Source organism: Polyodon spathula, chromosome 14 (assembly GCF_017654505.1).
Source record: "Polyodon spathula isolate WHYD16114869_AA chromosome 14, ASM1765450v1, whole genome shotgun sequence".
NCBI lineage: Eukaryota > Metazoa > Chordata > Actinopteri > Acipenseriformes > Polyodontidae > Polyodon > Polyodon spathula.
In genome coordinates this window covers 2,727,548-2,848,025 of record NC_054547.1, presented here as the reverse complement: position 1 = coordinate 2,848,025, position 120,478 = coordinate 2,727,548, and the positions used below count along the sequence as shown (strand labels likewise).

The 120,478-nt window shown below is 43.6% G+C and overlaps 8 protein-coding genes across 19 annotated transcripts in view; 5 read left to right on the top strand and 3 right to left on the bottom strand.

The window, feature by feature from the left end:
• Positions 1 to 9,039: 9,039 nt before the first annotated feature.
• LOC121326860 (importin-13-like) lies at positions 9,040 to 51,165 on the top strand. Of its 2 annotated transcripts, XM_041270443.1 has the most exons (20): positions 9,040 to 9,771; positions 15,073 to 15,809; positions 27,789 to 27,929; positions 28,362 to 28,503; positions 31,079 to 31,245; positions 31,548 to 31,668; positions 32,894 to 33,041; positions 33,334 to 33,515; positions 37,063 to 37,089; positions 37,311 to 37,445; positions 38,594 to 38,740; positions 40,086 to 40,166; positions 42,253 to 42,390; positions 43,296 to 43,392; positions 46,144 to 46,196; positions 48,060 to 48,126; positions 48,249 to 48,307; positions 49,770 to 49,859; positions 50,064 to 50,245; positions 50,873 to 51,165. In XM_041270443.1, the coding sequence occupies exons 1-20, from the start codon at positions 9,706 to 9,708 to the stop codon at positions 50,967 to 50,969; spliced, it is 2,877 nt and encodes a 958-aa protein (XP_041126377.1). In that variant the 5' UTR covers positions 9,040 to 9,705; the 3' UTR covers positions 50,970 to 51,165. The 2 variants fall into 2 exon arrangements, with proteins under 2 accessions (XP_041126377.1, XP_041126378.1); XM_041270444.1 differs by lacking the exon at positions 40,086 to 40,166.
• Positions 51,166 to 52,698: 1,533 nt separating this feature from the next.
• On the bottom strand, positions 52,699 to 63,553 carry LOC121326747 (fizzy-related protein homolog). 3 transcript variants are annotated; one of them, XM_041270195.1, is made up of 14 exons: positions 63,339 to 63,553; positions 61,815 to 61,890; positions 61,087 to 61,188; positions 60,442 to 60,505; positions 58,039 to 58,166; positions 57,442 to 57,524; positions 57,103 to 57,286; positions 56,904 to 56,969; positions 56,660 to 56,762; positions 55,931 to 56,115; positions 55,245 to 55,478; positions 54,948 to 55,052; positions 54,743 to 54,835; positions 52,699 to 54,269 (listed from the first exon to the last, which is right to left on the bottom strand). In XM_041270195.1, the coding sequence occupies exons 1-14, from the start codon at positions 63,347 to 63,349 to the stop codon at positions 54,228 to 54,230; spliced, it is 1,476 nt and encodes a 491-aa protein (XP_041126129.1). In that variant the 5' UTR covers positions 63,350 to 63,553; the 3' UTR covers positions 52,699 to 54,227. The 3 variants fall into 3 exon arrangements, with proteins under 3 accessions (XP_041126129.1, XP_041126128.1, XP_041126130.1); XM_041270194.1 differs by having other exon boundaries at positions 58,039 to 58,169; positions 63,339 to 63,548; XM_041270196.1 differs by having other exon boundaries at positions 58,039 to 58,169; positions 61,815 to 62,044; positions 63,339 to 63,547.
• A 1,117-nt stretch (positions 63,554 to 64,670) lies between these two features.
• On the top strand, positions 64,671 to 78,611 carry pfas (phosphoribosylformylglycinamidine synthase). The gene is made up of 29 exons (XM_041270193.1): positions 64,671 to 64,865; positions 65,789 to 65,921; positions 67,193 to 67,328; positions 67,495 to 67,600; positions 67,953 to 68,151; positions 68,254 to 68,359; positions 68,995 to 69,135; positions 69,422 to 69,546; positions 69,669 to 69,797; positions 70,297 to 70,428; positions 70,595 to 70,723; positions 70,940 to 71,013; positions 71,096 to 71,252; positions 71,395 to 71,456; positions 71,753 to 71,914; positions 72,315 to 72,437; positions 72,594 to 72,725; positions 72,907 to 73,137; positions 73,286 to 73,466; positions 73,878 to 73,961; positions 74,188 to 74,343; positions 74,712 to 74,831; positions 75,160 to 75,305; positions 75,596 to 75,806; positions 76,485 to 76,576; positions 76,777 to 76,891; positions 77,123 to 77,281; positions 77,573 to 77,728; positions 77,805 to 78,611. The coding sequence occupies exons 2-29, from the start codon at positions 65,801 to 65,803 to the stop codon at positions 78,113 to 78,115; spliced, it is 3,996 nt and encodes a 1,331-aa protein (XP_041126127.1). The 5' UTR covers positions 64,671 to 64,865; positions 65,789 to 65,800; the 3' UTR covers positions 78,116 to 78,611.
• A 1,875-nt stretch (positions 78,612 to 80,486) lies between these two features.
• Positions 80,487 to 88,330, top strand: LOC121326899 (interferon-induced protein 44-like). Of its 7 annotated transcripts, XM_041270534.1 has the most exons (10): positions 80,487 to 80,902; positions 81,911 to 81,958; positions 83,269 to 83,385; positions 84,504 to 85,001; positions 85,283 to 85,334; positions 85,655 to 85,850; positions 86,438 to 86,590; positions 86,985 to 87,156; positions 87,500 to 87,600; positions 87,849 to 88,330. In XM_041270534.1, exons 4-10 carry the CDS (start codon positions 84,512 to 84,514, stop codon positions 88,029 to 88,031), a joined length of 1,347 nt encoding a protein of 448 aa, XP_041126468.1. In that variant the 5' UTR covers positions 80,487 to 80,902; positions 81,911 to 81,958; positions 83,269 to 83,385; positions 84,504 to 84,511; the 3' UTR covers positions 88,032 to 88,330. The 7 variants fall into 7 exon arrangements, with proteins under 7 accessions (XP_041126468.1, XP_041126467.1, XP_041126469.1 ...); XM_041270533.1 differs by lacking the exon at positions 81,911 to 81,958; XM_041270536.1 differs by lacking the exon at positions 81,911 to 81,958 and having other exon boundaries at positions 80,493 to 80,902; positions 84,504 to 84,551.
• Positions 88,331 to 89,836: 1,506 nt separating this feature from the next.
• si:ch211-121a2.4 (transmembrane protein 205) lies at positions 89,837 to 94,501 on the top strand. 2 transcript variants are annotated; one of them, XM_041270540.1, is made up of 4 exons: positions 89,837 to 89,961; positions 91,565 to 91,816; positions 92,182 to 92,345; positions 93,039 to 94,501. In XM_041270540.1, exons 2-4 carry the CDS (start codon positions 91,696 to 91,698, stop codon positions 93,339 to 93,341), a joined length of 588 nt encoding a protein of 195 aa, XP_041126474.1. In that variant the 5' UTR covers positions 89,837 to 89,961; positions 91,565 to 91,695; the 3' UTR covers positions 93,342 to 94,501. The 2 variants fall into 2 exon arrangements, with proteins under 2 accessions (XP_041126474.1, XP_041126475.1); XM_041270541.1 differs by having other exon boundaries at positions 89,838 to 89,961; positions 91,610 to 91,816.
• A 1,069-nt stretch (positions 94,502 to 95,570) lies between these two features.
• LOC121327102 (probable proline--tRNA ligase, mitochondrial) lies at positions 95,571 to 98,222 on the bottom strand. The gene is made up of 2 exons (XM_041270903.1): positions 98,078 to 98,222; positions 95,571 to 97,057 (listed from the first exon to the last, which is right to left on the bottom strand). The coding sequence occupies exon 2, from the start codon at positions 97,036 to 97,038 to the stop codon at positions 95,617 to 95,619; it is 1,422 nt and encodes a 473-aa protein (XP_041126837.1). The 5' UTR covers positions 97,039 to 97,057; positions 98,078 to 98,222; the 3' UTR covers positions 95,571 to 95,616.
• Positions 98,223 to 99,969: 1,747 nt separating this feature from the next.
• dhcr24 (24-dehydrocholesterol reductase) lies at positions 99,970 to 106,587 on the bottom strand. The gene is made up of 9 exons (XM_041271299.1): positions 106,107 to 106,587; positions 104,258 to 104,413; positions 103,921 to 104,026; positions 103,549 to 103,667; positions 103,118 to 103,381; positions 102,500 to 102,643; positions 101,865 to 102,062; positions 101,113 to 101,291; positions 99,970 to 100,748 (listed from the first exon to the last, which is right to left on the bottom strand). Exons 1-9 carry the CDS (start codon positions 106,335 to 106,337, stop codon positions 100,595 to 100,597), a joined length of 1,551 nt encoding a protein of 516 aa, XP_041127233.1. The 5' UTR covers positions 106,338 to 106,587; the 3' UTR covers positions 99,970 to 100,594.
• A 9,918-nt stretch (positions 106,588 to 116,505) lies between these two features.
• The window catches only part of bsnd (barttin CLCNK type accessory subunit beta), a 4,871-nt gene continuing 898 nt past the window's right edge, over positions 116,506 to 120,478 (top strand). Inside the window, exons 1-5 of one of the 2 annotated variants that reach the window (XM_041269859.1) lie at positions 116,506 to 116,842; positions 117,141 to 117,244; positions 117,878 to 118,141; positions 119,053 to 119,419; positions 120,335 to 120,478. The exon at positions 120,335 to 120,478 is cut by the window's right edge and continues 898 nt beyond it. In XM_041269859.1, coding sequence (XP_041125793.1) covers positions 116,666 to 116,842; positions 117,141 to 117,244; positions 117,878 to 118,141; positions 119,053 to 119,383 — 876 coding nt within the window. In that variant the 5' untranslated portion in view covers positions 116,506 to 116,665 and the 3' untranslated portion in view covers positions 119,384 to 119,419; positions 120,335 to 120,478. Of the gene's footprint in view, positions 116,843 to 117,140; positions 117,245 to 117,877; positions 118,142 to 119,052; positions 119,562 to 120,334 lie in introns of those variants that run through there. The other variant, XM_041269858.1, reaches the window with a different exon arrangement.

Genomic DNA, 120,478 nt, shown 5'->3' with positions numbered 1-120,478 from the left:
TAAGAAAATAAGACAATACAAATACTGTTGGTATCCAGGAAATTGACCATCATCCCAGTGATTGGACTACAATCACCACGGCCAGCACCAGTACAATATCCACTAAATATCTATTTTTTATTTTGGTTTACAAAAAAGAAAGCAACACAGTTAAGTGCAATGCTCCTGCTCCTCTCTGCTGTGTCACTCTCCAGCCAATCATAGGCTGGAAGGGTTGCCAGGCAACTGGCTGCTACTCCAGCCCTCAACCTGGAGGTGATGTACTAGAGCTAGACCTGAAGTCTCTGGCTGTTTATAGAAGTCACGAAAACAAGAAACCCTCCCTCCCTGAATCAGAGCAGTAAACTCAGTTTTTTGAAAACACAACACCCATCTAGAGAGGGTATCCTTCAAAAGCATTTCAAACCAAAACATGAGGAAAATTGTTTTTGTATAGAATCAGTGCAAAGTAATGCGTATAAAGATTTCCATTCAGTCAGTACCCATGCACAGTTTGCTAGTCGCTTTATTTATTTATTTATTTACTTACTTATTTAAATACAGTATAATTAAATCTAAAATACACTAAAATCTAAAAGGCAGGCAACTAGTACTGAAAACCAGCTCCTGAGAAGTAATCAGTAAGAATGACTGAAAACACCATAAAAAAAATGTTCCCTTTAAAAAGGAACTCATGACACAGAAATTTTTTGAGCACTAACGTGCTATTTTCAATAAACAAAACCTCTACCTCCGTTTTGGAGTGCTGACTACATGTCAGGAACCTTTTCTAATGAGCCGGACAGCTAAGCTGTTTACTGGCTAAAAACACAGTTACCTTTCTTAGTACGATTGAGCACCTCTTCAAAATCGGGCTCCTTCACACAGCAGCCCTGAAGAGACTGTCTGCTTTCCTTAAATAATCTGCACCTGGCTGTAATTTACAATACTAGCCAGGTGAGGGTGATAATCAACAGTAAACTAATAAAACAATTAGTTTTTAGGCAGGGAGGATAATAACACCCTCCCTGCTGTGTTATTAGATGAGAATGATATATTTAAACAACATGAGGTTCCCTTGCACCCAAGTATGCCAAAATCTTTGTGCAGTCACAAGACACAGTTTGCAAGTTCCCTCTGTGCACAGGCCCTGACGAGAGTGGGTGCTGCCAGGCTAACAGAACAGGGTTTTCATGATCACGCTGCTTCTGCCAACATGTCTTCAGATTTTCCTCCCTGAAGAGCTGTCAGTGTTCATTCACAGGCTTGTTTCTTTTCCCCATCAGCAATTTTCACACTGTATAAAACATACGCAACAAATATCCCAGATCCTGAGTCGGAGACAGAACTCAAGTGAGGATGCAGCCCAATTAAGACTTTCCACAAGCAAACGTCGACACTGAAACTTCCAATTATCCTGAAGCACCGCCACATGGCAGCGCGGGCTGTGAACTGATCAACATAATGAAGTGCGAATGCCAAATATAAAATGATTTCCGACAGCCGCTCGCACCTGGAATTTGTGACGCAACTGAATCCGCCCGCTAAGAGCTTCAAGGAAGAGGCTCTGGTTTATACCAGGACCTTCAGAATACAAACCCATAGATTCGACTGGCACAAAAGTCCAGTGTGGCTCTTGGGATAAAATCCTGAATTTCTGTAAACTGGCTTTTGAGAGTCAGTGTGGCTCTAGAGTTTCCATTTGAATAGAGTGCTCCCTCGGTATTTCCAAGTCAATAATTCAGAAATGTGGTGAATTCTCTGTAATGTCATGTTGGCAGTAAATTATACAAGTTCTATATGTTACTGTACAAGGCCCTTCACGAATTCACGGTTTAAAATATTTGGCTGTTTTTTTGATGTCAGATAGCTTAATAAAAAAGAGGGACCACTCTGCTATAGAGAAAATAAGCAAAACTGTAGGTAAGTCCTAGTACTCAATAGCACTAAATCTGACAGCGTGTGCGTTACATAAAAAACAGAAAGAGCAGGATGTGTTGAAGGGGCAGACTGGCAGAGTGTCACAGTCAGATAACACATCCCCTGCTGTGATACAGTAAACAAGAACATGCTCTTCCACCCCAAGTCATCTCCGCTGTGAACTGGCACAAAGCAACTAGCAGCCCGCTGAACAGTGCCCAAGTCAACGTGACTCATCCACTCCAAGACAAACTGGATCGGGGAGCCGAGCTGCAGCAAGACAGCAATGATCATCGCCAGACAGGGGGAGCTTTCCCTCGCCATCGGAAAACTTTTACAAATGGATAAGATAAAAGGTGGGAATGTTAGTAATGACAGGTAGGTAGAAGGGTCCTTAAAAGCCTTGGGTATTACCACTTCAAAGCCCGTTTATATCTGTGCAAGGGGAGGCAACATTGGCTATTCCAGCCCACTGCACTGCAAGAAATATTCCTGTGAACTTCAGCAGGGTCACAGAAACAATAAAGGAACTTGCTGCAATGGAGCAGAGGAGCCTATCCCTGCACTCAGCAACTGTTTGCTTACAACAGGATGCATGCTAAAAAGTTGTACCAAGTTGCTTTGTCTCAAGTAACCAGTGGTGTACAGGGGGTGTTTACACAGTCTGAAGTCACTGCAAACTGTGCCAATTCATAAAAACAATGGGAGAATTCTCTTTGATTATTTTAGAAAATGCTCTCACTTGAGCATATTTAAAAATGACTAACAATCTGAAAATAAAACTCAGATGTATGACTGTCCGACATGAGAGAGAGCCTGGGCTTGAACCAAGACAACTCCAAAACTAGAATGAAGGAGTTGAGCGCCCACTCCAGAGTCTGCACTGCACTTCGACTGCTGTATAGCGGTGCAATGTATAACATGACCAGTACCACTTACAGTGCTGTCTGTGCCCATTTAAATCGATTCTCTTCCATGCAAACAGGTCTCTGCTGTGGCATCCATGGCCATGCCAATCCCCAACTGCTAGCTGGCGTACCTTAAACCGACCTCATACTGCTCTGTCATCGTATCACAAGCAGAGGGAGGAGCAACATGGAGGTGCCACATTCCACAAGTACAACATCCTGCAGGTACTTGTGGAATGTGGCACCTCAATGTTGCTCCTCCCTCTTCAAGTTGTGACATCAGTGACTGACTGCCCGCTGACCCGAAACACCCACATTGATGTATTCCCAGTGTCCTCGAAACACAGCGTTACTGTGGTAATATAAATATTATATTCTGGGGTCAGAACAGTACCTCACACCAGTCCCAGGGTTCTTGTCATCCTTCTGTGCTGCTGACACAGCTCTTCTCATCACTGTGCATTGAAATTCTTACTTCTGATAATACTGTGCAGCACAATGAAGCAGCCCTCCGCAGATTAGGTGCAGCACTGTCCGGGACAGCCCGGAACTAGATTAGAGGAGAGGTGTGGAGGAGATCCTGCTCTGCATCCCAGATTATCCCTGCAAGGACTGTCTGCTCCCTCTTCAACTGGGATGCACAGTTAGGAGGAGAAGCTGATCCTTGTTAAAGAACAATAAGCCGCCTACACAACAGAACCACAAACAAAGGCAAAGACCCTGAACAAGACCACCAAGACCTTATCTGCTGTCTGAACACGTCAGCTTGTTATTCACATTATTTCATCTGCACATCAGCATCAGACTGCTCTGATTGGCGCATGGTCTCAATCGCTCAGTTAGCTTAAGTAGAAACACTTCTCCTTGAGCAGAATGACCACGTGCTCACCTAGCTATTTTGCTGCACTTTTAAAGTGCTGCTGGCCTCAGTCTAATTCAGTTAAACTGCATTCATTTCTATGCCATGTGTGTAATTATAGCTCTCCCAGGTAAGGCTTCTCAGGGTGTCCATAATTATATGTTGCTGCCATCAAGCACGGCTGCTTCTGTCGATATCAGGTTGCAAAGAAAGCAAGTCACCAGCATTGAATCAGTAAGCACCCTGCTGCCAAAAGCAGCACAGCCCCTAACCCACTGCGCTCTGGATCCTCGGGGCAGTGTGAAAGAGCACTGACCAGCCCTTGCACCACACATCAGGAACAGCATTCTGCCAGCTCTCATAAACACCGGACTGCTAACCTAATCAGCCTTCAACACAATAACAATATTGGAATTGTGACGGCCAGATGGCTTAATCTGTAAAATGTTGCTGACAGTCTGGGGTTACTACACACTGACACACACTCAGATCAGCAGACTATGATTTAATGCCAAACACTTTCCTCTGTGATACTGGACCACTAGCAGCCTGCTGGAGCTCAAGCAGCAGCTTCCCAGGGCATGTCATGTGGATTCCGCCAGTGGAACTCTGCATCATGATTAATGACAGATTAGTACTGGGGCCAACATGCAACTCCCATGTCCAAACAGTGTTTCAGCATCCCAATGAATACTCAAACGTACAGTCAAAACATGCATGCTGTAATATCACTCTCTGCTAATGAATCACCACATTGAAACGTCCCGGATACGCTATAATGGGAGTCCCGATAATCACTTTGGTCATTATCACTCCCGTCATTCACAGCCTTATACCTAGTTTTACACCCCAGTTGATGTCACTGAAGATACAAACCCATAAGATTTCAAAGTTCACATGCAAGTAAGTTGCTGTAATGTGTGGAAAAGCAATGGCATACAAGGTAGCACAATATAGCATAGAGAACACAGCAATGTGTATAGCTGTGTTATACATGCACACTGTAGATAGACTGCATTGTAATCAATGAGATACCAAGTATTACTGTATATTTCAGTCCCTTTGAAGTGACATTAAAAAGGCTGGACTTCCTTAAAATTTGTAATAAGTATCAAACAATGAATAATATAGCCCTGTAGTGGAGAATATATCGCTCAGTTAGGGGTAAGCTCTTCCACACAGTAGAATGCCTGTTACTTATTAATGATATCATGTTTTATACAGTAGGAAATATAAATCACACCTATACTTCATTCCTATGAAGCTGAACGAGGAGGCTCTACAACACAGTAGCTGCCAATGCTTCCTTTATTTCACTGCTTGCTTCCCCAGACTAATAATTGCATCATATTTTCTGTAATGATCGACCCTGCTGGAAAAGAGAAATGCCTCATGTGGGCTTTCTAGAAAAAGGGTTAAATAATGCATTAGGATCTTTTCAAAAATCTATTTCAAGGGGGGGCGGGGGGGCACTTCTATTAGATTTCTTTTTAACGCTTAAGTTGCAACATGTTATTAATTTTATGGCGTGCAGAACAGAGAAGCCATGCAGCACAGCCAGTTTCACAGGTAGACAGGCAGTGCAGAACGAGCTTCTGATCTCGTGCATCAAGTGGAAAATTCTAATTTTCTGGGATAAAGTGTGAGCAGATGGCGAGGCGGCTGTGCTGCACCTTTTTCTTTAGGCACTGGCTCAGCTGGATATCCACTTAAACAGCTCCCAATAATTCAGGCTGCTCATTCGCTAGTGTGCTCCCCACTGTCTTAATGCACACTGACACAGTAGCCATGCCTCCCTTTTAAACGTTAACCACAGTACATGTGCCTGTTGTACTGTGCGTTTACTGTGGTTTGCCATGTTTAATATAGGCTTCCTTACCTCTCTGTTCTTTACAATGCTCAGGTACTTTGGTGCATTTTTGAAAGACAAGGGGTCTTCCCAGCATATACAGACTCTGTCACAGTGAGGCTGAGGTTAGTGAAGCGTCAGATGCGAGTCAATATTGAGGTACGTGTTGCTCCCCTGATCCCGAGCCTTGGTGCTCCCCTGATCCCGAGCCTTGGTGCTCCCCTGATCCCGAGCCTTGGTGCTCCCCTGATCCCGAGCCTTGGTGCTCCCCTGATCCCGAGCCTTGGTGCTCCCCTGATCCCGAGCCTTGGCACCCTCACATTACCCCCTAGCCAAACCCACAGCATGCGAGTTGCTTCGTGTTGCAGCAACTTCTGTCACTGCTGCTCAGAAACAGGGTTTAATGTAGGCCTGGGCGATACTGTTGTCAGCTAAACATGAACATGCTAGCGGTATTAAGATCATCCTAAAACATGTTTTCACACCTAACTTCCAGCTATAAGACTTTCATTAGTCTTCCACTGTCCCCAGTCCCTCACGCTTAAGGGACACAGTTCTTGTAATTCGATTTAAAAATGCTCTGACACTGGAGGCATGGCAACACAGCCTTAATCAATAGAGGTTTGCATGTACTGTACCTACAGAGTATTATCAGTAAACTGTATTCATTATGCACTGGGATTGAGCAGAACATGTGGGACACCACTGATAATAAGATTCTCAAAGCTTTCAAAGAACACTTTGTTTTTGCAAAGTCTGATGTACCCAACCCTTCTCTCAACGGTTTCATGAATATCACACAGAATACAACTATTCCCTGTCAATGCAAACTCACGCCCCTCACCCATCACTCCGGGCCACGCTGGGACACAGAGACAGAATGTATGGGTTTTGTTGCCCTCAAGCCGTCTGTTCTGTAACATTTCAAACCGTGGGGAACATATTTAAATATAAAGACATAGTACCATTCAAAACCACTACAGAATCCTATAATATACTACAGTGTGTACTGCCACAGTAGGGAAACTTTTTTTTTTTTTTTTTTAAGACAGTACTAGAATGTTTTTGATATATGGGAATGGTAGAGGGATTTACATGGGGATCAAGGCAGTATTAATTTACTTTTGATCGGTTTTGGATGGGTGGGGTTGACAGCAGCACAAATAAAGGCAATAAGTAAACTGGTCCCTCAAAACATACACGGTTCTTGAACAACACCCGCGTCAAAAATGCATTTTAAAGCCAATTTGAACACATTTAAAAAGGTTTCTTCAGCCCCATGGTACGCTACAGGAATCGGAGCTGCTGGAGAATGAGCGATACAGCGGGAGTCTCTTATGCAACTACACGGTAGCTTACACAGTACAGCACCAAAGCGACGGACGGAAAGCCTTGCTTGCAAACCGATGCTCGCTTACCCAAAAATATATAACGTATGACCACAAAAGGAAATGTGCAGATGGAGCCAGATTTTTTTTTTTTCTACAACCAATAAGCCACCGAAATGACATTGCTAAATACAGCTGAAAGAACAAAACATAATTGCATCCTGGTAAAGTTATGTCGGGGGATATGACAGATTGGGTTGCAGAAAGTGAACCAAATAATAATGATTCGAATAATTCCAGTGACGTAGCGTGAGGACGTGGGGTACCTTCAGCATGAATCGACACAGCAAATCAGAATTTAAAAGTTGGAGAAACAGTTTACATTTGAAATTGACATGGTCCAAAACGGGTATAAACAAACCAAAAGAAAAAAGCAATACAGAATAACTATCGATATAGCCAGACGAGAAACACAAGAAAACAGGATAATAATATCCTTACCTTGAATTGCAGAAGCATCAGCACAGCACAACACAGCTGCTAAAAACCAGATTAACACGGACGCCGATATTCTTTCCATTGTTTTTCTAGCTATATAAATTGAATGTTTTTTTTGTTTTTCTAGATGGAGCTGCAGACTAGCAGTCGGAGTCAGGAGCTATTAATATCCGTGGGATCGAGATGCAGAAGCACAGTGATCACTGTGTGGCATTTCATATGGATAGAGCCAACGGGAGAGTTTAGATAAGCTTTCCCTGCGAGCGAGTCAAAACTGCCACGTGGGGCTGTATGCACAAACTATATCAAGAGAGGAAACCAAACAGCTGTGCAGCTTCCAATGCACTTTGCACAAGCGCCGCTGCTACTGTGGGCGATATAGCCTCAGAGACTGCCGCACAACTGCTCTCAGAGTGCACACCTCCCACTGACGCTGCTGACACACCCGCAACCTCTTTTAATCAGGGATCGCAATATTTTAATTGCACAAAACAGTTAACGAGCCCTCCAGGATAAGCAGGCACGCCCAGGGGAAAAGCCGATTGGTCGTCAGAATTCTAGGACGTTATAGACCACGCCCAATCACCTCTATTCTCAGCCTGAAAGGAAAGCTATAGGGGCGGGGTTTATAAAATCTCAGCGAGTGTTGGAAGAGTGCTGTGTGTATTACAGTATAATCGTAAATCTCGAAAAACTACTCACTTCTGAATCTTTTGTAGTCATTTTTGCATTACTTTAGTATAAATACATGTTAATTTGGATTCATATGTTGTTTTTTTCTGACTTTATGTGAACGAAAAGACACACATTTGCCCGTTTTCCCATTGGAAATAGTGATATTTTGAAATATCACTGTCCTGGTCACAAAAGCAAAGTTTGTGGGGAATAATAGCCATTTTCTATACTTTAGAGGCATAAGCAATTAGGAAATAACACTTACTACCCAGGAACAAAAATTGTGTTACATAGTGTAATAGAAACATAATTATATCCTGCAGAAACATATCAACATGTAGCAGACAGCGTTACCAAATCGGGTGAGGTTACGAAAACAAAAGTTGTTTATTTACGTCAGAAGTCGTGTTTTTGTATTAGATACATTGCATGAAAGAGGAATGACTCCGGCCTCCGCCAGTACCATCTGGTCCTCAACTTCACCGACTTTCCGTGACGAGCAAGCTTCCACACTGACAAATATTCTACAGTGGCGCGGTCTGTACACTAGGTGTCGCTGCTGCCATTCGCCAGACTGTAAAGGCAGATGTAGAGAACAACGACAAGGACTCAATATCGAAGCGACAGACCCACTCAAAACGATCGCAACCTCCATACAAATGAAGGGGAATGAAACAAATATTACATTGCATTTGAAGCTCATTATTGGAAATTTTTGTAACCACTAATCCAGTGGTTAGACAGGGTCAAGAAAGCCACTGGTCAAACTGAAACACCAAAATCTGCGTTTTCTATAATGATCGTGCACCCCACTAGAGATTGCATTACTAAACTTGAGTATTGCTATACGGCACCTACAAGAAAAAAACTGTCATCCAATATTTCACCAGCAAGCGTCGCTGCATCATTTCGAATACCGGGACCCGAAAAACACTCCTTGAAGTCGAACCCCTCCAGGAAACTACAATCCCCAGCATGCAACACTATGCTGTCTATAAATGCTCCTGTTTAAAATGACTATACAATTCAACAAAACAAATAATGTAGACTTATATCCCGAGACTCAAGTGTCCTTTGAACATTGTGTATACATTTTTACACTGTATACATTTTATCCTTGGCAACGTTTGTTAAGCATTGTAGGTTTTATTTTTTTCACCCCCCCGTTGGGCAGTTTATCGTTCAGCAAGGCCTCCCATGTTGAGGCTGTCACTTTGTGTCTCTACCGCAGCTCACCGGTACAGCGAAGGAATAGCACGGTAGAGATTATTCTGTTTCTTTTTGTTGTACGAATTACTGTATATTTATGTAATCAACGGACGTGTAAAAGCGGATTATTTTCCAAGCAACGTTTTCGTACAATACACGTGCGGCTCAGTTATATATTTTTAAGCACGCTGTTAGAGGGGTATTTAAATCATTCGCGTTACAACAGCGTTTAACCAAAGGTACCGAAGATCGGCTTCTACACAAAAAAGAAAGGAGGCGTCTCTTAGGAGGGAAGGAGCCGTTAGAATTATTGTTTTCATTGAAGCAGTGTCGGGCTAAGCTGGACCGTTTCAACTGCAAAGGAGAGGGAGACAATAAAGGCTGTTATATTGCGGTGCGTGTTCGTGCTGAGAGCGGTACAGTACAGTGGAGCTGCATTCGCTGCGCTGAATAACCCTCCTCACCGCATCCCGAAAAGCAATGGATCAGGGGAGAGGAGCACAGAGTCCGGACAGCCTCGACTTCACAGTGGAGAACGTGGAAAAGGTAAGAGACCGCAGTTTTTAATTTTAATGTATTTGTTTATTTTTGTAATTTCACAGTTTCACGTACACGCCCCACACTGCAGTTCTGAAGCCAGAGCTGGTGGTACGTTTACGGAACCAGACCGAGATATCCAGTTGCTTCAGCATGTATTGTGGAATCGTGTTGGATCCCCCGGGGGTCTGGTAACATTGTAAAGGCAGTCTGGGTGCAGTCTGGGTGGAGTGAGTGTGAGGGAAGCACACCGGAGCACAGTATGAGCAACAGCAAGAAGCAGTATTTTCTTATTTTCTTTAGTTTCTGTAGTTCATCTGATTGTTAACCTGCTATGGAGGCTCTCCAGGGTGTATCTATTCACACAGATCTGTAGAGGGCAAAGCTGAAGAGCTCATAATAACCTGTAGGGGTGAAATCGGCGCTCTGTTTAGCGCTTGACTTGGTGTCTGTGCAGGATGCACGGTGCAGTTTGGAATTTGAGTATTGCTATTATTACCATTAATTACTTTCATTCCACAGCTAATGAGGAATAATTTACTACTTTGAGTACCGCACTTTTGTGGGCTGGCTGATTCCCTTTCCCTACCTGTCAATAGTGCTGCCGTGCCTGCAGGACTGGCAATAGCACGCATTCTCACCTGTCAATAGAGCCATGCCCGGAGTTAACCACATCACCCCTGCCTGCCAGCAAGCACGTTCATGCCACTTTTCCATCTGCCGCTGAGATTGGCTTGAAAGCCGTTTGGAATGGGACTTGTTCGTTTCCCTCAGCAGCAGGGTGAGATCCGAGCGTCCAGTGCACAGAACGTGAGGGGCAGGGTTTCAGTTGGAGAAATGCCATATTGTGTCAGAACACCAGGGCTGTGAATACATTCTACCATTGGAGGGAGGCAGGTGTATTAATGTGTACCCAGCAAAGGAATGCAGGAGTCCTGTTTGCTATGGGGTTGCAAACATTTTGCAGAAAAATGCACTGGTCATTATGCTACAGCAGGATAATTACTTCCTAAAACAGCCCCTAGGCCTGATAATATGCACATCCAGTTACCATTTTACAAAACCTTTATTAAACTGGGACCTCGCTGAAATGCAGCTTCTGTGTCTCAATGAGATATATTCTAGTTTAAAAAAAGCAAACAAACAAAAACTTGTTCAATCGTTTGCTCTTGGAAATTGTGCATTGTGACATTTCATCAGCTGAAGTGGATGATGTAATGATTACCAGTTGCAGTTTTGTTCCCCGTGTCTCATTATATATCAGCTGCTGCTGACCTTGGATACCAGGTTTTTTCACAATGCTGATGGGCATCATTAGTATGGGGTGTATGTCATCCATCCAGCTGTATATTCACACGGCTACAGAATCAGAAGAAATCAGTTTGCAGGGTATTAGCATTGTACATACTCCTCTACAGCTAGCATACAGCATTTTCATTCTCCAACCATTGGTTCTTTACTCCATCATCAGCTTACCAGAGTTGATAGAAAGCAGCTTATGGGACATGCTATAATATCAATTAAAACAGAATGTTGCCTGAAAGCAGCATTTGGCCATATGGGGTTAAAGGTGCCATACACATGGATGGCAGTACAACTCCCACTGCATAGCAGCCCGGACGCACGTTTGCAGAATGTCTCTAACTGCTATGCATCAGCCATCCTAATACATTTACACATTTTACTGTACCCTGTGTAATATAAATATGGTTATATTGAAGTCATGTGATAAATGTTTGCAAAGCGCATGGTGACTCGATTGCCTTGTAAGGTGCTGGCCACTGTCTCCAGCAGTGTTGTTTACCTGCTTGCTGTGACAGCAGGGTTTTTAAATGTCAGGGAGGCTGGCTGTGAGCAGTGTGCTCCAGAGCAGGTCCTCTCATGCTCTGCCATGCAACTTGCTTCAGCTCCTTTTATTGACACTGCAGCTACAAGTTCTGAAAGCCAGGACTAGTATGCTTTTCTAACCCTGATATAGCATTTGTTTTTTGGGGGGTTTTGGTTGTTAGAAGGGGACAGTAAAGCTGTGCTTTGGGGCAGCAGCTTGCAGAAAGGGAGTGCAGGGTTAAGTCATCTCTGCAGGACTTTGCTTGCTTAGATGCTGCAGGTACTGTCTAGGGCTTGCTGTCTGGTTGTCTGTTGCTAGGTGGTTGCTAGGGCACAGTTTCCAAGGCTCAGTGGCCTTGGAGATACAGATTGCTGCTCCCTGAGGAATGGAGAGGGGCACTGATATTGTACAAATTTTCTTTAGTTTTATTTAAAACAAGCTCTGTGAATTCAGTTTAGCTTTCATCATAGCAGTATTTGGTATATATAAAAAAAAAACTGCCTCTAGGCATAGGAGACATTCAACCCAGCAATGACTGCTTTTAACTTGATTTGAGAAAACGTGTACTGTGTGCTGCTTCCCTGGAACTCAGTAGCTGACTAGCAGTTAATAAAAATATTAGGAAAGCCTGTTAAATAATATCCAAATATTGCTTGCTTTACTAATTATTGCAGTTAGCGGGTTATTATGCCCTATTAAAATCTGTATGTTTTCATTAAAACACTGTTATTAATGGCAGTCACTGAAATAGTACATCCATGCAATTGAATCTTGTTTTATAAGGTGGTATAAAACAATGTGCTTTTCAAAACCGTATGTTCGTACAGACCACAGGTTGCAAAGGTGCCATGTGCTGCAGCGGTGGGGTGATTCTGTAGGTGCATCTTTGTTGCTTTCTTTATAGCTCTGTGTTGAATCCTGCCTCAGTGTATTCTATTGATCGTCTTCCTGGGCTGCGGTTTGCTGTCATCACTAGGAGTTACTGCAACGTGATCTGGAGGGCAGCGTTCTGCCTTTCAGTGCAGCCTGTCTGAAGGAAGCCAGCACAGCAGACTGCTTGTCTATCTATTGGGGGGGGGGGGGGAGGGGGGAGGGGGGGAGGGGAGGGGGGGGGGGGGAACCCCAACTCCTTCCAGGGTTTTATAATGGGGAGCTATAGTAACCGGGTCTCTGAGCATGGGATATCATTGGCAGCATTACAGAGCTACTTCAGCCAGGGTTTATAATGGAGCTGCAGTGCGGAGAGTCTGTTTACTTCTGCAAATGAATAGTAGTTGAACTGAGCTTGGTTAAGAGGCATAAACAACATCCTGCAAGTATGTGGCTTCCTGAGCCTGTGCTGTCCTTTTGTAAACAACGCGGCCGGGTTTGGAAACAGATACTGGACAGGAGAGGGAGGGTTTGGGATAACTGGGCACAGAGTGGCTTGAGGTCTATAGTGAAGCCTCACACAGAACAAGACTAATTCATTAAAGTGCTTGTAGCTTATAACATCACTTCATAAATGGAGCCTGCTGTGTGCTTTCATTCAGGTAATGCTTGCCCTTCCTCTTTCATTTCACCTGCAGAGTAAAATGCTCTCTACCACTTCCTTTCCAGTCATTAACTAGCCAGCCAGTGACTGCCATGCTGTCAGACACTAACACCCTGAAGACACTGAACCAGTAGCAGGCTTGGATGCAATAGAAACTGAGAACTTTCTCTAACACAATGTAGTACCACGTGTCATGTTTGCTGCACTGAATTTGTTACACTTGACTTCCCTGAAAGAAAGTGGCATTCTGTGACCCCTTCCTGCTCGCTCAGGGGGGTCAGTAACATTTCAATAAAGGTCACAGCTGCATTGTTTGGGGAGTTAGTAAATGTTTATACAGCCCACGACAGGATATGCTAATTGGATGCTTTGTTACAGTACACTGCAAAGGTTTTACAGTGGGAATTTATTTCATAAGGACACACTCAAAGCACTCCTCTGAATATCTGTGGATGCAGTAGCTGTCCAGGGGTCACCTTGGTGCCAAGCAAAGCCAGGAATAGTGTAACGCATGGTGTGCGTCACCACTGCAGACAGGACCGGGCATTGTGTATTGTTTACTTGAGCGTTGCAACACATAGGTTGTTAAGTAGAACAACACCAGTCATGGTCTGACCGCTGGGACCCAATCAAAATACAAGCTTCAGACAAACCTGAGGCCCGATTTGCTAGAACTGACGCTGTACTGAAGCGTTCTTGTACATGGCATGCATTCATGTCTTTTGGGGCTACTGCACCATCCCCAAGTTTAGGGTATAACTTTTCATGTTTAATTTTGGACTCCTCATTTGGTAGGATTCCTGTTTGTCAGAGACTAGAGCTGGACACTTTAGTTAGGCTGCATCCTAGACCGTGTTGCCATCTCAGCAACATCAGAGAATAACCTTCACTTCTGCAAGCTAGATCGGTGCTGGGTATATAATCATTTTACTTTGCATTTAATATGACACAGCTGAACTTATTACTGTACACCGGAGCTAGTCAAGATCATATTAAAACCTGGAATGGGTGAAACTGCTATGCAATAGGAGTCTTATTTCCATCCCTGTAACTAAAGGGATGTTGGATAGTGGATCCCTGATATTTATTTCAATTGGCACGTCAATATTTTGTTTCTGCATTGCTTCCTGATGGACAGGACACATACTGCACCACGATTACATACAGCACCACGATAAACTATACAACGGATGGATCTTGAGCCATTTGTACAGCCCATTGAACTCTATAACGTGGCTGTTTGTGAAGTATTCCATTTAAGGCTTTTAATGGGTTTGGAAAGACTTTCAGGCAATCCATGGTCTGAGGTAGATGCAACATTCAATGAGCAAGAAACTACTGGAGATGTGTCCGAGTGTAGTGTTTTCTACACTCGGACACATCTCGTTTTTGGTTTCTTAGTGATGTTCTGTTGTGTGGCTCTGCAGTATAAGCACTCCCTGGTGATTTGCATGCCTTTGTTTAGCTGAAAATGTCTGGCAGCTCTGCAGTAGATCAGGTCTGAAAGACTGTAATTGGATTGGTGCTCTGTGCCCTACATTAGTGTCAGTATGCCTTCTTGGTCTCTTGGATGGCAGTGACTCGATTGCCTGGGATATGCGTATGTGTTGTTTTTGTTGCACTCAGTTCTGAAGCCAAACGGATGGTCCTGCCGTAGGGAAGCCACGCTTGTCATACAAGTGTCCTCATTTTTAATACATATTAAAGCTTAGCTCTTGTAAGTCAGCCTAAATGTTAAAATTAACAACATTTTTGCTCCTGCTTTTATTTCAGACTTTGAATGATAGTCCTGTGTGTGTGATCGCGGTGGGGAAGGTGGATGTTTTGAAGGTCAAACTGGGGAATGAAATATATATATATATAATTTGGTGCTCCCACTGCGTCTGGCCCTAGAAAGCTTACCACTCACCTCTCTGCACCTCCCCTTCCTCTGTCTGTGTCTCTGCAGGCCTTGCACCAGCTGTACTACGACCCCAACATAGAAAACAAGAACCTGGCTCAGAAGTGGCTGATGCAGGCCCAGGTGTCCCCTCAGGCCTGGCAGTTCAGCTGGGTCCTGCTCTGCCCGGATAAGGTGCCGGAGATCCAGTACTTCGGCGCCAGCGCTCTGCATACCAAGATCTCCCGCTACTGGAACGACATCCCTGCAGAGCAGTACGAGAGCCTCAAGAGCCAGCTCTTCAGCCAGATTGCGCACTTCGCTTCCGGCTCCAAGATTGTGCTGACCCGGCTGTGTGTGGCCCTGGCATCGCTGGCGCTCAACATGATGCCTGAAGCCTGGCCAGCGGCTGTCAGTGACATGGTCAAGATGTTCCAGACGGAGAGCTCCGATGTGGACGGGCGGGTCCGCTGCCTAGCTCTGCTGGAGCTGCTGACCGTGCTGCCTGAGGAGTTCCAGACCAGCCGGCTGCCGCAGTACCGCAAGGGGCAGGTCCGCAACACCCTGGGGCAGGAGTCCGGGGCCGTATTCCCCCTCCTGCAGCAGCTCCTCCAGCAGCAGGACTCGCCCAGCTTCATCAAGCAGAAGGTGCTCAAGTGCTTCTCCAGCTGGGTGCAGCTGGACGTGCCACTGTCAGACTGCGAGAGCCTGATGCATGCGGCATTCTCCTCTCTGCAGGACCCCGAGCTCTTCGACACAGCTGTGGAAGCCATCGTCAACGCCATCTCCCAGCCTGACTCGCAGAGGTAAGAGACTCTCCCCGGGGCACTGCCAAGCACAGGCACGGAGTCCTTGACTGGCTCTTCTTAGTTAGCCTGTATATCCGCTGCGGTTACAATTATATTATTTTCATGTTTATGTGAACTCTATGTGGTACGAGAAGTTTCCCTGCCAAGACATATATGCTTTGTGAGGTACATAGATAGGGAACTTTACACAGTTATGCACAAAATGGCAAAAGGGGATATGGGCAACTCAAAGTGGTATACACCTGCATGTGTGTAGCATGCACACTTTAGTGTAAGTAGACACCTTGCAGACCTGTGCTGTTCTTGAACACCCTAAATCATACTGAATGTGTTGGAGCAGACATTTGTAGTTCCTGTGGTGTTGTGTAATAGCTCAGCCCCAATCCATCTGTAGTGTAACAAGGAGTTCCAGTGGAGAGTGTTTATAAGTACAGCTGCGGGGGGTGATCGCATGCCCACCAGAGCTGGCTCCAGTATGTGCTGCAACTCAGCAACAGCCAATAAGCTGTCAAACTTTGCAAAGGTAGAGAGACTCTGGTAGATAGAGCGTCTGGGAACTGAAGGTAGACAGATGGTGGGTTTCAGGGGAGCATAGTTTTGACCGGGTGAGAAGCAATGCACAGTGCAGCACTGCTCGTTACCTCGTTCTGGCTCTGCAGTTTTGACAGCGCTGGGCTAGGCTCTGCAGTTCTGACAGCGCTGGGTTAGTGCTAGGGCTAGGCTCTGCAGTTCTGACAGCGCTGGGTTAGGGTTAGTGCTAGGGTTAGGCTCTGCAGTTCTGACAGCGCTGGGTTAGGGTTAGTGCTAGGGCTAGGCTCTGCAGTTCTGACAGCGCTGGGTTAGGGTTAGTGCTAGGGTTAGGCTCTGCAGTTCTGACAGCGCTGGGTTAGGGTTAGTGCTAGGGTTAGGCTCTGCAGTTCTGACAGCGCTGGGTTAGGGTTAGTGCTAGGGCTAGGCTCTGCAGTTCTGACAGCGCTGGGTTAGGGTTAGTGCTAGGGTTAGGCTCTGCAGTTCTGACAGCGCTGGGTTAGGGTTAGTGCTAGGGTTAGGCTCTGCAGTTCTGACAGCGCTGGGTTAGGGTTAGTGCTAGGGCTAGGCTCTGCAGTTCTGACAGCGCTGGGTTAGGGTTAGTGCTAGGGCTAGGCTCTGCAGTTCTGACAGTGCTGGGTTAGGGTTAGTGCTAGGGCTAGGCTCTGCAGTTCTGACAGTGCTGGGTTAGGGTTAGTGCTAGGGTTAGGCTCTGCAGTTCTGACAGCGCTGGGTTAGGGTTAGTGCTAGGGTTAGGCTCTGCAGTTCTGACAGCGCTGGGTTAGGGTTAGTGCTAGGGCTAGGCTCTGCAGTTCTGACAGCGCTGGGTTAGGGTTAGTGCTAGGGCTAGGCTCTGCAGTTCTGACAGCGCTGGGTTAGGGTTAGTGCTAGGGCTAGGCTCTGCAGTTCTGACAGTGCTGGGTTAGGGTTAGTGCTAGGGCTAGGCTCTGCAGTTCTGACAGTGCTGGGTTAGGGTTAGTGCTAGGGCTAGGCTCTGCAGTTCTGACAGCGCTGGGTTAGGGTTAGTGCTAGGGTTAGGCTCTGCAGTTCTGATAGCGCTGGGTTAGGGTTAGTGCTAGGGCTAGGCTCTGCAGTTCTGACAGCGCTGGGTTAGGGTTAGTGCTAGGGCTAGGCTCTGCAGTTCTGACAGCGCTGGGTTAGGGTTAGCTAGGGCTAGGCTCTGCAGTTCTGACAGCGCTGGGTTAGGGTTAGTGCTAGGGCTAGGCTCTGCAGTTCTGACAGCGCTGGGTTAGGGTTAGCTAGGGCTAGGCTCTGCAGTTCTGACAGCGCTGGGTTAGGGTTAGTGCTAGGGCTAGGCTCTGCAGTTCTGACAGCGCTGGGTTAGGGTTAGTGCTAGGGTTAGGCTCTGCAGTTCTGACAGCGCTGGGTTAGGGTTGTGCTAGGGTTAGGCTCTGCTGTTCTGACAGCGCTGGGTTAGGGTTAGTGCTAGGGTTAGGCTCTGCAGTTCTGACAGCGCTGGGTTAGGCTCTGCAGTTCTGACAGCGCTGAGTTACACTGGGCAGGAGTACCGTGTGCTGCATACTTATTTACTTTGAAAACTGATTATTATTCCCATCTTCTGCTTGTCGTCCAATATCTATGTGGGAATGCTCGGCAGCAGAAAGGGATAATTACGAGGCTTGTGGGTTTTAACAGGCAATTAAGACACAGAGTCTTATTGCGACTGTAGAAGCAGCTTGCAGTGGCAGTTTTGGATAGCTCTCTGCTGACATTACATTCGAATGGGAAGTGTCGATTATAAACTGTAGAGTAAGTTTTCTTAGGGTAGATATACACAACCTGCAGTGCAATTGCAATGGCTTATACTGCTATTAATCAGAAACCTTCCAGTGTCAGTTTGAACCAATTTCAGGTGGTGATCTACAAATATGTGAATATGAAACTGTCACTGTAAGAACAATGCATTGGCAAACAACCTGCTGTAGAGCTGGTTTATCCTGCATACGGCTTCTCTTTAGAGAGACCTTAAAATACGGTCCACAGTATGTATTGCAGTAGCCATTAAAATGCAGTTTGATGCAAGGTAGTTCCTAAGAACGAAAGAAACATTCTATCCGGTAATTTGTTTGACATTAGAAAAATTGGGAACTAGAAAGATCATCAGATGCACATCAAGGTAATACAGCTGCATGGGGGAAGGAAAAAAAGAGTTTGCTTAGCTGCATATTAATGTGTGCTTATAACAAACAAACATTAATCGCAAAAATATATTAAAAAAATAACAATCCCTGGGCATGGAGCTAGACAGAGCCAGGAGGCCAAATGCATCTCTCAGCGCTGGGCATGGAGGCGGCCCAGCGTGCTCTGCTGCGTTTCTATGGAGACGGGGCAGATTTGAGAAGCCGCAAAGGAATTCAGTTTCCAAACGATTTTCATGCTCCCTATCAGCGCCCCGGGAGTATAAGGGACACGAGGGAGTGGACTGCATGCAGCTCTCCTGCATCTGCCTGTGAGTTCACAGCTCCTCCAGTCAGCGTGCTCCAGCCACAGCTCATCTGGTTCTGCTGAGCACGGCAAGGCCAGTCCCCATTAGAACGCATTGATAGAAACTAATTACACCTTTGCAGATCGTGTACTGTAGATCTCTAAACGTTTAGTCTTCCCATTGCTGTGCGGTCTGTCCCGGTAGCATACTCAGATTTGGCTAATTAAACTCACAGTCAAGGTCTGAAATATCTGTGCAGTGGGGATCTTTATTCCATCTCTGAAATCCAGCACACCTGACCTTTAAAGAGTAAGGAGCGGGTTCTGAAAGATATAGCGTTATACATTCCCATGTGTTGCTACAACTGTTTAAATAAAGTGCCTGTCACTTTTGTTTTTATTGTTAACATCCTAAAAACTTTCTACACTTTAAAGTCTGTTTGAAAGCTCTTTTCCAAATTGCCGCTCCAGTGCACTCAGTGTCAGGATTATTGCCCACATTGTCAAACAGGTTAACACAGCGATAACGATCCATGATGTGGTACGGAACAGGAAAGCCGAGCACTTCTTGTTCTGTTATGTTTTTTTGTTTTTTTAATCTCTCTTCCTGCACTGATTTAGAGTAGGGTTTCTCAGTTCTGGTCCTGGGGGGCCCCCTGTGTCTACTGGTTTTCATTCCAGCTGAGTTCTCAATTACTTAATTCAACCCTTAATCAAACTATTTATTTGTTTAATTAGACCATTTTAAGCTTTTATACAACTGGAGATTTCAAGTTCACTATACAATGTTTAAGTAACTTGAAATTGAGCTGAGAACAATTAAAGGTCTAATTAAGCACATTATTAGTTCAATTCAGGGTTTGATTAAGTAATTGAGAGCTCAGTTGGAATGAAAACCAGCAGACACAGGTCCCCCCAGGACCAGGACTGAGAAACCCTGATGCAGAGGACAGATCTCAAACCCCGGTGCACTAGAGCGGACATTTTAAAAAGAGCTTTCAAACAGACTTTAAATTTATGAATGTAAAAAGTTGTCAAAATGTTAACAATGGATAGAAAAATTGCAGGTGTGTTATTTAAACAGTTGTAGCAACACATGGTATTATTATTATTATTATTATTATTATTATTATTATTATTATTATTATGCGTACCGTATAATATGATATGGACACAGCTGCTTAGCAGAGAGAGTCATTGTTTTTTCTTTAATTTTACCATCTCTTAAAGACCACTGCTATTTCTTTATTAATTTAAATAAATACCCTGGAGCATTTGTGAAGATGATGAATTTTTTTCCCTTTTTAAAATGTTTTTTTTATTGAAAGCTTCAAAAAAAAAAAAAAAAAAGAGAAGTTCTGCAAATCACTGACCTAGAGAATTTCTCACGTGGATAGGTGTCTTAATGAAAGCTTTTTGACAGTGCACAGCTCAACTGCTATTGCATGAAGATTCATGTAATGCAATTATTTGCTGAGACTTAAGTCGGGACTGTCTGCATTCTCATTTCACTTGGCAGTTGATTTACGACTCCCTGTGCAGTTACGCGCTGTTTGTGAAGATGTGATGTGCGTGATTGTGAGTGACATTTTTCTCAGGGATTTTTCGCAGTGCCTCAGTGCAGCCGCAGACACACTGCCTCCTGCGCTCCCAGTTCCCTGTGTTGTGAGATGGATAATACAGTAATAGGGGTACATTGTCCTTGCTTGTGTGGTCATGCTCGGGAGGTTGGTGAGTTTGCCTGGCAGTTCCACCAGCCCACCCCCGGCTTTCTCACACATGTATTTAAGGTACAGTTGGCATGCTAGGGTGTGATTGGACTAGTCTTATTCTGTTGCATAGCGACTAGTTTTTACACTGCCTTCCTCCCAGTGCGAGTGTGTGTGTTTAATTGCTGGCATGGTGCGTGGATTCTGTGCCAGTGGTATTGCTGATTAGTGCAAGTCTATAGATATCAGGATGCAGTGCTATTGATTAATTGCTTTTTGATTTTTTTTGCATGCAAATTTTTACCTCTTTGCAGTGTCGGTAATGCTATATTAAAGAGCTGATATCTCTGCTAATAATAATAGGAATAATAATGCGCTTTATTTATAAGGCTTTTTATTTATTTATTTTGTAATTTGTCCAATTATAATTTTTCCCCCGGTTTTCTTCCAATTTGGAATGCCCCAGTCACTTTTCTCCTCACCACAGCAAATCCCTGCATGGCTCGGAAGACCCGAAGATTCAATGAGGGTTCTCCAATCCCACGACCAGCCAGCTTCCATTTTGACCCAGAAACTGTAGAGCAGATGTCGCCGAACTGCAGGGGGCCAGCAGGGTTTGCTGCAGAGCGATGAGGAGAAACAGTCCTTACTGGTTTTACCTCCATAATCCACGGGAGTGCCAGAGCCAATGCTATGCTTCCTTCAGTCCCCAACGAAGAATGGACACGACCCTGCGCTGTATGACTGCCCATTTGAATTTGACATTTCGCTATTGACAGCATTCCCCCCTCCCTAACACCCTTCAGACATTACAGATTACTGAAGCAGAATGATATTTGGGTAAATCCCTGTCGGGGTGGCTTGCTGTGAAGATCTCCAAATAATACAGGGTTTGTTTGCAGGGTCACGAGAAGTCCCCTTTATGACATGCATGTGAAGTCTATTTGCCATGCTTGCATGCTTAGAGTAATCTGCATTGTAGAAGGGGTACAAGTATGCTGCCTTCCCTTCTTACTGCACATGGTCAGAGAAATGACAGATTGTTGTGCACACAATAACCCAGGCCGTGCGTGCAGGCATAGTGAGCAAGCTGAGTAGACAGGAGCAGTGCTCTCCCGTTATAAACCGATATTATTGGCCCAACATAAATAGCATGGCCTTTTAACTGCGGATCGTGAATACAGGGCAGGCCCTATACTGAGGGCATGGTCACTCCTATTAGGAACACCTTTCAGATAGAGTTGCCACACCCTGTACTTCAGAAATCAAAGAATGATTATAACGAGATAGACTTTCAGATTCTACAAATGTATTTAAAACTTTAAGCTTCTAAATCCTCAGATTCACAGTGAAGGGGATATTTTCTGTGCTGTTATCAGCAGCCTGTGTTTCTTAGTTGAATGAAATCCTCAGCATTGCAAAACACTCACCTTGTGACTACTTGGTATCCAGAAATAGAAACCTAATGAGCTGTGGCTGGCTGTCTTAATATATCTGTGTGTGTGTGTGTGTGTGTGTGTGTGTCTCTCTGTGTCTGTGTGTGTGTCTGTGTCTGTGTCTGTGTGTGTGGTAGTAGAATCATCACACTGCTGTCAAATCCTTGCTAAATCACCCCCACAGATGCAAAGCTGTTGTATTTGGTTCCATAGCAGATTGAAAGCTGCAGTGGCAACACTCTTCATTATGACACCCCCCGGGATACAGAAAGCCATTTACTCGAGTCATCACCATGGTTCTTGTTTTCCGGAAAGGATAAAAACACCCATTGAAGGTGCAAGATGTGAAATTAACAGTTGAGGAATTGAATTCGAGGGCTCTTAAGAATTGCTCCTTTTTCTTCACTGGTGGCACAAATGTGACAGAACACAAGACTTAAGGCAGTAACCTCTGTTTATCCAGATATCTAACAACTATGACTGGGACAGTGCCGGTTTAGATTGGAAATCAGTGTTTTAACAGCTTTACACAGCTTGCAAAAGCACCTTCTGGCTCCTGGCAGATTTAACTAAAGTGAACTGAAATGACCGTTCAGACCATCTGAAACTGGGAAGGGTGAACGTTCTACTGAAGACACTGGCCGAAACGTTTGTCTACTTGACTTTATTGTAGTTTTACCTTGAAACTGTGATTGACAATTTTTGAAGTTACAGATGATCAAAATCAGGCGTGAAAAATATTTTACGGCCGTATTTCAGGACTTAAGAGCGAGGCCACTCTCTATGTTTTTAAAACGAGGGGGGGGGGGGTGTTCACCTAAAACAAAATCGAGGCTTTGGTCCTGTGCATAACTGCAGAGAGATGATTTACTCCTCAAACAAGGAATTGATGAACAGGTGTACAGTTTGATCTTGTGTGTGTTCTGTGCCTGGAACAACATTGTAATTCACGCCAAGAAATGTGTAGTGTTCAGATATTGTTTGGAAAACAGAGTGTAAGCACAGTTCACAAAGGTCAGCTTCACACACACACATAGTTAGGTAAAATACATAAGACAGGCACTTGAAATTGTGAGTGAGAAGAGTCCTCTCTTTTTTTCCTCTTGGACCATTGCCGCACGTGAGCCATCTCCAAGAACATTAGGTAACCAATCATTATCTGATTTCTATTTGTAACTAGGTGTCACATTTGTTCTGGCTACTGATTAAATGTTTAAGCTATCTGTGTGTAACCTTTGAATATTGGAATCAATGCATTGATTCGACAAAGGGCTGCAAGGAATTGTTTGCCGAGTTATGTTTGAAGCTGCCGGGATGCATAACACACAGTTCAAACCCCCCCCCAGGGAGTCGAGTGTACAGCTAATAACCACCCTGTTTTAAAGGTCAGATCTCACTTTGGAGGAAGAAACAAACACCTGGAATAAAAGGGCAGTTCAAAGCTTAAGACTCATTTTGAAGCCTTATTAAAAAAAATAAACACCAGTTTAGTTCCCTCCTGCTGCTGTACGTCAAGAAGCGAAATGCCTGGATTAGCGTCTCTGTTCTGCAAACTGGAAGTACATTGTAACTGAGAGTTCGGATTGCCGGGGAGCTGTAAAAAGCTGCTATTGGATGAATGTGCATCATTTAGAAATGCGTTGTGCTATTTGTGTAGGCTACATGTCGGCAGTCATAGTAGGCAGGCCACTATAATACAGATTAGAAATAGTAATTTGCCTTTGCTAGTGTGTGTTCAATGCTCATCAGTCTTTGTTCATTTCACACATTTATTTAAGATGGTGCAGCTGCATCTGACACTGCGGCAACTGCTGCTTTGTAATGAAGTGCTACAATGACTGTCTCGTACAGGAACAGCTTCTCGTTGCTGTGCCATATGGGTGTTCCTATACTGGCCAGGTGGTATACAAGTACAGTGCATATAATCTAGCTGGGTACATTTTACAAATGACACGCTTCTTCATCTCACTGTGAACTCCATGGGGAACTGTCTTGATTTTGGACCATCGCCAGTCAAACCCTGTTATACATATCTAGCATCCTTTATAACGTTTGCATTGGATTTGGGTACAATTGATTTTTCTCTGAATATTTTACATGTTTCAGGTACTGTGGGATAATTACACGACCCTCTATATGAGCGTGGGTTAATATAATATTCATTGGATGTGTTTTTACTCCTCAGCATTTATTAATAGTTACTTGTTAGCTGAAAGAAAATGACTGGCTGTCACAGGTAATTTGTCTCTAATTTTAGTGTGCTGTAACATCATTACTGAGCATCTTTCACAGCGGGCATTTAATTAAATCTCTTCATTTATTTTGTACCCGAAAATGACAGCTTTAATTTTTGCAGATCGCTGAAGGGGGCAGGGCGGGCGGGGGCGTGCGTGATTTGAATACCCTCTGATGTAAACCTGATTTAGAAAAGAAAGGGGTATCACTGGTGTTCTAACAGAGGTTCAAACGGAGATGTTGATAACCTAGTCATCTCACGAACCCCCTGAGGGCTCCTGCTTTACATAGACTTTAAATCTGAACTGCTTCTCGCTTGCCAGTATGATTTCATAATTCACAGGCTGTTTTGTTCAGGTGCCTGCCTGCCTTCATCCAAGTCTCATGGCAACTGTTGAGTGGTGTTTTTGCCATAAAATCTAATTGTTACAATCACCTTTTTACCAGCCTTCTAATATTTTATAAATTACTGCACCTTGTAGAGTGTTTGTGTATAGGATTGTATGATTGTCAAATTTTAATTGAACATTGAAAAGACTGAAGAAGCAGTGAATCCAAAGTGAATTGGCTTACGGTACACTGCGCTCAAAAACTAGTGCCTATATTTGGCCTGCATATTTGACAGTTAAAAACTCAAAATGTTTAATGCTTGGCTAACATTTTGAACTATTAACTTTTATGCTTTTTACCCTTGGTCCTTGCAGCTCTTGTTCGACTATGATTATGGTGCAGTACTATCATTATGGTACTGCGTGAGCACTAGAGATCATGCTTTCAAATTTCATTTCTTGGTGTTGGGTTGTCTTGGAGAACATGTAGAGCGGAGCCTGATTATTAACGCTAATGAAATAACCCTTTCCTCGATACAGATGTTCCCATCATCTTGAAACTCTCTTCAATTGAGAAACCTTGGCTGCTGTTTGTAACAAGTCATGCCACTCTGCGCCTTTTTAACACTGATCGCCATGACAACGCGCTGCCCGTATTACAATCCAATCTCATTTCCATTAGCCAGAAGATTTGTTGCCTGTCTGAAACCTGCTCTTTCCTCTGTGGCTTGCATTAGCATGGAAAGCGACCCCGGGGGGAATTCAAATGCACAACCTTCAGATCCTAACTGCAGTCACTTCGTTCTACTCAGTGGGCACTTCAGTCTTTCCAGGCAGAGTGGGGGGCCAGCTGTCTTTAGAGTGGGGTCCCTGGCCATTACAACTGGATGGAAATGTCTACCCTTACAAAAGCAATGCAAAGTTTCCCACAGTAAAAGCATAGCAAAGTGTAAAAAGAGCATAGTGAAAGCATGGTAAAGTATAGGCAAGCATTGTAAATCACAGAGGGGAATGGCAAAGCATTGTTCATCTGCCATGCAGATGTAACATGGTAACCCTTTATAAAATATATGGGCTGTCTTTCTCACTATGAAGAGTAGGGTGAAATTAGAACTGTTCACAAAATGAAACTCGCTTTGTGTCCCCGAGACCAGAATGTGGTGTCCGTGACAGCGGCTAACATGGTCTGGAATAGCGAGGGGAACTAAAGCCATGGCAGTTTACTACACTGTGTTTTCAATGTCCAAAAGAAGGTTGTTATGAGAGTGTGAGGTCCTTGTGTCGTTCGTGGATGGGCGATCATCTCCTTGTTTCCCTCTCACCCTTCAGCTGCTTGATAGCATTTAGGACAAGTGACAGCCCTATCCTTTATGGATTGAATAGAGATTGAGGCGTGGTGCACATCTGGAGTCACAGGTAGGGACTAACCAGCCTGAAAGATACAGCTGTGCTTGTCAAGGGTAGAGAAGGTTAACTCTTTCAAACTCCTGCACAGACAGAGAGAAGGACTTGAAGGCATGCAGTAAATGGAAGGGGGGATAGGGGCGCACTTTCTTTTTTTACGCGTGGACATGCGGGATCGCTTTCCAGGTCGAGAAATGCGTGAAAAGCATGTGGTCTTCAGTGACCAGATTCCTGTGAGGGGTGTAAACGCAGCCCTGAAATTGAACTCTCGTGTGTCCAGTCATCTCAATCCGAGTAGAGCAGCAGTGTTTATGGGATCTAGTCAGAGCAAGGAAAGGCCAGTTTTTTTATTTTTATAATTGCAGCAGGATAGAAGCCCCAGAAGAGTAAGAGTGCAGGATGTCTCTGAGGATGTCTCTCTACTGTATTCTCAGGCTGATATTATTAACGGGTAATTGACTGTATTTCTACAGAGTCTCTCTGCCCTACACTGTCCTGTCTGTAGTTTATTTTGCTTGCCCAACACGTTGCATGCTAATGATATCCTACAGGGCTGGTCTATTTTAGGCACAGTGGCAGCAGCACCATGCAATATGTTGTGTGAAATAAATTTGCAAACGATTCAATCAGCAACATCGCATTATTCTTAGCAACTAATAATGTCCTTCAAGTGGGATCAAATGAGATGAAGCGGATTGCAATGAAACACAGAACTAAACCCCTCCCCGCAAGTTAAACAATGCTATGAGAAGTGAGAATAAACCCCACACCCTCTTTTGTGAATAGGATCCATTGTTTCAAGTGATCCCTTTTTTAAAGTACATCTGTCTGTTTGTTGAAACATCTGGTTTTATTTATCGTGCGAACCTTGCCTGCAGTGCCAGTGGTTTGCACCTTTTATTCCCTTATTTTCTAAGCGTTTCTTCTTCTTCTTCATGTTTCATTAACTCCCAGTGAGAAACACACTACTTGAGGGTCCTTGCATTCACAAAGCATGAGTAGCACCAAAGGCTGATGTTAAAAAGCTGCAAATTAAACAATGCAGGAGATCCACTGAAAGAGCGCCTGTATGCACCTTGGCTGTTTACTGACAGTTCTGCAACATTAGCAGTTTGCCTTTCATTGTACACTCAATAGAGTGCTGCAGACTTAGCAGGGGGGTCATTACAATACAGTGTGCTTCTATACAAGGGAGTCTTTACCATACAGCATGCTTCTATACAAGGGAGTCTTTACAATACAGCGTGCTTCTATACAAGGGGGTCATTACAATACAGCGTGGTTATATATATCGCTCTTTATGTGGAGCATTCCAGGGTGCTTTGCAAATAAAATTAAAAAAAAAAAAAAAACAGAAATACAGCATCTGAAACGTCTTATTGATTTAAGTAATAACAAGTGTTTAATAGTCAAAGTTACAATCGATTTTATCCCCTGTGCACATACTGCAGCCTCCCCCGATTGACAAAGGGTTGATCAGAGGAAGGGGTTACTGTGTAGAGGAAATGGCATTATTCAAAAGGGTTTTCGTTAAGGCAGAGCAGTGCTGATGTTTTCCATTAATGACAGGAATAGCATCATAGTGTAGGATTTATTCTCTTGTTTTTTTTGTTTGATTGTAGCAACGTGTCTTAAGGGTTTTAATTTGTACATAATACAATGAAAAGCAAAATGATTGGTAATGGCTAGTATTAAGACTGACTAGACTGTGTTTCACAAAATTAGAATCAGTCAGGATCACTTGGCAGAGCTACCCATGTGCCGTGAAGCTGAGGAGAAGCATCTGGTATTTTTTGATGTGTCCCGTGATGTGTGATGGTGACTATACGTTAATGCCCTGTGCCTTTTGCTTGTCCAGTAACGCCCTGTTTTGTTGCCCCCTCTTGGCAGGTATGTGAACACTCTTCTGAAGCTGATCCCGCAGGTCCTGCAGCTCCAGGAGCAGCTCCGGCAGGCAGTACAGAGCGGAGACATGGAGACCTCGCACGGGATCTGCCGCATCGCTGTGGCGCTCGGGGAGAACCACTCCAGGTAGCTTTCCCTTCTTTGTAATGGAGATTATTAATCACGGACTGTGAAGTATGAGAAATCAGACGATTGTCGTCCAGGGTTTGTCAAAATTCCAGTGCATTGTAGCATGTGTATAATGTAGTCGTCAACCCGTGCATAGAAAACATACCCCACTTTTTAATGTTTAATAGCAGCTGATGAGTACAGAGGTGTTTTGTTTTAAGTAAATTATTTGTCATTTAATAAATTAATACATTGCTTGTTTGCTTTGCAAACACAAAGTGTTATCAATCAAAGCAGTAGCAACCCCCCTGTTTTAAAGACCACCACTACAGTATTATGAGCAGTTTTGCCTCAAGTTATCAGTAGCTTAGACCTTGCATGGCTGTACTGAGTGCTGGTGTTGGTTTCCCCTGCGCAGCCTCACTCTGTCTATCTGTCTTTGTGCTCAAGAGCGCTGCTGGAGCAGGTGGACCACTGGCAGAGCTTCCTGGCGCTCGTCAACATGATCATGTTCTGCACAGGCATCCCGGGACACTATCCTGTCAACGAGACCACCAGCTCCCTCACACTCACCTTCTGGTACTCTCTGCAGGTAGGAGCAAGGCTGTAGGACACTCTCATATATATATATATATATATATATATATATATATATATATATAATAGATATAGCTATATATAAACATATGTTAGTCTGCATACCCTAATGCAGGGGTCTCCATCCCTGGTCCTAGAGAGCTACTGTGGCTGCTGGTTTTCATTTCAGCCAATCTCTCAGTTATTTAATTGAACCAATTATTGGCTTAATTCGTCAAGATTAACAGGTGTTCCAGATCTTTAGCGACTGATAATGTAAAGACACCTAGAAAACCTGCTGGCTAGGGGCTCTCCAGGACCAGAGTTGGAGACCCCTGCTCTAATGTAATCAAGAGTTGTCGGGTACAATTTACTAGAGACGCGGGCAACAGGGAGACAAGGGCAGCAGGTTATTCTATGAGAGCCAGGCTAGATGAATAAACAGACAATCATTGCAGGCAGCTGTGACAATTTCAGGAGCTTATACCTGCAAATTGTGTTTCAAGATAAGCCAGAGGTTGCAAGAGGAATTTGAACTGCAGTTTAATCAACTTGAAACTGAACTTGTACGATTTTTACTGGCAATTTTTATTATTCTTACTGTTGTAAGTTTATACACTGGATTCTCTTGTGCCCCGAGCAGGATTCCAGTCCAAGCCTGAAGGAAGGCTAGGCTAGGGGATTAAGCTGCTGCTCCAGCTGCCGTTGTTTATCTTCTGCTGTGAAATGATGTTTAATAGAGGTGACTGTTCCTCTTCCATCTCACAGCACAGCGATTTTCTCATAGCCTACCTGAGTGAGTCGGTCAGCCAGTCAGTCAGTCTCTGCCCGGGTGTCTCACAGGCTCTAAATGAGCATATCGACAAAGGTCTGTACTGTTTCTAGGATGGGGGCTTTATAATGAATTCAGCTTGATGTAGTTGTGTAATGTTCATGTAAAAGAATGCTGCAAAACAAGGTAAATAACACTGCAACGCTATAATTCTGCTTGACATTTCCAAGGTTCCAATGTTTATGTTAATGGCTGGAGTTACAGAGCTTGCATTATTAATGCCCGAGAATCTTCAGAGACGAGGTTCTCTGCCTTTTTGTTTCCCGGTTTATTAAGTGCTGGCAATGTTTTTTCTGATATTAAGAGATTTAGACAATTAAGAGATTTTCAATGCTGTGTGTGGTGATGGGGGGTGGAGTAGGAAAACGGGTTTCGTTTTTTATATTTCAATTTCTCTCCTGCTTGTTCGTTTCATTTCCAGTATGAGACCCCCTCCTGAATTGGTGCTTGCTGCAGAGGAATGCAATAATGAAATTAGCAGCAGTCATGTGTTTGTGTCTCTCTCTCTCTCTCTCTCTCTCTCTCTCTCTCTCTCTCTCTCTCTCTCTCTCTCTCTCTCTCTGTTCGTGGGAATAGAAGCACCTTGTTAACATGTTTATATATATATATATATATATATATATATATATATATATATATATATATATAATATATATATATATATATATGCACGCACACACACACACATAGGATACTGTACAACATAGCAATGCACTATATTGCACCAATCTGTCCATTGCAACATTGTTTGTATACCTATAGTCATATCATTTCTGCTTTCGAAGAATAGAGATCTTAACTAAATTGATGAAGACAGGACAGCACGATTTGAAGAGATCTTCAGTACAAACTGTAAAAACAGTTTAAATTATAATTGCTGTGCGCGCTGGTGTGCTGTAGTGCAGTCCCTGGGTGGTGTGTTTGTTGAGAGGGAGGTCAGTTCATGAATCTTCTGGAACACGCCTTCCACAATCATTGAGAGGCTACAGGTTAACCCCACAATAACTGGTAACGTAATCTATGATGATATGGTTAACCATTGCAAGACCATGCGTGTTGTACGACATCTAGGCCAGACCATCGTACACATTTTCCTTAATAGACCATGGAGTTTCAGAACATGAACGACGATGAAACGTTCCTGTTAAAGAAGGTATTGAAATATTTATTAGTGTTCACTGGAGCAAAGGAAATGGAATGATGAGATGAGGGGGCGGCAGTGTGTGTGTGTCCTGGTTCTGTGTGTGTGTGTGTGTGTGTGTGTGTGTGTGTGTGTGTGTGTGTGCGTGTGTGTGTGTGTGTGTGTGTGCATGTATGTCAGACCATGGGCGTGCATCACAGTTGTTGTTCTGTCAATCCTGTTCAACAGTGGTACCATGGTGTACTGTCTGGTCCAGCACTGATCAACAAGGAGCAGCTGTGTCCAGACTCCTGGCAGGGTGTGGAGTTCATTAGGATCTTGATATAGATTATATAGCAATGTGCATATTGTATTGTACTGTGAACTGTTCTCTCATTGCAGCTTCATTGATGGCGTAGCTCTGGGATCCCTGAACACGGGCTGTGTGTGTGTGTGTGCGTGGCTGTGAGGGTGTGGAGTCACAGTTCTGAAGCTGCTCTATGGAGCTGGATTAAGAGTGTGGTGTCTCGACTCTGAAAAGGGAGTCTATTGCTGTCAGTCCAGTGCTGTACTGTGCCTGCCTTCCTTCCCGAGAGCGCTGCAGTAAAGGCTGAGCGTGGCCTGTGTTGTGTTTCCTAGGATGACATCATGTCTTTCGAGGCCAACAAGCAAGTGGTTTACATGCAGGTGTACCGGCCCGTCTACTTCCAGCTGGTGGATGTGCTGCTGCACAAGGCGCAGTTCCCTTCTGATGAGGAGTACAGCTCCTGGTCCTCTGACGAGAAGGAGCAGTTCAGGATTTACAGGTGCAGGCATACAGTACACACACAGGCAGGCATACAGTACACACACACAGAATCTATATAGGGAGAGGGGGCAAAAGCTTTACCCCAAAACAGAGAAAACAACCACTTGCCTCCTTTCAGTTTATCTGTGAGCATAATAACACAATGTCCAAAATATGTGTTTTTTCATATTAAAAAAAATCTCAACAGAAATACTGAAATCTAACTTTTATCACTTAGAGTTGTTGTGTGTTGCAGCAATTTTGTTGTCTTGTGCAGTTGTTGGCACGGCACTGACCCTGGCTTGTGTGGGTTCATCGCAGGGTTGATATCTCCGACACACTCATGTATGTGTACGAGATGCTGGGAGCAGAGCTGCTGAGTAACCTGTATGACAAACTGGGACGCGTCCTGACCAGCACGGAGCAGCCCGCATCCTGGCAGGTATGCACTGCACTCTACAGAGAGGTCTGCCTCGTCGATACATCGTTTAACACTAAATTGATTGCCTGTGTTCTGCATTTGTAATATGTGATTCAGTGTAGTTTCCGGACCCGTAAATTGTTGATTTGGAACAATGCGTTTGATATCTAGGTAACTGCAAGAAGCAGCTGATGCATTTTGTATGTATTTGCAATGCCTCAGCAGTATGTTTGTCATCTGTGGGGCCACTAGCACAGTCACCTGGGACTCTGAATGTGTACAGTATTTAAAGTAGTGCTTCCAGGTTCCCTTTAGAATCTGTAAGGTCTGCTGAGGACTACAAACCCATCATTGCTGCGGTGCAGAAGTGGATCAGATAAACGCATTGCTGACAGCAGCCAGAAAGTGAATGGATGGCACCTTGAGAGCTCAGAATGTGAGAGCAGTCAGAATGGCAGCCTTCTATCAGATCTGCTCCCACTTCCCGCCGGCGAGGGCCTCATCATTGCCGCTCAGGCAGCGCGTGAAGGGGCACCGCGCTTCATTCATCATGCTGCCCGGGGCACGATGGCTTCAGAGATACTCCGCAGCCCCTGGGACCCTTGATTTATGAGCCCAGAACAGACATGTGATGTTCAGCACTGAATGAGAGTGGTGTATCTGTCAGTGTGGTGTGGGGGAAAAATACACAGCTATTTATTCTTCTCAGGGGAAAAAATAAACTCTATTACCAGAGAAGAGATCCTGAGAGTTGGTAAAAGCAGTAATGTATAATACGTGATGCACTGACAGTGAATATTAAGGAGAACTAATGTCCCTTCTTTTTAATGGGCTTTTTTGCTAACAGTGCAGAGCCATTGCTGAATGCTGTTATTGTGGTGAGTTTCTTAAAGGGGAAGTGCAATCCAGACACACAAACGCTCCAGGAATAATAATCATCACAAGACCAGCAGCCTGGTTACCTTTACTTCAGTTCCAGTTTCTTTTTAAAATCTGTTCCCAGTTCCCTTTTTAAATCAATCCCAGGTCCATAAGAGGAATTGGAATTGTGAATTGGTTTTAAAAAATAATTGGAAATGGAATTTCCCCCGACCCTGTTTACAGTGCGTACCGATCGTCCTATCTGAATCTCTTCCTGTAATCCCGACGTGCTGCAGAGCTGAAGAAACTTTAGCTTTGTGATCAGGGGTGATTGCAGGTCACCCGTCTCTGAGCCCTGACGCATGTCTGTCTTGCTGTCACCTAGCACACAGAGGCCCTCCTGTACGGCTTCCAGTCCATCGCAGAGACCATCGATGTGAACTACTCTGATGTCATCCCCGGCCTCATCGGGCTCATCCCCAGGATCAACATCAACAACGTGCAGCTGGCAGACACAGTCATGTTCACCATCGGTACGAGCCTGAGGATAGGTGTGCACAGTACTGCACTGTTACTGCACTGTTACTGCACTTACTGCACTGTTACTGTACTTACTGCACTGTTACTGCACTGTTACTGTACTTACTGCACTGCACTGTTACAGTGTGATGATCAGGGAGTCTCGGTACACGACACAGGTTCACATGCAGTCAGTGTGATGCACAGAGGGGTCTTGGTACATGCTGTACAGGAAGTATCACTTACAGTATATGCTGTTTCTAAATGTGCTTCACCCAATCAAGCTCCTCCTCCCTCTCATCTCAGGGGCCCTGGCAGAGTGGCTGGCAGACCACCCAGTCATGATCAGCAACGTCCTGCCGCTGGTGCTGCACGCGCTGGGTAACCCGGAGCTCTCCATCTCCAGTGTGTCCACACTCAAGAAGATCTGCCGGGAGTGCAAGTACGACCTGCCGCCCTACGCAGCAAACATCGTCGCAGTGTCCCAGGTGAGAGCAAGCGCTGCACAGCAAGGCATAGCACAGGCACAGCATGAGAGAGACTCCATCTGTGCATATCTGAATATTGATAGCTGCACTGTATTGTTCTGGCTGCAGGCTTAAGTTGTTTAAGCTGCTAAAGCGCATTGGTGCATTAGTGTGAATTACATGTACACATGATTCACACACACCCCAAGACTGGCCAATGCAATTAAACCCTGATTATCCAGACAGCCCCTCAGTTACCCGTCTCTGTGCTCTTATGCCCTGTTTTCACAGAAAATGTGCTACTGTATATATTTAGAAGTGAAAGTCATGTAACATAATTCCCATTTGTAATTGGATTATCCTAACAATGTGATTATCCCCCTGATCCCAATTAGTTTGAATAGCAGATGTTTTACTGTGTGTGTGTTTGTGTGTTGAGCAGCATTGAAGTCCTGCAGCCATAAGGATCTTGTCTTCTTGTCTGGGTTTCATCTGTATTTGGATGGCAGTGTTTATGTCCATGCAGTCACAGCTTAAAACAGAAACACCTTTGGAGGAATTGTGTTTCATAGCTGAAGGCATTTCAGTCAGAAAACCTTGGCTGATTTAGTGGTTGTTTCTTGTGTTGAATTAGTCATTAGAGGGAATGTGGTCTGACCTCCATGTGACCCGCTGTGCTTTGGTCTGCACTGATCGGAGGGGACTCCTGTGTTTGTTTGTTTGTTTTTTTTTTTTTTTAAAGTGAACCTGCGGGCATGGTGCAACTCGAGCTATTCAAACAGCCTACCAGAGAAGTTCAAAGCAAAACCAGAAATGTAAACAGCCTGGAAGAATCAGATCAATGCATGCAATACTGCATAATACCACCTTTTCTTTTACAGATTTCTCAGTAGGCAGACTGTAATGACTTCAGCTCCACTCCCAATACACCAGTCTTCATTGTTACTGATTGTTATTATGTCAGTGGGGACAACAATATGGTCTCGCAGGCACAGCTGTGAGAATCACTGCTATAAGACTACAGTGACTCTCTTTATAACGCTGTACTCGGGAGCCATTGACAAGAGATGTGCGATTTGTGTTCCGCTTTTTAACCAGTGCTACTGTAATGGCATTATGGGGCAAATGGGATCCACGACCACCGGCTGTTTGCAGATGGTATGTTTTGGTGAGCTGTGGGGAAAAACCAGTGGCTGTCCCTTTAGCGAGTTTTCATGTTTACAATATCTCCAGCACTAATAAAGTACCAGCTTGTTTCCTGTTGCGCCTGGCTGTTTTTTCATTTTTTATCTTTTATCTGATTGAGTTTCTGTGGGAAGGGAGTACCTTGTTAAAGAGTGCAGCGCAATACATTGCATTACATTTCCTCCCCTGTCTTGCTGAAGGTAATTTCACTCTGTTCCTTTCTAATGAAAACTATCATTTGCATTTCATGATAATAATGCGACACTAAAGACGGCTGGATGCCAGAGTGACATAGTGAGGCAGTTACTGGGGATACACACACACACACACAACCTGCTTGCTTGCTCAGTTTTATGTTAGAAAAAAGCATCACTGATGTTCCTTTTACAGGGTTTGCAAAGCAACTGACACTGAGCTCAGCATGTGACCCCCCCCCCCCCCCCCCATGCCATGCAAACAGTCCCATTCTCTGAAAGATGAGATGAGATGAGTGATTGCATTGCTGTCAGCGGTGTGGTTTCTTTACATTTCATTTTTATTATTTCTCCATGCTCATTCTCTGCAGACACTCTCTGTCTGTGTGAGATTATTTGAAAGAAACAAAGGAGGCTTGATGGATAAAATGTCCTGGCCAGGGAAAAAATAAAGATTCACCAGCCCTATGGGAAATGCACAAGATACAAATGTGAATATTTGTCAGACCCCAAATAGGATTTCAGAACGTCAATCGGAGAAAACAAAATAACAAAAGTGAGCAATAGTTTGATGTGGCATCCTGGGAATGCAGTGTTTTGTAGCTGGACTGTTGATGATGGTGAATACAGTGTTTAGCTGCTGTGTAAGGTTGTGTCCAGTTTGGATTATGCCTATTTGATGATTGCAGTAAACAAATAAACATGTCATTATTTTCCTGCTTCGTTTGTTCGGACATGAAAGCAAGGAATCTGAGCTTTGAAGGATAATTTTATTAGGATAATTAGGGCCCAATATAAATGAACTGTGAAAGGAAGCTTCAATTTCCAAACTATTAAACTATTGTGAGTAAAAACTAAACAATCAGGACTCCATAGACAGACAGCTGAAGTCAGTTTTTTATAGATATTATGGGCCAGTTCACACCTACTTTGTTTGGTTCGATTCGGTTAATTGGGGAAACGCATAGCAAAGTGTAATAAAGCATAGTGAAAGCATGGTAATGCAGAGGTAAGCATCGTAAATCACAGACAGGTACGGAAACCATATTATAAAAGCATGGCAAACCAGTCTAAACTATGGTACATGCATGGCATGCATAAACGTAGGAAAAACTCTTCAGCAGAGTCGGGGTCAATTCCTGAATTTCAATTCCATTTCCAATCCCTTTTTAAAATCAATTCCAATTCCTCTTTCAAAGGACGTAGAATTGAATTGATATTAGAGAGACACAATCATTGTTGCGATTGTTCAACACTTTCATTTGAAGCCAATTTAATTGACTAACAGCTTTGTCTCTGAGACGTTCATTTGAACAGAATGCTGCTAATTGCAGTTGTGATCAATGATGTGTTGGAATTGATTTAAAAGGGATTGGGAATGGGAAATGGAATTGCCCCCAGCCCTGCTCTTTACCTAAGACCAGGGGCTGAAGCTGTTTGTTCCCCAGAGAATGGAGATCACTTTTAACATTTGTAAAATGTTTATTTTTTATTGAAAAACAAGATCTTGCTGCTTTCAGAAAGAAAATGTGGAAGCTGCTTTGTGGCGTGCGAATGTGATTAGCTGGTACGATTGGCGTGCGAATGTGATTAGCTGGCACGATTGGCGTGCGAATGTGATTGGCTGGCATGATTAGCACATATCAGGATTATACATCTATTAATTGTAGTACAGTGTCTTGGAATCGCTTTCGAATCTCAAAAAGGGAGTTTTTAATGCAATTAGAGACACTGATAAAGAACAGTGCTCAATGATCGTCTGGCTAATGCTGAGAAGATTAGTTTAGGTCAACACTGAAGGTACAGTGTCTGTGTTTTAGGATTTGACTTTATAATTAAATTAAGTATTGTGTCTGGAGCAATGTTCAGACCTTGGTGTGCTGTACAGTTTAATGCAGGCTTGTACAGGACAGAATTAATAACCTTACCATGCAAACAGTGGTTTATTGTGGTTATAGAGTTGCAGTGCATCTCTTCAATGGGAAGGCTCTGTCAATATATTTTGCATTGCTGTGACGTTCCTCTCATTGCTCCTTGGTTTTATGTTAATTTAGGGATCTGTTAGATGATTTGCTTTTTCTTCTACTGTGTATATAATGAATGTGTTCCAGCTGCTTGGTGTGCCGGTGCCATGCTTGTTTATTCACTAGCCCAGTTAACCTCATGTCTTTCTCACATTCTCTCCTCAGGATGTGCTGATTAAACAGATTCACAAGGTTGGTAAAACCACATTCATTGAAAATGTCATTAAAGTCTTGTGCAACTTCTGTGTTTTAAGCACAAAATATAATATAAATAATATATTTATTTATGTATTTATTTATTTATTTTAGCTAACCAGCAATTTTGTATATGTGAGCGTGTGTGCATACTATCACTGTGGCTAATCTCCCCACCCCTCTCCCCTCACCCCTCTCCCCTCTCCTGTCTCTCACAGACCAGTCAGTGTATGTGGCTGATGCAGGCGCTGGGGTTCCTGCTGTCTGCACTGCCAGTGGAGGAGATCCTGAGGAACCTGCAATCCCTCATCTCCCCCTACATCCAGCAGCTGGAGAAGCTAGCCAGTGAGACGGTGAGCCCACTCTCCTTACAAAAATCACATGGCGCCTTTCAGCCTTGCTGCAGTCGTTGGTCGAGAAGCTGGCCAGCAGTATGTGTTTCTCTGTGGAAAGGGTTAGTAAATGGCTTTGAAAGCGTCGTCTCTTTGGTAAGCAGGCATTCCTAGTCGTCTGATTCATCGACCGCATGATTATCTTCTCTACAATGCCTCAAAATTCCCTCCTGTGTCGGCGTGCCGGTGCAATTCTGCTCAAGTGCCGTTTTTTAACAAACACGTGAAATTATAATGAGAAAAATAACCTTTTGGAGTCTGATCAAACCACGTTGCAGACGCAGCTCTGTAAACGAGTCAGTTGATGACTAAGATATAATTGGAACTTGTCTGCCCTTGTGCTGTCCCAGAGCTTCTTTGAGCTGTGCTAGAATGAATGTTGAGAATCATTAGTTTTGTTTTTTACGCTGCCTCATAAAACTCATCGTGCTTTTTAATGTGTTCGGTTTTGTTTTGTTTGGCTTGTAATGCTATCAAACGATTAAATGGTGGTGTTATTAATTGTAGTGTCCCAAATCTCACACTTGATGGCACACTATATCAGTGCAATGAACCATAGCTAATGCCTTGTTCATATCCCACCAGAGAAGGCAGATCAATGCCCTGTGCGGAGGGAAGGGGTGTGGAAGGAGCTTGTGAATTTGTGCCAGTCTCAGTGCTCCCCACAGAGATTCTAATTGCCAGCTTTTACTGGTACACAGATCCCTGCTGCCAGCGGAGCATTCATCATCATCAGCACTAAAGTGCGAACGTCTGTGTGGAAGAGAGTGCCCTAAAACAACTGTAATTACTCATTAATCACAGTCATTAGGGCTGGAGAGCAGGCGGGGGGAGATCGGAAAAGCTTCCGTTACAATCAGCTGGCAGCTAGTAATCGTGTGGGTGTGTGCGTGTGTGAGTATTGCAGGCTTTTCTGATTTCACTTTGGAAGTTTGGGTTTTTCATTATCGTTGTTAATGTTGTGAGTACTATAATTTTGCAGTTTACTGTAGCCCTCAGGTTGGGAAGCACTGCTTCTCTAACCCTTGTGTGTGTTTGTTTTCTTTCTCAGTTTGAGAAGCGCTGCTCTAACCCATGTGTGTGTGTGTTTGTTTTCTTTCTTGGTAAAGCCCAACCCTTCCAATAAGCTGGCAATCATTCACATCCTGGGTCTGCTGTCCAACCTGTTCACCACGCTGGACATCACGCGCCACGACGACGACTCTGGGGAGGGCAGCGAGGTCAAGAAGCAGCTGGTCGAGCCTGGACCCAACCCGGTGAGCAGAGCTACTGCCTGGGCCCATTTACCATGTTCACCTGCACAGGGGATCGAGCCCTTGTACAATCCATATGTAGGGTTTACATGCCCAACCCAGTGGGGTTCGGAGGAATCGGTGCTTCACTGCAATCCCATGAAAACCCCCTTTACCCCCAATTCCAGCGCAAAACTAGTTTGCATCCACAATGTATATTGTCCATAGCATCCACAATGTATATTGTCCATAGTTAAACACTCAGTAGTGAGACATTTAGAAATACTTCAACATAATAAATTCAAATCTTTCTCAATGGGCACCGCAGTCTGACCTCGCATTCACAGGTATAATGGCTTACTGGTTCTACACAAGTGCATCTGGATCAAATAACTACAAGTGAAGAATGAAAATAATTGACCAATTTATAGATAGATAGATAGATAGATAAAAGATGTACAATGCTTCCTTGTGTTTTTGATGTCTGACTTGCACATCAAGAAGTAATGAAATGCTGAGAACACATATACCCCTATCGCAGAGGCTGACCCGTATATAAATAGCGAGCCTCTCTGGGCTGCCTCACTGCTGCCGGCTCCTCTCAGCAGACCTGCAGACGGGACTGGGTCAGGTCACTGAGGCAGTCTGCCTGGCTGGCTGTGTGTTCCAGGCTCTCTGAGCCAAGGTCACTCGATCTGAATAAAATCCCTTTCCTGGCGGTTTCTTCAGTTCCCCTAGCACTGAGTATCACAGGCATGTGTAATGAAGATGGCAACTGATTTGACTCGCATGGTATGTTCAGCAGTCCCATGTCTCTCTCTGTGATGTGGGGCGTGTGCTGTTTTTATATGTTTCCTTGTTTAGACTATGTCTCTATCAAAGCACGTCTTATAATATGTGCTGGATTGATCTGGAAATGTGGGTACGGCTTAATCATGGCAGGGGAAGAAAACAGGCTCAGATACAGGTTTTCATAGCGGACAGTTCCCGGACACAGAATACAAATGCAGAAAGAAACCCCACCTCCTGGAACCTCCCTGGCATTGCATGTTAATGGTACTGCTATCCTACTATGGGAATGATAGGGGTGCATTTTGATTGTGATACAAGGAACAATATACATGTGCAATAGCATACAGTGCTATTGCTTAGTTCAGCTTTTTACTCCTAAATTGTTTCAGTTGCTGACTGTCTGTTTGTCTGTCTGTATGTCTGTCTCTCTCACTGTGTGTCTCTGTCTGTCTGTCTGTCTGTCTGTCTGTCTCTCTCACTGTCTGTGCCTCTCTGTCTGTCTGTGTCTCTCACTGTGCCTCCCTCCCTGTCTGTCTGTCTCTCTTGCTGTCTGCGCCTCTCTGTCTGTCTGTCTCAGGTGGTGGTCGTGCTTCAGCAGGTCTTCGCTCTCATACAGACAGTGCTCAGCAAGTGGCTCAATGACTCCCAGGTGGTTGAGGTGAGTGCCTCTATGAGAGTCAATGCATTTAACATAACAGCACCCTTTATACTCTTCTCCAGATGTGCTTAAATGGTGCTTTCAATGATTTCTAAGCAAGCCTGTCATTGTCAGTTCAGAGCGGTTTTTGGAACACTCCACTGCATTGCAGGACTGTATTTTTTGTGTTTTTTGTTAGTGGTTGTTGTGAGTGATGAATAAAGCAAGGATCATAGGATGAGTCTTAAAACATTTAAGAGATTGCTGGAGGGAAAAATGAAAGACTCAATGAGGTCTTTGTGCAACAGGACTTATAATGGGAAACATAGAAAGCAAAGGGAGAAGGTAAATGGTTTGCTTGAGGCTATTTACTCTTTAAAAAAAAAAGGCTATTGAACAAAAAAGACTGGAGAACGGAGTGAGAAAGGCGGTTGTGTACAACTGGGATCTGACACTGGTTGAGTTGGCTTCAAATTGAATCTCTTCTGAAACGCAGTGGTTCAGAGTAGAGCCTTGCTATCTGACCAAGCCCGACGGGACAGTGTAGTTTGTATATTATAGTTTGGGTTGGGTCAGTCTGTTACCAGTGAGTAGATTAAGCCGTTTTTTAATTGTGAGTATTTTTGTGCTTCCTAAAACTCTCTTCTTGAAGGAGAGATTCTCTGCATTAAAATATTGAGACTGGTGGATTAAAAATAATGTGTGTGTGTGTGTGTGTATATATATATATATATAATCTGTAGGAGAATATGCAGCAGTGGAACGTTCCGTTGCTGGAAAGGGTACTTCCAAATCCACTGTTTGGAAAAATTACGACATTGTTGTATTCAACAATAATAAAAGTCCATGTGGCTTTGTACTATGCAAATCTTGCAAAATATTTCTGAAATATAAAATCAGAAAGATTGGAAATTCATCTCTGCAGCTGCACACTGAAAAGGGATATGTTCGTCATGTAGCTGGGCCAAGTCAGTCGTGCCTGACTTCTTTTGTCCATAATGATTATGTGATTTTGCAAGAGCATCTTAATGTGTGATTATTTATGGTAAAGTTTTGAAGAAGCCTGTTGTCTTCTATTAAATCATGTAGTGTTTGGATTATTATCAAATTAAGTAAATGAGAGATGATTCTTAAGTGATTTTTTCTTTACGTTTTAACTGGAAATTGGGAATAGACTCTCGTGGAGCTCCTGTGCAGGCTGTTGCAGGCTGGTTCAGTACTGTTCCTCTCACGGAGCTCCTGTGCAGGCTGGTTCAGTACTGCTCCTCTCGTGGAGCTCCTGTGCAGGCTGGTTCAGTACTGCTCCTCTCACGGAGCTCCTGTGCAGGCTGGTTCAGTACTGCTCCTCTCACGGAGCTCCTGTGCAGGCTGGTTCAGTACTGCTCCTCTCGTGGAGCTCCTGTGCAGGCTGGTTCAGTACTGCTCCTCTCACAGAGCTCCTGTGCAGGCTGGTTCAGTACTGCTCCTCTCGTGGAGCTCCTGTGCAGGCTGGTTCAGTACTGCTCCTCTCGTGGAGCTCCTGTGCAGGCTGGTTCAGTACTGCTCCTCTCACAGAGCTCCTGTGCAGGCTGGTTCAGTACTGTTCCTCTCACGGAGCTCCTGTGCAGGCTGGTTCAGTACTGCTCCTCTCACGGAGCTCCTGTGCAGGCTGGTTCAGTACTGCTCCTCTCACGGAGCTCCTGTGCAGGCTGGTTCAGTACTGCTCCTCTCACGGAGCTCCTGTGCAGGCTGGTTCAGTACTGCTCCTCTCGTGGAGCTCCTGTGCAGGCTGGTTCAGTACTGCTCCTCTCGTGGAGCTCCTGTGCAGGCTGGTTCAGTACTGCTCCTCTCGTGGAGCTCCTGTGCAGGCTGGTTCAGTACTGCTCCTCTCACAGAGCTCCTGTGCAGGCTGGTTACAAACGCTGTCTATAAATATTAAAATAATGTTGACAGTCATGTAGTTGGTTGTCAAGAAATGAATCATTCCTGCCGAGAGAGAAACTAGAATCAAATTTTAAACTGCTTTAAACCATTCTACTGTAATTGTAATTGTAATTCAGCCCAGGTCTGCCAGGTAATGCCTTAATGAATAATAAATGTGTGTGTGTGTGTGTTTGCGGTGCTGCAGGCGGTGTGTGCGATCTTTGAGAAGTCTGTGAAGACGCTTCTCCATGATTTCACCCCCATGGTCTCTCAGCTGTCGCAGATGCTCGGGCAGATGTACAGCACCATCCCTCAGGCCTCCGCACTGGACCTCACTCGCCAGGTAACCCAGACACTCCCTCGCACTGGACAGGTAACCCAGACACTCCCTCTCACTGGACAGGTAACCCAGACACTCCCTCTCACTGGACAGGCAGCCCAGACACTCCCTCGCACTTGATAGGTAGCCCAGACACTCCCTCGCACTGGACAGGTAGCCCAGACGCTCCCTCGCACTGGACAGGTAACCCAGACGCTCCCTCGCACTGGACAGGTAACCCAGACGCTCCCTCGCACTGGACAGGTAGCCCAGACACTCCCTCGCACTGGACAGGCAACCCAGACGCTCCCTCGCACTGGACAGGCAACCCAGACACTCCCTCTCACTGGACAGGCAGCCCAGACGCTCCCTCTCACTGGACAGGTAACCCAGACGCTCCCTCGCACAGGACAGGTAACCCAGACGCTCCCTCGCACTGGACAGGTAGCCCAGACGCTCCCTCGCACTGGACAGGTAGCCCAGACGCTCCCTCGCACTGGACAGGCAGCCCAGACGCTCCCTCGCACTGGACAGGTAGCCCAGACGCTCCCTCGCACTGGACAGGCAGCCCAGACGCTCCCTCGCACTGGACAGGTAACCCAGACGCTCCCTCGCACTGGACAGGTAGCCCAGACGCTCCCTCGCACAGGACAGGTAACCCAGACGCTCCCTCGCACTGGACAGGTAACCCAGACGCTCCCTCGCACTGGACAGGTAACCCAGACGCTCCCTCGCACTGGACAGGTAACCCAGACGCTCCCTCGCACTGGACAGGTAACCCAGACACTCCCTCGCTCTCGCACTTTCTGCAGCTGGCCCCCGGTTCCTGTCTGCAGTACAGGTGGGAGGCCAGTCCGTTTGCAGTGCTCTGCTGTGTTCGTTTTGGGTTTTCGACGCTAGATCTTAGTCGCTCTTTGTTCTGTTTTCAGATGGTCCATATCTTTGCCAGTGAGACTGAACACTTCCCACCAATCAAAGCGCTCTTCCAGCTGGTTACTACGGTAACGCTCTCCATTTTCCAACAAGGTATGTCCCTGGAGGCTCAGTGCCGCTGAAGTGGGGGGTCACAAGCAGCGATACAGACAGACACACAGGGGTGTGAGAGGCAGTGAGACAGACAGACACACAGGGGTGTGAGAGGCAGCGAGACAGACAGACACACAGGGGTGTGAGAGGCAGCGAGACAGACAGACACACAGGGGTGTGAGAGGCAGCGAGACAGACAGACACACAGGGGTGTGAGAGGCAGTGAGACAGACACACAGGGGTGTGAGAGGCAGTGAGACAGACAGACACACAGGGGTGTGAGAGGCAGCGAGACAGACAGACACACTGGGTGTGAGAGACAGTGAGACAGACAGACACACAGGGGTGTGAGAGGCAGTGAGACAGACAGACACACAGGGGTGTGAGAGGCAGTGAGACAGACAGACAGTGAGGAGGTTGGGGTCAAGGGGAGGGGTTAGAGGCAGAGAGTGAATAGAATGAGTGGCTTGAGACAGTGGGAGCAGAGAGGGAGAGAGGGATCATAGGCAGCCTTGTCATACTGGGATGTGTTTTCCAGCAGTGGGGGTGGGGGGGGATAGATTCTGGTGTAGGTTTGGCATCATCATAATATCTGTTAATGTAGTACTGTTTTAATAATATTGGTACACAAACATCCTGTATAAAAAATTTAAAAAAACAGCCAAATAATAAATAATCAAATAAACAAACAAGGAAAGATCTGCTGTACCTTTAGGCCAGCATTGCTCTACAGCATCCTGGGGGATCATTTAAAGGAAAGAGGCCACTACGCTGTGCTGTCAGTGGAGAAGGGCAGTGCAGTGCTGGGGCAGAGCCTTTGAAGCTTGGTGCCGGAGGGATCGCACGTGGCAAGGGTGGGAGGAAACCAGGGGAGGTGTGGCTGGATCTCACTGAGCAGCCAAGCCGGTTTCATTCCTCACACCATAGAGACCAGCAAAGAATCAAACCTGTTAAATAACTCAGGAATGAAAGCTGTGTGAATAGAGCCCAGAGTGTTCAGTGAGGTTCCAAACTGAACAGAGCCCAGAGTGTTCAGTGAGGTTCCAAACTGTGAACAGATCCCAGAGTGTTCAGTGAGGTTCCAAACTGAACAGATCCCAGAGTGTTCAGTGAGGTTCCAAACTGAACAGATCCCAGAGTGTTCAGTGAGGTTCCAAACTGAACAGAGCCCAGAGTGTTCAGTGAGGTTCCAAACTGTGAATAGAGCCCAGAGTGTTCAGTGAGGTTCCAAACTGTGAACAGATCCCAGAGTGTTCAGTGAGGTTCCAAACTGTGAACAGATCCCAGAGTGTTCAGTGAGGTTCCAAACTGTGAACAGATCCCAGAGTGTTCAGTGAGGTTCCAAACTGTGAATAGAGCCCAGAGTGTTCAGTGAGGTTCCAAACTGAACAGAGCCCAGAGTGTTCAGTGAGGTTCCAAACTGAACAGATCCCAGAGTGTTCAGTGAGGTTCCAAACTGTGAATAGAGCCCAGAGTGTTCAGTGAGGTTCCAAACTGTGAACAGAGCCCAGAGTGTTCAGTGAGGTTCCAAACTGAATAGAGCCCAGAGTGTTCAGTGAGGTTCCAAACTGAATAGAACCCAGAGTGTTCATTGAGGTTCCAAACTGTGAACAGAGCCCAGAGTGTTCAGTGAGGTTCCAAACTGAACAGAGCCGAGAGTGTTCAGTGAGGTTCCAAACTGGATAGTTTAACAACCAGACTATAAGGAGGAAACATCAATGATGTTCCACACGAAACACCAAACCCTCATTTGTTATGAACAGACCGCTCTGGTATTAGTAGATCATTGTTGACATGTTAGGAATTCAGTCAATAGAGAGTCCTGTGCTGGATCGTGTTTTTCTAATGCTGGCGGAGGGTTACTTATGCTTATCTTTCTGTACAGGAATTCCAGTTCTACACACTAGTGTATGGTGAAGTATTTAAAGAGCTGCTAGATACAGGTTCTGAAATACCACATTTCTCTACTAGTATTTGTGTACTCGCATCTATAAGGCATGCATGAATGAACATGTCTCAGAGCCCCCTGGTGAGCGAGTAAGAGGGTATGAATGCATGCCTTATACATGCAATCAACGTCATTGTAACAGGGCTGAATTCAAAATGAATGGCTTCAGAACGCACAGGAATTGCATACAATATTCAGGTGTTATCATGTGGTATTCAGCCAGAATTCATTGTGAATCTGTGGCCATTATGTTAAAGTTTTACTCTGACTGAAACACTCAATGATATGCCTAGCGGTTCTAAACAAGGAGGAGATTACATTAGTTAAGATCAGTGTGATATTTCAGACCTCTGAAGTTGCTAATAACATGGGTAAAAAAATAAAATAAAGACAAGGTTGTTTGGAAAGCGTCCTCTCCAGCGCCCCCCAGAGGCGTGTTCTAGATAGTGCAGGCAGTGAGGCCAGTGCATTGTGCTTCATCATCAGAGCAATGTGTCTGCCGTTCCTGGCCCTTCTCCTGGGTTCCGCACCCTCCCGCACACCCCTTCTTTTTTGCAGTTCCGTTCTTTTATTTTAGGTTTTGAACAGTTTCATGTTTCTGTATGTTGTTTTGTTTTTTTTTGTTTTTTTTAACTGCTTTGAGCTTCACATGTTTGAGCTTCACATGTCCTTTTCCCCCTCCTTTCACTTGTTAATTATTTCAATGATTTTTTCCACATGACTAGAAAACAATTGAGTTGCTCTTTGTATATTCTTATTATTCTTCTTATTATTTCTTAAGTTACATCTTTATTATATTTTAGGGCCCAGGGATCATCCTGATATTGTTGATTCATTTATGCAACTCCAGGCGCAGGTGTGTTTTTAGTTTCTTATTTCATTCACTTTCAGTTTCCTCTCCTCTTTCTCTTTCTCTTTGTTTTAAATTCGGTTTAGATCCTTATTATTTTGTATTCTTTCCTGTTGATCACAGTCTGTGTGTGGGCACTAATGGCATGCCCTGCTGTGATGCTGTTTTGCGGCTCCCTGTCACACAGCAGCCTTGCTGATTGCTGCAGGCATGCTGTTCTGAGCAGGGTGTTTATAGCAGGTCTGTCTGTCTGTCCAGGCTGGCACCGGGAGTACTGCTGGATCTGAGGGGGTGCGTGGAAACAAAGCAAGCAAAGACACAGGGCTGATAGGGATCCCAGACTGCATGTTTAAAGGATAGTGGGTACTGTTTGGTGTACTAGCAGTACTGAGAGAGAGGTCACTGGGGTGCTTTTATCTTACATAGAAGACAATTAAAAGTTGGCCAAAAGTCGAAAAAAGCTTGTGCAATATATATATATATATATTATATAGATATATTATATATATATCTATATATATATATATATATATATATATATATATATAGCTATATCTATTATATATGATATAGATATATAGATAGATAGCAAAGAACAAATAAATAAATGCACTGCTTTCAAGAGACATCAGTTAACAAGTGAGGCAACAAATTCATCCCTTTTGAGTCAAATACTCAGATGCTATTATTTACACATTATTATGCTCAAATGAAATATGTTACATGAGAGACGAGTTAACAAACAATAAACTCCAAAAGAATTACACGCAAGATGTGAAATATTGAAAGCCCTGAATTAGTGTAGCATGCGTGTGGGTCTGGGCAAAATGAAATTATTTTATGTAAACGACCAAGAGTTCCGGGAGAAGAAAAATGCCCCGTGCTCTGCTGGCCTGTACGGGTGAGCAGGAGAAAGATTCAGTTCAGTGTGAGCAAATCTAGGACTAGCGCTAGAAGGTCAGTGCTCCTCATGGAGATTTTTTTAATGACATTTTATGAGTTGGATGATAAGACAAAGCATTAGACTGTCTTGATCTGCTGTAAATGTAAATTGTGACCTGTTAGAGGTTACATCTTGGGAACAGCTGACCTGAATTTAATCAAACTCTGCCTTGATATTTTCTAGGCTGAATCACTTGGTTCCTTTAGGACCAGACGGCAAATTTCTGAGATCAGTCAGCTACTAGGAAGAGGATGGTCCGAATGGCCTCCTCTCGTTTGTAAACGTTCTTGTGTTCTTGCAGTATGTTCTTATTTCTTTGGTCCAGAGTGGGTTCTGGTAGTGGTGAATGGGTTTGGATCCAGAGTACTCCCTGTCTCCCTGTAACAGCGCCCTCTAGTGTTTTCAAATGATTATAACTTCAAATTCTTTAAAATAGATTTGTTTTTTTCTGGGTTTTTTTTTCCTATTTTCTTTATTTCCAACATTTTTTGAAAAAAATCTTTGAAAATTCATAACTTTTCCCACTCCATTCGAAATATTTTTCTGAAACATCGGTTGTCTTTTACATGTAATGATTTTGTTACATATTTGATCAAAAAAACAAACAAACAAAAAAAAAAACATCATGCCTTTTAATTAATTTAAATTTTACTGTTTGGTTTTGCAGTTGTTGTTTTTAAATTTGTTATTACATTTAATAATTTTATATTGATTTTGTTTTGTTTGTTTTATTTCAAAAGAAGAAACAAACCCATAAATAAAAAATAAAAAAATTACAAAATAAATAAGCACCAAAATGAAAGGCAGGTAAGAGGGGTTTGTGAGGGCTTGTGTGAGGTTTCCACTGGGTCCTGTGACTCAGAGATTGCCTGCTGCGCTGTCAGTAGGCTTTTCTGCCCTTTTCAAATGCTTTGTCTACTTTGTAGGCTCTCAAAAGGAAACCTGAGTTGTTTTTGTCTGAGAATCTTGATGTGAAGGCTGTGTTTCACTGTGGTGAGTATACCAGTCCTATTTCTTTGGTTGTTTTCCCTGTATGTAAAGCTGTGTCAGTATTTCCCCATTCCTGTGATGTGCCCCACACGTGTCTCAATAGCTTTTCTTCTGTGTGTGTACAGGAGTCCTGTCCCTCAAGTTCCCAGAGGCACCCACAGTGAAGGCCACCTGCCTCTTCTTTGTAAGTAGCGCTGTCCTGAAGGAGACGCTCCTGCTCACACACTATCCCTGTCACTTTACTGGTGTTCCCTTCACTATTCAAAACAAGAAGCTTTTCTTGAAGCCGTCCTACAGGATCAACCAGAGAAACCAGGTCCTAGCAGGGCCGTTTAAATTCTCAAGCATCTGGCTGGAAGAAGGGTCTGTCCTGGAAGAGAATTAACTGATCCAACTGAAGGCTCATTCACTCAGCCTTGATTATCCTTAATAGCTGTGCTGTGTTTCTCTGTGTAACTGTGCCCTGTCTGAAACTGTGTGCAGTGCAATTATTTATTTATTTATTATTAGCAGATATCCTTATCCAGGGCGACTTAATTATTACAAAATATCACAATACAAAGTATTACCTTACAAAATATCACAGTGCAGAATATCACATTACAATTAATAGCAGTTATAAAGTACTGTAAAGTCAGTAGAAAATAAGATCAAATTCAAAATAGTGCAAAGTAAAGGATACAGTAAATTACATTTAAGAGCAAGTTCGACTAAGAGCAGTTAACTTATACTAAAAATATGTGCTTATACGCGTAAAGTCCACTAAGAGCACATAGTAAGTACGGTAAATGGATAACAACAATTTCAAATAAGAGCAGTTACCAAAACGTGAATATGGATATATAAGAGTAGAATCAAGTACAAGGTACAGTGAATAGTTATAATTAGGAGCAGTAGTAGAATACGGCAAGGTAGGGAGCAGTTCAGTGTGAGTACAAGCTGGTGCAAGTACTGGAACAAGTGGGTGCCATATAGTCCAGTATGGTCGAGAGTTGTGAGGTTTACAAATGCTGTCTGAACTGAAGGTTGTCAGCTCTGTGTGACTGTGCCCTGTCTTGAACTGTGTGCAGTGCGATGCCAGCTTTGTGTAACTGTGCCATCTTGAACTGTGTGCAGTGCAATGCCAGCTCTGTGTAACTGTGCCATCTTGAACTGTTTGCAGTGCGATGCCAGCTCTGTGTAACTGTGCCCTGTCTTGAACTGTGTGCAGTGCGATGCCAGCTCTGTGTAACTGTGCCCTGTCTTGAACTGTGTGCAGTGCGATGCCAGCTCTGTGTAACTGTGCCCTGTCTTGAACTGTTTGCAGTGCGATGCCAGCTCTGTGTAACTGTGCCCTGTCTTGAACTGTTTGCAGTGCGATGCCAGCTCTGTGTAACTGTGCCCTGTCTTGAACTGTGTGCAGTGCGATGCCAGCTCTGTGTAACTGTGCCCTGTCTTGAACTGTGTGCAGTGCGATGCCAGCTCTGTGTAACTGTGCCCTGTCTTGAACTGTGTGCAGTGCGATGCCAGCTCTGTGTAACTGTGCCCTGTCTTGAACTGTGTGCAGTGCGATGCCAGCTCTGTGTAACTGTGCCCTGTCTTGAACTGTGTGCAGTGCGATGCCAGCTCTGTGTACCTGAGCCCTGCCCCTCGCTGTCTTGTTTCAGACGGAGCTGCTGTCTCGCTGTGGAGACGTCCCTCCCATCGGGCAGGTGGTGTATGAAGATGGCAAGCTGCTGCTGCAGGCTGTGCTGGAGGTAAGAGGAGAGCAGATGAGAAGACAGACCCAGCCGACCACTGTGCTTCTCCTTGATTAATTACTTTTTATTTTTTTATTTGCATGTATGACAACCTTATTTTGTTTGACAAGTGTAATTACAATTTTGATTAAAAAAATTAAAATAAAAAAAAGAGAGGACACACACACAGCAGCACTTGACCCCAGTATCTTGTCCTGGCAGGGGATCGGAGGCCAGTCTTCCCGGACCCTGGTGGACCAGTTTGCAGAGATTCTGTTTTCTCTGAACAAACACTGCTTCAGCTACCTGTCACTGTGGCTCAAGGAGGTGCTGCAGCAGCCTGGCTTCCCCTCCTCACGCGTCACCCAGGAGCAGAAAAACACCTTTACCCAGCAAATCCTCAGGTACTCCCTCCACTCCTCTCCATTCCCCTTGCCTAGTCACCCAGGAGACACCTTCACCCAGCAAATCCTCAGGTACTCCCTCCACTCCTCTCCATTCCCCTTGCCCAGTCACCCAGGAGACACCTTCACCCAGCAAATCCTCAGGTACTCCCTCCACTCCTCTCCATTCCCCTTGCCCAGTCACCCAGGAGACACCTTCACCCAGCAGATCCTCAGGTACTCCCTCCACTCAGTCTCTCCATTGCCCTGGCACAGTGTCATCCAAGAGACACCTTCACCCAGCAGGTCCTCAGGTACTCCCTCCACTCCCTCTCCATTCCCCTGACATTGTCATCCAGGAGACACCTTCAGCAGATCCTCAGGTACTCTCTCCCTCTCCATCAACGCCTCCCTCTATCCATTCCCCTTGCACAGTGTCATCCAGGAGACACCATCACCCAGCAGATCCTCGCATACTCTCTCCCTCTCCTTCAACCCCTCCCTCCCTACATTCCCCTTGAAGACTTGCTTGAATTATTTTCATTTATTATCACCATTTTCTAATTCATAATTCAAGATTTCTCCATGCTACGTTTCTCGGTTCAGTCTTCTTCTTGCAGAGTGCATTGTCTGGGCTGTGTGTTTCAGGGAGCGTGTGAACAAGCGGCGAGTCAAGGAGATGGTGAAGGAGTTCACGCTGCTGTGCCGTGGTCTGCATGGGACAGAGTATGTGGCTGACTACTGACCAGGCTGTGAACCGCACTGCCCAGCGCATAACGGACCTGCGTGGGTCAGTTAAACTTCTCCGTAAGAGACATATGTACTCAACATGTACAAGAATTCAGACAGATTCAGTCGTCTTCTTGCTTGCTCCCCTGGTATCCCAGCACAGTGCTGCTGTGATGTAAACTGAAGACACTTCTTCTGAAGAACAAGAATGCTTCCCTGCTCCCTCTTCAATATATTATATATATATATATATATATATATATATATATATATATATATATATATAAATCTATATCTGTATTTGTTGTAAAGGAATCTTGTCTCTCTCTCCACACCGCATAGAGGAGCAAGTCCTGCGCTGGAAAATTCAGACTGTTTCCTAACGCATGCTTTCTGAACCCAGAACAAGTACTTCAAATTTTCTTCCTGAGATGCATCACAAATAAAGACTGTTTTCTAAGAACAACCTCTGGAGCTGCACTGCTGTTGGACTTGTGTAAGAGAAAGGAAAGGGACTGAGGTGGGTGGGTTGCTGAGGGAGGGAAGGGTAGGATGGAGGTTGCATTCTTAGCTGTATCATTTATTTAGATTTTTTTAAAAGTTGAACTTGCAGCTGTAGGAAGTGATGGTTATTAAAGACATCAAGAAGTGTAGGCGTGCTGACTTAAGTGTCACTAACATATTGGTTATTCTGTGTATGTGATTTTAAAACTGTGTGTATTATTTAAAGCTGTGTGATGACAGTTGTGAATTCTTTGGGGTCTGTTTGTTTTTTCACCTTTATGAACAACAATACGTAGACTGTGCACTACTATACTTCCTTGTGGATGAGAGCCAATATGAACTGCTGCTGAAAGGTGGAAAGAAAAAAAAATGTAAATTGAGAAAACGACAATGACTACGATAACAATAACGATGCTAAATATTATAATTCTGCACTTTGGCAAACTGTCCTGCATTGCTCTGCTTCGTAAAGATTAACCACTAGAATGCAGACAAACCAACTGTTTCTTCTTAACCCTACAATTGCAACATACAACAAGACCAGCTTTCAGCAAGTGTTTTGTATGCAATGTTTAGCGGCAGGCATAACGGGGGGTGGGGCTTTCTCTTATTTGGTTTTTACAGTGGATGAAGGACGTTTCACAAGCGTTGTCCTTTGCAAACCACTATCGTCTTGAATATGAAATCGTTTGCAGAAGCACAACTGGAATCCAGCTGTTTCTTGAGGGCTTCTGGCCAGACAATTGTAGTAAGGGGCTAGTGCCCACATGCTCCCTGAAGATGGCTCTCCTCTTTCAGGCTATAAGCCCTGACCTGCTGGGCTGAGCTCTGTTGTAATTTGGGGGTATGTGGGTTATGTACAAATTTTTTGTACCTGTACTACTAGTTATATATATATATATATATATATATATATATATATATATATATATATATATATATATATATATATATATAGCGTCACCAGGCAGTGTGTGTGGTGTGTTTGATCTTTTGAGTCATCATATTTTTGGAGATTTTTCCTAATACAGATCTGCTGAATCATTACAATTTACCAGCCTCACAAAAACACACAGGCAAGTGTTTGTACCTGAAGACAAAATTGCTTGTCACCATAAAGTAAAGTTTTTTTTATACTGAAGAAACACCAACATAAAAAAGTGCCAGTTAACATGTTGAAGTGTGGCTGAACTTCTACAACCTTGTAACAGGAACAAATTCACTTAAATAACTACTCAATATGTTTTAATCAAGTGTATTTATTGTGCATGAAGACAGTGCTCTATTTCATCCCCCGTTCTGCACTACATTGGTAAAGCCCCCCTACCCCAAGCAGTACGCGTCGCCTCTCTGCTAGCCCTGACCGCACGCCGAGGGGGCCCTGACTGGAGTTATGTGCCAGTTACATTGTGAACCGCGCTGCATTGTTGGATATTCTAGCAGCTGCATTTCCACAAACCAGAAAATAAATATGCAAGCAGTTCTGTTTTTTTTTTTTTATAAAAGAAGCTTTTATAGTCATGGTAACTTGTTTTAAATGGCCCTTTTTTCTCTTTCATGTAATTATTATTTTTTATGTAAAAACAAATTCTTCTGCTAATACATCTGACTTTATTTTGTAGTCAGGGTGTATTGGTAGCAGAAAGATGCCTTTTGTGAAGCTCCAAAAACAATCACATCCTAGTTTAGTTCTGGCCCATATAGTCACACTAGAGATATTTACCGGATGATATGCTTACTGTAGACTTCTCCATATGTAGACAATGCATACGCATTACAGCTTGTAGATCCAGGAGGACTGAATTTCCCTGAAACTGTGTAGCTTTAGGATGAATTTAGCATGAGTCTGATGAAAAATGGACGGTGATGCCAGGCTGAGTATTATCTCAACACTGGTTTGTTATTACTACTAGGGTAAAGTAGGATTAGTTAGTTTTCAGAGTTTCTTTTTTCGTTGGTAGAGAAAGACGCAACCTTTGCACAAACTGAATGGTTGGTCTACTGTTTTTTTTTGCACTGTTTTCTGTCAACCGATTATACAGCAAAGTGATACAGGGTGGTTTCATTACAGAAAAGCTCTGGTTTTACTGGGCGCTGTCACTGTAAGAACTGGTTTGAAGAGTAATAAACATTCTCCTATGTGAAATGGTGCTTTGAAAAATGATAAGCTCTTTCTAAAACTGTGTTTCATGAACTGCAAACTTGATTTAATAAAAATGAGCTTAAAAAAAAAAAAACCCAGTCCTCAAAGTGCTCACAGATAGATGTACTGTAGTTCTGTTTCATTCCATTACACTCCTCCAGTTTCAGGGATATTCATTTTCCAGCTGCCAGGGTATGGAAAGATACAAGAGGAAGAAGTCTGCTATTGCACACACACTGTCAGGGACAACACCCTGGAGACAGGTCCATGGAAGTCAAAGTAAAAGGCCACCTTTGTTATAACTGTCCATACAATAAAATAATTTTTTTAGTGCCTTTTGAAAAATGTCATGACTTTAAAAAGTGTCTAGCTAGAACCCAACTGGGTTCAAATAATAAGAAAAATCCCCCCTCCCAAAAAATTAATAGAATATTTCACTGGCAAACCAGTAATGAGTAGGGAACTGGCCATGGCTTCACTGGTCAGCTCCAGACTGGCACTGCAAAGTCCAATGACTGCTCACTTGGAGGGGCGAGAGGACCTTTCTCTGCCCAATGCTGTCGGAACAAGGCTTTCTCTGCTTCCCAGCGTGCACTGCTGCAGTCCGACAGAGCCCGCTCTCCCTCCCTATCGAATCCTTGTGAAGAGATTGAGGACGGATTTGGATTCCTAAAATAAACATGGAAATACATCGGCATATAAAAGTGAATTGAACCGAGTATTAAACTGCTGTAACGTCTGCTTGTTTTCTACATAGCTATGTTGGCCAATAAGGTCATTAGCTGTCACTATTCCATACATATAGTATGAAGAATGCCTTCTTGAAGACATACTTGTCTACTAAAACAGTTGCATCTCTCACAGCCTTTGCTGCTGTGTGTATCAGGTGGCTACAGTAGAGACCTGTTAAGGAAGCTGCTCTTTCTTATCCCATCAGATCCAACAATGATTTTAAATATGAGACCCAACTAAAGGTTTCCAGGAAGAGGCAATGCTCAGTTATGTAGACGCTGCAGCTCCTGGAGAGCAGGGCAAGCCTCAGCCTCAAGTCTAAGTGGACAGGTCCAGCCTTCCTGATTTCAAGTTCCAATCAGTCTCTGCCAAGCCATGTGTCCATGCAGAGGGAGGGGAAGGCTTCTTACCTTGGTGGATCGGGTTTTGCTGAAAACGTTCCAGAACCGCAGGGTCTCGTCCCCGGCGCCGGTCACAATCGCCTCCCCGTCGGGAGAGATAGCCTAGGGGACACAAATCGCTTTCGTTAGCTGCTCCTGGAAAGCTCCAATAAGCGGGCCGCTGCGAGTTCAGGTTTCGCCTGGTGATATAAAGGCTAGAGGAATGTTTTCTTACCAGATAGAGGACTCTGTAGGAATGTCCTGTGAGTTTGGCAACTTGTGTGAGTGAGGGGTACTTCCAGACCAGGATCTGATTCTGTGAATAGCCGTGAGTGCTGACCTGTGGAGCAGGAGGGAGAAGCAGTGAGAGACTGGCTGTGGAGTACACCAGTGCAGCAGGGGGCCACAGATACTATGGAATCTAAAATATCCAGTTGCTGATCTCAGACTGTCTGAGGCTGGGAATAGCTTTTGAATGTTTGCAATGCTTGCTTGCATGCTGGATGGAGGGATGGATGGATGGCTTGCTCACCAGCTCGTTGGCGTGCTTGGACCAGGCCAGGTTGCACACCTGGGACCCCGTGTCGACACACTGCAAGGGCTGGCAGGTCAGCGTGTTCCAGAAGCGGATGCAGCGGTCAGCAGTGCCCCCCCCGGAGGCCAGCAGCCCATGCTGGTGGGGGGACCAGGCGATGGCCTTCACCGCAGCCAGGTGCTCAGTGTACTGCTGCACCGGGCTCAGGCTGGAGTTATTCCACACAAACAGCTGCCAGGGGGACAGAGAAGCAGGGACACAGGAACACAGGGTCAGCCAGCAGGGTTCAGGGTTACTGGCCGCTCTGACCTTGAGTGAGTGAAAATCAGCTTGTACAGATTGTACAATATAGCTAATTTTAATGAAATATAATTTCCATCAGATATACACATTTCAGACGGCTGTATCAATATCAGGGTTCACTATTTATTTGTTAACATCCACAACCACTTCCACTGCGTATGAATATACAAAGCATTCACAGAAAGCTGTCTTATAATGAGTAGCACGGAAACTATGTTGCCTTTCTCAGAAAATGTTACACGTTGTTGTTTTTTTTTGCTATACTGTACAAGGCTTATAAATAAAAGAGTAGTTTGATCTCATACAGCAGCACTGGAGAGAACAGCGCTGATAAAGAAGCACTGTGATAAAATGGAGGAGATTGCCACACAGACAGACACCTTGTTGTCGTTGCCCCCCGAGGCCAGGTGCTGGTGGTCTGGAGACCACTTGAGTCCGCAGACCTCCTGCCGGTGCCCCTGCAGCCTGCGCTCTGCCTGCAGGGGTGGGGTGCGGATGTCCCTCTGCAGGATGAGTCTGTCCCGACTGCCTGACGACAGCTGCTCTGCATTCCAAGCCAGCGCTCCTGAAACAGACCAACACACAGCATCAGCAGCAGCACGCCATCGTCATCATCATCATGAACAGTGCCAAATACTAAAACAAACTTCAAACATTCAATGGCAAGTGTTTGACTAGACATTGAAAAAGACCTCCAGTCCTTGAATTTATTTAGTTCCCTTAAGTTGACCATATTAACCTTTTCATGGCTGAAACATTGAAAATAACAAAAAAAAAAGGAATTTTGAACACAAATATATTTTTCATTGAAAATGTTTTCATTTTTTATGCTTTATAGGGGAACCTGGTGGATGTGTGAACCTCATAGGAGGTTATCATGCATTTGTCTTCCATATGTCCCCATATAAAGGCTAGTCCCCATTTGAGTTTGCCATGCATGAAAGGATTAAAAGCATATCAAAGTGTAATAAAGCATTGTTAAATGCTGTAATACCCAGGAGGTGTATGGTAAAGCATATTAAAAAGCATGGCAAATCATGGTAAATACAGAGTATAACCCTGCTGTGCACCTATATGTCTATCGGAGGTCCAGAGCTGCCTTCACTCACCCACTCTGGCCGAATGCCCTTCCAGGCAGGTCAGCTTCTTCCCGGCCGAAGTGTCCCAGATCTGCACGTAGCCCTTGTGCGTTCCCACAGCCACCAGGCTCCCCTGCAGAGCGGTAACGAATCAAGTGAACAACCAGGCCTGGGTCCAGCAGTCACCAGAACTCCAACACAAACTGGAACTGTGCTTCCCCACTACTCTCAGCAGCCTCAGTGTGAAGCCTCCCTCACTCCCTCACTCCCTCACCCTCTCGTTCCAGCACACCGATGTCACAGAGTCCCCGTCCACCGACAGGTCACACAGCCGCGTCACCTTGGAAACAAGAGGAGAGACGCGGTCACGCCAACAACACTGCAAACCCCCGAGCAAACACCAGCCTGCTTCATTCAGATTTTAGGATATAAAACTCAACAAGCCAGGACAGTTCTTGACAGTTCTAGCTCACCTGGCTGGTGCAGGCGCTCCACAAGTAGACGCAGGCCCCCAGCCCCACACTCAGCACATTGGAGGAGGACCAGTCCACCAGATTGAGGTAGAAATCATCCTGCAGCTCCGGGGCGTCCAGCACTTTGAAGGGGATCTTTGAGATCTTCCTGGTGGGCTTCCGCGGAGAGCGCAGCAGCTTGTGACTGAAAACAGACAAACCTCTCTGGGCTTTACAATGCTTACCCAGTCTTAACCATTGCATTTATTCGGCTTTATTGCATTTTTCTAGACTTTAACTACAGGATTCAGTTAAATCCTGTTCTTCATGGTTTTAACAGTGCCCACCCCCGAAACTCACCTTTTATTGCTGAGGGGGGACAGCGAGTAGGGAGAGATCTCATTGCCGTCGTCAGCTGGTGCTTTCTTGCAGTTCAAAGCATACTGAAGGGAGAGAAAAAAGACAATTATAAATCTGTATCCTCTGTAAAGCACACAAGTGGCACTATCTTGATAAAATACAACGAGTGTGCAAACAAACTGCGTGAGCAAGGCAGCACTAGCCCTGAACATCTGCAGCATGCATTACAGTTCAGTTCCAGAAGATCCTCAAAAGTCAAATTTAGCCAAAAAAAGCATGAGAGCAAGGTAGACAGACTGTATGTACTTCTACAATAAAGGAAAAATAAGGTTATGTATTCTTATTGCTGCAGCTTATTCCCGGCACACAGTACTCTCTTATTATTTATAAATACTAAACTTAACAGGTTCAATGTCTTAAGACATTGTAAAATACTTCTAGTGGAAATGTTTGTCATTGAATCTATGAAGCTTCTTTTTAATATTTCTAAAAGTAGTTGAGTGTTGAGTAGTTCTGAATGACTGTCTTGTTATTGCACTGTGTTTGCGTGTGCGTGTGTACATGTATGTGTATGGCTGTGTTCTGCGCAGCTCTCACCCTGAACAGGTTGCTGCGCTCCTGCATGGGCATCTGGAAGCGGCGGTCCTCAGTCTGGGGGTCAGTCACCTTCTCAATGCCGGCTCCCAGCAGCTCATTCTTCAGCAGCGCAGCGTAGGCAACACTGTCTGCTGCAGGAGACAGGAGGTCAGAGGAGAGGAACATAAGAACATAAGAAAGTTTACAAACGAGAGGAGGCCATTCGGCCCATCTTGCTCGTTTGGTTGTTAGTAGCTTATTGATCCCAAAATCTCATCAAGCAGCTTCTTGAAGGATCCCAGGGTGTCAGCTTCAACAACATTACTGGGGAGTTGATTCCAGACCCTCACAATTCTCTGTGTAAAAAAGTGTCTCCTATTTTCTGTTCTGAATGCCCCTTTTTCTAAACTCCATTTGTGACCCCTGGTCCTTGTTTCTTTTTTCAGGCTGAAAAAGTCCCTTGGGTCGACACTGTCAATACCTTTTAGAATTTTGAATGCTTGAATTAGGTCGCCACGTAGTCTTCTTTGTTCAAGACTGAACAGATTCAATTCTTTTAGCCTGTCTGCATATGACATGCCTTTTAAGCCCGGAATAATTCTGGTCGCTCTTCTTTGCACTCTTTCTAGAGCAGCAATATCTTTTTTATAGCGAGGTGACCAGAACTGCACACAATATTCAAGATGAGGTCTTACAAGTGCATTGTACAGTTTTAACATTACTTCCCTTGATTTAAATTCAACACTTTTCACAATGTATCCGAGTATCTTGTTAGCCTTTTTTATAGCTTCCCCACATTGCCTAGATGAAGACATTTCTGAGTCAACAAAAACTCCTAGGTCTTTTTCATAGATTCCTTCTCCAATTTCAATATCTCCCATATGATATTTATAATGTACATTTTTATTTCCTGCGTGCAGTACCTTACACTTTTCTCTATTAAATGTCATTTGCCATGTGTCTGCCCAGTTCTGAATCTTGTCTAGATCATTTTGAATGACCTTTGCTGCTGCAACAGTGTTTGCCACTCCTCCTACTTTTGTGTCGTCTGCAAATTTAACAAGTTTGCTTACTATACCAGAATCTAAATCATTAATGTAGATTAGGAATAGCAGAGGACCTAATACTGATCCCTGTGGTACACCGCTGGTTACCACACTCCATTCTGAGGTTTTTCCTCTAATCAGTACTTTCTGTTTTCTACATGTTAACCACTCCCTAATCCATGTACACGTGTTTCCTTGAATCCCAACTGCGTTCAGTTTGAGAATTAATCTTTTGTGCGGGACTTTGTCAAAAGCTTTCTGGAAATCTAAATAAACCATGTCATATGCTTTGCAATTATCCATTATCGATGTTGCATCCTCAAAAAAATCAAGCAAGTTAGTTAGGCACGATCTCCCTTTCATAAAACCATGTTGACTGTCTCCCAGTACCCTGTTACCATATAGGTAATTTTCCATTTTGGCTCTTATTATAGTTTCCATAAGTTTGCATATAATAGAAGTCAGGCTTACTGGTCTGTAGTTACCTGGTTCAGTTTTGTTTCCCTTTTTGTGGATCGGTATTACGTTTGCAATTTTCCAGTCTGTCGGTACCACCCCTGTGTCAAGAGACTGCTGCATGATCTTGGTTAGCGGTTTGTAAATTACTTCTTTCATTTCTTTGAGTACTACTGGGAGGATCTCAGGCTCATCCAGGAGCTCAGCCCTGGACTAGATGCCAAGAACCACAGGGCTGGGGGGGGGGGGGTGTCCTGCTTCATAAACCTGCTTTTTCATAGACTTTCCTATTGCATTTAGTCATACTTATAATGAGGGTCAATACATCTGCCCTCAGGGAAGAACCCAGTGGGAATAAAGTACTTCTATTTAGATCTTTGACATAGACCCCAGTTATGAAACAGAATTAACTTTCTAGTACAATGTACCCTTTGAGACCAGATTCTTTACACAGCGGGTGCAGTTTGTGGGTGCAGTTGTTAAAAGGAAAAAAGAACAATCATACAGTGATGGTTTTAATCCTTTCTTGGATCTAGTTATAGATGCAAGTTTGAGCACTGACTTTAGATCACAGACCCATGATTCCAGCTTGCTCCATCATGCCTGAAATGCATTTTAGAATGAAGGTGTATTGTAATGGATCTAATGCAGTTAGTGGCTGGGGCATTGCAAGCTTTATCTGCCACACTATTAAGATACAGTAGGCCGGCACACAAACACAATGAGATCAGAGATTAGCCTCTTGAGAAAAGGGCAGGACAATGACAACAACTGATCTTGTTCACACTGTTGACAGTCAGTGACAGCCTTTCCCCAGAACAGTGACAACTCGGAATGAAAAGCCAGGCCTTAATTAAGGCAGAAGGCATTCAAATGGAACAAGGCATTCAGAGGGAAGGATGGAAAATGAAACCAGCAATACCTTTTCCGCTGTCTGAATTGGCTTCCTTTGACTTTCTGTTCTGGTTTGGAGATTTTCCGTTCTCCTACAGAGAGAGGTAAGAGCAGGCCCTCATCAACAAACCTGCATAGTGCCCAGCCACCACTATCTCTCTCCCTGTGGGCAGGTGGGAATGCTACGCTCTTATTCAATGTGTTTACATGGCAGTACTGTTCTGGATATGTGAAAACATGCTCCGAGCTTGGAAGTGTAGATGTGCAGAACAAGGATTCCTTTATTATTGGGAATACAGCAGATACAGTGAAACCTGTCTATTGAGGCCAGTCAGGGGACCTTAATAATGTGGTCTTAACAGAAGCTGGCTAATATTGAAAGTCTAATAACATTGACGTAACTGGAATTGGGACTGTGAAAGTGTGACCTTTATTGCAGGATGGCATGTTTCAATGTACTCTAAATGCAGCTCACATTATTCCTAATATGCAGTTTACTCAAGCAGAATATTTATTCTGAATAACACTGAAATATTACTGTGCATAATCTTGTTCTCCGAGGCACAGTAAAGTCTTACACACCACAAGCTCAGATATGTGCATAACAGAGTGCTTCACAGTCTTCCCTGACGCTGCTACACGGCTCGAGTCCACATAGGGCTCAGTGACTCACGTTTATGGTGTGAAAGTTGATGCTCCAGTTGGACCCGGCCCTAGCTGGTATGAAGCGATCTCCTGTTTTGTGCAGACTGGCTAGAGAGTTCACAGATGCAGACTAGAAATAAAAGCAGCGTTTACACATCACAGAGAAACACCGGCACAGAGCAAGAGATCCAGTCTGAAGGAAAATCGGCAAATACAGTACAAGTCAATTAAAGATGAACAGGGCCTGGAATTGTGAATAGAATGGCATTCATGAAACAAACACATCTAAACGTTAAATTGCACAAATTAACTTTTTGTATTTGATTATTGATAAATAAGGAAGGGCAGACGTGAGGTCTGGCAGTGAGTCTGGCATCAGGCTTCTTTTATAAGACAGTACCAATGCTTAGAGAAAACAAAGGCTGGACGAGTGACTATGAAATCCTGCAAATTCATTTTCCCAGTTTAAAAACAAGAAAGCATCATTCATTTGGCCACCGGAGGGCATGTGTCCAGTAAATCCAATTGAAGCAATTGCAATATTAAATTACAATGTGGCCATCTGGTGACATTTAAATCGAATTAACTATGTAATAGAGCTGGGCTAGAAGATATCTAGGAACAACAAACAAGAAATATATAAAGATACAAGACAGCATAGGAACCCACGCTTACTGTAATGTGCTCAGTCTGGTGTTACTGGTCTCACATAAAAGGGAATAGTCTAATGAGCAAGGTATCAGTGTGTACACTTACTGAAGACGGGATGTTGTCTCCTACATTGTGGAAGTCGATCTGCCGAAGCAGCCTTCTCTCGTAGTCCTGATCCATGCTAGTGGGGAGACTTGAGATGAAACCAAACACACACAACACAATATGGACAGCCAAGCAGGCCCGTCAGCTTAGCGACAACCCTATGAAACCAGCAGTGCGAACCTCCTCCTCCTCCTCCTCCTCGTCCACCTCCTCAGGGCAGCGTAGCATTCCTGGAAGCAGAAACTCATTACTGAACTGCCTGCCACAAGCCTGCTCCCTTCTGGGAGGTTTCTTCTTATTTTAATGCAGAGAGAAAAAAAAAAAAAAAAAAAAAGATGTTTAACAGGAATCTATGACCTGCTCAGTCATTTAGCAAGAGGTGCAAATGACAAGGACTTGACTCGATTCCATTTCTCAACACCCCTGTGTCAAGTGTGAGCTCCCAACATTGTTTAGTTCAGGGTTAAGTGCACCAGCGACCAGGGGCAGTTCCCAGGAGATGTGTGTGCAAGGGGAACTGAGCTGCTAGCCCTGCCCCCTGATCTCTGTTTAGGCAGCTCCAGGAACCAGTGCAGGGGGGTCTTGACTGACCTTTGTCCATAACTGTAAATGACTAAATGCTTGCAATCTCAAACACTAAATGACTACATACACCTAAGTCTACTGATTTGTCAGGCTGATAACTACATGTTGCATTTTCAATTGAATAGAGTGTCCCTGTTTACAACAAGAACAGTGAATGTTTAAACAAGGCTTCCAAAGAAAGGCCAGGGTGTCTGAGAGCAGTTTATACTGAGGAATATCACTGGGCATGACCATGGAAAGTTCAGTCTGTGGGGTGTGATCAAAGAGCATTCGCACTGTATACAAACAACTACTCAAACCATGCCATTAGTCCAAGCAAAACGTAGTGTAGTTCACAGCAAGTTAATACTAAGGGAAATCGGCCTGGATATAATCTTAAATCTATGGTAGTTTCCACTTTCAAATTCAACATAAAATGTATGCGACTAAAATGGCAATAGCAAACAGATATTTGAGAAAAGATTTGCTACAATTATCAAACAGGCAGTGCAGATCACACATGTTGTACAAACCCGTACAAATAAATAATACAATAATCTACCGCCTGTAGTCGTGTACCTTAGGACATTTCGGGCAATTCAAAAGCAAAACAAAAACTATTACAAATAAAACAACATGTAGATCACTTTCTTCCAAAACAGCCAACATAACACAAGCAAGACCCAAAGGAGCCGAGCTAAATGTTTTTTTGTTCTTTTGTTTTTAATGTTTTTTAATGTTACAATTTTAACGTAACATTTTTAAGTAAGTCGCTACTTAAAATAAAAATCTCGTATCAAGTTTGTAACATAAATTACTATTTAAAAAAAAAAAAAAAATCAACCCGATGCCCTCATGTAACGGACATGTAACTCAGCTGTTCGGTTGTCAACACAAACCCAGCCGAGCAGTTGTCATGACACCATTGTATAAAACCGCTTTTTACAGATGCAATCTTACCTGACAGCCATGTTTAACAAGCAAAACAACGTGTCATTCTGCAGCTCCTGACCAGATATTTGCAGTGCCTTCTTAGCGTTAACGTACAACAAACATAAATTTCATAACCTGCAAATAACGGAGCTCCGGTGTTTATTTCACAAGCCCAACAACATGGCCGCTGAGCTGAGTCAGGCCCGCAGCTGCGCTCTCGAGTCAAACACCAGCCCCAATAGGTACTGCGTAACTAGGGGCCAGAAGCTGATGCTGTCCGGAGCTTGTTGTACTGGTGCAAGGGTAGTTTACTTGCCTCTCTGATCGTTTATAAAACAGTACCGCATCACGCTTTTCCTACTTTTAATTCAACAGGGTGGTTACAAATCTGCCAGTAGTTTTAACACTGTCCGGGCTGAAGAGAGAGAAATACTAATGTTTTATTGACTTTTAAGTTTAGAGAAAGTGAAATGAGTCGTTATGTTATGAATGTGTTTTGTGCAGCTACTGGGGAATCGCCAGTAAAAATCCTATGTGATAATAACGTCTGCCTCAATTAAAATGGGTGGCACTGAAAAAAGCACGCCACAAGGAATGTTGATGAGAAATGATTCAACCGGTATTGCTACTTCTAATACTGCACACTGTATGTGAATGTACCCTGCGGTGAATGAATAGGGCTGTAAGATAAACTGATTATGCGTAAAGAAACAATACTATATATATATGTGTGTGTGTGTGTGTGTCTGCTGTGTGTTCTTTGTATTATAAAGTGTTAAATAAAGTAATAGTTTACAGTACAAACATTTCCTATAGTTGCATTTAACGTGAGGTTTTAAATTTATAATGTACGATCAGATTTGCATTTTCATTTAGTAAAGGCGCATCTCCCCTCTCTGGTTGCTACACATCAGGCGCTTGCTTTTAAACATGGGAGACCTAAAACTCACTCTAGACAACAGACTGCACGGTGCGGAGTAGCGTGTAACAGCGTTTGCGTAGCATCACCCAATCCATTATCGCCTGTGGGTTCCCAGGTTCCAAACTCTCCTGATACAGTGACGTGTTTGCACAGGTTGGCCAAGATCGCCCCCTTTTGTCTTTTTTTTTATTTCACAGTTTTTTCTACCACAAAATTAAAAAAAAAATGTAGCATGCTATATATTACTGGACAATTTTAATGGGCTACCGTGTATTACTAGTAGTGTCAATGCCAGTGTTATGATATACACAGATGCTACGTTAACATGAATGATGGTGCAGGCTACAACTTGCAAAGGGACTTGGTAGAATGCTATGAACTACAAAATAAACCACACACTAAAATATTAAGATGTGGCTTCTAAAACAAACATATCCATGTCCTTATAGCGAATGTATGGTATCCATTTGTATGAGCGGCGCTTTAGGAGTTAATAAAATAGGAACTGACGCATGCGTAGAAGGTTAAAGAAATAAATATTTTTGACCAGGGCCAGGCCACGTGGATTGCAGGGTTAACTCAATTTTGAGCAGCGGCAGAAAGGAACAGAGAAGGATCGCGGAAGCAGAAAGGTACTGTGTTGCATTTTGCTCTTTAAAATCTATCTCTCTGTATATGTATATATAATGAGGTAATCGATTTCCATACAGCTCGAATTTTGTTTTAAACTTCCTGTGCATGGATATATGCATTCATTGCTTAAGAGACAACTTACTTTTTTTAATGCTAAACTTTTTACCTACACGTGATTCGCGTTAGTACAGGGGTTTCTTTGATGCAGAAGCTCACTTTGTGTGTAACTAACTTAGATAAAATGATCTCTTTTGGGTCTAAAGTGCTATGCACCCTCTCTATCTAAATTCACTAAGCATGCCTGTCCTATTTTAGTCGTAGTGGCATTATGTACTTATGAGTTTTCCAATATTAGTTTTCAGGCTGCAATGCTTTCCTGTGCATGAAAAAGCCAGCCACTCCAGCTAGGTCTGTGGTGTTTGTTGATTCTATCCAGAGCATGTCACTAGCTATAAAACTTGTCAAATACTGTAGCATTTACTGTATTTATTTGTGTATAATATGGTTTGTACAAAAACCTGGACCGGTCTTCAACTACTGTGGACCGGAATTGAGAGCCTATAGTGGTGTTTGACTGGATGAGACAGACCCAGAACATAGTTTAGTCTATCCCTTATAGGAGAGGTTTTTACTTAGGGGTGTAGTTTAGAGTCTGTGGCTACTCAATTATGGAAAAACTTTAATAAGATATTTCCACCATGGATCAATCTGGCTGTTGAAGTAGTCAGGCATCCCTTGCTCTTACCCATTCGTCATGAAGCCAATTGAAGGACAATTTTAACAGTATTAAACAAGCAGGGAACGTCTCGGTCGTTTCACGGCTCCCTCTTTCGTTCTTGCCACTGCAAGCTGGTTCTGTACCGTGCATACTGTTTTATTGCCTTTGGAGGGTACTCCTTAAGACACGTCTCTCTGATTCCAGGTCTGAAGGAAGATGGTGATCCTGCACTTTTACCGGAGAGAGGATGAGAAGGGGAGTGGCCTGCAGCGAGCGGGACAGAGCTGCCCCAAAATTACCATCCAGACGGAGACCTGCTTCAATGTGGAGTGGAGCGGTGAGCAAGGGGAGGGACTGAGGGAGGGAGGGGGAAGAGAGAGGGAGAATGAGTGGCGAGGTAGGAGAGGGAGAGACGTATTCAGGTTTAAGTGATGTTGTTAATCTTTATTTTCATTTTCTGGTCTTCTCAGAAGTGACCTTTTAAGACATACCTCTGGGATTAGGTTAGTCTTCCATTACCTTTGTATGACATGTTCATATACAGCTGTCTGGGCGGTCTGATACTATCATCTGTGAAGTGTATCATCAGCTGACTGGAGTCCCGTCATGTTGACAGACAGTCTGTTCTTGTTCCGTGTTGGTCATTAACTCCAAGGGTACGGCTTCCCGTCTGGTAGCTGTAAATGAGTTCATTTCGTTTAAATTTGTTGTAATTGAATCCCAAAATAGTTTTATTTTTTTTTGACAAAGAGTTTACTTGTGTCACTGCATTCCATTATGCTGAAAAGATGTAATTAAAACAGATTTGATTTGGTTTGTGATTTGCTTTCAAACCAACCGTTTTCAGCCTTGATGTTGAATTGATTAACCATCCTCCGCTGTACTGAAGTGATCATGGCAGGGCTTGCATTGAAAGTCGCGCTAGCCCTGCACCCAGTCCTGAGTTTTCAGAACCTCAGTCAAGAATATTATTGAAATGATTAGGAGTCACGATTGTTCCTTTCTTAAGCCCAGGTCACACTAGCAGTCTTTGTTGACGGCCTCAAGAGGGAGACACATGTTGCTGTTTGTGACCACACTGATCTACACGCTGTCGAGAAGCCGCCAGTGCGTTTCCCAGTTTAGGACACTGTTCTGTGATTTGACGGCAGCAGATGCAATACTAGCCAATCATATTTGATAGTTGACCCCTTGTTGACAGGAGGCTTGTCTCTCGTGTGTCCGTTATTTACTATGCAACACGCAGGCAGCAAAAGTCTCTGTCTTACAGATACAGCCTTTATAGCTGCACGAGCAACTCCTGCAAGTTAACCTAGAGGCTCAGGTGTGACTTATTCGTGCTGTGTTAATTTAGAGCAGATTTACCAGGATCAACTATATATCTAAACAAGGAGAGTTCTGCAACTCAGGACTGGCTGCTGGGCTGGTGCAAGTTTCAAGCCCTATCATGGGTTAAATGCACATTACACCAGAGCTGCTCTTGTAGAACTTGGTAAAGGCACTTGCTTCTAAGCAGGTGTGATGTGTAGAAGCTGTGTGTTTGCGTGTGTGATTGTTGGCCCTCTAGAAGCAGTGTGAGACAGGGAGCTCCTCTTCTTACTCCCCCAGGTACCTCTGCCCCGAGCTCAGAGGAGAGAGAGGCCCTGCTCTGGCTCTTCAGCTCCCCCTTCGAACCTGAGCTGGTTGGAGAGAAGCCCTTCCTGAACCCTGCAGAGGGAGAGAGGCTAGTGGAGATCGGTCCCAGGTGAGAAATGAGTTAAAGAACAAAGCAAATACTGTATTCGACAAAATGTTCAGTAATAGAAACTTCAGGGTTTATTATTGTGTCTTAAGCAGAAGAAGAAGAAGAAGAAGAAGACCTTAAATGTAAATAACTCTGTACTGAATGTGGACATTCTTTCTGTTTCCAGGCTGAATTTCTCCACAGCCTGGTCAACAAACGCTGTGTCCATCTGTCAGAGTGTGGGGCTGAGAGCTGTGAGCCGGATAGAGCGCTCCCGCAGACACCTCATCCAGGTACAGGAGCATTACAGGACAGTGCCAGCAGTCTGATCAGGGTACGAGAGCATTAGACAACGGTGTGAGCAGTCTGATCAGGGTACGAGAGCATTACAGAGCACTGTAACTGATCAGAATACAACAATCAGGGTATGAGATCAATCACTGATACAGGTACTGTATCAGTAAGGAGCTGGTGTAATCAGTCACTGATTGTGGCACGAAGCAAATGCAGACTAGTTACTTGGATTTTGCAGCAGAATGTGTGATGGAGTGTCTAAAGTGTGGCTGATTTGATAAGCAGGGACTAGACTTTCTGATGGGACTGAACCATGTGTTGATGCAATGTGTATCTTTGTCCTGTCCTCAGTCTAGGGATGGCCAGAAGGAGAAGCTGCTGGACGGAGAGGTGGACAGACTGACCAGCTCCCTCTTCGACAAAATGACCGAATGCATTTTCTCCCAACCAATCGAATCGTTCGCTGTGGAGACCCTCCCACAGAAGGTCTTCCAGGTGGACATCCTTGGGGAGGGGCGGGCCGCGCTGGAGAAAGCTAATCGGGACCTGGGTAAGAACTGTGGGATGGGCCAGCTAGCCAATGAGGGAGCTGAGAGATCCACGTTTGGCTTTTAGCTCGTCCAGTTCTATAACATGAGTGTGCTTGTTTCAGGGCTGGCGTTTGACTCCTGGGATCTGGATTATTACACAGCGCTGTTCCAGAGAGTGCAGCGCAACCCTACCAGTGTGGAGTGCTTTGACCTGGCTCAGTCCAACAGGTAGGAGCCGGTCAGGGTCATCTTCACCAGCACTTTATGATGCGATTCAGAAAGAGATCCCGAAGCCCTTTACAGTGAATATGCAATAATCAGAGCGAGACATGACACAGAACTGCAGAACACAACTGGTATGTACATTCACAGTAAAGAGCAATGGGCTCAGAACATATATACATTTCTGATGAATAATCAATGGGAACAGAAGTTTGTGCGGTTAGTGACCTGCTAGTCTGTTTTTCTAGTGTGTGGAGTGCACATATCTGCAGGGGGTAGAGTCTGAATTGTGACACGCTCCTGAAGTCCAGGGGAGCCCTGCTGAGGCTCTGTTTGCTCAGTGATTTTGTGAGAGGCGCGTTTCAGCCCTGCTTGCTTTGGGATTACTGCAACCTTTAGACCCCCATCTTTGAACCCAGGGACCTGATTTCATCACAAACATTTAGGCAAGAGATTTAACTCATTCCAGACCAGGGGCTCCATGTCTTCTTATGAATTTTTGTATGTTGTTCTGTTCCTCTTTTGTAAATGTCCTATCTTTGTATATGATATTATTTATGTATGATTTAAATAATTTGTTGTATGTTGCAAGCCTACACTTTTTTCATCATACTCTTTATAACTAATAATCCCCTTCGCAGTGAGCACAGCCGCCATTGGTTCTTCAGGGGTCGCATGAAGGTCGACGGAGTGGAGAAGGAGGAGACTCTGTTCAGCCTCATCATGGGGACACAGCAGCATAGCAACAAGAACAACGTCATCAAGTTCTGTGACAACAGCAGGTAACCAGGGAGAGAGGAGGGACTGGGAAGCATGGAGAGCAGAACTGGGAGAGAGAGTAAGGATTGGAAGGAGAGAGGAGGCACTGGGAAGCATGGAGGGAGGGACACAGAGAGAGGCTGGGAGGGAGGCAAGCAGTGTGGTGCTCGTGAATAGAACTTGGGATCTTGATAAGGCTGGTCCGGGTTCAGGCTGAAGGAAGGAAGGAGGCTGGCTGATAGTTGACGAGGAAGGTGTGGGAGCTGCGTTTTTTTGTTTCTCAGCCCTGTTTGTTTTTGTGTGTTTCAGTGGGATTGAGGGCAGGGAGGTGGAGAGCTTGTTCCCCACAGACCCGACCCAGGCCAGCGCGTACCAGAGACTCCCCTCCAAGAGACACGTCATCTTCACAGCCGAGACACACAACTTCCCTACAGGTTAGGCGCTCGCTTCTACTCGCTTCTTTAACTCAGAATAAATAAATTAAATAAAAGGCTTAACTGACTGTGCCCATTGCTGTGGTTCTAAACTCTCCTCCCCTACCCCTCTCCCCTCTCAGGAGTCGCTCCATTCAGCGGTGCCACTACAGGAACTGGGGGTCGAATTCGGGATGTCCAGAGCACAGGGAGGGGCGCGCACGTCATCGCAGGGACCGCAGGATACTGCTTCGGAAACCTGCTCATTCCAGGTGGATAGAAATCCCTCCGGGCTCCGAGTGGAACCCCAGAAATTCAAAACCAGTTAGACTTCCAGACCCCAGTTTCTCAGAGTTGTTAGTAGAACTTAGGTCTCTGTTCCACGGTTTTGATGTGTCTTTGTTGAGTTTGCAAGGATGTTTTGTAAAATGTCAATGCCTTTGATCAGGGATTGAAATTCGCTGGCCCTGCACCAGGTAGGGGGTTTCAGAACTCCCCTTATTGAGGTGTCTTATTGAAATGAGCAGATGCCAGGAGTTTGAACAGTCAGCCCATGGTAAAACTGCTGGGAATGAACTGAATGCACTTCTCCTCACAGCATGAATAAGTCATACCTTCTGGCACTTGATCATCGAAATATTTATCTGAAGGTAGTTCTGAAACCCTTGACTGGGTGCATCAGAGGTAGTGCGACTTAAGGCCTGTTGGATTAATCAATCAAAGAGCCAGTCAGCCAGGAGCCAATCTGCTGTCCATCTGTCCTGTCATCAGGTCACGACCTTCCGTGGGAGGAGCCTGAGTTTGAGTACCCCCCCAGCTTTGCGAGACCCCTGCAGGTGGCAATCGAAGCCAGCAATGGCGCGTCCGACTACGGGAACAAATTTGGGGAGCCAGTCCTCGCCGGTAACCACTAAAATAAATTGATATTTAAATTGAAAAATTGATATTGAAATTAATTTCAATTGACATGAAATAAGCTGTGGTGAATTGCACACTATAGTCACGTTTATATCGTTTCTATGTCTCTCTCTCTCTCTCTCTCTCTCTCTCTCTCCCTCTCTCTCTGTAGGGTTCGCTCGCTCCTTTGGAATACGGCTGCCCAATGGTGAGAGGCGGGAGTGGATCAAGCCAATCATGTTCAGCGGGGGCATCGGTTCCATCGAGGATCAACACGTCACAAAGGAAGGGGCGGAGCTAGGTATGTGGGTGGGGGGAAGGGAGGAGCCTTGGTTCCACTTTGTTTGATGTCAGGAAGTGAAGGAAAATTCTCTCTCTCTCTCTCTCTCTCAAATTCAAATTTATACGGCCCTGAAGTCAACAAGTCATAGAAGTATTGCTAGGGTTAATGTAGCTAATATGCAGAACTATTTACTATATATATTTATTTATACTCTTTCTCATTCTTTCTATTCAGGCATGGAGGTTGTGAAGATTGGGGGTCCTGTCTACAGAATTGGGGTTGGGGGAGGGGCCGCCTCCTCTATACAGGTACACAGCACACCTCTCTCTCTCTTTCTTACTAGCACACAACTGAGTTTGCTCAGTCCCTCCTCTCCCCCCACCCCCCCAGGTGCAGGGTGATAACTCAAGTGATCTGGATTTCGGGGCGGTGCAGCGGGGCGATGCCGAGATGGAGCAGAAGATGAACCGTGCGCTGAGAGCCTGCATCGAGAACCGCGCCGGAAACCCGGTATGCAGCATCCACGACCAGGGCGCGGGGGGGAACGGTAAGTGTGCGGCACAAGACAAGAACTCTGTGAGCCAAGGGGAAGGCTGACAATGTAACACTCTCGCTGTTGAATAGGTAGCATCATAGAGGAACTATGTTAGCCTGGTGTAACTCTTTTGCTTTGGTTTCCTGCTCTTTAGGTAACGTTCTGAAGGAACTGAGTGAGCCAGCTGGAGCTGTGATCTATGCTAGCAGGTTCAAGGTGAGCATTAACTATTTACTGTCTTTTTTTTAAAAGATGATTTTATAGTAAGTTAATATGTACAGTTGACCCTGTCTCTTATGGATTAGGAGTGACATCTCTTTCTTTCTTTTTGCTTCATAATCCTTTTGCCCACCCAAAATGCTCACAAGACTGTTATACAAGAATAATCTCTGTAGCTTTCTCTTTTATTCTCAGACACTGGGCATTGCTTTCTATTATGGCATTAAATAAGGGTGGGGCTAACGTGTGATAGAAAAGAACAAGACTTCTCAAATATTCTTTCTGTCTCTCAGACAGGGGACCCCACGCTCAGTGTGCTGGAGATCTGGGGTGCAGAGTACCAGGAGAGTAACGCCTTGCTGGTGCGCCCCGCCGACACGGCCTTCCTGCGCAGGGTGTGCGAGCGAGAGAAGTGTCCCGTGGACTTTGTGGGGAGAGTCACAGGGGACGGCAAGGTGCGTCTGTCTGTCTTGAGGAGTGAGATTTGTGGCAGCTTTGGCTGATACTCTCTGGCTCTCTCTATCTCATCGCGTAGCTGTGTGGGTCTGCGTGTCTATCTTTCTCCTTAAAAAAACTCAATATAGAAATACTAAAAGAATCTTAATAAATTTAAATAAATCTTGTTCAGTGTCTTCAATGTTTTTAAGATATACTGTAAGCAACGCAGTGACAACCGTTTTGACTCAAGGATTTTTATTTTTGTGTGTCTTCAAAGCACCATACTTCTAGTCGGAGGATGTTTTGTTGAATTTATTAAGCATCTTCTAGTATTTCTAATATTGCACTATCGAATGTTTTAATAACTGTGTATAAAAATGAACTCTGTGATTGAGCTGCTGCCGTGCGTCTCTGCAGATTCTTTTGGTTGATGATCGTGATGGAGAGAAGGGGAGAGGCTCGGAGGGAGGAGTGGAGCAGCGTGACCGCACCCCTGTGGATCTTCAGCTGGACTGGGTGCTGGGGAAGATGCCTCAGAAGGTAGGAGCCAGAGGCCAGCTTCATCACCATTTCTCTGTCTCTGGATAGAGTGAGATAACATGCAGCTTGTCTTTGATAGTGTAAGTTGCATTGTATGTCTCTCTAGACAGAAACTGAGAATTCAAAGAGGATTAGTCTGTGTTTCCCGGGTTTCAGGAGTTTGTTCTGGAGCGACAGAAGCCTGACCTGCGACCTCTGACTCTACCCGCTGACCTGTCTTTACGGGACGCACTGAGTCGTGTGCTCCAGTTACCGGCCGTGGCAAGCAAGAGATACCTGACCAACAAGGTGAGACGAATGAGCTCTCTCTCATACGCTTTCTCTCTCTCTCTCTCTCTCTCTCTCTCTCTCTCTCTCTCTCTCTATGTCTCTCTACCATATGCATGTATTATATAATTTTTTTAGTTTTTTGTGATGCCAGTTTATCTGAATAGACCCTCACTATCTCTCTGTCTCTGCCGTTCCCCAGGTGGATCGCTCAGTGACAGGCCTGGTTGCCCAGCAGCAGTGTGTGGGTCCCCTCCACACCCCCCTGGCCGATGTTGCAGTGGTTTCTCTCTCGCCCTTCGGCACGGTGGGGGCGGCAACCGCAGTGGGGGAGCAGCCAATCAAAGGGCTGGTGTCGTCAGCGGCGGGCGCGCGCATGGCAGTGGCAGAGGCGATCACTAACCTGGTCTTCGCCAGAGTCACCGACCTCAGGGTGAGTTCTGAGTAACTCTTGACATGCCTCTGTCTGGAGTTCTGTGCAAAACGTTACTACGAGGCAGTGATAACTCTGTCTCCTTCTGTTTGTCAGGTGGTGAAGTGCAGTGCTAACTCTCTCCTTTCTGTCTCCCCCTGTCTATCAGGATGTGAAGTGCAGTGGTAACTGGATGTGGGCGGCGAAGCTGCCAGGAGAGGGCACTGCTCTACTAGAGGCATGCTCTGCGATGTGTGATGTCATGGCGCAGCTAGGCGTGGCTGTAGACGGGGGCAAGGATTCTCTGAGCATGGCAGCGCGGGTTCGAGATGAGACCGTCAAGGCTCCAGGTACACGCTGTACTCAATAGGGGGTGCTATAGGAACAAAAAAGACAGATGCATAAGACTGGTTACCCAGGTTCACAACAAGCTGGCTGAGCTATTTTCAAATAAATAAATGTTATAACAAACAGCATGAGCAGCACATCTAGTTTAGTTAAGCTGACAGTTTGTTCTTCACAGAAACCATAATTTCAGTCCAGGGAGTAATGAAACTCCCTTTGTGCAGCAGTTTGAGCCACGACAGGTTTTTCTTTTGAGACTGAATTGTAAGTTACCTGTTCAAAAGGAGCACGCTGTGTCTAAGACTCACACTAACAAAACCCTGGAGTGGCTCCCAACTGCTGTGCAATTGGAGTCTTTAATGTGTGCCCTGCAGTCATGAGTGTAATCTGTATTCTCCTCTCTCTGTCTTGCGCAGGTGCTCTGGTGATCTCTGTCTATGCTGTCTGTCCGGACATCACAGCCACAGTGACCCCTGATCTGAAGGACCCAGAAGGAAAAGGTGAGGCCAGAGGGCAAGCATAGCAAGTGATGGGGGAGGGGTGTGTGACTGAGGGTAGGACAGGGATTGGTAATGAGGATTAACAGATAAGAGACCAGATAAGTGATGTGAGAAGAGATGGACTGGGTGGCGGTGTGATTGGGTTGCTGAGGAGTGTGGGTGTTGGTTGGGGTTTATGGGAGAGTGGGGTGTGGGTGGGTCTCTCTGACTGATCTCCTCTGCTCAGGCGTGCTGCTCTACGTCCCTCTCAGCCCGGGTCAGTACCGGCTTGGTGGGTCAGCGCTGGCTCAATGCTTCTCTCAGCTTGGGGACCGGACTCCAGACCTCGACCACCCAGACAAGCTGACCACCTGCTTCAAGACCACGCAGAGCCTGCTGCAAGGTGAGTCACCCCTCATCCCTCACCTCTGACCTACAAGAAAGCTTTGTTTTGTTTTTTTTGTTTGTATTTCACGCTCGTTTCTGCTCCGATTGGTGCAAGCTCTCACACGCCAATCAAATTTACAATAACCCTGTAACCCATAAACTAACCTTTTTAACTTGCTTTTACAAAATATGGAATTGCAGAGTCCTGACTCCTTTCTGTGCAACAGTGTTGGCACTGCTGCTGGAACCCTAGCATCTGGTGTGTGTGTGTGTGTGAGATTTTTTGGTTTTTTTCTTTGGGGGGGGGGGGGGGGGGGGGGTAATCCTGTAAACCTGTGAAAATCTTTAAATGTATTTTACCCCACCTTCCCCCCCCACCCCAAGACTCCCTCCTCAGCTCGGGACATGATGTCAGCGACGGAGGGCTCATATCCTGTCTGCTCGAGATGGCGTTTGCCGGGAATCGTGGGATAGAGGTGGACCTGCCACTGGACGGGGCTGGAGGTGAGAAGCGACCATATTGCTGGGATAAACCAACACAGCTTGAAGTGTAGACAGTGGCAAACATGATCACGTTCATGTAGCAGAGTTTATAAAAGAAAACCAAGTGTATCCAGCAAAGGAAAGCAAGGCATGAATGATGTCTGAAATAAGCCATTCTGCTGTACAGTGGGGTCTCTCTCGCCTTTCTTTTAATAGGTATGGGGTGCCAGGGTTATTTTTACTGTAATATGGTACCAATTATACCTGTTTTACAAATGTAATCATATTTTAATATAAATAAAAATCACCAGCTTGGTTTTCTGAACCCCGGCTCTGTCTCTTGGCTCAGTGTTGGAGGTGCTGTTCTCGGAGGAGCTGGGTCTGGTTCTGGAGGTCCGAGAGTCCAGTGTGGCCCAGGTGTGTGATCGGTATCGGGACGCTGGGCTGAGCTGCCTGACCGTCGGGAGAACCAGGGGCCTCGGACCCAACTCCATGGTGAGACACTGGTGTACTTTTTTAAAACAAAAACTGTCATTTACTGTATGTACTTTAAACATTATGTGCTTGAGAATTGTTGACATTGCCTTCTGTTTTATTCAGTGTTTTTGGTTGCGTTATTGATGAGCAAATGACACCACTCAACATCTGTTGGTAAAAAGAGATCTTGTGAATTGGTTCCCAGTATACTGAAGGAAGTCTATTCTGTTTTTGTTCTGGGTGTTCTCTTCATACACAGAGCGTGATATTTGCATGTTAGCCTGATCTTCACTGTGATCCTCTCCCAGGTGAAAGTGAGCGTGCGTGGACAGGAAGTGCTGTGTGAGAGGATGACCAGCCTCCGAGGATTGTGGGAGTCGACCAGTTTCCAGCTGGAGAGGCTGCAGGCCAACCCTGTCTGCGTCCAGCAGGAAGAGGAGGGACTAGCAAATCGCACGGGACCAAACTACAAGCTGGCCTTTGACCCTGCTGTAATCCCATCCATCCTCAAGGAGCTGGGTGAGAGCAGTGGTTGAGACAGATGAATCTGAAGGCAGGGTTTTCATGTCAGTTTAATACACAGTTATCACAGGAGTGCTCAGCATTGCTGGAGAGAGGGAACAGTGTGTCTCCTGCCAGCAGAACTCCACAGCAGGCATGGTTCGGCTTCCTTTGGTCAACAGAGAGGAGACAGAAACTTTTAAAGCACCTTAACCCTTGTGCAGACTAAAGTCTTTCCTCATACATTTCTCTAGGGTCTTTTGAAGCAACCTTAAAACAGTAGTGTGACCTTTTTTTTTTTTTTTTTTTAGATATGCAGGTCTGCCTTCTGTTAGGTCCTGCTTTTACATTTGCATCAGTCTCAAACCAAAGGGTGTTTGTCTCCTCAGCACATTGTACAAGCACAGTACAGCGCTCCCTCTGCATACCACAATCTGTTTTTTACATCAAAATACATGGGATATCAAAAACAGTGAATTAGCGAAGAGCCTTTTATAGAGTAAAGTGCAGTACGTGTTCGATTTATGAATCGCACGGCTGTCTAATAGTGAATTTACCAGATGAATGAATTGTCGAATGGTGGAACATCAAGGTAGCGCTGTATTGCCAATGCCAGTTCTGAATACACAAAATACACAGAGGTTATCCTCATACTAACTGCCTCTCCTTTCCTCTGCCTCTCGCTCCCGTCCTCAGGTGAGGTGCGTCCGCGAGTGGCAGTGGTGCGTGAGGAGGGCAGTAACGGAGACCGTGAGATGGCTGCCTCTCTGCTCATGGCCGGGTTTGAGGTACGCTTGCCCAGCATTCGACGTGGGGGTCGGCTTTGAGAATTCTCTCTACTGTCCTAGCCCAGTTAACACATTGCATAGATCGGACTTGAAACCAGGAAGACTGTCAATCGGTCAGTGGCATCTCAGACTCTCGTGTGGTGAATCTGTTCCATGATTTTTGGGTGCGAGTGTAAATATCACCCGTACCTCCTCTTCAGGTTTGGGACGTGACGATGCAGGACCTCTGTTCCGGCACAGTGACCCTTGACCCCTTCCGGGGGGTGGTGTTTGTGGGTGGCTTCAGCTACGCGGACGTCCTGGGGTCAGCGAAAGGTCAGTCCTCGGTGTGGTGCCCCATGTGCAACAGGGCATGTGAGCGGAAGGCTCAGGTGGGGTGCTGTTACTGGTAACGCAAGAAATGACTCACAGAACTAGGGCAGGGAAAAGGTCCCAAAAAAGAAGGCTTTTGCTTTTGCATCTGCTTGATATTGTAAGTTCAGTGCAGAAATGTAATAATGGTGTCATGTAATCAAATCTGACCCCTCACCTCTCCTCTCTCTCCAGGCTGGGCCGCTACTGTCACCTTTAACCCCCGTGCCCGCGCCCAGTTTGCAGCATTCCGTTCGCGGGAGGACACATTCAGTCTGGGCGTGTGTAACGGCTGCCAGCTGATGGCACTGCTGGGCTGGGTGGGGTCAGAGAGTGAGGACAGAGATCCCAAAGGTACTTACTGGGGGGCAGGTGGGGGGGGGAGTGGAAGAGCAGGGCTAGGAAACATGCTGTAAAGATTAACAGGTGTTTGTATCTGTTAAGAGAACATTGTGCTCATAACAATTTGTTTCAACTATTTATTCATTTTAAATATCTAGGATGTTTTATCACACATTCGGCTCATGAGGAGCTCTGTACAGACCAATCTCATTTTGTTTTGTACTTGGTCTGATTATGTAACACTCTCTCGCTCTCGCTCGCTCTCTCTCTCTCTTTCTCTTACTCCCTCCCTCCCTCCCTCAGAGGAGGGCTCGCTGGTGCAGGGCGTGCTGCTCACTCACAACCAGTCGGGTCGTTTCGAGTCTCGCTTCGTCAGCGTGGCGCTGCTGCCCTCCCCGGCTCTGATGCTGCGCGGCATGGAGGGATCCACGCTGGGCGTCTGGGTTGCACACGGAGAGGGTAAGTGTGATCAAACAACCTCATTTCCTCTCGCTGTCTCCCTCACCCTCCTCACCCATCCCTCTTCCCCCTGCAGGCTACATGCAGTTCCGCTCCCTGGCTCTCCTGGACCGCCTGGACTCCCAGTCTCTGGCTCCTCTGCGCTACGTGGATGATTATGGGTCCCCCACCGAGCAATACCCACTAAACCCCAACGGCTCTCCACGCGGCATCGCCGGGCTGTGCTCCGCAGACGGGCGCCACCTAGCCATGATGCCTCACCCTGAGCGGACCGTGTTGGGCTGGCAGTGGCCCTGGGCCCCCGCGGAGATGAGAGACGCAGTCGCCCACTCGCCCTGGCTTACCATGTTCAGGAACGCAGCCGCGTGGTGCCTGAGCAGTCAGTGAGGAGAGAGAAGTGTGAGGCGACTCAAGCGGACCATTCCACCATTGCACCAAATCGGAGACAATGAGACATTCCATCAACAGACAGAAATGAAATTAAGTCAATCCACAAAGCTGCACTGCCAAAGCTTCATATTTCAGACACCGTCTGAGACCGTGACTTCATATTTACCATGACATTGACCTCCGACCTAATGTGGCTGCCATTGTGAGGTCACGTAACATTTCAGTGTTGTGTTGTCCATTGGGGTGGGGGGGAACATTCAGTCGGATATGACATGTCACTACCATTCCATCTGCAGTGAGCTCCATTGCTGGAGTTAGCTTGTAAAATTAACCGTTTCACTGCCACTTCCCAGTAACTCTAGGCATGTGTAACTTCACCTCAAAAGAACATTCACTGTAGAATTTAAAATAAAGTATTTCAAGAGTCCACAATAGTGTTGGCTGTTTAATTTTGAGAGACAGACAGACAGACAGACAGACAGGTTTGCAGAAGTTTTCCCCCCCTGCAAAATTTTCACATTTTGTTGGCACCTGAGCGTACTCCACGACGCTTTCAAATTAGACTTTACATGTAGAATCTACACAAACTACTCCACACTGATAAAGTTAAAAAAAAATACATATAGAATATAAATAAGATTTACAGAGAAAAACAGATTAATATCAGTTGCATAAGTATTCAACCCCTTTGCTACTGCAGCCCTAAATCAGCTCAGGTGCAATTGATTTGTTTGAAAGGTCACAATGTTAGTGAAATGATTTCGGCCTGTGTGTACTCAAAGTGGTTTAACTTGTAGATAATTTCCCTCAGGTACATAAAGACTTTCAAACTGCAACAAAGCAACCATGAAGACCAATGAGCTTTCGAAACAAGTCAGGGATAAAGTGGTAGAGAGGCACAGAGCAGGAGAAGGGTACAAGAAAATTTCAAAGGTTCTGATTATCCCTCTCAGCAGTTCATAATTAAGAAGTGGAAGATGCCTCATACCACCCAGATCAGGTCACCTCCCAAACTGAGCAGCCGGGCAAGCAGGAAACTGGTTCAGGATGTCACTGAAGCCAACAATTGAGAGATCTGCAACGTTCTGTGTCTGGGATGGGAGTCAGTTCACACATCAACAATAAGGTTTTGTGGTCATACGAGACAGAAATTGAACTTTTCGGTCTAAATTCCAAGTGTTACATCTGGCGCATGCCCAACACCGCCCAACACAGCACATCACCCAGGCAACACCATCCCAACTGGCAAGCATGGTGTGGCAGCATCATGTTATGGGGATGCTTCTCTTCAGCAGGGACTGGGAAGCTTGTCAGGATAGAGGGGAGAATGGATGGTGCAAAGTACAGGTGAATTCTTGTTGAAAATCTGTATAAGTCAGATAAGCCTGAAACAGGGGAGGAAATTCACATTTCAGCAGGACAATGACCCGAAGCACAAAGCCAAAGCCACACTGGAGTGGTTGAGCAAGAAGAGAATTCATGTTCTTGAGTGGCCCAGTCAAAGTCCTGACTTGAATCCAATCGAACATTCATGGCGAGACTTGAAGATTGCAGTCCATCGACGATCCCCAACAAACTTATCAGAACTGAAGAAATTTTCGAATGAAGAATGGGCTAAAATGTCACCAATCTACTGTGCAAAGACTTATCCAAAAAGACTCACAGTAGTAAACGCTGAAAATGGTGCTTCTATCAAGTACTAACTTAAGGGGGTGAATACTTCTGCAAACCTGTATATAATATCTCTTTTAGGACCCCCAACCCGAAATACGCCACTATCTAGACTGGGTTGGGTTAATTAAAATTTTTTGAACCTCGAAATCATTTCGTGTTCGGGGTGGGGTTGTCTTGCAAAGGACTCCAGAGTTTATTTTTTATATTTTTTGTTGTGGACTGCGCAGCTAATGCGTTACTGTAGCATTAATTAGAACACCGACGCGCACTGTGACGTTGCTGCTCACTGTGTGTGTTTTCCAATGAACTTCAGATCGGGTTTGGTTTTAAGTGAATTTTCTGATTTTTAAAGACAGGTTCTAATTGGTCAACCATGGGCAGCCAAAACAAACTGTTTTAAATGTGACAACAAAACGTACTTGAAGCAGATCTGACTATTCCTCTTCATCTCCATTTTTCCTGCAGCAAAAACTGATCTACATTAATAATCCTCACAGAGCGCACACTGGCATGGCTGTCACCTGTTAAATCTGTCTTGATGATAAACGGTAAAACTTCAAAGGGGTTTAAAGTAATGCAGCCCGGATAATTAATGTGCATTTCCTTACTATTGATGACATGTATGTGCACGAATTAACACTTCTCCCAATTCCCTGGTGGGCGAGTCAGTGAGGGTTTTTTTTTTTTTTTAATGTCATGTTTAACCAAAAAAAAAAGTTAATCAAACCATTCTACTTTTATGAAAAGTTCTGCTACACAATGCTTTGGAGGCCAAGTGGAATAATTAAAAGTATTATTTTTTTTTAACATCAATATGCATTTCCTCAGCATAATACGATTAAATAACACGGTGTAACTGGAGCTTTTGTTGCGGATTCTTCTTATTTCAAGTACAAATTCTACTGCCCGTATTAAAAGACAGTTAAAATGATTAAACGAGGAAGACTTCAAGGTTGCGAATTGCAGTCTTCGGAAAACACCGTCAATTTATATTTCTCAGCTTCACTTTCGATTCCCGAAGTTACCAATGATACAAAGCCATTGTCGGGAAAAACGCCTCGGAGTCGCCGCACGAAGAAAGCAGCCTGACTGACTGTTCATTTGAGACCAGTAAGTAAAACTTAGTTTAACGGTGTTGGTTTAAAAAATGACCCATACGTCGTGTTGTGTTTTTATGTTTTGAAATATGCAGTAGAAGCTGATTCTGTGTTTGAGACTTGAAAGGACACCCCGTGACAATCCAAAGCACTTCTTTGCGGAAGAATTGGTGGTAGATACATAGGCACACCTACGACAATGTGGGGCATTTGTTAACGATTTCGCTCCACGCAGGGGTACCAGCACATTATGAAACAGCTTGCTAACTAGGTGCATTTTATATTGCGAGCAAATTAACATTTTGACAACATCTTGGTTGTGATCTATTCTAGAATATACATTCGCACACACACACACACACACACACACACACACACACACATATATATATATATATATATATATATATATATATATATATATATATATATATATAATCAGCTCCCATATAAAATACTAATGTAAATAAAAAGATTAACCGCGCATTTTACTGTTGTGTCGTCATGCTGCCTGTAGCAAAGGGTTAACACTTTATGATTTAGATTGATTTCTTTCCGTTTAGGGTCAGTTTTACAAACCTGTCCTGTCTTCGTGTCTCGGGGATTATGGGACTAGCTGCACTGTAACAAAATGTCCGTAAATTCAGCGGTAAAATTCTGGTAAACAGTGAAGGTAACTTGTCTTCTCTTATAAAATGACAATTTACCTTCAATTTAACAACAAATTACCGTCATACTAAAACCATTTCCTTAAAAAAGACATTTTCCGTTGTTTTAACAGCCCACATCTTTTGACGGTTAAATACAGTATATATCACATCTAATTACGTTAAAAATGTAATCCCAGAATCCATTGCAGGGTTGATTGCAAATAGTATTGTTTTAACAGTGTTATTTGTGTTATTGTGTGTTAAATGTGTTGTGGGGATGCACAATTATATGTAAATGTACATGTCCTTTGTGTTCCCTCACCATTGTATGTGTTTTGTTCATGGTTTGCGTGGGCCCCCTCTTGTGGCAGGTCAGATCTTGCAGTGGACTCCCCCTCTCTATGTATGTCTGTTCTATGGTGAGTTTGATACTGATAGTATTACTGAGGGAAGTCCGAGGCGTGGTTATTGCTGGTTGGAAGTTGCTGTAAGAACAGCAGCTCTGTAGTGCACGTAAACTCTTTTTATTAAGAGTAAATTTGTTAAACTTTGCTAATGATTTGTTTTTATAGTATTTTAGTGTAAATTTATGGTAAAAGTTTTTTTTAAATTGTAATTAGTTAGTCAAAATAAAAACTCATTTTCATCGTCAAAAAAAGGGGGACGTTCACTGGTAATTCACTAATAAATATACCATTAATTGTGAAAAATGGTCTATCTATAAAAAAAGACATGGTTGACCGTCTATAATTCTTCAGATGAACGAGATTTACTGGTCACTTTTTACCGTAACTAGACAAACTGATAATTGTCATGATAAAAGACCGTTTAGGTATTCGTAGGCAATTACCGTGGCCCCCCTCAAATGCCAAGGCTCAGCCGTTTTGTGTTTTTTGTTTTTTTACACGAAAACTAAGTGGAGACAAGCGTGCGCACGAGGAGTTAATGTCAACTCGGATACCTGTTTGTCTCTGACTTTATCCTATAGTAAAATATATCATTTAACCTATTCAATATCCGAATAGGATATCATTAATTTTGGAAAAATCCCAGGGGTCATATAGTACTTATCATGGTGATATTTAGGATCCTCCTGTAGGACATTCCCTGTGTCTGAAAGTACATTTTTACCCAGTGCTGACAGATTCATGGACACCAGAAAAAATAAGATTTGACTAAACTTGTGGGGACACCAGAACACCGCTACCTGAAAAGAGAAAAAATCAAGAGGGTTGGTACTACTGTTACTACTAATAATAGTAATAATAGTAATCCTACTGATATAATAACTTTTCAATATTTGTGGATATTGTGTTTCCTATTATAATACTTATAATTAAATGTAATTCTAGATCATATGTCATATTTCCTCGCAGATACCTTTAAAATAGTTTTTATACATTTCCAAAAGGTTAATGAACCTTGGCAAAATATCTAATTTGTAGGTTTAAAACCTAATCATATAACAAATTCATTTTTCTTTGCTTTCACGAACTACAACGTGGCAAGATGGCTTGAAGGATGGAGGAGGTTTGTGCGATTAAAGCTGATAGTATCTTTAGGGGATATAAACAAACTGAAAAGGCAACAAGGTCTGCTCTCTGAAGGTGAAGAGTGTGCAGAATACCTAGATTAAAGAAGAACGTAGCAAACAGCTACCAAGAGAGTAGATTTCAATGCAAAACTGAAGCTGAGTGAGGGACTGTGATTTTGTTTTTTGTCTGCATAGGCTCATCTACAGAATGACCGCAGTTACTGTCTGGTGTGATGGTGAATGATCTGGAGGAATGTGGCTGCAAATCAATTTCCAATCAATCAATCATCCAACCTACTGTTTAAAAGAAAGGTGATGCTCAGTACCAAAGGGCAGCAGAAAATAACTTGATTATAGGATTTCACAAACCCAAACTTAGAAAGTACTGTCTTGATCAAGAGAATAATTCTTAATCCCAGATCAGCTCTAACACTGATTGTGGCTTTTAGAGAGAGATGTTTAAAGCAGTGAAAGTTACTGAGACTAACCGACAAATCCCTAGTTTTATACACGAGAACCCGCATCACAGTAATACTTTATAACACAGCAGAGGACTTTAAAGGGCAGGGCTCATTCAGAAAAAAAAGGTCAGGAGTGGGAACACATGCATTGTGAATATGAACCTGGCATGCTCTATCTGCGCCATATTTGCCTGCTGTTTTTGTATCAAAATCCATTTTGGGTCGGGATAAATACACATGGGTGACAGAGAAGTCCTGTCCTGCTGTTCCACGTGTATTCATCTGTCCCAATGCTTGGTGGATGATTTTATACATGCCAGATTTGGGGGATACAGAATCTTGAGATTAACCCAGTTGTTTTAGCACAGGGATGCAATTATTATTTGTTTGTCGTCTTACCAATGCGTTTTCCTGCTCTGATGTACGTTTCTGTTTTGGGATAATATATGTGAACAAAAGCTAGGTTTTTAAAGAAAATATATTTGTAGGTTTTAATTGTGTAATACATTTGCTGTGTATGGTTTCATACTTATATTAAACTGTATGTTGTGATTTCATAATATATTATGTGATTTCATGCGTCACACTATTTTTTTTTATTTCTGTATGTGTGGGAAAATGAAAGGACAAGTTATGTTTCAGATTCATTCTTCAAAATGGTCGCTGTAGAGGAAAATGGTGCAATCACACAGCACAGCGCAGGAGTGAATACTTGGTGAAGCCAGCCCATCTGGAGAGTTCTTACTGCTGTTCTGTGCAAACCAGATTCTGACTGCACGTTTCTTATCAGAAAAGTTCAATCTGAGACATACATTGACTTTGGCGCAGTGCCTAGTAACAGCCATGTCACAACTTGAGGCCACAGTGCTGTTGAAATAAACACTATCACAAGTTGTAATGCCTGGGGGACAGTTTGCTACTTTAATCCATAGTTTAAGCTACTTATCAAACCCATAATTGTTTTTCCAGATTCAAGAATGGCCGAGGTCAAATCAAATCTGTCCAAAGAAGCAGAACGTAAGTTGCGGTCTCTCTTTGAGCCGGTGAACCTCAGTCTTCTTTACAAAGCCAATGTCCATGGCTACAACAGTGCAGAATTTCACAGCAAATGTGACAGGCAAGGTCCTACCCTTACCGTGGGATACAACAAGCCCGGCTTCATCTTCGGGGGATACACCAGCATGAGCTTTGCCCAGACAGGGCAGCACCTGGTAGACGAGAAAGCCTTCATTTTCAGCTGGAACTCGAATGATCCAGAAAAACAGCCTCTCCGGATTCCTGTTGCCAATGCCCAATATGCCATCCTTGATAATAATGGTGGGCCAAATTTTGGGGCAGCACTTGTATTTCTTAACAACAATGTGGCAGCAGTCATCACGAACCCAGGGCAGTACTATACCTTCAATGCTGAAGAGTTGCACGGGGGTGATTTAAATCTCACTGAATGTGAAGTGTATCGAGTCGAATGTAAGTGTACCTTATGTCTTTACCATTAAGACAAAGTCTTGTAAGCAGGTTCAAAAAGTCTTTTGAGTCAACAGTAGCTAGGGTACCCAGTCAGAGCTAGAAGTGTGACTTATCAAGTGTGGCAGTATTTACCATAAGTCATTTGCCAGTGATTCACACAGGTGATCTTGCAGCACTGTGTGCCTCGGTAGTTGTTCATGGTATTGTGAAGCTCAATTGAATGTAGTTGTTTTGAGTGTACTGAAGATGTTGTTTGTTGATTTATTTACTTTTATCCTAAGCTCTTGGATATATGCTGGAGAAGCCGTGGAGGACTGTCCAGTGGAAGGCAGAGTGAGTGGGATTTCATTACATTACAGGTTCAACTGCTGTGTTGAGTCTTGGAATGAGCTCTTGTCTATGGGCCCTGATTTAAAACCGATTTTATGGTAGATCTTACGAGGGAGGTCCTTGCCAAATAACACTGTAAGGTGTTTAACTTCTCTGCTTCGAAGTTCTTAACAACAGTCTATATTCATGGTAATGGTACGTGTTCTCATTGCAAACCGTGATTAGCACTTTCTTCAGTAACTGTGAAATAGATTTATCAACTCCCCAGCAGTGTGTGTCTGCTGCTTGTTTGTTAACAGTGATTTGTTTTCTGTCACGATCAGGAAAAGGAAAGAGTTAATTGACACCATCAGGAGTTACAAACCACCTGTGACCACGGTCCCACAAGTTCGGGTTCTGCTCGTTGGTCCGGTTGGCGCTGGGAAATCCAGCTTCTTCAACTCTGTTAACTCAGTCTTCCGAGGTCATGTGACCAGCCAGGCTTCCGCTGGGAGTTCAGCTACCAGTCTGACTACTAAGGTACCGGAATGAAAATGTGGAACAAAGACATATTGATCAGAGCAACTGAGTTAGAATTACAAGTTCAGCTGGCATAGTTAGATACTGTCAAGTAGAACTGTAGACCAAAACAAAAGCGGTTAATCAATTTGTTTGGTTTTTCATAATCTGAAATCACAATCTTGTGGTTATTTGTTCAAAAAAAATGTTTTACGACTCTCGCAATGCTAGAGATCTCGCTAGAGGATGCAACAAATATTTTAATGAGTATATTAACATCTTTTCGCTTGGTACATACAACAAAATGTATATTTTTTTAATTGTCGCAACGAAAATACAAATTGCGGTAGGTTTGTGCTGTGACTGGCCCTTGTTAGTACATCTACCCCTGAGTATTTTATAGTTATGGATAATGCATATTGAAGCTGTTGTGCAGGGTTTTCCACTTCACTTCGTTTGGTAAGCATGCAGATTTTAGAAATTAATCGTTAATCACATAGCAAATGCGGAGCAGTATTTATTTGGATTTGATGGCCAATTTATTAATTGGCTACTCTAGACACCCATGATATGAAATGTGTGTTTGATGCGTGTTTTGTGTGTTTCAGTTTCGGAGCTATTTCGTGAAGGAGGGCCGGGACGGCAAGCCCCTGCCTGTAGTGCTCTGTGATACCATGGGGCTGGAGGAGGTCACCGGGGCAGGGCTGGATGTGGACGATGTGGTCAGCATCATAAATGGGCATGTTCCAGACAGATATCAGGTAAATATTTACAGGGTGCATATGAACATAAGAAGATATAACAACAGGAGGAGGCCATTCGGACCAGCTGTACTTGTCCGGTTCCTAGTAGCTGATTGAGCTCAAAACTTTGTCAAGTTGGGTCTTAAAGGATCCCAGTGATTCAGCACAGGTTACTTTGCATGGTCATTTTGCACTTGCCTATCTATGACTTTCAATGGTATATTCCAATGGTATATTGCAGTATACTTTAATAAGGACAATGGAAAAGCAGGGGGAAGGTGGAGATTTGTGAACGCTGGCCACTTATGTATTCATTGTACCAGTACAAGATTAGCGAATCGTGTCTCTACATCAGTAGCAAAATATATAATTAGAGATCTTTGTTAATAGCATTCTTTGTACTTTTTCGTAGTTCAACCCATCCACAGCCATACAAAAAAACACACCAGGCTTTATAAAGTCAGCAGAGCTGAAGGACAGAATCCACTGTGTGGCCTTTGTGATGGATGCTTGTAAAGTGAAGATCATGTCGGCCAAGCTGGAAGAAAAACTCACCACCATTCGGAAGAAGATCAACCTGATCGGTGAGGTCTTCCAGTTCACCAGAGATTTATTATGGTTTATTAAACCTGTTACCTGGAGAAGGCCAACTGAGGCATGGCATAGATTCTCTGCTAGTTCTGGGGAATTGTTTAAATCAATGAAAATGTATTATTTTATTTTTAATTAGTACTATTAGTGCGTAAACAACACTAATCAAATGAAGACCGTAAGAGGTAGTTGCTGTAAAGGTAATAATTATTAGATTATTTATTAACTAGAACAATGGAGTGAGATGACACAGTGTGCTGGCTTTACCCCACTTGGACAGCGTTGTTGTCCAGTGAACAGTAAGAATAAAGATGCTGATGTGCTCACTTTCTCCAGGGGTTCCTCAGCTTGTTCTTCTGACCAAGGTGGATGAGGCGTGTGAGTTGGTGGCCAGCGATGTATCAAGTGTTTACAAAAGCAAATTCATTGAAGGGAAGGTGAGGAGGACTTTGAGTGGCTTAAAGTGATCAGAATCCATGTACTGTCAGACATTGATCCTCAGAAAATACTTTAATATACATTTCACAAGACATTTGGTTTGATGGAGGGTTGAATTATGTTGAACAGGTAACCGTCAATGCTTAAATTACAAAGACTGAGCTAATTTCCAAAAAAAAAAGGGCTTTCAATTCCAAAAACTGATTGTGTGCTGCGTGTAACAGGTCTGCTCTTTCTTTATCTCTAGATGCAGGAGGTTGGAGCCCGGCTTGGCATTCCAGTGTGTTGCATCGTCCCAGTCAGGAACTACAACAATGAACTAGAGCTGGACTGCAACACCGATATCCTGCTTCTCAGTGCCGTCATCCAAATGCTGCGCCTTGCAGATAATTACTTTGATGATGTCGGCTGTGATGAAAAATATGACTGAACTCTGTGTGCTTTGGTGGATGATTATGCTCATTTAGAAAGTCATTGCTTATAGGGAAACAACCAACAGCCAAAGCATCCTGATAAATGCATAACTGATTAATATAGTAATAAATCGAATGATCTGCTTTTGGTACATTGCTTTACAGTTAAATGTAATCACAGTGTTTTCCTTTTTCCAGAATGTGTATGTGTGTTTTTTTTTTGTTTTTTTGTGTGCCATTTTTTGTATTTCAAGCTTAATGTCAGGTTTGATTTGAGTTATTTGTCGTCTTTTTTTTTTTTTTTTTAAACTCCTTGGCTCAGCTTGTGTTTTGTTAGATTAAGAGAAATAAATAAATGCTAGAAATGGTTTGTTTTGGGGTTTTTTTTTGTATTGTGTGGAGTTGAAGAGCAAAGCCTCTGTGAAGAGTATGGTCTAGTATGGTGGGCAATTGAAATGAACAGAAGGGACACATGTGTGGCCCTAAACAGTCCTAAGGGCCACCCGACCCACCAACACATCTAAATGCCTGAAACCACCAATTAAAATACATAAAGAAATAATCACAAATACGTTCACTGACTAAAATATCTGCATTGTTACCATTTAAATTGAATAACACATAGAATTAAAAGTAATACATGTGCAGTTCAAACCATTAATGTGACTTGGGCAACATTATAACCTCTCTATAACTTTTGACCCCTTGACCTGATCTGTCTAAAAACATCTGAGCTGAAACAACCCTAAGAAGCAAGTTTGATGTAAATCAGAGACAGTAGGGTTTAAAATCTTTTTTGGGGTGATTTGCCAAGGAATGACCTGTATAGTAAAGCTAGACTGAGGGATCACATAGATAGGAGACCTCTAAAGCTGTAACATTTGATAAGTAACTTGAACTGTAACTGTTCAAGAGCTGAAAACAAGTAAAAAAAATGGCCTAATTAAGAAAATGATCAGTTAAATTAAGGGTCTAGTTCAGTCATTGAGAGCTGGGGTGGAATGAAAACCAGAAGACACGGGGTCCCCAGGACCGAGTTTGAGAAGCCCTGCTAAAGGGACCGTCTCTCCAGTACTCACACACTCCATCTCTCTCACACACACTTTCAATGAAGACTACTATATGGGGAAAACTAACTATATCCAACCTTTCTGCATGAAATACAGAAAATAGGTTGGAAAAGGGTAGTTTTGGACACATAATAGACACGTGTTTCATTAAAAACTGTTATTTTTATTATTCTCTAATTTCCATAATTGCTAAAAAAAAAAAAAAAAAAAACAAAAAAAAACAAAAAAAAAAAAAAAAAAATTATTCAAAAATTATAGGAATCAACTCTTCAAATCTATGTATTACCTCGTTTAATTTAACACGGCACAAAAAAGAATTAAAGCAATGCATTAAAAACTGAAAAAAACCCAACAACCTATAACAATAATGAGTTCTATATCTCAATAATTTGTTCTGTATCCCAAACGACGGATTTACCCACCCTTAACCGATGAGTCCCGTAACTACTGTCCACCAAAACAAGTAATCAAGATCTTTCCACGGGACCCCTGGACCCAAATACCTACCAGTGCAGAAACTCCGAGGTCCAGCCCAGCAAGAACGCCACCCTACAACTGGCGCCGACTTGACATGAAACTACAGGGGTACAGTGAGTGGCTGTGCGTATAGCAGAAGAGCATCGCTCATTCCATACTGGGACAACTTCTGACACCTCAAAACCCATTTTTCCAGCGAGACCCCAGTAGCAGTTCTGCTGTCGTTTCAGCCTGCTTAATGAAACGTGACACAGAAGCCGTCCAATAAAAACGCAGCATTGCTAACTCAGCGCCCGGGTGTGGTTTTGGAACTTGTTCCGTGGAGCGTAAATAGAACTCTGCGTGTTTATGTACGAGCTGGAAAAAACTACGCGAAACTGGCAACGGGTAAAACTTACAGGTAATGTCAAATTAATTAATTTGTCAAACACGAAAGAGCCTCGAGAATATTGCCTGGCAGTCCGGCAGATGGAAGTGGAACATTTTAAAAACCAAACAATCACTTTGTTTAGGAAACGTTGTTGCAACCTACTGTAGCAAAAAAAAAAAAAAAAAAAAAAAAAAAAAATTGTAAAACTTTGAAAAACGACGTTGTCCTATTTAATATTACACACCGAATACATATAGAGGGGAAAAAAAAAACAACGTAACGAATATTTAAATTTAAAGTGAACGGATAATAAGCGGTTATAACCGACTCATAGCAGGCTTAACAATATGCATTTTTAGATCTGCTCCTTTTGATTGCTGTGTAGATTACTAGCTAGGATAATGGCTGTAGCATACATGCATGCATGTTGATGGCATACTTTTTAATGCGTTACAAAGTAACAACATAATAAACGTAAAACAGCTGCGTGAAAAGTTGTCAAGGTCAACTTACTACCACGCGCCCCATTAAAAGGCACACCCGTGCCTTGCAGTGTTTGCTAGAAATAGTGTCTAAGCAATACTAATCATTTTCAGAAAATGAAGTATTATCACTTTACGCTAGTACAACTGAAAGTGGGATGCACGCTACCCTATAAGATATATCATATTTTTAGTCAAAGGTAATAGATTGTTGGCAAACGCTGCTGGCTTGTTTATCAGTAATTCAGGTAAATGCTGTCAGCATTGCTGATAGGGTCGCCACCTGGCCCCATAATTCCGGAACACTGTGAGATTTTGAAGTTGCCTTTAAACTGAAGGATATCAACATGTGAATTGAGCCCTAAGCCTTTGCTAAATTGATGGTGATTAATTATCTGGTCATTAATTATCTTGAGGCAGCATGACAGTACAATAATAGCGTTTAACAAATGAAATAAATAAGTACATCAATAAATATTTTATTAATAGTTTTAAAAATATATATTTTAAAGTTTCTTTATAGTTTCTAATAGTATATCACCTTCTCCCACTGATATCATTAATGCTGAGCAGCTGTTCGCTCTTCCTGACACCAGACAGTGTGAACACTGGATCAGTGTTATTATTAAATTGGGAGAGTCAATGTAAATTAGGGCTATATATTACTAATTAATAGGCTATAAATAGCATCTTTTAGATATTGAGAACTGAAATATCATTTTGTATAAAACAAAAATAAATATCTTGAATAAACCTACACACATGTTTATTCAAGATGCTTTTTTTATTTTGTAAGCTTTGTATTTTCACAATGATTCGGATAATTAAGAAGCAGTATAAATTAAGTGCTTAGTGCTCAATTCACGTGTTTATTGCTTTCAGTTTAAGGGCAACTTGAAACCCATGTCCCGTCCCAAAGTGTTCCGGAATTATGGGGCCAGGTGGCGACCCTAATTGCAGACCAGGTTGCATGCAATATTTCCTCATAATAACCTGCTGCTGAAACTGTGTTGACTGTAGTTTGCAGGGACCCTGCATTCTCAATCAGTGCTGTATTTGTTTCTGCTGAAGCCCTTGCATGCAACAGCTGCAGGGGGGTGCATACTGTGCTGGGTTAAGAGAGGTGTTGCATTTAAAACCTGAATCCATAGAAACAGACTGTAAAAACACTCTTTGTGAATGGGACCCCCCTGAAGGAGGCTGAGAGAGAAACTAGCAGGAGAGTACAAGAGGCAGAAGCCAAGCCCCCCTGAACAAGCAGAAGCTGAGCCCTCGTTGGGGAATGTCTGCACCCAACATAACCATGCCTGTGGACAGGGATCCCTCTGACTTGGCTAAAGTCCTTCACCTCATCTTCCTCTCCACGTTCTGGGGCATGCAGATATGGGTCACTTTCATAGCAGGTAACTGGAATACTTCTATGCATCTATAACCAGGGTTTGTGTGTGTGCATTATATATATATATATATATATATATATATATATACATACATACATACACACATACATACATACACACATACATACATATGTTATTTTTATCAGTAACATGCTTTTTAAAGCAATTTAATTTGAAAGGCACTATATAATAAATATTGATTGATTGGGAAGCCCTTTTTCAAATGTAACAAAAACAGGTTTGGACATTCTTTAGCACGCGTTAGTGTCCGTAAATGATTTTTCTCTTGCATTGTCAGTACCCAAGTAATTGTGTGAAAATGAATTGCTCAGAGGTGGCCAATTGCATTGATGTTTCCCTCCCCATAGGGTTTGTGATGGATAACAACCTGTCCAGACACACCTTTGGATTCATACAGAGCAGACTGTTCCCTTTCTACTTCCACATTGGCTCTGCGTGCGCCTTCTTCAACTTGACCATCTTTGCCATGTATCACCCCAGTGACCTTCTCAGTGAGGAGGAGACCTTCCAGGTACAGAGGGCCAGGGTTGCACTGTCTCACAAGCAGAAGCTGCATGATGAAACCGCAGCTGTCATCGCTGTGATCTTGGGTGCCTGTGATGACAGTGCTGCGTGACAACGGACTGAGCTGATAAATGATGATGTATTAATAATGTAAAAATGAAAAACTAAATACATACTGTTATTTTCTAAACAAATACATACATTTTTACAGTTGACTGTGGCAAGGAGGACGTTTAAACAGAACTAAAAACATTAGGAAAAGAGCAACACACTTTTTACACACATTAATAGTTTTTTCAGTAGATTTTTTACACATTTTGAAAATGTACAAAGGTGGTGGCTTTGACAGGGTTGTTTATTTCTCAGTTTACCTCCACTGGACAATGATCTTGGTAACACCCAACACGCAAGGGAATACGCCAAGCACCGTATTCAACAAAACTTAACCCATTAAGTACCACATTCATTTGTCTGAAAAAATCACAACACAAGCTGCATTTATGCAATTTGATACATTACAATTGGACTTAACATTGGTGGTGAACAAAGTGAAAGTTATCATAACAATATAATTAAAGAAAAAAATCGACGTGATGCCAGTTAAAAATGCTCATTCAAAAAAAAATGATAAGTTGCCTGTCCTCGAATGAGGACCATGGCACTAAGTAGGTTAACCCTTCCTTCGATTTCCCCTTTTCAGATCTTCATCTTCTTCGTGTGTGTCACGGTAGCTGCGGTCAACGCCCAGTGGTTCGGTCAGATGACCTCGGAGATCATGGCTGACATGCATCTGATTGAGCAGGGCTGCGGGCTGGGTCATGACATCGGCCTGTCCTCAAACCAAGAGGCCTACGCCAAGCTCAGCGAGACAGACCCCAAATACAAAAAGCTGGCCAGCCGGCTGACCCTGTACCACAGCCTCTCCTCCCTTTGCAACCTCTGCTGCATCGTCTGTAACGGCAGCAGTCTCTACTACCTGGCTGCCAACATGTCCACACTGTAGGGCTGCCCGTCTTTCATAGGTTTGTGACAGCTGAGATACACCAATGAAATCTCAATTGTCCACCAAAGTTTTTTGTTTGTATGCCATGTAGGAGTTTAAAGATGAACCGTGTGTGTGTGTGTCTCTCCCCATGCGAATGTGCAGTGAATATGCTACTCTACAGAAGGTCCATTTCACATACCTAAGAAAGCCCTGACAAATATGTCATTAAAATGACTGTCATCCTGCTGTTTCATTTCTTACCTGTGTAAAGCATCCTGTTGTATGTGTGTGCTTCTCTAGATTGTTGTTTACCACTTCCACCATCACAACTACTCGCTCAGGGACATGCACAGTAGAGACAATGCAAAGGAACAGCTATGCCGGTGAGACATTGGTATATAACTTCACAGAAACCATGGGAACAGCACTCTATGCTCTTTGTATGTTTTGGAACTCCCTTACATGCCATTACCCCTCTGATGTAAATGCTTTTTCTGGTGGTAGGGCATATTTCAGGCTGAACTAAGTCACCTCACATTTTTTAGGAATTCTGTTTGTCTGTTCTGCAGGAAACCTTGTGGATTGTTTTCACAAAGCTGTTGCTTTTTGTTTAAGACTTTAAATCTTGACAATGGGGCATCTCATAATATTTTATTCAGGAGAAACATATCAGAATCACATGCTGTCACTCAAAGTGCATTTTAAAGGGGTGATGACCAAGGCTTTAAAATGCATTTTCTTATTAGCTATCAATAGGATCACTAGACATGCCTTTGCTTGTGCTCAAGACCTCTTGGTTTCTTGTTTACTTCAGTTACTTCTGACCCTGAATGAAGAAGCTACAGTACTGTATTTGAAAGATCCCAGCTTAAAGGAGCCAGTGATAATGTTGGTAGCAAGCAGAGAAGGATGTGTATCTTGTTGACAGCAGCATCCAAAGCAAAGGTCTGATCATGATATAACACACTGTAAAAGCATAATGTTTGTACATTATAGCAGTGTTTAAATGGTGCTGCAATAGACCTAAAACATTTAAATGATGAGGCTTTCCATACATTATCTGTTTGAAAATGTATGTTTGTACACCCATAGAATCCAATTGTTACAAAAAGTGTGCATTATTAAGTTAAAATTCAGATAAATGATCAAATGCCATTAAAAACAATAATACATGATTACAAATGGGGTTATGCCCAGAGTGTTTTTTTGCTTTGATTTTGTTTAACACAAACCTCTTGTAAAGTGGTAGTTGAAGCATGGGATTATTTTACAAATATAGAACGAATACTCTGCTGTACTTGTAAATGACTGCTAGTGGGGCTTCTGTTATTTACAGTAAACTGTAAAAGTTTCTTGACTGTCTGTTCAAGAGACAATTTGTTTGGAGAGACAGACTTTGGAATTCAGTTTGATTATTGTACAGATTAAATAAAGTAAATAAAACACACAAGGTTAGTAAAATCAAGGTTAGTCAACCAAAAACCAACAATTTGGTGGGGAGAAAGCTGGCCCGCTTCTCAATCAGTGTCTCGTCTCGTGGTTTACATCATTCTGCTGCTGACAGCAGCAGCCTATCAAATTGAACTCTGTGGAACAATGCAGCTTTAAGAACGCCACAATGACTTGATTGAAATTATTTTATAAATGCAGTCCAGGTACTCATGTGCAGGGTAAAGTATATTTAGTCTTGCCCATAACAGGATGGGGTCTAAAATCCAAGGACATAATCAAGCTTCACCTACTGGGTGCCAACAAACTAGACGCCAATGGTGTGGTTTTACACCAAATTGTGTAATTTGTATGGTTTTAAGTGAAACAATGAACAATATAGTATTTCAGTATGTTGCCACTTCTGCCCTCCCACCAAACCCCAAACCCCAAGCCCTTCTTCAATCCTGAGAGAAATGAAGGGCCCCAGTATGTGTTAAGCACACACCTTTCTTTGAAAAGCCATCTGTGCACGTACTTGACAACTCACACTTTTTTGAAACAAAGAGAAATGTGTTTGAAGTTAGCGCCGGTCTGTGATTGTAATCAGAGTTAGTTCAGGTTCTTCTCTGCCAGCTTGCATTAACACTGCTACTTGGAGAGATCTGAAACACACACACTTGAAACTGCCTTTATAAGACAGTTGTTTTCAAGGCAACTAACAAGTACTTCCACTAGAGGTTTCAATGATTACATCAAGGATGTACAGCAAACAGCAGTAAGACACACGATACAATATATAAAAATCTCTTTATTTTTTTAGAACCCAGTGCCACACACACACTTACACTGGAGAGCACCTCAGTCACACAGTCTGTACATTTCTCAGGAAGTCAAAAACGCCCTCTCTGGTGAGGAACACAGTCTCCCCTGTATTCTGACACCAGACTTCAAAGTGAGGCTGGTCTTCCAGGATTCTCCTCCCAGCCACTATGACATAGGGGTAGCCCAGCCTGCTGGCATCCTTCAGCCTCTTCCCAATGGTGAGCTGAGTCCTGTCATCCAGCAGCACCTCTCCCCTCAGAGCAGGCACAGCCTCCCCCAGCCCATCGTACAGCGCATCCACCAGCCCTGTCGCCTGCTCCTCTTTGCTCCCCTTCTTGGGAGGCAGAATGCAGACCTGGTAGGGGGCGAGGAGTCCCGGCCAGCGGATGCTATCCTCTGTGGACAGCACCTCGATGGAGGCCGCCAGGATCCGGGTGACCCCGAGCCCGAAGCAGCCCATCTCCGTTACAGCAGGCTTGTTCTGCGGAGTGTTGTACAAGGCACTGAAAACGGAAGAGTACGTGGTCCCCAGGTAGAAGGTGTGCCCTACCTCGATACCTTTGGTCTCAGTCAGCTTCCCGTGGCATTCAGGGCAGTTTGCTTCACCCGCTTGCACGGTCTCTACGTTGGCCGAGAAGCTGCAGTTCGCACATATCAAGAGCCGGTCCTCCCCGATGTCGGCTGGGAGCTGGAACTCATGAGACAGCTTGCCCCCGATGCTGCCTGTGTCTGCCTGCACCTTGACGAAGCTCAGCCCCAGCCGCTGGAAGAGGTGGCAGTAGGCCTGGCAGACAGTATCATAGGTCTGCCTGGCTGCCTCCTCCGACACATCGAAGGTGTACATGTCTTTCATGTAGAACTCCCGGCCGCGCAGCAGCCCGAAGCGAGGCTTGGGCTCGTCCCGGAACTTCCTGGTGATCTGGTAGAGCAGGAGGGGGAGCTGCCTGTAGGAGAGGCTGCCCAGGGAGGCTATCAGCTCGGTCACAGCTTCCTCGTGGGTGGGCCCCAGGCAGTACTCCCCGTTGTGCCGGTCCCGGAGCCGGAACAGCTCCTTGCCCATCAGGTCCCAGCGCTCGCTCCTCTTCCACAGGTCAGCGGCACACAGGCTGGGCATGTTCAGCTTCTGCCCTCCGATGGCTTGCATCTCCTGGTCGATCACTCGCACCAGCTTCTCCACGGCTCTCAGCGTGTGGGGCAGGTAGTAGTAGCAGCCCGGGCTGGCTGGGTGGATGAGCCCCGCTTGCAGCATCAGCCGCTGGCTCTTGCAGGTCAGTTCCCCCTGCCGGCCCTCCACCCCCAGCTCCCTGTCCTCCCGCAGGTTCGCTGGCTGGAACAGGCGAGACACCAGGAGCCGCCTGGGCCGACCGTGCCCCTGACTGCAGTGCTGGAGTCTGGAGGGCTGGAGGCAAGCTGTGAAGTGAAGAAGCTCTTTGGAGCATTGCCTGAGAAGCATTTCCATCATTGGTGCAGATGCATTCAAACTGTGAAAAAGAAAGGGAGAATTGTTAACCGGGTTAAGCATTCGTTATCCACAAATATCCACAAAAAAAAAAAAAAAAAAAAAAAAAAAAAAAAACTATATATATATAATAATATATATATATATATATATATATATATTACATTACCACCGGCACTCAATTCTCAACTTTTTTCTGATATCTTATACCGTGCCATTTATTTTTAATACAATTGTGATATCCTTTATCTGAAATAATATACAATCTTAATTATGCTCAACAACTAAATAATAATATTCAAGTCTTGAGTCAATCAATATGCACAACACAAAACCCCAAGTTCTTGCTGTTGAGAGCAAGCTCTGTTGCTGGGTGTACTGAAAAGATACATTCCCTGAGGCCCTGCAGCCCCTCCTCTTAAACACGTTCTGCACGGGGCGGTTTTATAGTTTCCTGGTTCATAAATTAGTCAAGGTGCTCCCATACAGTACATGTTCTGTTAATTATTATCTGACCTTAAAGCATTTTTTTTTTAATCTTTAGAAATTATAACATTTTGATACTGGATTTGTAATAGTGCCCATATGCGACGTAGTAATGTGAGAGAAGAGTAGCCACCTGATTCTTCTCAGCTCTGCACTCACCTTCCTTCTGTTTAACCAGACTAGAACAGTATAATGCAAATTGACTGATCCGGTTTTATTTATGTACCCGACTGCAGCATGCCAAGGTTAATCAATATGTAATGTCTTTTCCATATAAACTTAACTTACAGTTAGTTGCATACAGATAACTATACAGCGTACAGTTTTATGAAACATATACAGTTTGCAATAGAATGCCAAGGTCAAAACGTGTGTGTTTCTGTAAGGAATTCATCGTGAGCGAGATTGTGTTGGACAGTCGGATAAGAAATGCGGGCAGAATTATTATGACCGCAACTTGGACAGAGCTATACTGTGGCAACATTCACATTGATCACCTTCAATCTGGAATTTAATCACCAGAATATACCTCATTCAGGAGGAATAAAAGTCTTACCACCAGTCCAGTGAGGTAATGAAACGCGCTGCCTCAAGGTTATCACAGTTTCAATGAATTCTAATTGAGGTCTGTGTAGTTTTCTGTATATAAAATACAAAACGTCACTGGGTGATCTGCAGGCGATTTACATTTCGACTGTGCAGTTTGCTGTGAAGCTCATGGCACGGACGCCGAAGAGGGACAAACCACCTTTCTAAACGCAGGCGGTGAAATATTTACATTAAAGACAGCGGGACAACTGATGAACCACTCCATTGTACCCCTTAGAGGGTGACAGCAAGTTGCGTTAAAGAGAGCTTTGAATTCCAATAATAATAGTACACTTTTAAACTTAATCATGATGTCATAAAGCGTTTTTCCTCTATCTAGGTCTAGAGCAGCTGTTCTCAATGGGAACGCAGTGGGGGCTCGAAGGAGGATCAGGCTGTAACCTACAGGGAGAAAAAAAAAAATCACTGCTGTGCTGAGTAACAAGCCTTGAGAAATATAAATAAAACAGCTACTTTCCCCGAAGGACCATTATTTTCTGTTTGAGATTTGCTTTTCCCCCAGTTTTTAGCTGGGGTCATTTATTCAAACCCCTTTTTAAAAATACGTCCCCATAACAAAAAAAGTCGGAAACTCTGTTCAAGAGATTGGCTGCACACCAAGATGACAAGGGCTAGGGTTAAAGTATGACACCATGTAGAGTTTGAGACAGTTCAGGCTTTTCAACTCACACCCCAATGCATTCTGGTACCCTTTACCTGTCTGAGGTACCTTTCATACCATGACTACACTTACCAGAATGCATTGCGTGTAGTGTGAGCTGAAAAGCCTGAACTGTCTCCTTCTGTCCTACTGAACATGGAGTCATATGATCACCCTAACGCGGGGCATCCAGCACTGCACAGCCTTGAATGGGGGTGCCTTGGCATGTTTGGGTCAGTTTAATCCCTGTGTCAGCTGTGAGGAAGCTGTTTGGTGAATAGCCACTTACTTAGCCCGGCTGAGCCCGGCAGAACCGAGAACAAGAATCCAGAACTCCAGATTCACTATTTAATTATTTTTAAAAATATTGTTTCATTTAATATTTTGTTTTCATACATTATGTAAACCGATTGGTTCATTACATTATACAAACAAAGTTTACAGTATGTATTTGCAGCGTCAGCTTTGTTAACAGAACTAAAAACAGAGCATTTCTAAAAGGGTTTCATTGGTTCATTCATTTTAAACAATCTTTAATCGAAAGATGGTGACATAAACACACACAGGTTTATATTTATTAAAAAAAAAAAAAAAAAAAAAATCCAAGATTTATTTTATAAAAATATTCCATTCACCGTACAGCTCTGTGAGTTGGCAGAGAAGCACACAGTGTAAAGGTGTGTGTGTGTCAGCTGTGCTGTGCTGAAGTGATCTACCCCTAGAGAGCGTTTACAAGCCCTGAATCTTCCAGCAGACAGGAGAACGGTTCTAATCCCCCAGGAGAGACCGTATGAAATGAAACCCTCAAACTCTACTGCCATAGCCTAGTCTCTCACTGCCCCTGGGTTTGAACATCATGCCCATCAGAAAGTCACCAGAACTGAATAAACACAAGAGTCAAGGACAGCAACAGTCAACACACATACGTGTACTGACTTCCAGGGTGTTATTCAGTGTAGGTGTCTGTTTTACAGTTGATAATGTGTTCATGATATTGGGAATGATAAGAGCTACAGTAAGGCCATGTTTGGATTAGGTATGTTGGTTAGATTGGCTGGTAATTGAAAGGTGTAATTTGGTAAGCCGCACAGACACGGACACGATCCCCTTGTGAACAGGACCGGGTTGTAATTTTTAAAGTTCAGTACTAAAGGTTAGACAAGGACTTAAAAAAAATTAAAAAACACAATACAATAAACTTACATTGCAGATTGAATTTATTTGTCCCCAAAACATAAATAAACACGAACTGTTCACATGAAAAATGTGATTGGCGCACACAGAACGACAGCCCAAGTCCCGAGTCAGGAACATGGCCATCTGCAGCAGAATGCAACACAGGTAAGATATACACTACAACATATACATTTAGCATTCATCTGAATATTTTAAATGTGTTTCGAAATGTTTTCGTCTACCTGTAATACATGGGAACACCTCCACCCCCACTCCCACTTTAAAATTGTAACCAAATTGCGTTTTTCTTTTAAAATGTTTAAAGTGTTTCTCACGACTACAAACATCTCACCTGAATCAATACATACAGTGCTACTTCATGGGCCAGGTTGGGTTCTGTTTTCGTGTGTGACCTTTCATGTGATAAACAATCACTGGTACAACGTATTGCACTTTTGTTATGGTTAATATTAAAATAGTGTACTTGGGAGAAAACAACTGAGCCTAACAAAATAACTGCAGTATTGCTATCATAAACTGCAGTATTGTAATGCAGACTGCAACAAACGTGCTATAGATAGTTCCCCATCACTATCCTTTAGGGTTGTTATTGCGTATGGGTGCAGTGTCTCGTGGGGCCCCTGTATTTCAGTGCCTTGCAGACTTGCAGATCTTGTCATACACCTCCGGGAAGGCCTCCTTGCAATTGAGCTGCTCTCTCAGCTTCTGGTACAGAGAGCCGTCGAACATCTCCCAGAATTCCTCGCGGTTCATGTACACGTCCGCGTACAGCATCTGGAACCTGGAACGCAGAGAACAGAGAAAGAAACTCTTTCAGACTGGAACCGTGATGATCCGATACATCGGGTTTAAAAGTCACCCGACTGGTTTTCAATTATGCCATGGCAAAAGCATGCTCTGTAAAGCAGTGTAGGGAACTGTAGGAACAGCTGACCATGAAATGCTTGAAACCTAATCTAACACCCTAATCTGCTGTACATGATGCAAGGTGCCGACCACATTCCCTACGGTCCCCCGTGGCTACCTGCTAATAAAGGTAAACTATACAGGAAGATGCTGGAAAAAATAAAGATGCGACCAGCGTTATAAAGTGGATCTCAGCTCCTCAACAGTAACAAGATCGGACAGGAAAGGACATCACTGACCCGTGCACCTCTCGCACAAACTTCTCCAGCTGCCTCATGGAGGCCTGTGCCTCGAACTGCTTGGAACTCGGCTCTCCATAGGCCCCGATATCCACATACAGCTCGTCCTCATTGCCCTTGGGGTGGACCATGCCGGGCTGGCTGGGCAGGACAAAGGGACACAGCCACAGGGGGTACACCTAGAGAACACAGGAGGAAGGTTCAGAGACAGCGCAGTGCAATGCAATGTACCGCATACTGTAAATCACCTTGGGGAAATAAACCGCTAGGGAGCTGTCAAATTCCAGTAAATCTGATCTCATGACACAATTCTAAATTCTATGTTTAATAGTACTGTAGTTCCGAGGTACAGTTTTAGCTTTTGGGATTCATAATAAGTTAATACGTTGTGTGTAGGAGACATCATTTTGCTTTGCGCAGATCAGACTTTGCGATCTCTTTGCAGACTGCACAAGATAACTTAACTTAAGATATACAGTGCTCCCTCATTATAAGGAGGATCTTTATACTGTTGAACAGGTTATAAGGCAGTATGGTCATGGCTCCCATCTGCCCCATAATGCCAATTTACTAGCACCTGCATTCTCTTTATAAGGCGGAACACACATTTCACAATCTCTTACCACTGGCTCCTGACCACAGCATTAGAAAGCTGGGGACACTGTAATAAGAGACACACTGAACGAGACCTATTAACTAACGAATGTAAATGCAAGACGGCAAGGACAGGGAGCTGAGAAGAGCGCGCTCACATTGATGTCGTTGTGGAAGGCATTGATGGATTGCTCCAGGTGCTTCATGGGTACCAGCATGTCCTGGACCACGTGGTGCTGCTCATACAGCTTCCGGATCGTCTCTCCCTGGGTCAGCTTCAGAAGAGAGATCTTGGGGGGCACCATCCAGCCGAACAGGTAGCGGAAAGCGGGGTGGTTACCGAACGGAATAATGTCCTGTGGCAAAAACACGACCAGGAAGATCTTATCAAGCCAGTGCTGCATCGTTATCCGACAGGATCATGATCATCTGTGATATCACTTACACAATTTACTGTTCATTGTTCTTACAAATAGCAGCCTGAAACTGAAGTGATACTGCTGTCTAATTTATATCAGATGGCTTGTATCAGATCCGAAAAACATCACATTAAATCTATACTGTTTAGATGATAGTATAGTGTGTGGATTTTCACCCGTTTAAGGTCAGCCTGTATTGTACTTTGTAATGTTCTTTATAAAGAGGTATGAATATACATAAACATGCAAACTAGCAGTCTGAACCCGTTATGTTTACAGTTCTAAACTCTCTCTCTAAATCATTCAGCACAAAGTCAAACCACCAGTCATGCCCGCTGCTCATAGAGGTGCATTCCAGTATTCCAGTAGTGTACCTGCAGCTCCCAGAAGATGCTGCGAGTGTGTCGGTGATAGTAGTGCCTCAGGGGAATGTACTCCACTCCGCTCCGGTTGGCTCTTAAGTAACTCTCCACATGTTTATAGAACCAGGGCTTGTAGTAATGTCCGATGCTGTTGATCTGAGGGAAGAAAGAACAGGAACATTTACTCTGAAATAAGATTTCCTGATGCATGCAGTCCATGTAAGTTCTTCACTATTCCGGTCCTCAAGGTCCGCAGCCCTCCTGGTCTCTGTTACAGTTGAACCAGCTGAATCTCCTTCCAGGTCAGTTGATTATAACCTCCTAAGTCCTGAGACCACGTTTGTTAAGACAAAACGAAATGTGGCTGTGAAACACGTCATTTGCTTTACTCAAGACCACGAAACGCATACAACATATGAGACCAATATCTGGGACCCTGAAGTTTTGAACACTCAGTATTGTGCATGTCCGCACTTGAGGGCTCTCTGGCTGATGACAGCGTGGGACATTTTAAATGAAAAATGTTGGGTATACTGGACAGGAGGACGAGGACACCTATAAAACCTGGAGGACCTATAAAACCGGGAGGACTCTGGACCGGTATCAACCAGTTTTCTCCCCAGTTGTTACCTTGTCAGACTCCGCCTCCTCAGTCATGACCCCGGTCATTATCACGGCTTGGTCGCGGGAGTACACCAGCCCCTCCACAAACTGGTTCTTCTTGTTGGCGGACTCGCTGGAGAACCTCTGGCAGATCTTCTCCAGCCCACTCACGGGCTCGTAGTGCAGCCGAACGTACCTGCGGGCTGGGATGATTCTGATCTCCGCAGCCACGAGGAAACCCAGCGTGCCGCAGGACCAGGGCACTGCATAGAACAGCTCGGAATTCTCCTCCTGCCAGAGTAGGAGCATAGACAGCAGCGGTGGCTTTCAGACAGGAAGGCTTTGGCAATGGGCTTAAAGCACTTCGAGAAAGCCAGGTAAGCTTGCTGTCTCGCGCTTCACACGTGTCTTAAATTGCACCAAGTGATAATATTAGGAGGAATATAAAAGTGACTCACCGCAGTGCACCGGACCAGACTGCCGTCAGCGAGCACCAGTTCATAGGCCACACAGATGTGCTGGAACAGCCCGTAAATGTGCGACGAGGACTCGATTCCCGTGCCCATGACCAAGCCACCTGACGAGCGCAGAACAGGCATGGCTTACTGAACCTGGCCCTGTAAACAGGTTGTCTAACTCCACTCGTGCATCTAGCTGATGCAAATTCATACAAGTAAGCATTTCTATTTCTGTGAAATACATTAAACTCAACTACACAGAGCAAGTGGGAGTCTCATTCTCATCCCAACCTTGCACACAAGCAAACTGGTGTTATACTACAGCACATTTATCGTATGTCGAAGTGGGAGGTTAATCCAAATGACACACACCCACTGTGAGGTCATCAAGCTCCGGCAGCACTGGAAGAGTCCAGCCAATCGAATTGAGCAGCGCGGTCACCTGACCCATGTTAGCCAATGGTTCGACACGAACAACCTAGAAGATTAAATAGCGTTAACATCCAATTGAAATTCTGCACAAAGTACAGGCACAAACCTTGCACTATGTGAAAGATAAAACGGGGAGGTCTGTGACACCAGACACCCACATGCACATTCCCTGCAGAGTAAATCATACATCTGCATGAAGATTTTGTATTCATCATTCTGCTATGCACCAGCGATATTAACTCTTTGTTCACACTGCCTGTGATTGAGTCTTCCTCACCTGTCTCTTGGTGTCCACCTCAAGGATGTCCATCAGATTGATCATGATGTTCTTGTGAGTCTTCTTGTACTTCCCCACCCGCAGAGACACTGTGAGCCAGCCAGGTCGGCCCGTGCACATGTAGGTCTTACTCCCCTCCTCCTTCCATTCTCGGACCTGGGGGATAAAAAAAACACATCATTCCAAACTGCAGACAACCTTACTGTACCTCATACCAGCTCTCCTCCCAGCAGCTGATGAGCTAATAACACGGACACCAGCACGAGACACGCACTTACTCTCCAATGCAGAGCCTACCCTTTTTCAACTCAATGCGCTGAGATGGTCATTACAACCTCACCAGGTCATTTTTCAACGAAAGGGAAAAAGCACCAAGTGCAATCTAACTTACAATAAAGAAGCGTTCAGTTACAAGGAGCAGAAAGGTGTTCACTTGACCTTCTGTATGACAGGGATTGCACCTTAGATGCTTAAGATTTGATGCAACTGTGCAGCAAAAAGGATATTGTTCTTAGTTTATCTAGGTATAGTCTCTGTGTAGTTGATCTTAGTTTGGAAGCTACATCTAAACATAGTACATTGCAGTCATTTCTAAAAAGCTATGTTTTTGTTGGAGACGGCACAAAACAGAATGCTGAAATGAAAGTCTAGTATTTGAAAGGAGGCAATATGCAATGGTCAAAAAGCTTGCAGGTGTCCCATGCTTTTCCCGTTGTTATACTATGCATTTACCAAAGTCTGCCATGGTTTGCCATTACAAAAAAAAATTGTACAATGCTTATCTATGCTTAACTCCACTTTGCAATGCTTTTACTAAGGGGCTATTTTATAAGGGTGAATCCAGTCCCCTGTGTGGGATGTTTCGTGTGCAAAGCAAAGCAGCGGTCTCTTAATCAGACACACATTCTTTATTTTACTGTGTAGCTTCCTGTGCCAGTGCAGCTCAAAGCATTACCATGTTCTGATTATCACCGCTATGAGAAAGGAAATGTTTAATTGAAAGCACATTTATTTAATGTCTGGTGGACTTCATGCCCTGACAATCCTTGACAATGTGGTGCCCACAGTGATGTGACATCCTTTGTCTCTGTAAGAATAGGACTGTCACGCAGTACAGATCGCTAGTAGTGGGGGGATGCTGTGCCCAGCAAAACAGTGGAGGAACCTTCTAATCTTCTAATAATAACCCCGCTACTACTGCTAATAATATACTCCAAATTCTATCTTCCATTGCAAAGTACATCCTGTAACAAGGACACATGATTGCTGCACAGATTTCTGTAACATAATGTTCAATACAGTATAATAATAATAATAATAATAATAAATAATAATAATAATAATAATAATAATAATGTTTGGGCAGTTAAGAGGATTGTGTAGAAGAACTTAATAAAATACACAGCCTAGAATAAGTGTTGAATAACACTAATCCATAACAAAGGTTATGCATGAGTTACATCACACCGACATTCAAAACTTGCAGACATTGGTTGGAAAAAATACATACTGTGAATACATGAACGACGGGTATCAGGATTTAGCTGATTAAACTGACAGTAAAGGAGGCAATGGCTCCGGCTTCTACTGTACACTACATTGTGTTGCTGTGCATTGGAGCAGAAATGACCACATACCATTCTTGAAAGAATAGCGGTAGCTGGAATGGCTCAAACTGTTATGCAAGGCTTAAAAGGTCTATGACATCATTACGTGCAGTATTATGGTCTTCAAAATCGTACAGGTTTATTACAGTTGGCTTCTATTACTATGACAAGTCGAATCACCAGTGCAGAATGTGCACGGTGTATGAGTACACTGTAAACAGTAGCTACAGTGGCTGTCTTACCTGTCGCTGTATGCTCTTGACGCGCTGGTCGTGCTGTTTGGGGGCGCTGCACATCTTGAAAATGACCCAGGCGCGCAGGTAATAGTAGATATCGAATATTACCGACAAGGGGAGCAGGAACAGACACACGAAAATCCATCTCTGATGTATGATCACGTACTCCAGCCCTTTCACCTTAACCCACAGCAGGAATAAAACAACCAGTCCTGCTAAATACACCACGGAGTCCATTTCTTTTAAGAGTATTTATATTCTTTTTACGCAAACCAATTCTGTCACCCTATAGAAGTGTAAATAAGTACCATTAGAACAACGTGTGCAGACACCTGTGCATATTTTACATCTCTAGGATTACATTTTTTGTGCACAATTAAATTTTTTTTTTAAATTGTTTTTCTAAACGGACACCTTCTTATAATATAATAATGATTCTATTATTACTTGACTCCTTCCCTTTTCGCCTCTGCAACTACAGTAGAACAGCTGTGCTTGTGTAAAGTGACACGCCTTCTGGCTGTCCTCGCAATCTGTAACGCCGATGATTGGCCAGGAACATGCCATTTTCGTGAGACCAGGTGGTGCGCACAACGTTTGAGACCAATAGATACCGAGTGAACCGTCAGACCATTGCAGCAAGCCTCACGATTGACAGTACGGTGTAAAAGTAGATAGTAACTGGAATTCACCTCTCCCTGCCCGAGTGTGGCGTTGCATGCCTGGGCTGTTTACCAGCGGGAACACAAAATACGGTGTTTTATTAGCCGTCTTTATCCTTCAGTTCCCAATACAAACCGCTGGAACGGTCTTTACTGCCAGTGGCGTCACAAAACAAATTCCTAATTCTTAACTACCCATTTCCCTTTCTCTAAACCAATAGCATATAAATACTCATCCTTTTTCAGAACTGACAATATATATATATATATAATATATATATAGGTGGGCTATATATATATCATATATATAATATATATATATATATATAAAGACGCGGTTTTCCTCTGACTATATTTTTAATAGAAATATCTTGCTAAAGAATGCGTCGAACGCTAGCAACCAGGCAAAACATTTGGATTATCTGAAGCGAGGGGGAGAGAGGTAATGTTATCATTTGAAAATGCATAACATGTTAAACGTTATGAAGATCAATGGCAACAAAACTAAATACATAATAGTTATATTCAAACAAATATTTATATTATAACATATCTCCACATTTTTGTCATATGCTTAATGTTTTGTTATTTTCCATAGGGGGGGCTGTTGAAGCCCATATCACTTGGTTAACTATGATAGTGCTGAATAAATTGGCCGAGTCATCAAATACGCAGATCTGTGGACGATATGGGCTTCGTTACTTTTCCCATAGACCAGTTTATAAATGTTTCCAAAGCAAAGTGTAACCGTAGCGAACACATCATACTGCATAGATAAGATAAACTGTATTTTTAAATACATTTTTACAAACTAGATTTTTTTTTTAATCTTGGTTTTTCTAGCCACATTTTGTGTCTCTGTTTAATGGTTTGATTGCACTTTGTGTGTGAAGCGCTGTGGGATCCTATAGGTGCTATAGAAATGTGAATTGTATTGTATTGTATTGTCTTAGGTAAGCATATTAAAACCCGGTCGATGTATTGTACAGCAGTGGGGGAAGCATGTGACAACTACCATGCAACTGAAGCCAACATCTTGAAGGTTAAAGGAGTTAAACATTTACAAGTGAGAAAAACATGACATTACACACCGGGTGAGATTTTAAATGTTCCTTCTGACTGTACAAACTTGCCAAACCAACAACCTTGAGACACTGTTTATCTCAGGCACCAGTTAACATTTTTATTAGATGGTGTTATTTACTTATTTACACACAAAAAAGCCCATCACAATTACTCACACACATACTGTAGTTAAAGATGTTGTAAATGTGAAAAACATGTTTTAGTTATACAGTACAGGCAAAAATGGTGTTACTTTTCAAGCACTGTACTATACTGTACTGTATATGGAGCCACTTATGGTGTTTTGGAATGAGGGGGTGGCAGATTTAGCAGTCCACAGCTAGCAATGTATTATACTTGACAGCCACAGCACACCCATTCCAGGTGTTTGGACCAGCTTGATTAGCCCCAGTGTACAGGCAACAAGCTCAAGAGTAAAACGAGGAATGCATCAAACTGCTATGCAATGGACAGTCTCGTTTCCCACACTGAATAATAATACAAAGTCCCAGTAAAGAAAGTGTGAATGAATTGAATCTGTCGACTTGTTTAAAGTTCAAGCTCCAGTCTGACTGTTGTTGATGCAGTATTATTCATTTATTGATTTACAGTACCATCACTTCCCTTATAACAGATTTACCTCTATATTTAATCTAGTAGTTTCACCATGGTTATAGTATGCATTTACTATCATTCACCATGCTTTTCCATGTTTATGAATATGCCTTACCATAGCTCGCTATTCTTTACAATGCTTAGTGTATGCTTTCCCATGCTTTCCCGTGCTTTCCCTTGTGCTTTATTACACTTTGCTTTGATTTAACTATGGGCTGTTTTTGTAAGGGCTGCCCGTGGCTGCCAGTACACAGTCCCTTTGATTCTGCAGTCAGTCAGCGGCGTTTAATTAGCCTTGCATTGGAAGCCCCCCGGTAGGACACTGTGCACTTATACACCGTTTCATTTTACCCATGATGAATGAGTCCTGACATCGTTTCAATTAGGCTCTGGAACTCAGCTCTCCTGCCCAAAACTTGATTTTATAATGACATTCCTTAGAAAGTTCACCACAGGTAATACTAGTACTCGGTACAAAAAAAACCAAAACAAAACAAAAAAAACACAACAACAACAACAAACCGTTAGACTCAAAGCTAATTCTTTCAATATTTCAAATAGTTTTTTTTCTATTTATCTATCTATCTGTTTCATGGTGTGGTGTTTGCTCTAAGTATATTTATATATGTATTTATTTTTCCTGCTGGGGTTTTACGTATTATTTTTAATTGCTTGGCCAATAGCAGGTAAACGCTAGTCTGCGCAGCAGCGTGGACGTGGTCAGTTTCGTGAGCCCCGGAGTTAACACGGAGCTGTAGTATTGTTCAGTTACAGTTTTATATTTAAGAGCAGAAAGGGTGTTCCCAAAACCAAACTGAAATCTGTTCAGCCATGTTTTCTGACATCTATATTTAATAATAAACAATCGTTAGGTTAAAACTAAGCAAAATAAAGCACTAGGGCAACATGATGTGGGCGTTTCGTTGATGATACGGATTTGTTTCTGGTACGACCACGTCTCTGGCGTCGGATAATCGCAAAAAAACTTCGTTTCCGAGTGGATTATACTGTTTGATTTAATCTGGGACCATTTTGAAAGGCAAAAATCGGCACACTCGCTTATAACTGAGGAAGTTTACATGTAAGTTTAGCGTTTGTAATCTGTAAACTTCATGGAGTTTGTGATCGAGTTTCATGTTATTGTTATGTAGCACATATTTAAATTCTGGACACTATAGTATATTATCAAACTATCAGTATTATTAGAGTATAGTTATTTTTTGTTTACAGATAAATAATCCCCCCCCCCCCCCCACACACACAAACGTAATAATACTTTTATTTTTATCTAGCTGTGATGTTTTAAAGGAGCATCGTTGTCATTGCTTCCTCTTTTGTGTCATGCGAGAGTGACAAAAGTCATGATCTTTTTTCTAACTTGAGACATCAACTGTGTGTGTGTGTGTGTGTATTTGTAGATGTAGATATACAGATATATAGATGGATAGACAGAGTAGAGACAGACAGACCAACAGACAGCTAGACACTTGGTAGACTGATAGCTAGCTAGAAAAACAGACAGCCTATTGATAAATCAATCAAATCTGTCTGTCTGTCTGTCTCAACTATATCTACCTATAGCTCCATCTATCTGTCTGTGAATGTTATTTATAAACAGTCTGTCTTATACTGTGTTTGTACAAAACAGTTTTCTCCACTGCACTGGCTATGTATACTCTATACAGAGAAGCAGATAGCAGATCTCTGAAGCATAAACACTTGAGTCACATCGGTACAGGGGAATTGGGCTTGTTCCTGTGAATATCTCAAAATAAACTTGTAATCTGTATCATTAATCATCTTCAGTTTGTGTAGAAATGTTGAATAAACGTTAAGTAGTGTCTCCTCATCTCCACTGGTACTGTGTGTGTTGAGATAGTAACCCCCTGGAGTTTAAACATTATCCAAAGGTTAAGGGAGCAAACATGTTTGTTTTAGTGTGGGGGTTGATACAAACACACCAGAGTTCAAAATATGACCCAATTTCAAGGGAAAGACAATTTGCAAGGAGAAGTTAAATACTGTATTTGCTAGTTATAAACCGTTGTGTTTTAGTGTAGCATTAAAATAAAAAAAGCCCCTGCTTTAAATTCATGTTATTGTCATAATCATTAAGGCCCCCCATTCACAAAATTTCAAAGACATGTTTTTTTAAGATTAAACAGCTTTTGGAAAACTGAGAATAACCTAATAAAAATCCCTCTTTAAAACAGCTGGAAAAAGGTTTTGTGAACTGCAAACCTGATTTAAATAAATAAAACTGACTTAAAAAAACCCCCAAAAAACAGTATTTAACAAAACATTCCTTGAAACGATATTATGAATAGGGCCTAATAAAGTGATAGGCTGTCTGTAGCTGGTGGGTGTGGAGTGCTCCTGTCGCTGAGTTATTCCAGCTGTGCCTCAGGCTGAGTCTGCTGTGTAGTGTCAGCAGCAGACAGCAGTGCTCTCTCTTTCTCACTCTCTCTCTCTCTCTCTCTCTCTCTCTCTCTCTCTCTGTGTGTGTGTATGTGTGTGCCTGTGTTGACTAGATTGCTTTCTCATTGAACCCAGGTTAGCTTCAGCATTAGAGAGGCCAAGCGGAATGGGAGGGACGGTTTGCAGACACCACAGTCTAGAGCTTGATTCGTGTAATGGTGAAGGAATATTCTGAGCTGCTACCAGACTGAAGCTCATTCTACCAGAAGAGAAGGACGCCTGCAGCCTAAGGACTCCTGCAGGTGTGTCAGGCTTTAGTTTTTTTTTTCTTTTTTGAGAGTCGTGGAAAAGAACATGCTGTTGCTGTAGGTGCAATGCCTTCGTTTCACAATGAGTTGACCAGCATCGGGCTGATACTCATGTTCGTCGCGGTCCTGCCGTTGGTGTTATTGTCCGGCAAGACGGATTGGGCTGAGCTGTCTATCTGGACCGCCATGATGTACATGCTGCTGTGTGTGTTCTTAGTGGGAGCTCTGCTGCTTTTCCGTGGGTTTTACCAGACAGTGAAATCGAACCACAGCAACACTTACAGCCCGTCTCTCTTCTTCCTGCGAAGCCGCTTGCAGGAGCCCCAGAGGACTATCATACAGAGGTATGCACTCTGCCATTTTGAGTCTTCCTTGTCCCAAGATCACACAGAGGGTTATCTCAGGGTCTCCAGATAACCATTTGGTTTTCCATCATTTTTAAAGGGGGCCCGTTATTAGTGTCCTTATTCTGTGTTTTTAGTTGATTTGTTGAAACTGCTGAGAAAAACCAGAGCAGACATTATCTGTTTGCTGTGCAGAAACCAACTCTTAAATAAACATGCAATCACAGTCAAAACAGGGTACATTGAGGGCAGGTTTCTCAAATGGTGGGGTTTTTTTTGGTTCAGAAATATGCAATTTTAAAACATTTAGAACATTTTAAAACTTGTTTTACCCTTCATTAAATGTCCAATCTTTAGTGTTGTTGTTGATAAATATGCATAGCCTGGAATGAGGTCTAAAAAACTGAAAGGTGGGCCAGTGCTAATGTGGCTATGGTAAAGACAAGTAAGATAACCGATTCTAAAGACCTGGTTACCCATTTTAAAACACCCAACAGTGCTAAGTTTAGAAATACTTAACAATTTTAATGACAAACATTTCAACCAGAAGTCTTTATCACTGTCTTCAATTGTGTTTGACTGTCTCTTAGTTTACCTGCCTTTTTTTTTTTCAGACGGCTAGAAGACATGAGGAGGACTGGAATCCAGAGAGAGTCTGTCTCTCGCCCCTGTGTGTCTCCTAGATACACCGCACACACCCTGACTGTGCACCAGGACCTCCCCCCCTCCTATGAGACAGTGATGAAGACCATGACAGGACCCTCTGCCTTACAGCAGAGCATTGCAAACACTGCCTGACACAGAGAGACCCAGGCACTGACAATACAGAGAGCCAGGCATTGACAATACAGAGAGCCAGGCACTGACAACACAGAGACCCAGGCACTGACAACACAGAGACCGAAGCACTGACAATACAGAGACCCAGGCACTGACAACACAGAGACCCAGGCGCTGACAACACAGAGAGCCAGGCGCTGACAATACAGAGAGCCAGGCGCTGACAATACAGAGAGCCAGGCGCTGACAATACAGAGAGCCAGGCGCTGACAACACAGAGATCCAGGCGCTGACAACACAGAGATCCAGGCGCTGACAACACAGAGACCCAGGCGCTGACAACACAGAGACCCAGGCACTGACAACACAGAGACCCAGGCACTGACAACACAGAGACCCAGGCACTGACAACACAGAGACCCAGGCACTGACAACACAGAGACCCAGGCACTGACAACACAGAGACCCAGGCACTGACAATACAGAGACCCAGGCACTGACAACACAGAGACCCAGGCACTGACAACACAGAGACCCAGGCACTGACAACACAGAGACCCAGGCACTGACAACACAGAGACCCAGGCACTGACAACACAGAGACCCAGGCACTGACAACACAGAGACCCAGGCACTGACAACACAGAGACCCAGGCACTGACAATACAGAGACCCAGGCATTGATAATACAGAGACCAAGGCATTGACACAGAATGAGGGACCTGTAAGAACTGAGGGCTGGAACATGTCCTGGTTACCCTGCATGTTCACAGTTCAAGTCCAGTACTGTGTGAATGAACAGGAAGGGGCTGGAGTTGAGTAGTGACTATATAGACACGTCTGCCTTGTAGCATGTTGGGTTCTATCACTAACAGATACATACAGCAGCTCCTGACATTGCCATCCATTGGGGACCTCTGCCAGCTTTTCTAACAAAGACTTCTGACAAGCACTTTTTACACAATCTGTCAGCCAGGAGACCCAGTACTAATCCTCGGCCATACTGCCTGTATCACGTGCCTTCCCAGCAGTGCCTTGCAACAGGATTGTTGCCTTGCAATTTTGTGCAAACAGCTTTAAAAAAACATTGTGCTAAAGAAGTGCCCACATTGTTAGAGTTAGGGAGAGTTACTGGCCAGCACCTGACATGTAAAGTTTCTAATGCTTCCGATGCGACTGGTCTGTACCTTTCCCTTCCAGCTTTAGACAGGCTGCCAGCTCTGTTACTGCAGTGACAGTGTGTTCCATAGCAGACCTCAGCGCTTTGCATCCAGAAGACAGATCACAGAAGCATGTGCCTGAAAGTAACCATGTATGGAAGTGCTCCCGGCAGCCCAGGGTCATCTATTCCACCCCGGATTGTTTTCCTGCAGAGGAGAGCTGTTGTTTTATGTTCTCTCTTACTCCCCTGCTGTTGCTGTCTTTTGATATTGCACAGCCCTGCCAAACCCTCCTTGACAAGCCATTCCCATGTTAAAGAACTGTGCAGGTGTTTCCTGTAAATTGTTATTTGTAGAACAGAAACTAGTGCATGTCCTGGGGGATGAGTGCTATACACAGTGGAGTCCTTGGCATGTGCACATGTACTGTATGTTATGCATGTTACAATTGTAGCAATCCTACAGTACGTATGCACGAGTCCTGACTGGTGAGTGGCAAAGCTAACCTCTGCATGGGTATTTGTCGCGAATGCTGACGGAGTACTGTAGTTATTCGTTAAATGAGGATGGCTGAGTAATCCACCCATCTTTAAGAGAGGGTAACCACAGCACTATGAAAGTTCATGGAGTATTCTGTTACAGTGTATGGGAAACAGTCCGTGGTGTAATCCTAAATCTGAAGGTACCACTAAAATATCGATTTTCTTAAACTAGAATTACTGTACTAATTCATGCTTTATTTGTATACTGAACTTTTAGTAACTTTTAGTATTTCCACAAAGTGTTTTTCTCTATCTTGTCAGAATGCATTGCTTTAGGTATGTGTGTGTTGACTCTTCGTTTGTGTTTGTGTCCACAGTCTCAGTTGGTGCACTGTTGCTGTTATCTTCGTTAGCATTTTAGCTGTCTTATGGTTTTTAATTTATTTAACCCATTAAGTGCCATTGCACTCATTTGAGCATTTTAAACTGGCATATACCTGTCTTTAACTATTGTTATGGTAACTTACTCTAATTCTGTTAACTGCAAAAGTTAAGTCTACATGTAGCCGTTCATTCTGAAAAAATATCCCTTTAGATGCGTTTATAACACCTTAACATAAAACAAGAAACTGAAGCCTAAAAATGATGCAATTCTTTGTGTTTTCCTCCCAACAGTGAAGGTGAAGCTCACTTTTTTTTGTGTTAAGTTTCATAGCCGGTGGGAAATTTCACTGGTCTGATTATGCGCACGTCTACCTTGACTGTTAGTAGAAGGCAGCAGTTTGTAGCTAAAATGAAGCATTTACATTTTGTTCTGTGAAGGAATATTGATTTTGAATATCAAATTACAGAAATACAGCTTGTGTTCTGATTTTTTTCAAAGAAAAATTGATTTGGTACTTAATGGGTTAAGATCCCTGACCCCCGCAAATAATGTTGTTCATTTGGGACAATTTAATCTCTCTCTCTCTCTCTCTCTCTCTCTCTCTCTCTCTCTCTCTCTCTCTCTATATATATATATATATATATATATATATATATATATACACACAGTGGTTTGCTGACGTATTCACTCCCCTGCAAAGTTTTCACCCTCAGGTATATAAAGACTTTCAAGCTGCAACTCACATAGTGATCCAACAAAGCAACCATGAAGACCAAGGACCTTTCGATACAAGTCAGGGATAAAGCGGTAGAGAGGCACAGAGCAGGAGAAGAGTAGAAGACAATTTCGAAGGTTCTGATTATCCCTCTCAGCAGTCCATCATTAAGAAGTGGAAGATGCATCGTACCACCCAGACACTACCCAGATCAGGTCACCCTCCCAAACTGAGCAGCCGGGCAAGCAGGAACCAGTAAATTTCATTTTGTACATTTTCTTTCAAGTTTTGCTGACATTTGACCTCTTCCTCATATAACAGTGTTCAGTTCAACCACTACGGCTGTGAATAAAAAAAAGTTTGTTTGAAAAACTGCATAAATTATTTGTAATTCAACAAAATGTGACATTATTGGTAGGGGGTGAATACCTCTGCAAACCATATATATATATATATATATATATATATATATATATATATATATATATATATATATATGTGTTTGTTTTTTAAGAACTGTAAAATAAAATTACTTTGTTTTGTTAAAATTCAGTTAGATACCCACCTGTCAAATGATTATGATTGTGTTGGTCTCTTGTGTTAACTGTACCTGTTTGCCTGACAAGCAAGAATTAAACAGTTCAAATATATATAAACGCTTTCCTATTACATACATTTAATAACACAAGTTTTTTTTTACACCCCAAACTGTGAAACACCAAAAAAACTAGCATTCTAAACAACAGTGGTGTGGTCGCTCCTGTTCATCTGATTAGTCAGCCCGCTGCTGGTATTGTTTAAACCTGAAGATTATGTTAAAACACGGCTAGTCAAAGGTCGGCATGCAGCTACTGACACCAACAATAAGACACGAAACCCCGATCTACAAGCAGATGAGAACATGGAGCATATACACAGTAGCTACTGTAAATCAAGGTCAATAAACAAAAACACTATCTCTATTCCTTAATTATAAGATCTACTACCGCTGGTAGTCCCTGATTTTAGGTACATGAATATATTTTTTGTATCTTGCTAGGCAAGTTGTCAAAAATCTAAATATTTCAAGTTTTCAAACAAATAAGAAAGTTGTAAAAAAGAAAAGTGACAGAATGGGCTTCCTTTCAGATCAATATAAATCAGAACCCTTTGTCTGCCAAGGTTATGAAAACCAGCACCCCTAACAGAGTGGGGGAGTGTATTTTTTATTTGTTTAATAGTCTGCACAATGCTACCTGTATAAAAATTAAATTAATTAGACCCTGGTAATGAGCGTGACTATTCACTCTGTCCACTAAATCTTCACATACCTGGTGTAGCTGCCCCAGGGAAGGTTAAACAACATAGCAGCAGTGGTGTGTAAACTTCTGAGGCCATTTGCATTGATTACAGTCAATCTGACCTGCCCAGATCAAACCTGGGCTGGCCAGCCTGAAAACCATCCCTGTTTATACTCAACACTGGTGCACTGGGCTTGGAATCAGAGCAGCTCTGCCCACTGCTTCACACGGCTTCACTAAGCTTCAGCGGAAGGAAGGCATGTACTTCGAGCCTGGGTCACGCTGCTGTTACCTGCTTTCCTCGTTGCATTTTTTTTATTGATTTGAGAAAGCTGATGGTCAACAGGAGGCATGGCTGAAAACAAGACGTTCCGCTACGGGCTGATCGTGCTGGGATTGTTCCTGGTGATGATCGGCATGTTCATTATGAGCGTGGACAAGCCCCACATCTACATTACCTTTTGCGCCCTGGGAGTCCTCATGGTGGTCATGGGCATTGTCTGGAGCATGTGTCAGTGCTATCCCAAGGTAAGGCAGTGCCACTCTCTTACTACACTGAGGGCAAGAAGTTCTTGAGCTAAAGAGACACAAGTAATAACTGAGCTGCCTCTTGCACAATCCTTTCTTTTGTATTACTTCCTTGGGGAATGCATAGTATACACACTGAGGAAAAAGAATGGGAAATAATACTAAAGAAATATGTTTAAAATACTGTAATAATGAGAGGTTTGAAAGTGGCAGTCTTGGTTGCTGTATTGGCCCCTGGTCACCCCACCGTTACTGTGCCGTGTAAATGTTGACTGACGCACCTGACTTTCCCTTTCAGGTCACATTCGTAACTGTTGCTGAGCAGGAGTCTGAGTTCCTCATAGCACAGAAGTACAAACTCTCTGTAGCTTCCATTGAGAACGAGGTCCCAGATAAAAAGAGGTAGGTTTGTTTTGAAGGTCACCTGTTAAGAACTGAAGCTTACTGTCTTGATAGCTTTAAAGGAGTTCAAAAAAAACAAATGGACACCTCCTGTCTGTTGTGGCTGGTGCTCCTGAATCGCTTCTTGTCATTGGTTGTGCTCGTTTGAATATATATATTTTTTTGGATTAGGTAACCTTCTTGAACAGGTCTCCCTTTAAAAAGAGATTTCAGTCTCAACGGGACTCTCCTGGTTAAATAAAGTGCTAGCCAGGATTTTAGGATGGGTATTGTAACAAAAATAATTAAATCCCATTGTGCTGGAATGCTCTGGCAACGGGCATCGCTGATTACAATGTGTATACATTACTGGCATGATCGCTTTGTTTATAATGTACCTGTACAGCTATATACATTACTACTAACATTGCTTTGTTTATAATATGTATACATTACTGGCATGATCGCTTTGTTTATAAGGTACCTGTACAGCTATATACATTACTACTAACATTGCTTTGTTTATAATGTATATACATTGCTGGAAAAGGGGATACCTACAGCCCCGCTCATCCGCAGCAAATAGTCTGGACAAGCATTCCAGTTGATGAAACTTGGGACCTTTGCATTAACAGCCTCTCTGTCTCCATCTAGTTCCAATTCTTCAAACTACACCTGCCCAGAGGAAGCTGGCATGTACGACCAAAGTCTCCCAGCTTACCACCAGATTGAAATAAGGAGGCTCGGAACTGAGGACACGCTGGGCCTGCAGTCATCTTCCCCGGCACTCTCCCTGGAATCCAGGGCTCAGGAAACCCTGGGGTCTGTGCAGGCCAGAGCAGAGGTGCACTGGGTCAAGATGAGCCAAGGAGAAAGTGCAGCGCACGGTGCCAGCGAGGACACTCTGTCAGCTCCACGGTAGGGATTTCTGTAAACACATTGCTTGTGGGTGCGCTCAGTATCCAGGGGTAGGAGAAGGATGGAGAAGGATGGAGTAATTGGTAATTGTAATGGTAGATTCTTGTAGTGTATATACAGCAGTGTGGAAATGTATTAGCACACTTCAAGACCTGTCATTCGTGTCCTTTGTATACCTACCTGCATGGAAACCTCAGGGTGTGAGAATTTACATTTCCACTTAGTAATCACTGACATTAAAACAGTAGCCACTCGTGTGAAAATGTTAGACCACTTTGAGTGTTAATTAGGCATCTTAAACAACTTTAAAAAAAGTGTCATCCATTTTCTCTTACTATTTTAAATTATTTGCATGTGTGACCTATAAAATTATTATTGATTGCATATGCACAACAAATTAAAACAACAGAAGCAATGGTGGTGCTCTAATAAATGTGCCTCAATTTAGATTGCAAATGTAAACCCCATCAGTTTTTAATTAGGATGGAAGAACGCGTTGCCATTGGTACCCCCAACGAATCTAAGATTTCTCTGCACATAAGGGTTAAGGGTAGGCTGTGTGTTTACACACAAACACAGAAGTTTAACTTCATGTTGTTGTGGCAGGAAATATTTGTTAAAGTAACAAAAAAACTCAAAAAAACTAAAAGACTGTTGTTACAATTGTTGTTTTGTAAACAAGGAGGTTGAAAGGATATAGAATCCACTGACAGAACTCCAGAGAGAAAGAGAGAGATAGAGATTTATTTCCACAATCACAATTAGTGCAATGCACGAAGCTGCAATTAGGGTACCAGGTAGTGAACTCTCTCTAAGACAAATCTCCAGTTCCTCCCTTCTCACAGTGGCTGATTTTTAAAGCATTAATGATGTCTTCAATGTCTTAAACCTGCCTGGTGTCTTTTCCGCAGTGTGCCTGAGTGGTACAGGGCCGCCCCCCTGGCCTCCTTCATGGAAGACTCTGCCAGCCTCTCCACCGCGGACCCTGTCTCCCTGCAGCAGCCTGGCCCCGGACTGACAGAGCTGCCTCGCTACGAAGACATCGCCCTGATCGATGCCCTGCCCTGCGAGGGGCACTGCTCCTGCCATGCCGACACCAGCGGCTTCCTGAGAGACGACTGCTTGCAACAGACTGAGCCTCCATCACTGCTCCAGGGGAGGGAGGAGAAGGAGGAGGGGGAGCTCTACTATGGGGTGACAGACGAGTTGCTGCAGATTGAGTCAGACTTGGAACGGGAGTAGCGATCCCCTGCAAAACGACCCTGCAAATTACCCAAGGTAGACCCTTATTGGACTGGCTTGCCCACCGCAGCTCATTGCTCTGGAATCTGTACTGCTTTCCAGTGACAGACAGAATCCTCTTCATTGAATCATGGCTGGTCACAAATACGGTGTGATTAAAACTGTACATAATAACAAACGATTACCTTTTGTTTGCATTTTCTGTTCTGCAAGAAATATAAATTTGTTTGTATCTGGATGTATGAATCATACTCTACTTCAATAGATGTTACTTTAGCTCTTGCAGAAGCTTTCCTTTGCTTCCCAGCCATCGCCCTACCCCTGCTCTCTCCCCATGTCATATTAAAACTAGTGGAAGAGCCTTGAATACTCATTGGTTAATGTTTAATTGCCCTGCAGGAAGCTTAACCACTGGGTTATCCATTAGAGACACACAGTCCCTGACTCTCCACTACAGAGGTTATTAGAGAAGTAAGATACAGTCTCCTTTTCAATCTCCAGCAATTACACAGACTGCATTGAAGATAAAAACAAATGGACCGACTAATAGGAGTTCATTTTATAATGCTTAACTAGTGGAGTGGTGTGCCGCTGTGTTTAGAGATTGAGAGGCTAGGCTGTTTTAATTGACCGCACACAGTTTACCTAAAGCTAGAATTGAATATATATATATATATATATATATATATATATATATATATATATATATATATGGTAGTACATTTTAGGATTAGTCATTTTTATAGCTATAATTATAATATATAATAAACACATTTCATATTGAACGATTGTATTCCTATTTTCCCCCTGTGTCACTGTACAGCAGCTGTCACAACCCTGACTCCTACATTTTGTTTTGTTTATCTTACTTTCAGGGGTACATTTCAGAAAACGAGGATCAGAAACCTCTGTGAGTCTAATTGCAGATCTCTGTAATTTTCTCTGTTCTAGTTTTGCAGATCCTCAGTTCACACACCATACTGCAAAAAGATCGGAAGATCTGAAGTACCCCCTTGAGAATGAGATGCATATCACAAGGGTTCTCTCCTTGTTAAATAAATACACCTGAAAGGAACCTGCGCCAGAAATCCCTGT

Excerpts from the sequence above, each read along its gene's own strand:
- LOC121326899 (XM_041270535.1), top strand. The coding sequence starts at position 84,512 with ATGGCCGAGGTCAAATCAAATCTGTCCAAAGAAGCAGAACGTAAGTTG. Across the intron at positions 86,591-86,984 it reads ATGTTCCAGACAGATATCAG|TTCAACCCATCCACAGCCAT; the intron begins GTAAATATTTAC and ends ACTTTTTCGTAG. Across the intron at positions 87,157-87,499 it reads GAAGAAGATCAACCTGATCG|GGGTTCCTCAGCTTGTTCTT; the intron begins GTGAGGTCTTCC and ends CACTTTCTCCAG.
- dhcr24 (XM_041271299.1), bottom strand. The coding sequence starts at position 106,337 with ATGGACTCCGTGGTGTATTTAGCAGGACTGGTTGTTTTATTCCTGCTG. Across the intron at positions 104,414-106,106 it reads TCAAGAGCATACAGCGACAG|GTCCGAGAATGGAAGGAGGA; the intron begins GTAAGACAGCCA and ends TTTATCCCCCAG. Across the intron at positions 102,644-103,117 it reads AGGAGGCGGAGTCTGACAAG|ATCAACAGCATCGGACATTA; the intron begins GTAACAACTGGG and ends TTCTTCCCTCAG.
- LOC121326747 (XM_041270194.1), bottom strand. Across the intron at positions 56,116-56,659 it reads AGGGCATTCGGCCAGAGTGG|GAGCGCTGGCTTGGAATGCA; the intron begins GTGAGTGAAGGC and ends GGTCTGTTTCAG. Across the intron at positions 54,270-54,742 it reads GCAAAACCCGATCCACCAAG|GAATCCAAATCCGTCCTCAA; the intron begins GTAAGAAGCCTT and ends TGTTTATTTTAG.
- pfas (XM_041270193.1), top strand. The coding sequence starts at position 65,801 with ATGGTGATCCTGCACTTTTACCGGAGAGAGGATGAGAAGGGGAGTGGC. Across the intron at positions 73,467-73,877 it reads TGAGACCGTCAAGGCTCCAG|GTGCTCTGGTGATCTCTGTC; the intron begins GTACACGCTGTA and ends TGTCTTGCGCAG. Across the intron at positions 76,892-77,122 it reads CGTCCTGGGGTCAGCGAAAG|GCTGGGCCGCTACTGTCACC; the intron begins GTCAGTCCTCGG and ends CTCTCTCTCCAG.
- LOC121327102 (XM_041270903.1), bottom strand. The coding sequence starts at position 97,038 with ATGATGGAAATGCTTCTCAGGCAATGCTCCAAAGAGCTTCTTCACTTC.
- si:ch211-121a2.4 (XM_041270540.1), top strand. The coding sequence starts at position 91,696 with ATGTCTGCACCCAACATAACCATGCCTGTGGACAGGGATCCCTCTGAC. Across the intron at positions 91,817-92,181 it reads ATGGGTCACTTTCATAGCAG|GGTTTGTGATGGATAACAAC; the intron begins GTAACTGGAATA and ends CCCTCCCCATAG. Across the intron at positions 92,346-93,038 it reads GTGAGGAGGAGACCTTCCAG|ATCTTCATCTTCTTCGTGTG; the intron begins GTACAGAGGGCC and ends TCCCCTTTTCAG.
- LOC121326860 (XM_041270443.1), top strand. The coding sequence starts at position 9,706 with ATGGATCAGGGGAGAGGAGCACAGAGTCCGGACAGCCTCGACTTCACA. Across the intron at positions 15,810-27,788 it reads TCCCAGCCTGACTCGCAGAG|GTATGTGAACACTCTTCTGA; the intron begins GTAAGAGACTCT and ends CCCTCTTGGCAG. Across the intron at positions 33,042-33,333 it reads CACAGTCATGTTCACCATCG|GGGCCCTGGCAGAGTGGCTG; the intron begins GTACGAGCCTGA and ends CTCTCATCTCAG.